This window comes from Sturnus vulgaris, chromosome 6 (assembly GCF_052056855.1).
Source record: "Sturnus vulgaris isolate bStuVul1 chromosome 6, bStuVul1.hap1, whole genome shotgun sequence".
Taxonomy (NCBI): domain Eukaryota; kingdom Metazoa; phylum Chordata; class Aves; order Passeriformes; family Sturnidae; genus Sturnus; species Sturnus vulgaris.
The window spans coordinates 8,669,778-8,797,013 of NC_142248.1; the positions used below are offsets into that span (position 1 = coordinate 8,669,778).

Consider the following 127,236-nt stretch of genomic DNA (forward strand, 5'->3'; position numbering starts at 1 on the left):
AACAAAACTGGAAGGCTTCCAAAACCTGAAAGGATTTGTTTGCCAAAGAGACATTTGAACTAAGTAACATTCAATCAACCACTCAGGAGAAATTTGGTTTGGAAGTAAGAAGAATTTTTTAAATCTTGCAGAAACAACAGCTATTCAGACAGTGCTCACTCTTTTAGCTTCACAAAGCACACACAATTTGACACATAGATGGACCTCCTCGAGGTTTGTCATGCAATGTCTTGCTTTCCAGTGTTCAAATTCATTATCACCTACAGGTTTGTCCCCACCCACATCTCCAGTTGTGTGCAGCATGTCTGTCTCATCTCCATCATGTTAGCTTTTCTCCTCAATACAGGGAATACTTACCTCATCTCATCTTTCTTGAGAACCACAGCCAAGTGTTCTTTCATGTACAACTTGACAAGGTGCCCTGAAAACTCCATAGAGAAAGAGTTCTGAAAAATTTACACATTCCTCTGCTCGAAAAAATTCATGTACAAATCCTGCAATTAGTTGATTTGACATAAAATGTAACTTTAGGTGTATATGTAACTAATTAATGTTCTCCTGCTCTCACACAGGGAGCACTAAAAGCCCCAGAGAATACCTCGTTTCAGCATGACTCTGGTAAGAGTAGCCAGAAGATGTACTTGATCTCTGTCTGGTCAACTGATGGCCCATTGGACAGGTATTTATTATGCATCCCTGTGAACTACAGAGAGATCTCAAAATTACAGCTGGGTGGGGTTGATACAGGCATTGTTTGCAAACAAGGTGCTCTGCTGGACCGTGTTTATAAATAAGGTGAAGGTTGAGGCACACAGGTGTGTGAAGGGTGAGGGCTGCCTCGCCTGCACAGACCACGAGATGCTGGAGTTCAGCATCCTGAGAGGAGAGACTGGAAAGAAGCAAGATCACAGCCCTGGACTAAAAGGAAATACACAGAAGGTGAACACAAGGATAGGTAACCTGGCAGGAATAGAGAAACACTGGCCCAAACATGCAGAGGCAGACAGAAAAGCCAAAGTCCACAGGATGCTGAGCCCAGTGAAGTCTTTTACAGGTGTCTAAGTGGCAATAAATGGAGCAAATAAGTTTGGGGTGCAAGACTGTTCTACTGGGCTAGAGTGCACTCTCAGCAAATTTGCTGATGCCACAAAGTGGGAGAAGTGTCTGATAAGCCAGAGGATTGTGCTGCTATTCAGAGGGACCTCAACAGGGAAATGGCTGACAGGAATCTGATGGAAACAGAGACAACAGAGGAAAGTGTCCAGTCCTGCACTGGAGGTGGAATAACCCCACGCACCAGCACAGGTTATGCAGCTGAAAACAGCTTTGCAGAAAAGGATCTGAGTTTCCTGGTGGACAGACACTTAACAGGAGACAGAAATGCCCCCTTGAAACCAAGAATGACAGATCTACATCTGCATTAGATCTGGTTTTTCTTACATTTTCAGATGTATCTGTTATCTGCTTAACAAGATCACAGCCCTGGTAGAACAACATATTACTTACATTTTTAAGAGAGGTAATAGGAAAAAAAAGCAGTCAGTCAGAAGAAAAGAAAGGTAACCTGACATTGCCTAATCCTTCCTTTGTTTCATATCAAGGTTCTTTTTATTTTATTACATTGTGGCAATTTCTAACTTTTTTAACTGCATGACTCAGAAAACATTTAAATTATGAACACTGCAAGGGAAAAGCTTTACTAATAAAAACAGAATACCAGTGACTTTCAAAACAATTAACTCGAAAAGGTCAGAAATATTTTGGCACTACCCCACTATTGTAGTTACTTAACAGAGCCTTTGTCTACAATCCAGGCTGCTGGAATCAACATTGCTACTTTCTGACTTCTCTTCAATTCACTCACTAAAATTTTCTAGGCTACTTCAGAAAAAAACAATTTTGTAACAAGAACAGAGGAAATGCATCAGGTATATGTAGGTAATGACATTTATAGTACTGCTGGTCTTTCTACACTTCATTAAATTTTCACCTTTATGTTGTCTCAGATGGAAGAGGATCAATTCAGACATGGACAAAATAAACTGGCCTCTGTTTTGCAGTTACTACAGATGCTTTACATCCTCCAAAATCTGAAAACAAAGCTGTTGCAGTCTAAATAACATAGATGAAAGTGACATTTGCTCAGAGAACAGCTATTTATTATGTTATGAATGCAAAAACCAGGGAGATTAAAAGACAAAAGGTTAATATGAAAATGCCCAATCTCAAAAATGGCACATTAAAAGGAATCCAAGAAAAACTAAAACCAGAAGATTACTGAACCTTGCTTATCACATCACTCTGATACATGAAGAACTTCCATTCTTAAGCTTAGGGTCGAAAAAGGGTCTGTCCAACTGAGAAAACATGCTGGGACTGTCCTATCTACAGAGACTGAAAGAAAAAATTGCATTTAATTATCATTTAACTCCCATCCAGGCATAATCTTATGTATTATCTTTGATTACAATATTCCTAGCATAGAAGAAGCAAAATATATTTATTTTTACTTATTTATCTGGAAAGCTTTATCTTCATTTCACAACAGAAGCAACCTTGCAAGCATCTTTGACACTTTAAGTGGAATATATAGCAAAAAAAATCCCTATTAGTATCCCAAACAAAGCAGTCGAAAAGACATCCAGAAAAAGAACTTCAATAAAAACCTGGCTTCACCCAGGATATTCCTGTTGAATTAATGAAGCCAGGTTTTCACCCATTCATACATCAGAAAATACAGTATCTGCATATGACCATGGCCAGGAATATCTTGTTTGCTATATGAGATAACAGGAAATGTTGTGTGCAGAATGTGGGATTTTCAGGTATAAATTACAAGAAGAATCTAATTAGGCTGCTTTCCTCTGATATTTATGAGTATCTCTGATATCCTCAAGTGGAAGAAGATACCAAGAAACACAGAGCAGAATTCTGCTAACACAGTGTATATGTATGTATTTGCTGATTATGTATATATTGTGCACAATATTGTTACAATATATGCTAATAAAAAAAATTGATTCTATTTTAAACCAGTGACGATGACCGACAAGTAGAATAGAATAAATTGATTCTATTAAAAAATTCTTTCTTCAATTCCTATTTAAAATTTATTTCTTCCAGAGAAAGTAAATCTGGTCATTGTAACCCTATCACTAGTGCAATTTACAATTACACTGACTCGATGCACTTGGGCTGTGAAAAAAGAAATTGTCTTAAACTGGGTTTAATTTGAAATATACACATCACTGCTGTATCAGAAGCAGTTTATAAAACTGACATCAGGGATGCTGCCTAACAGTTGCTTCTTTTTAAACAATCTCACATACTCAATTATTATATTCCTAAGGCTGGAGCTCATGCCAAGTATTTTTACATGGAAATATAATCCATACCTTTGATTTAATTTAGAAAGTAAATATAATCTGTTTAAAATTAGCAGGATTGCTTCTCAGGTGTTTTTTTGTTTGGTTTTTTTTTTGGTTGGTTGGTTCATTGGTTTTGTTTGGGTTTGTTTTTTGACATGAACAATGCAAATAGATTACTCTTTTGAAAAGAACAGACTTAGAAAATTTAATCATGTGACAGTGCTAGCTAGAATCAAGCACAAGCAGAACCTATGGAACCTTTATAGGACATAAATCCATTCTGAGCTACAAAGCTACTATAGTCCATGTGTTTATTCCTCTTGAACTTCAAAGCACAGATCTGTGCAGCCCTAGTAATGCATATAGTTGTGTTCTGACTCAAATTTATAGATAATTTTCCCAGAGACTCTGAAAATGGACCTAGAGAATGACAAACATATCCTACTTTCTTCATCTGAAAGCTACACACACAGCTTTACTCCATGACACACTAAAATCCAAGTAGCAGGGTTATTACAGAGCCTGGGAGTTGTAACAAATGAGTTGATGATTCTCAGAGACAGGGAAGTTAATCATCAACTGCTCTGCATTAACATCAGTGCATTAACAAACAAGAACAAATAAAACTCTGAAACAACTGGCCCTTGCTATCGCTAAGGATAAAAAAAAAAAATTCTGATATAAATATAGATCCACTTAAGGATGGTGTATTCTGCATTCTTTGCATCTGCAGCCCCCCTGCTGCCCAGCTCCTGTCCTGTACTGCCCAGGGCTGGGTGTTATGCCTGGCCAAGCTGTGGAGAGCAGAACAAGCCCAGCCAAGGGAAGTGCAGCTGGGCCTAATTGCACATCTCCCTGACTAAACAGACAACTTTCCAGCTTAAAATTACTAACTGCATCAGGAAGAGGGTTTATTCCATTTACCTACTTGCAAATGTAATCATTTCATACCTCCTATACATTTCAGAATAAACGCACAAAACATACAGTCCCCAGAAATGGAGAGAAATCTGCACCACTGGCATTTCTGCAGCTCGTGATTTTGCTTCTCACCAAAGTGCATTCCAAATGATTACCCAATCAGTGTCAGCACAGTATGCATTTTTTTCATAACTTGCTGTTATTTACATCATGCATTATTAACAAAACTTAAAATACCCCCGTGTTTTTCCTCTCAGACATTGTCTATTTTTAGGGCCATATTTCCTCCAAAGTTCACAATAGAGACTGAAGGCTGAATAAGACAACGTAGTAATAAAGTTTCAGGTCATTGCCATAAATTGTTTATCATTCACATTCTGAGCTGCATAACAGAAAGAATTTATGCATCAATTATTCAGCCTTCACAGCATCTGTGTCAAAATTAGAGGTAAATGTAAATTTGCCTTAATTAGTGCAGAGTATTACAGCAAGCCTCTCCATATGTATGTTTTCTCTGCTTAGACTTCATCGGGCATTTCAGCAGTATCTTTCATTACTAGGGTGCCAAATATCATCCAGTAACTAAATATGGGAATCCTAAGTGGTTTTGCCCACTGCTTTGCTTGCATTTTCTACTTCATAGATGCTAATATCAACAACAGAATTGAAGATTAGACTGGCAGACATCATCAGTGACAACCACCAACCTTCTGAGAATTCTCCACCTTTAGCAGTCAGGGTATCAGTCTTCTATTTTTTGTAGCTGTGGGCTAACAGGAAAAAAAATTGTCTTTTTTCATGCAAGTATCTCATTGAACACACTTTAAAATAAGAAGCATAAAATTATTACCCTACATATAGCTGTATCTACTTCTTTAAATTTTCCAAAAACTGCACTTATTATTTACACTGACTAAATTTAAGATCCTGATTTTTTACATCGAATTACTTTACTTGCAGAAGTCTGTAACAATAGTTTATTATCACATCACAGCAGCATGGACTTGTAGCCTTTATATTCAGTAACCTACAAAAATCTCTTTCTGAAATGCAAATTAAGTCAAGGAAGTAGTAATTTGTCACATTTTATAATTCAATGAGAATTTTGAAGTATTTACAAAAAACCTGTCTACTGCTGCAGGTCTTTGAGCCTGGAAAACTTTAAAGATTGGTGAAAACAATAAGGTATTAAGTTTTGAGGGAAAAAACCTAACATACTACAAAAAAATCTAACATAATGGAAAATGATAGGCAATTTAAAGAGATGATTCATTATCAGTGCTCCTAATAATTATTCCACGTTTCTCAGTTTGTTTCTTTCTTAACTAAATTAGTAGTTCACTGTTCATTTTTACTTACTGCCTAATGAGGTCTATTCTTCCCTTGCAGCCAAAAAAATTGAAAGTCCTTTAGAGATCTTATCAAAATATGTACCTTTTCAACTTTTAGCATACATACAAGCTTACAGTAGAGGTAAAAAGAAGTCAGTTATAACTTTCCAACAAAATTATCTCTATTCTGAAACTGTGATTTTATACTTACCGATGAAGTTTATTTGAGATTTCTTTGAATGAGCTAAAATCCTTTAAAGCATTGATATATTTTCGTTGCATGTGGAAACAGTTCCCAAAACCCTAAGCCAAGCTTCTTGTAGGTGTTCCCACAAGGGCAAAATGAACTTTTAAGAACCTAGAACCTTTTAAGAACTCGAGGAGCTCTTTGAAAAAACATGGATAGTGTCACACAAAACCTTCCCTTTTCCCTTCAGTAATCTCACAAAATGCCATTATCACCATTTATTTGTTAATGTGTTGTTTCATTAGTTATCTATCAAAACCAGATGCAATTGCAACTGCATCCATCTATTGAAATTGCATCTGATCTGTAGATCAGAGCAATTGCTCTGACTCCCATTACAGGAAAAAACAAGTACACTGGAAAGTTTTAAAATTAAATTCCAAATGGTAGTTTAAAGAAAATTCCTTAAATTCTGAAATGCATGCTAAAGAGTCCTGTGTTTCTTTTTACATGATCAGTTTAAGTTTTAGCTGAGAGCAGACAGGAAGAAGATAGTTAGTGCTGGAACATTGACTCCAACTCAAATAGTGAGACGAGTGCGTATGCTAATACTGTAGAAGACGAAAAATTTGTGAAGTGGAAGGAAAGAAGCAGCTCCATGAGTCTATGCAGACAGTAGCTTTAGATAATGATCCAGGAATTTAGCATTTCTGGCTCAGGGAAGCAAAAAAATATGCAACAAGGAATGTCAGAACTGTTTAAATCTCTTCTCTCTGATGCATTATGTTCAGTACACGAGGAAATTTAGGGCAATACCCCTGTGGCCAGGAGTATCAGTAAGCATAAAAAACACAGCACACCCCCAAGCATGCTCATCAGCTGCATCATTCAGCTAAACTCTAAAGCAACCTAATGTGGAAATATCTACAGTTAATGTGTGATCAAGCTACACAAATTGTAAAACCAATCTGGCTCTATACAATGTCTTTGGCTGGCTGATGCCTGTCCATGGATACAGACCATAATTTTTACTACCTGACTACTTTTCAGGACTGTATTGGGGACTGTGTTAAGCAAGTCTTCATCAGTAACAATTCCTTCTAGTCTGGCTGGAATCAAAAAGAGCTTTAAAAGCAAGGTAGATCTCCTAAATGACCTTTTTTCTGAAACACGAGCTTACAATGAGCTGCTGTGGTTACAGAGCAGAAGCCACCACTAACATTGTTCTCAACAAATGTGCTATGATGATTAAGCAACTTTTCAGGCCTATTTTTGAAAGACCTTTCAGACTGTAAAGGTCTTGCTTAGACCTGCACAGGCAGGCCTCAGTGTGTGTCCTTGGTTAAGGAGGATACTCTTTTTGCTTTAAAATATCTGATAGGTTTCTTCCCCTCCAAGTCTTCCCCAGGATGAACAATCCCAGCTGATTCAGCATGGCCGATTTTTCAATCCCTTCATCTTCTTCATGGCCTTTCCCTGGATTCATTCCAAGTCCACATTTTTCTTGTACTGTTGAGCCCAGAACCGAATACAACATTTCAGATGTGCCCTCAACCAGTGCTGAGTAGAGGGGAATAATCACTTTTTCTGACCTGCTGGCAATAATTTCCTGACACAGCCTAAAACAAATGCTAACATTTGTTGCTGATTCTTTCAGCTTATCATCCAGCACGACCCCCAGGTCTCTTTTTGCCAAGCTCTTTTTCAGCCACTTGGTTTCCAGTGCTGCTCTAGTGCGTGGGGTTGTTCCTCCCCAGGTGCAGACCTTGGCACTTCCCTCTGTTGAACTCCACCAGATTCCTGGCAGGCCATTCTCTGGGCTGTCAGGGTCCCTTAGAATATCAGGGTGTAAAACTGAGGTGCACTCTGTCCCCATCATCCAAGTCTTCCATGAAGATGCTGAACAGAATTGGTCCTGCTGGTTCTGGGGTACACCACCAGTGACTGGACTTTGTGCTGCTGCTGGAAAACCTTTGAATCAGCAGCTCAGCTAATTTTCACTCCACCCCGCTGTCCACTTGCTTTGTAAGTTTGACTTGAGGATGCATTTCAGACTGTGCCAAAAGCTCAAATCAAGATAAACAGCATTCACAGCTCTCCTCTCAGCTCCTGAGCCAGTCAACCTTGCAGGCTGTCAGGTCGATTGACAAGAAAGTCCTTTCGTAATTGAATGCCAACCCCAAATCACCTTCTGTCTTTACTATGTTTAGAAATTGTTTCCCTGATTATCAGCCCCATGGATTCCCTTTCCCTGAAGTAAGGCTGGCCAGTTTGTAGCTCCCAAGATCCTCTTCCTCTAGGATAAGAATGGCATTTGCCTTTTTCCAGCTCTTAGGAATCTCCCCCAAACACAATGACTGCTCAAAACCGATTAAGAGTGACCTTGCCATGACATCAACCAATTCCATCAGCACTTGCTGTCAGGTCTGCTCGTGAACTTGTGTATGTCCAGTTTGTTTAAATCTTCCTTAAACCTACTCTCCTTTACCAAAGGTAAGTCTTCCTTGCCCCAAACTTTCCCACTGGTCTGAGGCCAGTGAGAGATACCAGTCTCACTCAACACATTTCCATTTTAAATGCAAGAAGGTGTGGCTGTGCTGATCCTGTCAAAGATGACTGAAGATACCAATACTCACAGTAGGTGCCTGAATTAATCTTGGATGGGGACTTTGCTAATCCTGCTTTATGCCAGATCAATCTGAATGATGAATACAATGATCAGAAACTGCAACACAGCCTCAGAGAATCTTCTGGAATACCCTCACTGCAATACCACTTGAGTGCCTGAGACTAAGGGAGGGAAATTGATTAGCAGTTTCATTTCTTCTGGACTGAGGTTATGTTCAGGAATTAAACCCTCAGTGTTTAATAGTGCAGAAAGAATTATCATGCTCAAATTATGCTACCTCCGTGGGCTCCCCACTTATGCTACAGAAAGGAGTATCACTAAAAGAAGAATCTTGACTTTGTCAGGAATGCAACATAGCATGCTTTGCAGAAGAGTTATACGATTTAAATAAAAATTAAGTAAGTAATTAAAAACTTGGGGAAAATAAAGAGCGTGTCAGATCTCAGGACCCTTCTGTGGCTAAGTGGAAAACAGCTTTTGCCTAAGGGAAAAAAACCCACACAAAATTATTCCTTCTATAGGTTTTTCTGGTTTGCAGCAGATTTTTTGCATGCTCTCAGAATAATCATGACATTATTAGTGAGCATCCAAACTATTAGAAACAGGAATAATGGAGCATGCTGGAAAGTTTTGTCTTACAAGGATCCACCATCAAGGCATAACAGGTCATAAATGACAGGTAGAAAACAAAAAGAAAACTTTTTATCTATACTACCTTATCCTTGGAAGAGTAACAGAAAAATGAAGTACAAACATAGAGAAAGATTCTATTAGATTAAAAGTATAACATTCATTAAATATCCTTCCTTAGAATTTTTTTCCTAGAGACAGTTGTTACAAGTAAACAGACTTGAGAAACTCAATTTTTCAAAGAGCTCTTTGACTTCAGATCTCTTCACAGGACACAACACTACTTGTTAAGCTCATCTGCCAAGATGTCATTTTTCTTTCAAGGACAAACAAAGCAAACAGTACCTCCCCCATGGCTATGATATGTTAATTAACCTATCATTTATAGAATATAATAGCTTGTCAGCAGAAATTGTGAACTGACTTCAATAAGGTTCCCCATTCCAGAATGATAAGTATCTTTAATTAGTATTTAAGCACTACTAGGTAGCCATATTTGGATGGTTCAAACTGCTTTTATTAGGCTTGATAGCCATTAGGAGTTTAAAAAGAGCATCTTACATTAAACTTTGTCTTCAAGACATATTCTCAAAAGAGCAACTAGCAAGTTCCTGCTGGCCATCTTAACAGCAATTTTTTTCAAGTGAATCTACAATTAGGACTTCAGTGTTGTGTAGGTGTGTTTAATCTAGAGTTACACTGAATGGAGATGTAATCAGGCTAGGATGACTTCCACTTTACTGTGGTTAGATGCTGTTTCCCTCCCTGGTGTATTGAAACCATCTGAAGTATGCCTGACTACAATCCACTGTAGTACTGGAAATAGATCACCAAGAAATGCATGTATATGATGAACAGGACTTTTCCTACAGCTTTACCATCTTCCAGCAGTTATGGACTAAGGCACTATTAAAGCAAAATTCAATTAATTTATAATTACCCAGCAATAATGATTATGTTTTCTTTTTCTCTGAACATCTGTCATGAAATGTTTTCATCCTCACTGAACATTAGTCAAACACCTGCTTCACTGAGCTGTGATGCTGTGGGGAATCATTCTCCAACAGGGGTTTAATATGTGCTGAAATGGGAATGAGTATCTGTGCCTTTAATTAACAAGGAAAAATGTAGTAACACGAAAATCCTCTAATACCTCTTGGAAGCTGAAACATAAACTTAAATTCTCTTTCAAACTGAGCTGAACCAATTGAAGCCATTTCAAAATAGGGATCAAGACCAATTATGAGGGGTTTCTATCTGAAAAAGAGTGCACTATCATTAATCTTCAGGGCTCAGAATTCCTCCTCCTTTGTCTTTGACACATTTCATTTCCTATAAAATCAGGGTCCAAGCATATTAGAGTAGTTAAAGTGCTTGTGCTTTTACTTGGCACATGCACTTCAATCTACATTCCCCATTCTCGTTCCTCCTATATAAAATCTGCCTTGTTTTTACAAGAAATTGTCAATTACTTGGATTGAAAATAGATAAAATGTACATGGTCACACTTAGAAAACTCTAATATTTTGCTTAACAAAAAACTTACTAAACGATTACTGCTCATAAATGGTGACACAGTATGAACTCAAACATGAGGTTCTTATGTTTCACATATTTTAAGGCTTGTATTACAAACTGGTAGCTGAAAGCTGAGTTAGTCCTGGCCCAATCTAAATGATGTCAAGGCAGCTGCACGTAGAGATCACCACCAGGTGACATTTTCATGAGTAATGTTTAGGATCATTAGCATTGTTCAGAATATATGTGCTCAAATCAGGCACATTTCCCAGCCATTACAGCCTTATCAGTGTCAGCTTCTGGAGACCAACATGGCTCCTGAAAAACGGAGAAATTAAGAGAAAACCATAGTATGCATAAATAACAATGCAGTTGAATAGATGATAATGGAAAAGTAGTGTATCAACCTGAATATGAGAGATTGTTATAACTTCAATCAGGAAATTAGCAAGCTGCTGTAGATGGTTACAACCATACCTACAGGGACAGCTCAGCTCCTGTTCCTTTATTCCCTTTCTGGAGTGAGACTACTGAACACCAGATTTTTACTGTAAACCTGCCCTTACATGCAAAAATCCAAGCCCTCATTAAACACACTGCTAGATTTCAACTACCATTTCAGATACCATGGTGTCTAAGTGCAGTCTCCATCAAGAGACTACAAATTTAGCATTATGCATGCACAGCCTATTGATACAACATTTGGAAAACAAATTTCTGGGATTTCTTCTCTAACCACAAGAGTACATGGAACAGTACTGGATGTGAGGGTTTTATTGTACAACAAAGCAAACTGCTACCTCAGTTGTATTTAGTACCTGTCCCCTAAACTTGGGTGAGGATTAAACTAATTTTGACCCCTAAGCAATTAAATTCTCCAAGGGGTAACTTTCTGGGTTTCACTAATTGGCAGCTTTTAATTCTGCTGAGCCAGAGAAGGACTTTTGTTAACTTTTGTCAGCTACATTACCACACTGCAATAATAGCACCAGATAGCGTGTGGCTGGTGCTAATGGAGACAGGGCTTTGCAGGAATGCTAGAATCCCTGCAATTATCCTAAGCTAAACTTTGTATCTAGTTCAAAATTTTGAGACCTGCAGTTCAGGTCTCCCTAGGGCCTCATGCTAGCATTGTACCTAATTTAATGAAGAATTAAAACTTACACTAGTTTCAAAATAATTGAGTGGGCTCCAGTTCTGGTAAGATCAATATATAAAACTATAGGGATCTTGGAACCAAAAGAAATTTAGGTAAATGGTTAAAAAACATTAATTATTCACGTTGGTATCTGCCCATTTAGAGTGGTCACCATTGTTTCTAAATACCTGGACAATAAGGGAAAAAATTCCTAAAATGAGTGACTTAAATTTTCTCATAAAAGGGCTTAGTCTGCCCTAACAATATTCTCTCAAAGTCTAAAAATAACATAGAAAGAATGATATATATACACATTCTAGAACATGGACATAATATAAATATATCATAAACAATCTTAAGTCAGTGATGGGTAAACCAGAAAATTGTCACTATGAATTTGGGAATTATGTGTTTGGGGAACAGCATTGCTAATCATTTTATCTCTTAATAAGGCTAAAAGGGAAAGAAATTACAGAGAACTGATTTGGTTTCTTGCCCTAAACCCTCAGAAAGAGCTATAAGTCCAAGAGTGTAGGGGCTGGTAACTAAAACCTAAAACATATCATCCTGAAGAGCAGAATAAATACATAAGACAACACAACTCTCGAGAGGAGAGCAGATGCACAACTACCTCAATATTAAAACCCTAATAATTAAAAAATACATACCCATAAAGTACCTTATTTTTTCCTGATGTCTGGCTATAATTGCACTCCACTGGGGCTGGGCAGGCATTCCTACACCTAGATCAAGAAAACTGAGGCTCTTCAATTCCTAAGTGCACTTCAGCACAGTATAAAGGAAACACTCTATGCTTTTATTTTGTTGTTGTTATGGAGTTCATGAGGTATAAAGAAATACAAAGCAAGCGGAAAGTTGAGAAAACTGGAATGCATTAGGGAACAGCACATTACAAACACAAATCTGTTAGAGGCAATTAACTTTTCTATTTCTTGACCTGTTTATTCCTATTCAGTTGACATTTTATTCCAAGCAATCAATGAATGAGGTAAGAAATCAGTCCTTTCACAGAACTGATGGAAGGAATGACTAAATAAAAAGCATAGCCAGAAGAAAAATTGTTTAAAATATTTTGGAAAAGGTCTCTAGAGAAGTCTATGTTATTTTCTTGTACTGGCCAATGAGTAAAGATGGTGAAAATTTTTGGACATGTTTGGATGACACTGAGCAGTCCTGTCCTTGACCATTCACAGCACTGCCCTACACTCATATCTAGTTTGAAATTTTCTGGTGCAAACCATAAGACTTATAGGACTCTCAAAAGAGACAAAATCTGAACAACTTAATTCAAAACCAATTCAAGATTACAGTCATTATGATACCTGAGCTATGTAAATTAGTCAGTATTTATAGGAGCTTTGCTTAGGATTCAATGAAAACTTTGCAGTGATGAAACACAGAGAATTTGCACGTGTCTAGGGCCTTCTGATACCAAAAGTATCAAAAGTCTGATACTCAAAATTCTCTGATATTCAAAAGTCTATTCTAGCTACTAGTTTTAAAAAATACATACATATCACAAAGAGACAAGGAAAGGCAAAGAAAACTGCAAAAAAGAAATTAGAAATTTTACTAGAGTATCAGACAAAGGATACTGCCTTCTAAGGGACAGAAGACTCTAATTGCTGACAGAAATTAAATCCTTGGAGTGGTCCAAAACTTGCAAAGAAAACCATGAAGAAAACTACACTCATTATCATCAGAAGCTGAGGTTAAACAAACAACTTTATTTCCATACCTAAAAATTTTTTGTAGATATTTTTCCTGGTATTCAGATTAACCTTTTCTTGTGTGTACCCTGTATAGATCAGAAATGCATACAAGAGTAATCTTCCCAGATGCTGTTGAAAAATGTTACAGCATGAAACAAATACTTTTTCATCAGTCAGAAAATCACCATTTTTCCCACAAAGCTCTCAGATAATTTGAATTACCCTGTGGACTAAGTTTTTCTGGTCTATGAAAAAAATTGCCAGAATAAAATGCTTCAGCTAAATTTTTGAGACGTCTCAGTAGCAAGAGAATTGTAAGGAATGTTTCCATCAGCACACTCCCCTGGAATCGAAAGCACATCCTCAGGAAAACACGGATTCCAACAGGCTCTGATAAAAGGCTTGTTGTCTTCCACTGCAAACAGACACATCACTAAATGGTACTACTGCTGAAAATAAGGAACACTCATCTAAGCATTTTCCACTGTAATTCCTGGAAAAACACTTTCTCTAATTGCAAGCATGCTAGAGATACTTAACTTCGGTATTGACATGATAATCTGATGATTTTCTCAGGCATCCATTTCAGAGCACTAACAATAATGTATACAGAAGGAAAAAGGATTCATGGAATTTGGAACATCCTTGTCTGCTTGTGTATATAATACTATACTGTCATACACAAATAGAAGCTTGACCTATGTGAGGAATTCTGAGAAAGCATTACATCAGCAAGATAAAATTCCTCAGAAAAGTAATAATAATACGAAAACATGGGCACAGTGCACTGCTCTGATACATACTTAGAACACTGAATCCTCCCCAGACAGAATCTGCAAACTCCAGATCAGAGTTTTCACTGAAATCAATATGAGCATTTTTGTTCAATAATATGTTCTTAAGTGATTTGTGAGGCTCAACTACTCCTTGAATCTGTTTCCAATAGTAAAATGTAGTGCACATTCTTGATTACTCAATCACTGAGTGTGTGCCATGATAAACAAGTGGCACACTTCAAACTAAAACTGTTGGTCATAGATATTGTCCTTTAATAAAATCATCCCAGTTAGAATGGACAGTGATTTCACAAATCATTTGCTAGCCATACTGCTGTGCAGTAAACACTGATACACTCTCTACTTCCTATGACTTGAAAATGATTAATTAACAAGACACATCAATGTATCACCTTATGCATAAACAGCTGTTCCTACACTTTCCAGATGGATATACTTAAAGTTCTATCATTCATGTTATATACCACTCACAAGTGGTTATCTGAAAACCTCAAGATGCAAAAATATTAGATACTCTAAGAGAACATCAAGGTAATTTTTCAGTAAGATTTAAAAAGTCTTGAGACTAAATTTCAAATAGTTGTTCTGACAGGCAGCCTGCACACTAAAGAGTCTGTCCAGTTCCACAGATGCAAATTAATGCTGATTCCTCACAGATAAGCAGCAACTTAGATGAGCTGTGAAACCAACAGGGGAAAACCAAGTTATAATTCTGTGTATTTCCACTCTGGCACTCTCAGTACTCTTTCATGCAGTTCTACTTTTGGGAATTCAATAAGCTTTCTATTTTTCATTGTTTGTGCTAGGGCTAAATGATCTACTGTTTCTGGAAAAGCTTTACTCTTCCTAGAAACCTTTTTGTCTATTGTTTCGGGATTAAGAAGTCTGAACAAAAAGGATTTTTTTTTCTTTTATTTTTCTTCTAAGAACCTAACATTTAAAAATGTGATATATAGAAAATTCGATGAAAAAAATCAGATGTGCTGATAATATCTTTGCATTTAGTTTTCTGTTGTCAGGTTTCGTACATATGCAGGGATTTTTTGAGATATAAAGGCACAGAGTAGAAGACCACTCTATGTATAAGCAGAGACAGGAAGGCAATCAGCTGGAAACAAAAGAAGTTGGCAACAGCAGTAGAGAACTTGCTGGAGATGTTATTGCATAAATGAAGAGAGTAATATACACTGTTGTGCCTTGTACTAGCAGCATGCTTAGAAAACTTATTTACAACTTCCTTTCAATCAGACAACACTATTGCCTTGTTTCTAAATTCTAAAATGAATTCAAAGCTGGATAAAAGAGACTTAGGCAAAAGAGTTGCAATGTTGAGAGAAAAAATTGCATCACATGGAATTAGCCCTAACTAGTTCTTGTGGACTCCATACATCTGCTGTCAGGAGGGGTCACCACTCTTTCTCAGACAGTGATAAGAGACAGAAGTGCCCTCAGAGACTTAAAGCTTACTTTCAGCACCAAATTGTTGGCAAGTAGTAAGCTACTTGCTACAGGAGAGAAGTTAAAATCTACCTTGTGGATTTGTATGAGAGCAAGATCAATTACAGCTACTTCAGAAATAAAATATCAGACTCTTATCAGTAAAGAATGATATTATTTTCTTTTTTTCAAGCACTGTGTGTGGCTTTACCAAAAGAAAACTCTCCAAGAGAAACCATGAAGAAGGAGAAACATCAACACTGCACTGAGAAAACCCAGACTGTCTTACTACAGAGGCAGGACAGCAAAGCACCTGTATGAACATGATGCTTATATCAGAAAGGAACTGGACGTTCTGCAACCAGTGTCCATCCACCTTGAAGTCACAACAAAATAATGTCTGTCTGTTAAATGAATCCTGAAGGGGCAGCCCAGGAAGAGAAGAACTGGCACACCTTTTTTATCAAGCCAAACGTTACCTTGGTTGCATCTTCTTGGGACTTCTTCAGATGCTTCAGCAGATTTTATCCCTTTGTACAAAATACACAACTGTGTGTGTGCACCTTAAGAATGAAAAAGGGCATGAGTAAGCTCTAGACATTTCACCAAAGGTGAGAAAAGCCTCTTATTCCAATGGCTCCTTCACTTATTCTCCTGCTCAATTTTAAAAGCACAGGATAGACATTCATGCTTACTGCTAAAATTATCATTAACTAATATATGCCAGACCAATCAGCACAGAAATGAACCTGTTTCAATCCACAGTTAAATAGATTTAGCATACACATGGTCAGCTATTAACTTATTTAAGTTATCAAGGAATGAGAGCACAAAAAGTATGCAAGATAATTTCTTAAATCCCTGAGCTGCTTCAGAACCAAAGATGTAAATATACTATCAATGACAAAGGTCATCGACATGTAGGAGATATCTGAGATAAATTACTGAATCTGACTTCTGATACGTGGATTCCTTGAGGGTTTGTTTTCTTTTTTCATACATACATAATAGCAAATAAGCAATACATATAACTAAACAAAATATTAATGATACATACATAAAAGCAAGCACTAAAAATCCTATTGAATTTAGCATTACAGATTAAATGTTTAAGTCATTTTATGGCTACAATTATTATTCATCTTACTGTACTGGATAGGGATCCTACTGAATGAAAAATCCCACTGGGACAAAGAAGTGGAAACACAAAAAAAGGCAGCTCCTGGATCATAAACCTTATAGTCTAACATTGGACAAAAGGAATGAGCAATACACTCAGAAGCATACAAGCAAGCTCATATGAATCAGTGTCATGAAAAGCAGTCATAGCACATCACCAGCCCTAGAGAAATACATTTTGAGCAGGGAGATACATTGTGATTATAACTTTTTAATATTAACAAATTTTCTGTTGTTTATAAATAAAAGGAACACTTAAGGGAACAAATCTATCAATCCTAAATCTATTATGTAAAGATTCTCTAGCCCCTGTATACTCTCTACTGATGTACAGGTTAAAAAATGGTCAAGCCAGCCTAAAAGGATTTTTCTATCTTTGCTGAATAACTGAATCTTATTCATAAGCAACCATCATTTTAAGAAAAGCTAACACACCATCTGAAGCAAGAATGAAATTTTCTAATTCCACAAGCCTGAACTTATTGTGTATAACAATTTTATTCTCAAGTGAAAACAAAATGTTATAAATGTTACAATCCGACCAGAGATTTAGAATTATAACCTCATCATCACAGGTCATTCCCCAGCAATAAGCTGAAGTACTGAAGCAAACTGCTCCCACCAACATAACAGAGGCCCAATTCCTTCTCATTCACAAAGAAGTGAGTAGGATGTCCTGGGTTTTGGTCTCTTTCCATTCTTCCAGTTTGCTACTGCTTGGAAAGGTGTCAGCAAATATACTTGGCTTCTTTAAGAGATGGATCTTCTGTAGACAGCCAAATGGGACAGCAATCTCTACATCCAGTGGCTTCTCACAGCTGATCACAGCAATATCCTCATTGCTCTGTTTGCAGTGGACTAATTAACTGAGAATGGTGCAGCTGTATTATACAAAAACCTCCCCAACTTGCCAGAAAGGAACATTGAAACTAAGTTGAAAAAAAAAAATTATTCCAAGGCTGAAGAGTAGGAAATTATCTGCATGGTCCTGTAAAAAGACTGCATCCACGTTGTGTCTCTTGCAAATTAAGCTGCAGGCATTAGTGTACAATAAGCACTAGCCAAGAATGAATAGGGAATGCTATGAAAACACATCCTTCATCTGGTCAAGATACTTGTCATGATACGAGCTGTAAACCTTATTATTAAAAGCACTTCTATGCCTTGTCAGCCTCCTAAACACTTACCAGGCACAACAGATTATAGTGTTTCCTCTTTGAATCCTTGACTATACTAATGAGGGACAACACAAAAACATATTTCTAAAAAATAAAAACAAAAATGCAAACACGTCAGAAATATCATTTCACGTGTTATTATGAAACACCAGATACAGACTTGTCCCTTGGAATCCTGGCCAAGTAATGACCAATGGGTAAGGAAATTAAAATATGTGAAGCAGAAAGCTGTGAAGAAGGTTCATACAACCACAGTCAATCAGGATCAGATACAAGAACGTGGTAGGGCTAATACAAGAGAAAAAAATGTCAGTGTCTTCAGGAAACATCAGTCTAACAGCTTCTACTAAAATGGTGCAGCTGAGGTATGTCTTTAAAACAGTTAAGAGGAAATGGGATGAAGTCTGTTTCTATATTTCTTGAAAAAAATGTAGGATATTTGGGATTCCATCTCACCATCCTCCAGAAAACCTTTTACAAATATACTGAGGAAAAACAAAAACTTGAGTCTGGATAAAGGATAAAAATCATGCAAAACTGAAAATAAAAGCAGTACATGTACTGCCAGCAGTTATAAAACATGTACAGCTTAGTGCAGTGGAGATGGAGAGTGGACTCCTTCCCTGAACAGCACCTCCCAAGGAGCCAGCCTGAGTGTGACATTAATTCTGAGCAATGTCAAAGACGTTTTTGTGCAAACAACTGACAAGCCTTTGCATTAATCCAAACTTGTTTGAACTGCAGTGGCAATAGGATTCTGCTGACAAGCCGAGTCAAAGGAAACGAACATAAAAAATAAAGGGATTCCAATGAATATCAGCAAATATCACCAGCATTGTCTGTGCACCAAAAGGGCTAAAGACCAGCAAACATCAGTGGAAGGGATTCAGTAGTAATTCTGAAAGACCTCTGCCTTGTGTACTTTGATTCCTAAATAATCTCGGACACAGTGAATGCAACCAGCCATGAAGGCAAAGAGACAAGCAAGTCTCTTCTCCAGACTTGGGAATTTTATACTCCCCTCTTAATTTGTATCATGCAGTGCCACGTTTCATGCTTTTTAGAAACGAACAGGATACTACAAAGTCAAACACAACCTGTATGCAGTTCATATTTATAAATAACTTTCTTTGCTTCAGTCTTGATCCAGGTAAGCTTGCAGGCAGATAGAGAGAACCTTGACAAAAGTCTGGAGACTACAATTACAATTCTAGGGGCACCTTAGGGAAGTAGAATTTAAGTGAGCTTTAAATGCAATTTTAATTCCATACAATAAGAAAACCAAACAACCTTTTGAGCCCCTTGACAACCTGCTCCCATGCCACCAAAATAGGAATGAAATTGTGGCATAATAACAACCAAGAATCAGAATATGACCATGATATTTATACACAACTCGAAGTGGTATTAGGCAAAATCAGAAGGAGGGTTGCAAATTCTATGTATGATTTCACTAGCAGAGGTCCTTAACCCAGTACAGAAATTTTTATTTGTGGATTTATAAGATGTTATTGCAACTCATATTAAAAGCACAATCTCATATCTTACTACACTCTCTCTCCTTCCCATTTCCCAAACTAAGCATTTTTTATCTGGGTTCCTCAGAAACATCAGAGATTACATTGTGAAGAAACTAATGACCTGGAAAAACCAAGTTCAATTCATTGTTATGAAAAGGTTCCAAATGGTAGGTGATGCTCCATCCTCCCTCCCCCTATCAAGAATTTGTCATGAAAATTTTCCACTTATTTTCTATTATGTTCCTAGCTCAGAAGACCCTTATTTTATAATTTATAAATTATAGACTCTTATTTTATAATTGCAAACCAAAGAAATATAAAACCCATTATGAAGGAAACATTTACATTGTGAGTATCTCTGTGTAAAAAAAGGTATCATCAGATCTCCTTTCTGAAAATTAGTAAAGGAGAAAAATCTGTTTTCCCTAAAGTTTTCCTAAAATTCAGTGATAAAAAGGTTAAACAAAAGATTTATCTGAAGGGAAACATTTAAAAATATGTAAAAGCTTTGAAATAAAACATCATCCTTCATGAAGAAATCCATAATTGTCAGCAGTTCACACGGGCAGGATGTTGGTAGACAAAGCCTGTAAATCCTGGGGCTGGCCTGAAAATCAAGAACTCAGGTCAGTGGTACATCAATGTCACAGAAGACCAGTTAACTGAATGACTCAGAATAAATTTCTTAGCTTCCTAGCAGCATGTAGAACACGATGTTTCCAAAGATTACATTGACCTGGCAAGTAAATTTTTACAGAGAGTTATGGTAGTGATAACATAAAATAGCAAAGACCACAAGAGTGTTCTTCTTATTGGGTTTTATGTCTGCAACATGCATACGCACACACACCCACCAAAGTTTCTTAGAGAAGGGAAATTTAATTAAACAGCAGTTGTTTAATGGGGGTATGAAGGCTTATGGATATCAGAGAAGGTGGTTTGGTATGAGGGAAAAATTACAAGACTAGATTGCTGCAGAGCTCCAAGGTAAACAGAAGAAACACGATGAATGCTTGCTTCCGCCCAAGCATTCTGGGTACTAACTTAATGAGTTCACAGCCTTCAAAAGATTCAGCCTTCTCCCAGGTATTCAAGACAAAAATTTTATTTCCTATTGTTTCACTTTTCTGTGAGCTACAATAAAAATCTGGGGGTCTCTTTTCCATGTACCCATGGATCCCTCTATATTACCTGGACCCCACTGTACACCGAGAATAAAGTCTCGAATATTCATTTTGTTTAATATAAAACAAAATCAGTTTTAATGTACCAATGTCCCAGGATTCCAAAATGTAACTAATTGGTAGTCTTAAAGGAAACAAATCTCTAGAAACATGCATCTAGCAAGCAGGGTATTGCTAGATTTCTTCCTCTGAGAAGACGTGAATTTTAAGCACTAGAGGATCATATGACCCTGGGGAATAAGATCATAGCATCTACATTAGTACATTTCTGAATTATGAACAGTAATTCTATCATTTTGTACCATTTCACGAGCATTTTCTCAAAGATGATGACCTAATTATTCATTAGGTACTCAGAATATGTAAGGAGGCATGTGTACCTTGCCAATGTTTTGTCAGATACAGTCTGCTGAGGAATTGCCACATTTTATAGGCACAGCTTCTACAACATCAGTGTTTTCTGTTCTCTCATTACCACTCCAGAAGATCTGCTTTTACATTTGGGCTCACCTCAGCTACTCTGCTATTTTTCTTTCTTTATATTTTTACCTGACTACAGAAAAATTTTAGTGTTAATTTATTTATGAATACTATTTCTGAATCACACTCTAAGAAATGAGCTAGAAATGATGGGCTCTGAAGCTATAAGTAAATAGCTTAAAAAAATAAAACATTTTCAAAATATATAAATCTATATAAATTAGCGAATGTAGTATTTGTGGAGAAAAACAATTTAACTAATTTTTCCCAAAAATAAAATGCATTAACTTAATTGCTGAGAAAGAAATGTTCATAGGTATGGATTTTTTTCAAGTTGAAAAGGAAAGTAGTAGTAGCTTTATATGTACAATTCAAAATAAAGTAAAAATAAATTATTATTTAGCCTACATTTGTACCTCTGAAATACCATATTTGCCAGAATTAGTGGAAAATGTACCAGCATCATTTAGACAGGAAACTAACATAAAGCTGCTTCCTTAGCAGTTCCAAAATACAGAAACACCAGTTCATTCTAGGTATCTTTTGTCGCAAAAAAAAAATCATCTTTAGCACTTCCTGGATATTCTTCCTAATTTTCCATTATCCTTAAGTCTTTACATCTTATTTATTTTCACTGATATGTCTATTCAACACTATGGTTAAATGTATCTCTTCTTTTCCCCCAGAGTTTTTCAACTTTTATTTTGTTATTCTTTTTCAAGACACAGAATAGTTTTTCAGTAGAGGGACAAGTTACTGGAGGGGATCTACAGGATCAGTTCTGCAAGTAACGTCAGGAAACACTGCTTTGTAATTCCTTCACATACCAATCCAGTTCCATCTCACCACTATTTCAATTGGAAGCTTGCTGCTGAACTGCACATTGCCAGAGATTTCCTTTTATTTTCAGCCTAGAATTTATTCATGGTCAAGTGCATCCATTCATTATGTTAACACTGTACTTGGTCTATTCATAAACATAATTAAATATATTTCTGCTTCACTAAGGTCAGCTTGCCATGCTGTTTTAACCTTTTCTCACGTGGCATTTCCTCAGTCTCTGAACAGTAAACATTTTCTGCTCTTCCAGTAATCCAAATTGGACTGCACTAGAAGCTATAAAATGCTATTAAATATTATTTTTATTTAGAAACAATCTCTTGTCATCTTACATATTATATGTATCTATATATACAACCATCAAATCTATTAATTCATTTGTAAAATTATTTTGTAAATTATCTCTTTTCTTAATGAGAGCTGACTGGCAAGAGATTTCAAAACACTAAGAATTACTAACAATCTTATGACATGCATAAAAATTCATCCTTATACATTTTCTTGTAACCTACTATTTTTGGGTAAGCTGTTAGATTTTTTTTTAAAGTAGTCCAGACTGACAGGTTCTATAAATGGGATAACCTGAAGTATTTTACTTAAAAGCAATTACATTGAATGCCAAAATGCTAAGTGGCCATCCATAACACCCTAAACCCTGAATTATTTGCAGAAGAGAAACAGAAAAGGTAAGAAAATAGTGCCAGAGGGTAAATGTAAGCAATTTAGCCACTGAAGTAATCCTGCTGTTACCTACTGTCCACAAAGCTGAGCAGCACTGTGCCCTATGCAACTGTTGAACTACACAAGTGTTTTAAACTTCAGTGAAACTCCTGCTGCCTTCTCCTTCTTTTGTGGATTTTCGTTGTTGGTTTTTTTCAATCAAAGGCAATGTCCAGAAATCACCAGTACTAAAGGATCTGTTCATGGCATTGTTTACAAAAGCTCCTAAGAGACAGTGACTACTTTATTGTTGAATGTAACCTTTATTTTATTAATGATGAGAAGTAATCAATGGAATGCTAAAAAAACCCCAAACTTGTAAAGAAATCTAGTCTGAAATCTGAATCTGTTGTTTGAAGCAAGTTCAGTGGTCACGGTAACACCAGATGAAAGTGGACTCTTGCCCATTGTGAAACAGGCATGGCTCTTCTAAAAAGGTCACAAACTTTTCAAATATAGGCACCATGTTTCAAATTTTGCACATACAAAATATGTTCATGTCACTCAAATTACACAATGTGGCAGTGTTATAAGTCTGAACATTATTGTCAATTAATGGCGGAGAAAAGAGCCCAAAGCTCACGTAAAGACTAATGATGGGGACAACTCCTGAAAAGAGACAAGAAGTATAAAACAACAGTTTTCCTGTTGTATGTGGGTTTGTGTGTGCATGTGTGAGAGTGCATATAACAAAAATGTTTAAGAGTAAGTTCAGACAATAGCCCATCCACTTGTTCTCAGCTTCTTCTCCAGTTTCATTGCAAAGGCTTTGATTTTAACCGCATGATAAAATGCAAATTCGAATCCCATAGAAACCAATAGTTAGGGCGTTGTTGACTGGTTTGAACCAATCAAAAACTGAGTTTTTTTATAATAACTGCTGAATGTCTTCCTTTCAACCTATTTGTCAGCCTCTGGGTATGTAGGATACTTGACTGTCTCAATTTTCTCCTTAACTTTATAGGACGGGTACAGGCCTGTTCTTCCTAATTTCCTATTGATGCCTTTTGAATAACCATCCCAGTGGTTTCCAGCTACTCCAATTATATCTCCAGGTTCCATAGGAATTTCATCAGCAGTTCGTGGATGATGAGCATAAATAGCAATCTGGTTGTGAGCATTCTGTCCCCCAAAGTAGTAGATATCATCCAAAGAATGGAAATACGCCGAAGCATCTGGATGCAGCGTCTGCATAATTTCATAGGCAACTCGACAAACCTTAGAAATAAAAACAGAAATCATTAATATTGTGTGTGACTGAAATATACCACAGAAATCAACCACCAATGTATAGTAATATATCCCAAGAATATCAGGGTCTGGAATGTCTGGGTTAAAAAAGACCACTGACCAACCAACAAAAATAGCCTCCAAAAATATCAAAAACCAAGCAAAACCAAACCAAAAAACCCACCAAAAACCCCCACAGATCCCTGTATATTTACTACTAAAAAGCATGAAATTTTGCAGAATCTTAATTAGGCCTCTAGTGATCAGATTTGGTAAACAAATAAGTAAATAAATAGATAAATAATAACTACAGTCTACAGTATAAAATGAAAACATCTATGTGAACACTAGCAACTCTGCTTTTTAAAATTAATGACCTGTAGCCAATCAAATGCAAAAGCAAGTAAGTTTTCTTTTTCTACTACTACTACTAAAAATTGTATTTTACTTCCATTTGAACCTTTAGAATTTACATTTTCAAATTTATCCTGCAATAATGAGGCCTTGTATTTACTTTTCTAAAGGAAGTTCAAATTTTCACAACCAAACAGTTCCAGAAGACAAAGGCTTTAAAATGCTGTTTATATTAAAACAGTGATAGAATTGTGACTGCTGGCAACTTAGAAGACAAATAAATGAATTCCATCATGAAAATAATTACGATGGTGAGAAGGAAGGAATTTTTACTGTCATTGTATCCCATTTTATGAAGGGAATTTTCTTCAGACTGAACGCATATTCCCACATCAGAATTACATTTCACAGAATTGCCAGAAACACAAAAAGCCTGCCACTATATTAAAAAAAAAAGGTTTTTTCAACACCTATCTAGAAAGCTCTTCTGTGTCAGGTTTCTGACTTAGCTACTGCAGGTTTTCTGACTTCTGACTTCCATTACTGTACCTTTCCCTAATTTCGTGTAAGTTTGATAAAGGCTGATTAACAATACAACAGATTTCTTCAATATAAAGAAGCATTTGAGCTTTTTCATAATTTTCAGTCTATGTTAATATAGTAAAGCTTGATTTTACTTTTATTTTCTTCCTTTGAAGACACAGTGAATAGAACTTTGATCAGTCACACAAGACGTATTTGTACTTTCTTGGCTCCTTTGAGAGAGGCATTTGCTTTAAAAATGTAATAGATTTCCTTTTATCCCTCTGCATCTGAACTTGAAAATAACTTTTCAGAAGTACCTTTCAGAAGATCAGGCTGAAGTTAATTATTTCGAAGTACCTGTTACACACCATTATATAGAAACAAATTTGATTACCCATATACTTGCAAAAGGCTATTTATTTTATAGCTTCTGTGACTGTTCTCTGCATGTGTGTGTACACCAGGAAGGAGACACATGGAATACAAACTATAAAGCTTTTAAAACATTTCCATAGAAATGCTTTTAGCAAGTGTGTCCTCCATATCTGACACAAAACATTCAACATTTCCTCTCTGCAATTGTTTTCTTTGTACCACCAAACCTGGGTGACTAAACTGTAAAGTGTTGAGGACAGCAGGCAAAACATCCACGTGCAGAAATAAACCTAAAGCCAGCCTCCCATTTTTTATTCCCAGATCCCTTGTTCTGCAGCCTGTATACTTACCTGTACAAAGTAAAATACAAAGACTAATAAGTTCTGTAAGGAAATTAAGTTATGTCAGTCAGAGGGAGCTATGACTTCATCTAAATGAAGACTGAAGAGACAAAAGAAATATTTGTTCTCAAGTGTAATCTTAATTCTCCTACTGTGTTATGATTTTTGTAACTCCCATGAAGCTTTTCTACAAAAATAGAATAATTCAACCTATCAGTAATTTATTCTATCCAATAAATTAACCTATTCAGTTAATGTGACAATGCTGAAACATAGTGCCAAGCTAGGTTGCTTCCCTTGACTCTCCATTACATGATAGGATAATTCCTTAACAATTCCTTAGTATTTTTTAAAAATACCTATTCTTCAACTTCCACCAGTGTTCTTTTAGTTTCAGCACCATAAAATCTAATCAATACAGGGGAATTCCTGATTCTATTCACATACCGTCATTCTCTCTTAATACCTCTGTAATGAAGTTTAGTCTTTTTGGAAAAATGGAAAAATAAAAAGTCAGCATAGAATTGATTAATGAAAAAGTCCAAAACCACAATAGAAAGAAGAATACATTTTTAACCTTACATTCTCTCCATACCTATTGGACAAAAGGTGGTTATTAACTGCCTTATTTTGCTTACCTTCAATGCCAAAGTAACTATCAAATAGTTTATTTAATTGATGAAAGGACAGGGATAGCAATTCCAATGTTAGAGATAAGAGAATCAAATTTTAAACCCCTTAAAAGGAAACTTTATGAATAGTGGGAAAACTTGCAACAGACCTTAGAAAAGCCCAGTATATGAAGATTCTGTACAGATCCACATTGTTGCATGCCCAGAAAAACTGGTATTAAATTATTTTTGAGGATTTTGAATTATTAAAGCACAATAAATTGCCCAGAATAAATTAAGTCAATTACTGGACCAAATTCATAGTCCAGCTATTGACAGTAGCACTCTAATATTGGATGCCCTATACTTCATTAGAATTTTCTGCAACTCTGGAAAACCAAATATGTTCTCCAATAAACAAGTCTATTGTCAAATGCATGGTGAAAGAGAATGAGAGTTGAGCCCAAGGGTACCCTCAAAGGGGGTTGTATCAGATGCCCTCCAGAGGTCCTGATTAAACTGTATCACCTTAACTGACATATTTTAAACACATATTCTTCTTGCAAAATTATTCCAATACTTAAAATTCAATTACAATATATTCTGGCCAAGCCATTTGCAACAATATTTAAACTATGTTTATATCCAGGGATTTATTTAAAGCAAACATTTATCACTTATAAGATGGCTATCTGAATAAAGTAATAGCAGAAAATGTTACAGATTTTTTCATTAAGTTTTTATCCAAGACTACATAGTTTTCTTCAGACTGTGAACTGTCTCTACACCAATGCATGTGTGGCATTTCAGACATACAGCTGTAGGTTTCATTTCTTTCACTGTTCCTTTCACATCCACATTCAGTGGATGTTCTCCAGCTAAATCAAACATTATTATTAAAGTGGATGGCTCCTCACAGCTGCTCTTAGTGAGGATTTTTACTTTGGATTTTACTCAGGTCTTTGGTCTGAAACAGCCTGGATTAATAACCTTCTAAATATGCTATAAAATGTCATTCTCTCTACAGGATGTGGTGAATGGTAAATAAAGTGTATGCACAAGCATGATTGAGGGATAAGAGGCTTTTCTATACTTTTTGTAGTTTTGCTGTCTTCTTGCTACTGCAATTTTATTAAGAATTCTGCCAGTCAAGGTCAATATATCACTGTATTGACCATCTATTAATATTAATATTGTGCTTGTTACCTATTTGTCATTACAGTGCAGCAGAAAATTTACATTTGAGGCTGTGGAAAGCATTTAGTTTTTAAGTGAATTCTAAATTTTGAGTTTTTGTGTCCACTTCTATCTAACACTACAATCATGTGTGATGGTGTCACCTAAGAGAATAACAACAACAGCAAGTAAAAAACATTCAACCTGATAGAAATCATATCTTGCCATATGTGAATTAGGTGGATCAGCATATTAGCCACAAAATACTGCTTGGTGACTTTTTGCTGTGCTTTTAATCTTAAAACAGATTTTTATAAACAGAAGCATGAAGAAAACTAAGATTTAAAACTGGTACATATAATCAAAATAGTCTCTGCATTGCACTTTACCTGGGATGAAAATGTACAGACCAGGAAGTCTGCCTGAGACAGAAAGTGAATATCCAGAATGACACCTCTTAGGGAATTTTCAGTGTATCGGTTATGGAGTCCTGCTGACCAGGATATGGAGTTATCACTGATAAATTCATAATTTGGATACCTGTGAAAATACAATGAATACACAGTTAATAGCATTGTTCTGTTTCTTCTTGAAAGAAGCATTACCTTTGCTGCAAGATAAGGTTGTTAATTCATTTTAAGGCAGTTTCTGCTTTACAGGAAATTAATTACGATTTTGCTGAACCTTCTAGAAGGTCACTGCTGCCTCCAAGCATGCCCTCTCTTCATCTAGAAAAAATAATTAAATAAAAATATCCTGTAAATCTGTCTGGTAGATAACAAAGTAGATGTGAATGAAAGACCAAGAAGTATATACCACATTCTACAAATGATGCTGATTTTAGATGAAGTATACTCAGACCACTAAGTTTTCTAAGTTTACTGCTAAATAGGATATGGGATTCTGACTTTAGTAGGCCACATTTATTACCATACTATTAGATACTGTGCAAAAAAACCCAGTCACCTGTAAAAGGGACATATTAAATAAATGCATGTAAACTAATGAAAAGAAGGAAAAAAAGTCTTTCACAGTTCTTAAGGTCATATGGAGAACCAAGTTTGCAATTCACTGGTCAAAAGGAAATAAATCTAAAATTCCATGCCAAACACTTTTCTTTACTTTATTACCAAAATAAAATTAGTACTACTGCAAATCAGAATATTTTTTAAAATATGAAACCTTCGTTTATATTATATTAAAATACAATACTTTACCATGTAACAATAACTTAAACTTTTTTTATACTTTTTTAAAATATTGAAAAAATAATGGTGTTTCTCAAAAAATTTACACTTCTGTGCTGGGGAACTGAAATCTGAAAGAAACTGTGGAAAGGAGCACAAATTAATTAAATTTTCCATCAGCCTCCTATCAAAGACAATTATTACAGATGTAACAAAGGTGGTAACTACTTTGCTGTTGCACAGCAATTATATTTCAATCATGAAATACAACTCACGTGACTAATCGGCCAACTACAAAACTTCAACTACACAGCTTATGATAAAACAAAACTATATACATAGAAGTTTGTTTTCAAATTTGTAACTTCATTGCAAATATTAATCAATACATTATATAAGAGAGCTAATGTAATATTCATAAGAACATGCCTAACTTATCCCATTTTAATGTTAAAAGTATGGAGAAACTGTATTCGAAAGTGAAATATAGAGCTGTCATTTGTGACTACCAAATCAGTAAATTTGTCTCAAGAGCAAATCAAAAAACTCTGTGCAAAATGTCCACTTTTGATGTGGAATGCATGGGACAGCTTTAAAGGGTGTATCTGATCATCAAAGTCAGGGAAATTCATTCCTACTACATTACAAACAATAAAAAATAAAGCTGAAGAAAACCAACAGAAAAAAAGGAAGAGAAGGTGGAAATAGTATTAAAACAACTGATAATACCCCTTCTGAGGAAGTACAGAGGCTTATATGAAGCTAAAAATAGCTTTTTCAGTAATAACTCTCTCACAATTTTATTTCTGATCTTTTCCTGCTTAACATTTTTGTCAATATTTAACCAGCTCCCAAAACACAATGGATGACACCACAATATTTGTAACATATTCTAATTTCCATTGTGTTAATCGTATCCGTGGTTTTTTTAAAGGAAGAAAAAAGTACAGACCAAGTGGAAATACATTATACTCTACTGTGAGAACTAGCTGAGAAGCAGAGATAAGCATCAGTCTTATCTCAGTAAACAACTGTGAGTGGAGCAACACAAAGAACATTTAACAGAAGATGGTATTTCTAGGGACAAAAACACAGTAAAGATATTTAAACACTCCTTTGCAAGTTCTTGGTATCAGGAATATCACTAAAATTAATCACTTCCTTCAGACTTAAAAAATCAGAATTCATATGCTGAGCAGACACAAAAGGACTTTTCCTAAAGAATCTGATTTCTCACTAGCAAAAGATCACTCTAATAACTTTAAGGAATGAAGCATGAGGAAAAAAGTGTCATATTTGATCTGGTAAAAAACAAAAGGTCAGAATTGTTTACACATCTTTTTTATGCATCCATTTTAAATGTTCTCCTTCTTTCCTTTATTCTGGAAACAGTGATTGGGATGCTTTTAGATCTGGTCTTCAATTCCATTTATAATGCTGATCCAAATTCATCTAACCAACGGTTTCAGAGCCCACTCTTCAAAACAATCATCAAAGCTTGTAATTTTTCCACTCACACGTTTAAGTTTTCAAACTTTTAAGCACTTTTATGTTGTCTCCCACACACAGTGCTTGGGAGAAGAGGTTTCTTTTAAAATGTGAGTGAAGTAGCAGCCATGCTCAGTGTGACCAAAGAATCTTCTGGTCCACTATCCTGTCTCAAACACAGGCTGAAAGCAGAGAAAAAAGAAAAACACAGGAAAAGGCCAGGTGCACACTCCTCTCAAGCTGAATGTGGCCCACTGAATTCCTGCATCAGGTGAGGTTTAATTCTCCTTCCCACTCATTACAGTGCTTGAGATTCCATTTGAAGCTATACTTGCCACAATGACTGCAAAGAATAAAGGAAATTAAAATACCACAGCTTCATTTCACTATACCTACAATAGCTATGGTTAGCTGTTGCTTCCTTCCATTCCCTTTTCCATCTGTATTTATATTATGATTAGTGTAAGGCTTACATTTTAGGTTTTGGGGGAATTTTTTTTTCTTTTTTAACAAGAACTTAGGCACAATCCTATTACTAGGATTCCTGAATGTGTAGAAAATGATTCACACATAATAAATTGTCATATTTTTATTGACAGAAAAACCAAAACACAATGATGTGCAGCATGCCTTCTAGCCTTACTCATATAGTCTCCTCTCTGAAACAGGAAAGGCCCAGATTGTGAATCATGGAATCACTTAAGTTGGAAAAGACCTTTAAGACCAACCATAAACCCAGCACTGCCAAGTCCACCACTAAACCATGTCCTGAAAGTGCCACATCTACATGGCTTTTAAAGACCTCCAGGGACAGTGATATCACACTTCCTTGGGCAGCCTGCTCAAAGATAAAACCAAATAATGGAAACTGGCACAATTCTTTGTATTGGATTACATATATGTAGTGTCTCTCTTCCACATATCTAAAAATAATACCCAAAACTGCCTAATAGATTCTTGAAACCTAGGTACAGGCCAGGAAGGATTTTATTTTTATTCCCTCTTATGAGAAATCAAGAAGAAGGTGGGGAGAAGAGAGTTAAAAATCTTTCCTTCCTGCACCTAACAGCCTCAGATAAGGATACAAATCAAGCACAATTATGGGAGTGTTTCAAGTTTCTATTGTTTTCAGCAGCTGATCAACTCCATGTGTAACTACAGCTTATCACTGCAGGTGCAAAGCAAGGTGAGGTCCAGGCTCCTGCTCTCCATTGCTAGGCCTGTGGAAGTGTCCAGAACAGGCACTGAAAATTTTCTTTCCTCTGAAAGAAGATTGTGAGTATACCTGTAAACAGATTGAGTAAGAAATAATGTGTTTTCTCAGGTCTTGCTCTAAAAAAAATTGGAAAATACATGAGCTGTTCATCAGATTCTAGCACTGTGAAGCACTGATGAATTCTATATATCAAGCATACTATGACTTGGGGGATGGGGAGGGTTGGCCAAACTACAAATTGTAGAAAGGGAAAAAAGACATTAACCTGCTATTGTGGAAGTAAATAAACAATAAAAAAGGAGATAAAAGAAAATACAGATGACTTTACAGGTAAACATTCTAGAAGGAAGAATGTGATTTGTTCAATTTTTGTGCTCATGTACAAAAGAAAGGCACCTAAATAGGTTCATATACAAACCAGAAATACATTTAATATGGTCTCTTAAGAATTTATGTTTATATCATCTGTATTACTTTGAATACCTTAAGGAGTGAAGATACTGTAAGTAGTATTATAGACTGGAAACACATGTACTAGACATTCAAAAATTTGCATATCAAAACTATTAAATCAGCCAAAGAAAAAGCAATTTACACCATCCCTATCACTTATCCAAGATAAATACCACAACCTCTGCTTACCAGAAGTTGTCAAATGATTTAATCCCCTGATCATTACAGTTGTTGAACTCTCAACCCTGCTACTCTACTTAAAGTTGTTCCACATGATCCTACTTCTGAAAATAAATCACTTCTTTCCTTCTTTTGGAAAGAGAACACGAACACTCCACAGACTGGTGGTAGTGACTGCACTATCTTTACTACTGCACTTGCTGTTGGTAGACGTCTGACTGCAAGGGAAGTTTCTGAAACTTAAGTCAAAACATTTCTGTTTTCATGACTATGAATAGTTTAAAACACTTCCCTTGCTAGAAACAACATGCCTATTCATGTGAATGTTGGCTAAATTTTCTTTACTTAAATGCCAACACTGTTTGACAGCCATTCACTCTCTTGCAGAGAGATACAGTACCTAGTACTTACTAATATTATTGCACCAAATAATGAATGCAACATAAGCTACTGCAATGTGACAGCTGTTTCTATCAAAGCTTGGTAGTTCAATGTGACTAAAACATTTTTGTCAGAAGCGTAAACCAATTTATAGTTGATTTCACAAGAAGAGAAAGAAAAGCTTCTTTCCTGCCAAAACATGACCTTAACCTGCCTTCAGATGCTATTAAATGCCCAAACATCAAATTGCAATTCTGCCTTCTGTGAAATCACAGGAAGTTTCAAAGGCCTTCTACTCAAGTTTCTGAAGCTGCAAGCAACAGTAGGGTGCAAGCAACGTAGGAAATTATGTTTCAGTGTAAGCTGTGACCTAAAAATGCAGCAGTAGCACACAAAAAATTCTTCAATACATAGAGATTCTATGCCTTTTATGAAGAAAAAATAAAATTAATGCTGTATGGCTGAGCTGTATCTTACCATATTAAAGTAAAATTGTGATTTGGAATGGACTTGAGCTGTAATTCTTCATAAAATTCTGAATTCTTTTACTGAATAAGTTAAAATTGTATAATTCGTTTTTGTTGCCATTAAAAACTTGGGGTGATATGTTTACACAGGTAGAGCATCTCATTATTATTCACAAAGAATACTAAGGTTTGAAAGTTAAACAAAAATAAAGAAAAATTAATAACTAAGATTGTTACATCAATATTTAATTCTGTTATGTTACAAACAGTTTTTAAAGTTATTTAGGACAATATAATGAATTAAATATTATAACCTCAGCTTTGTATTACCTGTCTTTTCATGGTTTAGATTTGCATTTTAAATGCTATAATTGTTTCTGCCTTTGTCCTTGCCTCTACACACACAAAAAAGGAAGGATTATGTTGCCATCATCTGGAGTTGAGTTTGTTCCTTTAGTTTTTACAAAACACCATAATTTTAAACAGCAGCCTTTCATAGATATGAAAGAAAAACAGAAACAACACAGTTGAAATAGACACGTTTTCAATGCTGTAGAAAATTATTCTACCACAAAATAACATTTTCTGCTTACCTTGCATATGGCAAAGAAAATCTCTTAAGTATTATGTTATCTTATGTATTTTTCCAAGAACATCACCAAGAATAGTACAGTTCAACAATTTGCCACTACTGAGTTGCTCTGATTTTAGAAAGTATTGATTAATTAATTAGAAGCATTAATTTACAAGGAAATACAGGCCACATAAGAGTAAATGAATGTGTACTCTGCATCCACGTTCCACAGAGCTAGAAGAGGATACAGAGAAAAAAAAAAGGGACAAAGACATTGCAAGAAGTTGAGACTCCCACTTACATTTAAGGACAAAATTACTCAACGTGTAGGATGAAAGTCTTCTATGTTATCATTATAGAAGTCCTTCTGAAAGAGGGAAGAGCTTCATCCTAAGCTTTTCAACCCACTTATAAAAATTCCTTTGGCAACTGTTCACAGAGAGGTAATTTTTGGACAGGTTTTATACACTTATTAATATATTAACCAGGTTTTACAATATTTCTAAGTAGTTTCTCCTTAATATGTATGTTCAGTAAGAATTTCTGTGTGTTTATTTATATGTATATTATTTTTATTTACCTCCCTTCTTCAGCATTAATTTGTTTTTACATAGTCACAAGCATCTTGCTCAACTCTTCCAGATTTGAAAAGCATGCTTGGGAGAAAAAAATAAAAAAAATCCCCAAAAAGCATATCTGAGAGAGAAATCAACAAAAATGAAATGCAGTCTTAACTGAGTAAAGGATTAAAAAAAATAAAATCACGCTAAAACTTGCGGCGCGCAACGGCCGGAAACTGTAAAGCTGAGCGGAAGGAAGGAACCGCAATACAAACACAATCCATCTTACTTGGATTTTGCCTCTTGCAGCAGGGAGGGGTCATCTGTGGCCAAGTACACCCTTTTTTTATCCACGTGCATCCTGCGGGCAAGCAGCTCGAAGCGCTCCTCCACGTGCACCATGTACTCCTCGATGGGGTGAAAGGCGGCCTCCGTGCCCACCTTGTCCGTCCTGCGGACGTGAACGCTGCGGGAAAGGGAGACACCAGGAACTGCACTCAGAAACACTGCACGGGCTTCAGCAAATGGAAATTTAATTCAACCCCCACCTAAAATAAGGAGGGATTAAGAAACTCGTCCGTGCCCATCGAGGCACATTGAGAGTATGAAGTTAGTCTGCTCAAAAAAGCAATATAGTAGTCTGACAAGGGAGGCAAAGGAATGAAGGACATGGAATTATATCATATAAGGTGGCATTCCTTTGGTGCACAAGGTTATCTACTGTAGATAGATAATGCTTGATCAATACAGGTCAAAAGGAAAATAGGAATAATTGCATCATATAATGCATAGTTTGAATTAAGGTAGTTACAAACGTATTTTTTTGACCTCCTTGAAATGTAACAAGTCTTCAGATACAGCAGCAGTGAAGGGCAAAAGCCAACTAACATTTGGACAACCTACTGTGTACTCCTAGAAAAAGAAAGTTTAAGGACTGAAGGAAATTCTGGCAAAGGAAGAAGACTCTAGCACAGCAGCAGCAACATTTTTCATACCACATGGTGGAAAAACCTTTCTCTCACAAGTTCCTTTTTATTGCTTTTCTTCCTTCTCCCCTTATCTCCCCACACAGACCTTTCCAATTCATCATTATTTGTTGAGAAACAACACTGGCAAAAACACCAGCAGGGAAGGGAAAGGCACATACCACGTTCATATGTAGCCAGTGATAAAATTAGTTGTGAATTGTGGCATGTAAATGTAGGCTTAGCCTTTTTTCCTCAAATTTAAAAGCTATAGGCACTGGAAAGAAGACATAGACAGTAAAGTGCCTGGAATACAAGCTCTAAGGCAATTACATTAATGAAATTCTGTATTACCAGATGTGGAAGGACATGTTAAAAAACCTTCAGTTGAGCTGTCTGTTATATATCTGTCCAACTACAGGTAGATAAGTGTGCTGAAGTACTTGTAACCAACTTCTATTATGCACAGTTAAAAAATAAGAGCTTCATCTAGAAATCACCCTCACTCCCCACAAAATACTTTGAGACTCTGATTATCATCATTAAACAATTTTTCCTGACCAGGAATCACTACATACACATATTAAAGCACAGACATTTAAAAAGAAAACACAATACCCACCCGATCACTGGATGTTTGAAACCAAGTTTCCTTGTGGCTTCCTCGATTTCTTTTTCTAGCCAAGGCTGTGGACGAATCAAGTATTTCACAAACTGTGAGACCCACCACACTGCAGGATCCCCATGTACACGAATTAGTCTATCAGCCAAGTCTTCAGGGACAGCCAAGGGCAAATAGGGTGGCCGTGGGTGTAAGCTGTCAACAATGGGAAGTTCCACCACCTGAACATCCTTATCATTAGCCTCACCTGTTTTAAAATACATACTAAGATGAGTCAAGTGGTTTACTTTATTAATAAGCTTTACCATTGACAAATAATATCCCAAACATATCAACTCATATGTATCTTCAATTTCAAAGACTGCCTAACCCTTGCTCTACTTTTTCAGAAATAGCATTAATAAATCTAAAAAAAATAATTTTTTATTATAAAAATCAAAGATTTATATATGAGTTGTATTCAACAATGCACTCGATTAAAACAAAATTGAAGCTTTTTGAATTCTTAGCAGCTGGCAGTTAATAAAATATAAAATGTGTTCCTGTTTATATATTGATACCTTCTTACAAACAACTATATGTGCAAAGGTTTATCTGGACAGAACGGCTATCTAAAATATCTAAAATTCAGTTACTTGTTTAAAAATTAAACAAAGAAATATTTTAAAGCATAAGAAATTGCTTAAAAAATAATACAGCTCTGCTGCTCTTTTGACCACATTCTATTGCAGTAAATTTCAGCATTTCACACATTATTATAACTACTGAATTAGCTACTCTGTTGTTAGAAGAGGAGGAAAACAATTCCTGTCTTCAAGAACTTAAACTATGAAGTGGCAAATTAAATAACCATAGAAACACAAGCACTATATAAGCATGTGATATATATACAAGTAAGAATTTGTTATGTTTTAAATATTAACTACAGTAAAATATGCAGATGGTTTAGATGGGATTTTAATTCAAGGCTTAATAGCCACTAAACATCTTTAAAGAGTTTTTACAAATTACACAAACACAACTGTCTGCATAAGTGATAATTCAAAGCTACGTTCATATACTGAAATAAATTATAATACATGACAACATAAAACAAAGCATTACATTTTTAAAGCACTGAACATTTCAGCTAATATTTCTAGTGTGCTCATTTCCTCCAAAATAATGTTTCCATTGTCTGCAGTGTTTACTGGCAAAGATGGTTAGTTCTCCCTTTAGTGCTCACCAGCCAGGAAAAAAAACTGCTTTAAATATAAGCAAATCAAACTAATATAACTGTTGATGACTAAGTAAATCTTAATGCTGAAAAAAATCAATTCAGGGAAGGAATAATGAGTTTAAGAGTTTAAGAACAGCTAAAGATCCCAAAGGTAAGAACACTTTTGCAAGACTAGTCAAAATTCTGCAGTAACTCCCTGAGATATGGTTATTTAAATAAGGAATGTTTGTTATGCTCAGGTATATTTTCAATTCATTTTTACCAGATTTGGAAATCTATCTTCCAAGATGTATCTATATGTCAGTATTCCATCACTGCACTGTGTATCATCACTGTAAGGGATTCTTTAGAAGAATTTCCCATACTACAGGTATGGATGATTCTTTTTAATTCAAGAAGCCAGTTCATATTTTTACCATCTATTATATCACACTCACAGGAAAAGATTTAATAAAAGTTCATAAATTCAGCAAAAATATTGAGCATTTAAATCTTCTTATAATATGACGGATAATACTTTATTAGTATGACTTCAGAGAGCTGCAATAAAGAAGAGCAGCAGGAAGCAAGGGAAGTGCTAAATCTGGTGCAGATGTGAAGTATCAGGCAAAAGTTTAGGTAAGAAATGTTTAGCTTGGGAAGGGTATGACAGAATGCCTGAGATTCCATCCTTTTTACCTTTTTCCCCTCAACTGAGAATGGGAGAAGAAACAGGATGGCAAATAAAACAATAGCAGTCTTTGCCAAGAGAAGAAAGAAAAGACTTCAATCTTAAATTAGAGAAGAAAATCTGCTGCAAACCTTTTGAGGGGAAAAAGCAGGTGGTGCAAAGCTGCATATAAAAGGTGAATTTTTATTAAGTACAGCATCACTGACAAGCTTTTAAACTTTGTTCTGTGACAGAATAATTATGTTGGTCTGTAAAGGCAGTCATTTGTATAATCTTGCTATTGATAAAGCTGATTGAGCCATCTGACTTCTATTTGACATTCCTACCCTGAAAAGCACTCAATACATTGTTCCATCTTATTTAAAGGATGCTTCTAGAAATTTCCATAGGCTGTCTTAAGGTTTTGAAGAAAATTAGATTGGCCAGAAATAACTAAGAAAACTCTCAGCATATATAGCAAACTATATTAAAGAATACAAAAATCACAGCATATCAAAGGCGATTGTGAAAAAAAAATCAGATTTCAGCTTTCAAGTCTATGTGACGTGTTGTTTGAATACTGATGAAGTTGCAAGACTTAGTACAAGTCAAAACCAGAAACAAGCAAAATGTACTTCATTAAGGAAAAACAATTAGATTGTTCAAAATTAACTGCTAGGTCAAGTGTTATCTTTTTTTAAAATTACTAATCAAATCATAAATATGGTCGTGGCTATTTCAGTGATGTAGCGTGTTAATTGCTTACATACAAATATCATCTGCATAATCAAACACATAGATATGTGTACAATTCCAGGAAATCTTATGGCACCTCTCTAGATTGCATTACCTATATTATCACATCTGAATGAAGGAAAAGCTCCCTATTAGTCTTCAACCACTTTTAAGAGAATGAGATAGAAGATGCACTGAAAGGAAAACTTACAGCAACTGTTTGCCTTTGCACTGGGAAAAAACAGTGTAAAGTAACTCTTTAGTAACCCTGAAGGAGCAAACAACTCTCTGCAACAGCCATGCAGGCAAGAGACAGCATTCTAACCCTACTGATCACTTTTTCTTTTCCAGTATTTGTGAAAAGATTCTCGATAGGCAATGAGCTTGTCCTATTTTCAACGGGCATGGTTTAAAAAAACTGTCATCCTTTTTTGGACAGCAGGATATTGTTTTATTTTACTCAGAAATAAGCTGCAATTAAAATCAATGATACAGGAGATAACCAAAGCTCAGTCAGATCAATAGACAAGCAGATACATTAGAGAATGATAAGTCACATTGCTGATTCATATAAATATTCAACTGAAGTTGAACAGTTAAAACACAGAATGAATTTTTAATCCACATTTCAGTTGTTAGCTGCATTTTCTCTAAATTGTAAAATAATTGAGCCTCTCCTACTTCACAGATGTGTTTTGTTAAGTAATAGATAAGTCATAAAAGGTAATAATCGATACTAATGTTTACATATTTTTCCCCTGTTGGTAGTTTAAATCACAGCATTATCACGTCAATCAGGTCCAATGCTCAGCTCAGTGGTGATACAATTTTGACATTTGACCACGGAATTGTAGAATTATTTAGGTTAGAAGATACCTCTTAGAGTAGTTATACATAACTTACATGTCAGCAGTACTTCAAGTTACTACATCTAGTGTAATTTATTTTACAGTTGTCAAATTTGTCACTATAATTCTATTTATAGCTTAACTTTCATACGATTCCAGGTGCTATTTTTCAGTTTGGAATAACCTAAATAATTGTCTTCCAGAGTTCTGCCACTTAATCCTGTTTTGGATTTTACTTCACTGAGTAACCAAAGATTGAGTGGTTTTGCAAGAGTCATAAAGTGCTGCAATATTGAAAACACTCTTACCATAATAACGTGCTCTGGAGGAAGGTCCTGGACTGAAATTGATTTTAATTCAGATGACCCATGCCAGGTGTACCATCTAGTTCTTATTTATTACCAGTTTTTGGATATATTCAATACTAATACATCAGTAACACAGTTTTAATTTCCAGAAGACCCACTGAATATTTTTTAGGTACTGAAATGAGCTCTGTGTGTTACAAAAAGTATAACTTTGCTTTGCTGCAGTGTCCCAATGTGCCTTAATCACTTTATAGCTCTCAGGACATATATAATTTTTGTGATTTGGCATAACCTTACTGTCTATCTGCCTTTCAAATTTACTCTCATTTAAAGCCCATTTAAAGACATTTGCTATTTTTATCTTCCTTATCAACTTCCTTTTCTTGGAAGCCTGAGAAATTTTGGTCCGATTCAAAAAGACCTTTGGAATTTTGTCATTTTAGGTAAGCTTACTTCCTGCCATCTCAACATTGACTCATGCCTGCACTTGGATGGGCATTTTCATTGGGTGTTGATTAATTTCTTACCTGAAAGGAGACTGACATTTTACCATGCAATCACTACTATTAGTCAATGTTAACTGAAAACCTGTTTGATCATTCATTCTCCTATTATTTCAAAAATCACCAGCTAATTTCAATTTTTTTCAAGAAGTCCTTAAAAGTATGCCAAAGAACACCATGCTAAGGGCATGTAACTGAGAATTTCAATTTAATTTCTATATGTCTTGCTAGAAACACAACTGAATAAGCTGATGTAAAAACAGAATAGCTTCCCTGCTTTTCTGTTTCTATGACATACTTAATTAAGCTGATATCAACTTGCAGAGACTTATCACAGATCTACTTAACCAGGCTCTACAGCACCAAACACTGACTGCCAATGTGGAACCTTACCCAAGTGAACAAGTCTAAATTCAATGTCAGGAGATATGTCAGAGTGGTGGGAAAGCTGTTTGATTAGCACAGGACATGGTGAGGGGACTGTGCTGAATTCTCTCAAGAGAATCCTGTTACATGGTGCAAAGGACAGCAGGTTCAGGGTTCATCAGTGAGAGTTCACTGCTGTTATTTTCAGACACAGTAAAAAATGAAAACTATGCAAAGTTATGGTGTGCCTTTATGAACTGTCAACCAGTTCAGAAGAAAGTAAAAATATGCTTTTATCTGTTTTGTGATGCAGACTACACCTCCTACAACTATCTTCTGGGCATTTGCAAGCTAAAATAAAGTTACCTCATAAGAGCTTTATGTATAGTTGAATTATAAAATGAAATTGACATAGGTAAAAATAATATTTTTCCTTTAAAGTAGTCAATGTAAAATACAATTCATATATTGAAATGCTTTTTTTCTCTAAGCTTTTGCTTTGTACAATTTTAATACAGAATTTTTCAACTTGGTTTCTGAATTATTTCTCACTAATGTTCCACTTACTAATTTTTTAATCACCCTTTATGTAACCAAGCCTTTTAAGGCAGACAGGTGTTGAATAAATTTGGTGCAATTCTGTTTTAAAGAAACTGAAAATGCAGTGTTTTTTTTCCCAGGTTTCATATGCCATATGGATAGTGTTGTCCCATTTGTCACCTCAACGGGCTGAGTCCACAATACCTTCAGGAGTGAATGAACCAAAATGTTTTCAAACATGCCAACACGCCTTCTATTACTTTTCTCAACCCAGCACTTCCAAGGCTTTTTTCCTGCATTCTTTCCCATCCTCTCCTGCACAACTCTTGCACCTACCCTCACTTGCTGTCACATCCCTTACCTCTCTGGGTTGTGTTTGTGTGTTGAAAAGTGGCATCTGTGATCAGTCACTGCCTCTCACTTCCTCACAGGCCTCAGTGTTGGCTTCAGCACATCTTTACACACACCCATCTTATCTGTTTTGAGGACTTTTGAGAGAACTTAACAAGACCTATTTATTTTAGTCAAATTTGGCCAAAATTCATCCCATATTCAGGGCCTAAACTGATTTAGACTTAAGAAGAAAAAGAGCAGATAGAAAGGTAAAGCACAATGACAAAACTTTTGCTCTTACAAGAAACTTGTCTAAAATAAATCTGTAAACAGATTACTTTATCATCTCCCTCCCAAAAAGTAAAACTTTAATGATAGTCTTTTCTGCTCCTGCAAAAACTGTAACTTTCAGAGCTACTGAGCTACCAACATGTCTTTGTAACACAAGTGACAGTCCTGCAGTAATATTTATTTTCCCATGTTATTCCAGTTCTTTGATAATCCTACCCATAATCAAAACCATGGCATAAAGATGAGCAGTGCTCTCACTGTCCTAACAAGTGATGAGATTGCTGTGAATGTTTTCCCTTTTGACCTGACAGAGGTCTCAACTGAGTGTAACAATTTCTGCATTTGCAATAGCCCTGTCTCTCACAAAACAAAAGCCTTTAGAGCCTCCATTCCCTTTTTAGCAGCTCAGGTGAGCTGCATTATAAAGACCTATATTCCTGTTTCACTTTACTGAAAACTTCTCCTCGTTTAATAGAAGCTTTCTGTGGCAACTGTCACATCACTTTGAGAGAACATTAAAAAGTAAAGCTTTTTCCATCCTCAATTGTTTAGATACCCAGCGTGTCAGCTGGAAAGTTTACAGATGAAGAGATTGCACAAATGGACTTCATAGAACAGTCAGAAGACTATCAAACCAGGTAGAAATCAAGAAGCTTACTAGCAATTTATTTTTCTTTTATCTTTATATATTCAAACTGCTTTTGAACAATGCCCCATTTCATCTAAACAGTGGATATGAAAGGGGCACCTGTTAAAGAGGAGCTCCAATTCCCTGGCTGCCAGAAACTATCATGAAATGTATTTGCAAAGGCAAATACACTTTTATAAATGCAAAGGGGTTTTGCTATGTTACCCAGGTCTAGTCATTCAAGTAAACAGAACTGATGTTTTGTAAGTAAGATGCATAAAGATAGTTGAAATAACTCAGGAACACATAAAGATCATTAGAGCTATATTGATGAAAAACCAATTTCGAATTTGATTTCAAACAATTCCACTGAAGCTGATTTCATATTTCAGTCTAATGTTAATCATTATATATTTAAAAATAGTTCCAAATACTTGCTTTGGATATTAGGTTATCTTTTCTGGAATAGAAAATAGCTTATTTTTATAATAATCCTTCAACAGCTTCAGGGATTTATCTCTTGCATGCATATGCTGACTGGATATAAACTTGAGCCTGTAACAGGTATGTATAAGCATGTAAAAAGCAAGACAATATTTCATATCTCATGACTTGGAAGTTTCCAACAGGTCATGACAATGGAGCTTAATATTTGCAGCTGGCTGTCCAGGCATCTGGTGGAGAAGCACTCCCAGTTTAGACAAGACATTTACTGTCTTTTTGAGACAGTGGTTTATAACTCCCAATCTTGTATTGTTTTAATCTGAGCATGTGGAGGACTCCTCTTCCAATGAATTTGTAAAAGTACCTCCATATGCAAGTCCAGATTAGAGGTATTTGTAGACAAAAGGACATTTTAGTTACCCATAAATAAAGCAGGAAAGAATAAACCTTCTATTTGAGATTGTTTGAGATTCATAGCAGTGAGGCACACGTCACCTTAACAATGCATCTGAAAGAAACAAGGATGCATTCTATTTCTTGTGGTCTACCAACATGAAAGGAGAAAACCAAGAGTGTAAGCCTGCAATAATGGAAAAGGAAATCTTTCTGATCTTCAGTCAAAGGGGAAAATGTAATGGAAGTATGAAGAAAAAACAAGAGAAATCACAGAAATAGAGATGCTTTCTCCATAACTATTACAGTAATAAACTATTATTAATTTACACATTATTAGAAACTTAAAACCACTACCTTAGTTAAGGATACTTGCAAAAAAACCCAAACCTGTTCAGGTTCGTCACAGGATTTATGTAATACCAGATAAAGGAAAACATCTTCCAAAGATTTCTCTACAAAACTTTAGCACAATCGCATTCATGGACATGCAATGCCAAAAACATGGGACTATATTAAATATTTTTTAATATAAAATACTTAGTTTCATTTGAAATGCTAAATTAAATTAAATGTTAAAATTAATGTGTGTCTTCAAATATGGGTAGGAGATCAGTGCAATAAAAGGCAGCCTTTCAAATTTCTTATCTGTTCACAACACTAGAAATAAATCAGTGGGCTGAATGCCTAAAGATTGAGAAGCAAAAATATAAAATGCAAGAAATTATTTCTGCCTTAAAAGTCTTAATACAACTTTCAGTTATTTCATATGGTGGAAAAACTTTATTCAGAACCATTTGTCTGTAAGCAGCTTCTCAATATAACATTCTAAATCTAGACAAGAGATATATCTCGAGAATTAGCTGACATTTTAAGGTTCTCTTTTAATTCATAACTCAAATGCAAAAAGACAAAAAAACCTTTATAGGACTTGGTGAAGTTACACTGAAACAAATGAAACGCCCAGCCCTGTGCTATTGTAAAGAACTAAGAGAAAGAATGGCCACCATAATAATTGATATATTCCCAAGCATCAGTGCCATAACCCATAGTGCTGGCAGGGCTCTGGATGTCTCCCACCTGGAAATAGCAGTAGTCATTTTCAAGATTTTCAAGGTTTGGATGACTTGATTTCAACCCCACAGCTGCCAGTTCAGGTAACCCTTCTTCAAAGATGACTTAAAAATAGGTAATATTACTTAACTAGAACGTTGTAATGACCAGTGTAATACATTAGAAAGTTATTCAGAACTTGAATGCAGGTTACAATTCCCCAAAAACCTAGCAATGCTTCAGTTTGGATTGACATTTATGCAGCCAAACAACTCAGATTATCATTTCAAACTTTGCAGTTTGTTTGAGACCTAACATACTGAGTTTACCTCATGCCATCTCTTCATATTAAAAAATATATCCTGATTTTTTTTCAGTTGACTACAAAACACTATTTTTCCCTACTATGCATCCTGCAGTACAACTTTTCAAGTGAAAAGTTTTTTGAAAAAAACTTTTCAAAATAAAAATCAAATAAACTCTAATGTTAAGCACATTTGTAGCTTTTTTGCTTATTAAGCAATTCCTACAAGGGTGACAGTTAAGCAAAAACCTTTTTTACAGTTTGTAATGGACACTTTGTTTACCAATCTGCAGTTTCTCTTCCATGATGTAATGCTTGTGAGGAAAGTCTGCAATTAACCACTAACCTACAGGTAACTAGTTTTGCTACTACATTGTGGAGGGCAACATCAATATGTTAGGAAAAAGGGAAAGTCATGCTTCAAAGTGTAATATTTCACATGGACAGCCTGAAATGAATGTGATGAAATTTGCAATCGATTATTCCTACCACTGAACAGAACAAAGCCAAGAATCCTTTTCCCTGCCCCTATGCACTCTTTGGATTTTTAAGGCTTCAGCTTCTGCTTCCCTTATGAAGGAAATGTAGGGAAAGAAGCCCCTGCTATTTGGAAAGGAATTATTTCAGTGTGCACATTTAGGTTACCTTCCTGCATTTCAACATGGTTGAAGAATTCTCATGGAACATGTTTGCTAATCTGCTTATGGTCCTGCCCATGCAAGGAACTATTATCAACCACTCAACTGCATTCTACACAGACATCAAATCTTAACCTAAACTGGCAATGACATAAGGAGAATTCACTGCATACAATCCCAACGATTTTGCTTATTGAACATTTTTTGATAGCACAGTTATATACATCAACCTTTAAAGATATATAGACATTTTTACTTATGCTATTAGAAAATTTACTAGACAATGGCTGTATTTAAATGAAAGTATTTCCCATTTATCTCCTATCCTGTTAAAAGATGCTACTGACATGCAAAATATCTTCCAACACCATTGTTTTACCGAGAATAGATTTGATGTAATTCCTTATATAATTAGATGAGAGCCAGTGGTACATTTAGGCCACATAAATGGCTTAATTAGGATCAACTTGGCTTGATTGATTATAGCATGAAACAACACGCAGATGTATTTTATTACAACCTCCTTAAAATACGAATTAATTTAGTTTAATGTGGCAGATTTGGGAGTGCACAAGTGAACTTTGTGACACAAGTTGTAAGACAATATTAAAAGTATCACTGCAAAACAAACAAATTTTAAAAAACCCATACTCACTCAAAAACCAAAGGCAAACATTCTTCTGTGTTAAGAATCCCCAAAAGAAATAAAACTAGTTACAAGAAAAGACAGCATCTCCTGCAATTCCAATTTCAGATCGTGCAATTTTTTTGCTTTTCTACTTCTGGACCAGTTGCCATAATAGGGGTCAACAGCAGCAGTGAGTTGTTGTTAAAAAGCAGACCTCATCTCTAACCAAAATTGTCCAGCCACATCTTTGTCTAAAATTAGAAATACTTCCCATATAGAAATACCTATAAAATGTGTCAGGACCAGCTTTTAAAACTTGCTTTATTTTAGAACTATGTTTTTTAATTTCCTACCGTAAAGCAGATTTTTATGTCCTTGAATCAGTGTAGGTTTTTCTCAAAATCCTTTATTTATCAATACTCATTCTGAAGGCCACATAACAGAAGTGGAATGTCCTGCAGCCTGTCTTTGCTCTGCATGATGAAAATAACTTTTTGCTATTATTCAATAACCCTCCACATAGTCATGAATAAGGATCACACTTAGCTCTTTAAGGCTACTGCATTGCTCTGAAAACTCAGACATACCTCATTAGAATTCCAAAGTCCTTTTAAGATTTACCACTTCCTAAATATATTTATGTGTTTACACAGACAAATGTCTTTACATAGAGCATCTTACAAGGCATCTTGAGGAAAAAAAAATCTACACAATATCAGTAACTTGATTTCAAGATTAACACAATTGAAAAAAAGTGAAAATTCAGAGAGGTTGCTGTTACACTGTTCTCTCAAATCACTGTTCTCCAGTTTGCTTCACAGAAATGTTTGAATTAAAATGTAAATAATGAAAGTCCCTGTATAAAAACAATGTTAAGAATTAGAACTAGAAATGAATCCATTTTATCTGCAACTTTTTATAAATAAGAGTGAGACATGGGAGCAAAACATAATTCATACAATTGTATGCAAGTTAAAGGGTTTTTTAGGCCAATATAAAATATTCAGCTGATTTCCATAAAAAAATTACTGTCAAGGAATATCTAGTTCATGGAGTGAAAGTTTTTAATTTATTGCAATTAATTCTGTACAAGTTTTTATGGTTTGATTTTGCAATTTTTATTTAGTCTTTTTGATTACTGTTACCAGATAGGCTTCAATAAATGAAATATTCATTTTGTGTACCCACAGTATCCTCGTTCTTGAATTATACATATAAACATATTAGTTAATTCATATTTTAAGATTGTAGTTCAATTAATACTTAAAAGCTGGCACTACCAACAAATGAAGAGCTCTGCCATTTTCTCCCCCCTGGGTATCCCTTCCTCAAAAGCATTAATTCATCAAATCATAGTTAGAGGCAGTGAAATCAATATTCAAGGATAACTGCAGGAAACTTTGTTTCAGGTTTCCCTTTTCAAGTTATCCTTCATCTTTCTGGTTTTTAGGCTTTATGGGAAGGAGCACATATTGTTATTTAAACCATGTAGATGGCTTCTTTACCTCCACATCTCCAGCTTGAAATACAGATATGACTTCTATAACCTGTCCTTCCTATGAATCTGTTTTCTTTTTCATTTATTTTATGATTTTTTAAATCTAGTTATTTTATAGACCTTTTTCAGTTTATTATTGGGAAATGTCACCATAACATCATAAATCAGCAAGTAAAAAATTATAAGAGGCTCCGTTTTAGCATGCAGCAATGATAACAGAACATTATGACCCGGCTAACTAATTAATTTAAAGAAAATTAATCAAAAATTTCACGATAAATATGTCTTCTCAAGTTCTCTACGTTCTGGCTCTCATTACTAGCAAATCATTCATGCTTCTTATAAAAATTCCTACCTAAATTATTCATAAAAAGTTTGACCAGAGATATCAAAGGAAAAACAAACTACATGAAAGATGCAATTACAGGCAAGATATAATTTAAGAACTAAACAGAGTGTATATACAACCATCTCTTCGGATTTTTTTTTCTCTAGAATGACAAAGGACAAGGAAAACGTATGCCACAGTGTAAAATAACTATTGCATTTACAGAAATCTGCAATAGAATTCTCAGTCATGTAATATGTTTAAGCCAGAAAAGCTGAACTTGATTCCAGAACTACCACGTCAAACACAAAGAACAACTCCTGCAAGACAATTAAGCTGACCCTTAATTCTTCACAGATGAGAACAGGTCTTACTAATCTTCTGCTATCAGGCAAATATCAGCTTGCTCATTAAAATTCACTCGACTTCCCAAATTCCAAAAACAAGCTTAGCTTTTATACCTACTTAGGAGAGGACTGGACAAAGAAAATTCCAGAATTATATCTATTCTCAGCTTATATAAGCCTCTTAATTCTTTGGAGAAGGTATTACAATCTAAATTGTTTCACTGAAGATAAAGTTCAGAAACTAAAAATTGTCAAGCAGCAGCAATTAAATTAAAAAGTAAAAAGACAGATGCATAAATTTAAACAATTTTGTCATGAAGCATATTTTACTAAGTTATTATCTATTCAGGTCTGCAAATTACATGAAAGCATTTCTCTTAGAGGATATATTTTCCTGAATTGTTGGCCTATTTTCCTAATTTACATTGAACACTTGCTAAAATTATTCACTTGTATGAATATTTTTGAAACATAACTTCTACAAAATTTTAAAACCCTACGCTACATAGGAGAAATTATTTCTTTATTAAAAATGAAAATTGATAAATGCCAATGCGTTTTAATACATTTATTTTGAAAATCTAGAAAATCCCATGCTGATTTCAGAATTCGTAGGGAGAAAAACTATAAAAACACTACTATGTGCTCTGCCTTCAAACTCTTCATCCTGATCTAGAAACTAATTGAAAAGGAAAAAAAAAAAGAACACAAACTGTAGGGACCTAAAATGAAGCACTATTTGCATTTTCATCAGCAAGAGCCTATATTGCAGGAAATCATCATCTATTTAAACAGATTTTCATGAAAGTATAAAATCTTTTGAAGCCACGTGTGCATGAGTGCACTGTTTTCCAGCTCTAAAGTTGCTCACAAAACCGCCTGCATCTAAATTCTGGAGTCACAGAGAGGAGTCTGCTGTGAGCCATGTCCAGACTGTCATTTCAATTACTAACTTCACATACACAATAAAACTTCATCTGGAGTTCTCAATAACTCTCGTCCATTTATAGTTGCTTCTATAAAACATCCAACCATTTCTAAGAAACATTTTTTGCAAAAAAATCTCATTTAGAAAACCCACCAGAATTGTCAAAGCTAAGTTTTGTAGCATCTTGAAGCTCTGAAGAACAGATGCTGTTTCAACGTGTAAACACACAAGTTTACATGCAATCTGTAAACTGGATTTTATAAATCTGATCAAGTTAATTTCAGACCTGTAAAACTTTAATAGTTACTTTAAGATTCCATATGCACTGGGTATGCAGTGCCTTAGTGAAAAGATGTTTGACTATCTATCACATGGAGAAAGAAGCCATTTAAAACAAACACTGTTTATTTTGACACAAACAAATCCACCTGGTCCTCCAAACATCAGTGCCCATTTACTTATTCTAGGCAAATTGTTCAGCGTGATATTAAAATGGATCAACTTGCTGATATACAAATAAAATTGATATTTAACATTGCCATTGTTTTTACAACATGAATTTTAGATCTGTTCAGCTCACATCAGGAATTAGTTCAACTGTTTATTTTGTTGAGGTGTGAATGACTATTGGATACCATTTCTTTTATAGTTCTATTGCTCAATACTGGCAACATCCCTTATTTTTTAACAATTTTATTAACAATAGCCTCTATTTAATACTCTCTTCCCATGAAAATTAGATTAATATCTAGCAGAGAACACAGCAGCAGCCTGGTTAAAAATTATGATTTAAATGTCAAATACAAAAATTTGCATTAAAAATCTATGCCAATGCAGATCTGTCTTGTCAAGGAATTATTTTTTTTCGACACAACAGGGCAAGTAAGGGCAAGTAAGATGCAAGAGATGCACAACTGCCATCACGGTTCTCGTGCTCAGCACAGCATGGATGAGGCAGCAGGTGAATTCCATGGGGGTGTGGGGGACACATATTGAGAAAGTAAAATATTACAGCCTGAGAAATATTCCAGGCTGGAGCTTTTCAGCTCTGTTCCCAGCCGATAAGCTGGCCCAGCTCAAGGCTAGGGAGAATTTCTCCCAGGCTGATAATTTGGTCAAAATAAAAAGGAATTAATAACAAAGATAGAACACCTGTTGTGGTGTGTGACCAGGCCCTGGGAATGGGGTGTCTTCTCTCTGAGCCAATCACCTTTTCTCTACTCTTGGAGTTGCAGTCATGCTATAAAACCAAGTGTATTTCTAAATAAACTTGTCTCTTTCTTCCTGTCATCAAAGACGACCACGTAGCTGCGCATCTTATTTCCGCCGCATTTAAGGGTTAAAACCCCTTTCCACGGCTACAGGGATGGAGCTGCAGGAGGGATGGTGAGGGTGCTGAAGGCTTACCTGACCAGTGGCCGGTGGTGGAGCCCGCCCTGTCGGTGCAGGTGTCGCTGACGGGGCGGAACACGGTCTCCCAGCCGCCGGTGGCGTAGCGCCAGTTCTGCGACTCCAGGATGAGCGTGCGCTGCGTGCCGTAGGCGATCATGAAGCAGTACACCACGTGGTGAAGCTGGCAGCCGTAGCCACAGCCCTTGTTGATGTTGCACACGAGTTTCTTGGCTTTGCTGCAATCCTTCGGGTTCTGTAAGGATGGGTGGAAAAGAGGAGCTGAAGGAACGATACACCAAAGGTTTGTGTTTTTCCTGAAAAACTGGCGAATGTCATAAATCACAGGAGCCGTCCTGCTATAATACATCTCCTATTAAAATGGATGAGCAAGCATCAGCTCCATGAAACTTTTATGTGAATTCTTCACTGTGAACGTGAACAGTTATTGAACATGCTTCACTATCCTAATGTAAAATAGAATACATTCAAGATTTTAAATTACTTCCTCATTTGTAAATCTGTCAGAATAAGCCAACATTTGGACTCCGAGTTCACATTTCATCAACCTGATTCTCAGTGTTGGAATGCTTTTTCCTTTGGCATTTTTTCAAGTTTGTTAGTTCTCTTTCAATAAGCATGCATGTCATCCAATAAAAGAAAATTTCCACCTGTCTACAACATACAGAATAAAACAAATGCTTATTAAAGAACTGCTTCCCAGGCTTACTGACCACATAGTAAATACAGAATGTAAAACACCATACCTGAGCAGACTGATAAAGGACAGAATTTTAATCTGCATACACTTTCCATAAAATAACATACTTCATATGTCCACAACTCAGGAAACCACAAGATAGGAGGCAAATCCATACATTGCATGAATGCTATGTTTAAAAGCAAAAACTAATAAATAATTGTAGGTACGAGGAATTTTTAGGTATGTGGACAACACAACATCATAACCAACAGAAGTTTCTCTTTATATAAAAGAGAGTACTTTTCTGTACGTATTCATTGGCTCTAGACAGACTTCTAAATTCCAGAAAGGTCTTCCACAAAATCTCTAGGATGAAAGTTTCAGATAAGGTGCAAGAATACTGATATTTGAGCATCAATATAAATTCTGCTTCTTTCACATCTAAACAACTTTAAATAAAATTGTCTGTAAATTTACAACAATCAAATCAATCAAATCTTCAAAAAACAATGACCCCTGTCTAGAGAACTCAGATCCCTCCTTCAAGTGATCTTAAAGATAATCTGAATATTCTGAGTCCTAAAATACTTTAAAATAAAATTAATTTGTATATTCAATTGAGTAAAGGAGGGGACAACAATTCAGCCTGGGAGAGGGGTAAGGGGAGGAGGGAAAAATAAAACATCCAAAACAAACCCAAAACTCTACAACATGTGCTATACCTTCAGCATTGCTTTTTCATTTTAAATACACCTGACTCAAAGCATAACTAAGTATGAAAACAATAAATGAAATAAGATTTCCATTCCCAATTTTTGTTCCTCAGACCAGTACTTCTGTCATCACACATTTAATGGATAACTTGAGACTAAACCTAACAGGTATCTTTTGAAATTATATTAAATGTATTTCCCACAGTCTTTCAGAAGAGAAAGAAGGCCTTTCTAGTATTCTGCACAAGTCCTCATAGCAATATCTCCATTAAAAAATACCTCCTCATATCATTATTATCAGCAGTATTATATTTTTATTATTAATATTGTCATTAATATTAACATATTTTGCTTGGTTTCAGTTATTAAACTGTTCTTATCTCAACCCATAATGGGGTTTCCTTTTGGGTTTTTTTTTTAATTTGTTTGGGGTTTTTTGCCTCCATGTCCTACCAGGGAGAAGGAGGAGTGATGTCTGCAGGTACTTTGCTGCCAGCTTGGGTAAAGCCACAATGCTATCCTTTTTGAAAGGGATCATCTCTGTGAATTTTTAGAAAATGCCCATAGATTATGTTTTCTACACTTGCCATTGCATTCAAATGTTTGTGTCCTCTAAAATGAAAGCATTTAATCGATGGCATACTTGAAGTATTGTCAAGGTGTGCCCTTCTTACTTTCTTTCATGCATATGTAAGCTTCGTATAATAGCTTATGAACAGTATTATGGAAATTAAGTAATAATCACACAATGAAACATAATTTGATAGTGTGACTTACCAGTGTTAATATAATGCACTTACTTGGGTTTTATCATTATTTGTAGACTTAACTGAAAACTATATATTAGCATTAGTTTGTGACTTTAAAAGGATGCTATTTAACTAATATTTTTATGATTGTGGGTTTTTTCAAATTGTTATACTCAAGTAGCAAAAAGCCAAAGCAGTATTTGAGCTTCAATTGTCTATTGAGAATTTTAAAAGAAAAGGTGAAGTAGAGATACTTGGATATATTGCAGTTTCAACTGGTGTTTCCAGGAAAAGGTGGAATTATTACCATTGAAAAGGAAGAAAAGTTACATTTCAGGCATCAGAATAGCTTGGGTGTTCATAACCAAAACTACCAACCAAAGCAAGTACAGTACAAGTATTGAGCTGATAAAGGGTAACAGTCAATTTCAAAACCAATTAAGACTGACAAAAGAGTTTTCCTCCTGGCACAAAGTCACAGAAAAGGATTATAAATCTCTGATTTGAATGGGTAGTACATTCTGTTCTCAACCCTAATGACACTGCTCATCACACTCCCATCTCCAGTTTAATGATCTACATAATCAAGAGAGGGATGAAAGGAACCTCCACGAATGTCAAGGCCCATAATGTAACAGCCACACAACTGCAGTAAAAACAAATACCAAAAAATCCAAAAAAATTACACAAACCCACACAAAACCCCAAACAAACAAAAAACCTATAGCTGACCAATCACACAAAACATACTTCAATATATAGATTAGATCATCAAGCCATTACAGAGTTTACACCTTTTACCCTCCTCTGAATGACTTCTATTAACGGTGCAGCTGAAAAAAATAACAAATTTTCAGAATAGCAAAATGGTTAGAATTACATATTTCTGTGGAAGAGAATACCATCTAAAATAAAAGTAGATTTTTTGCAACTGGCAAGATGGATGTAATGGTCTTTCATCACGAAGAACATGGGCATACACTGTTGCTCTCCCAAAATTCCAGATTTCCACTGCATTCTTCTTCCAGGGCTCTTGGTTGGCCTATTCACAGAAAGCAGGCTCAGATGGGAATCGTGTCCTAAGTGCTGCCTCAATGCCTCACCACCTTCCAGTGCCCAGTCATCAAAACTCATGACAAACTGGCAAAAGTAAACCATGTTCCTGAACATATTTTACTCTGTGAGAAATGACTGTGTTGTTAATGACTTTAGAACAGTTCAGAGAAATGTTCTTACTCCAATGAATCACAACAGATTTGAGTGGAGTGGGAAAGAACTCTGCTACTAAGTAACCTCACAAACACAGTATAATGCTCATTTTAAAAGTTATTCTTTTTTCATATGTTCAATAAATATTTTATCCTTTGATGCTACACAGTCTGCTGGAGAAGAGAGTCCCACCCAAAGTCTTTGAAATATCTCATTTTTTTAGGGAAATATGTCAAAAATGGGTGTTTCTCATCCTAGTTATCACAAACGCAATTCTCACCATCTTCTACTCCCCTTCTTCTGTGATGTCATTTGTAATCCTTCCTTTCCAGACCAGCTCCCCTCAAGACTTTAGGGGTAGAAAAAATCCAAACAAAGAAACAAAAAAAACCCAAACAAACCACCAGAAGTTTCTTCTAGAGATCTCAAACCTTCCTCTAATGTTAACTCCTCCAGTTTGCACCTACCCTCCTACGACACACAAGTTTCAGCTTGAGCAAAACATGCCAGCATGCAGATGGACTTTAACACACTGTGTTCCTCAATCCTAGAGAAAACCTCCTGCAGATATATCAGCAGTGATCACACTTTCTTAGGTGGCTATTATACTAAAACCATACAATAAAATTTTGATTTTATTGATTACAGTTGTATGGGAGGCATCCCTTTGCATGTATGCAAAGAGCCTTGGTTTTTTGTCCTTGTAATTTCAGCATAAGTACTTTTATTAAAAATACGAATCAGTAATTTTAATGTGAGGGAGAGGATTTAACACACCTTTAAAAAATGCACTTAGAAAAAATCTAAGTAACACATTAAATCACCAAAAATACTGCAAAGTCCAGAAAGCTCAGAAAAAAGTTTTATGACCAACTTTCTTTTCTTTGCATACATACAAAGCCCCAGCTAAACAGTATGGCAGAATATGTCTAGAATATGGCAAACCATGACTAATATAATTGAAGTGTTGCTGAGTACTTAGTAACCTTTCTCACCTGATTTTATTTTTAACCTTCAAAGCTGAACAAAAAGTTTTGGTTTTGTTTTAAATTAGAGGCAAAAATATTCTGCTATTGCAAGACCGCATGCTGAATCACAAACTTCCTAAAATAAACAGAACAAAAATAAGCACAAAAGAGAAGGGACAGAAAACTGCTGCCTTCATAATCATTTATTCACTTGATTACAGTACCACAGGTGCTCTTATCTGACTTCTCTTGCACATTCTCTTCGACTGTTCAATAAAAAAACATCTCTGAAAATAAGGCCTTTTCCTTAAATATAAAGTCCTAGCTTTTTAAATGGTGCTCCAACTATAGGGAACTAGTTATGTGTAGCCTCATTAAATCAAATTTATGGTAATGTCATCCAAATGAAGTAGCAGTCATCACTATTCACAATCATTCAGCTAAATGACTTCCCAGGGAGATGTCCCAAAATAATGCAGCTGTCACTGTTCAACATGTACCAGAAAAAAGCTATGCAGAACTTTCATACTTAACTAAAAAAACAATTATAAGTATGTCCCATATAATTCTTTTTGGTGTTGACTTGAGGGGCAAGGACTGTTGAATTTTTAACTTTCTTTTTAATACAATTTTATTATTAATAAAGGTATATAAATGTGTATCATTTAGAACTATTTGACTGCTTGGTGCATATTTGTTAAAGTAAATAACTTTGTGCTCTTTTTGATGACTTGCACAGTTATATTACTAAATAGGGCAACAAATGGATAGTGAAAGACAAGGAAAAGGTAAAGAAAGGCTATATTTATCAGCATGAAAAGCAGTTACAGTATATTACTGCCAAACAGCAGTACCAAAATGAAAAAGTAAGGAACAGTTCTCAGAAAGGAGCTGAAGCAGTACAATAAAGTGATGACTCCTGCACAATTTAGGGAGATGTTTTTTCTCAGAAGGGTGTCTTTTTTTATGTAACATGCATCAAATACACATAGCTTGGTCACAGAAGAGAAGGTTCCAACAGCTGAACTGTGAAATAATGAAAATCTGAGAAAAAAATTCAGCTATTTACACAGGAGAAAAGACCAGGCATTAGGAGTGACCGTACAAAACAGCTGCACATGCCATAAAAAATAAACCAAGTACAAATTAAACAGACTACATTAAGTATCTTTTTGATCACTACACAAATAGCTGCATGCAGTCATGAAAAAATGTCCCAGCACCTTCAGATCAAGTTTTATTTAAATTTTATACACGCACACAAGCACATATATTAAAAAGGCCTTATACACACAAAAAAATGAGCATCTAGAGAAGTCTCAAAGATCTGTTGAAACAATCTAGGACTAGACAATACACTATACAAGCACTTCAATTTTGCTTCCTTATGTTTTTAAAAATGGGCTGCTAGTTCAGAAGTTTGATACAAGGACTTTTGTATTTTGAAGTCTATGCAAACATATTTATGCATTTCAATACTCTAAAGGATGAAATTTTAAAAATCAACCAGAGAATTATCTTTTACAATAAAGTGAAGAATTCAAACCAGTAAGTACAACCCAGTAAAAACCATGGATCCAAAAAAAAAAAAACTCCACAAAGAAACAAACAAACCAAAATAACCAAAACCAAAAATACAAACCCCAATTGCCTTGGAATACTACCTTCCATATTCATATAAAATAATGTTTGAAACAAATGTAATAATTTCTTTTCTACATAATTCATTCATATACCAACATTAATTTTAAACTGCAATGTAATTATTTTATTGCAATGTTTTAGCTTGCATAGGAAGAAAAAAAAGTTTACCTTGATTCAAAAGCTCTATCTTCTTACCTGTAAATAAGTTATTCTTCTCTGTACCAAATCTGTTAAATCTTTGGCCTCTTTTTCTCGCCAATCTCCAGCCCCATCTGTTTGACTGAGGTAGTACAAGTCGGTCATTATTGACCTATAAACAGCAATGGAAAATAAATTTAACATTACTAAATTGGACGATTAAATTAAATCAAAGACAAATTAAAGAGATATTTCAATTGTAGCTTCAAAATCAGTTTCTTCGTGCCACCTCCTACTGCACAATTCAAACAGCAGCTAAGATAGACTGAGTCCTTCATCTGACAAATGTTCCATACCCATTAGCAATTCCGAATTAACAATTCCAAACAGACTCATGGCCATGCAAGTCCATACTACAAAACATGAATTTTGAGAAACTATCAAATACTAAAGTGAGATTATCTAATACATTAAAGACTCTCTCCTTAGGGTTGTAACATTTCATTGACCAAATAAGAGAATAAAGAATTCATCATCATGGAAATAAAAATGTTATATGACATTTATTTGTTAAGATTTGCACATTAGTCCAAATTACTGATTTTGTCCAAACAGTATCACCCTGGAAAAGATTTTTTTTTTCATCTCTGTGGCTTTTGGGAAGAAATAGAAAACTGGAGACAAACTATTCAAAGTGTTTCTAGAAACGTTAATGGTTATTCTAAAAGTAAAAGGTGGTCCAATTCAGAACCAGTTATTTCAGAGTTGGTTTCATAGATTGAGAATATTTAATATTCCTAAACATTGCTCCATAAAACAGTGCTAAAGTTGTAAGTTTGAACCACTTTTCTTATTACTTTCATCTGAACTTCAGATGCTGCTATTTATTGCCTGAAATTGTTGATAAACCACAAGTTTGATCACCAGAAAGAGAAGCAACACAACAAAGGCAGAGAAATTTGGGAGGCGACCAAAAAACCAGTGTGAGGGTAAGACAAATACATTTCCTAACAGCATTTGAAGTGGTCTTGTCAAGCTGTTGGCAGCACTTGTTAGCACTGGAAGCACAAACCCAATTAGCCAAGGCTACATAAGAGAGCCCTTGTACATAAGTGAGAGGAGCAGGCTGCATATCCCTACCAGGAAACTATTTCCAATGACACAATATTTAAGCAGTAAACATTGAGATAAATCAAATTAGGGCAGCCCTATCTTTATCAGCAGAGTTATCAGACAAACCTTTCTTGCTAATTTAATAACTGGATTTAGGGATCTGTAGTTTTATTCTCGTACACTCATTCTGGTCTTTATCCTCATGCTTTTACATAGGGTAACAGATACACTGACTATAGCATCTACTATTGTTATATTAAATATTTTACCCAAATTGTTCAGAGCAGTAATCCTCACTTTCTGTCAATCAACTGGAAGAACCATATCTACATTCTAAACTGAAACTATATAAACTGGATTTTCCTCTAGAAGGTAACTGAGCTTGAAGCACCCTATTGTGGCTTTGCATAAAAATTCATTTAAAGCATCACCAGGTAACCAGTTAAATCAGTAACTATTAAAGACACATAATACTCACAGTAACATGCACACCCAGTTTAAAGAGAATTAGAACAGAACTCATGATGGACTAGTTCTAATACAATGGTTTATATACAGATAACTGAACAGATATAGTTCAGTTAAACAGATAAAGTATGCTCCCCTTAAGACAGTTTCCCTGTTTATAGAAAACACATAAGCTAGTAGGCATACTGGAAAATTAAACCAATGCATTTTCTTGTGAGTTTAAATATTTTTTTTCCTCCCAATCAGGATGCAACCATGTTGGGTGTTTAAAGCAAAAATACAAAGTTATGGTTTAAATATTAAAAAATGAAAAAAAAAATTCCTCTATCACTAAAAGCAGCTGTGCAACCACATAGTATAGCCACATTTTAAACCATTTTCAAATGCTCTTTCATTAGCCTTAAAAAAGTCTTTTCTGTACCTGTGATGTAAGTAACCAGTATACTCTCCCTATAGGTATATAGAAATATATTTTCCATTAAATATTATTTTCAGCTCTTAAGTAATTTTTCCTATTTCTATGGAAAAAAAGCGTTGCCCAAATTTTATTTTTTATATTATTGGCCATGGTGACCACGACAAAGAAAAGGCAGTAGCTTAGTTTTAATAATCAGCCTTATGGATGAAACAGAATTACTTTGATAATTTTTGAGGTAAGAGAAATGGTGAGAGTGTCCTTACACAGCCTCAATGACTCACCACATTAGGTAAAGGCAGCTTTGCTCAATAGAAACCATAAAAAGTATCAAATTATTTTCAGGAAATGTTATGAATTCATGAAAGAGTGTTCAGACTGTATCCATAATCTTCTTTTAAAAAAATTTTCAAAACCCTGAAGTAAACCAGGAAGTGAAAAATTCATAGGTGTTATCAGGCAGAAATTATTATAAGCCAGGACTATTTTAAGACACAGTCACAGAGACCTTCTTCCTTTGATTGTTACTGCTCAGAAATGTTCATTTTCTAGCTACACCTGCTAGGGTTTTTTTGAGTGTGACAGATCACTGTGATAACTTATTAATACAGATTTAGAAGAGACACAAATGCCAAAGCCCATGGCATTTTTATCCCCCTGCATGGCCACGCTCCATGCAGAGAGGTAAAAGCACAGGGAGTGGTGATCCCTGAGCCCAGGATAGCTCAGTGCAGAGGAAGGCTGAGCCTGCACAGGGTGACCAGAGGCTACTGCAGCTGGTAAAATGGCAACAAACTTCACACAGTGGCACTGCAGATTGCACTGCATCAAACTTGGACTTGCACTTGTTGGCTCACTGACCAACAACATCTGACTTGTTGCTGTCGTTGCTTCATATCATAAAATAAACCTTGGAGCTGCACTTCAAAGCAGAATGGAGGAAAAAAATCTGGCTGTGTTTTATCTGCATTTGATTGCCAAAATAAAGAGGGAAGGGTGGGTGTTTTTAACAATCAGTCTAGACATTTATTCCAGTCATATGAAAAAATCTCAACCACCTAAAAATTTTGTATCAACAAATTAAAACTCAAAGGAAAATATGTAATTCAAAGGAAATAATGTGAAAATTTGTCCAAACACTATGCATCAAATGTTGGCCAGTTACCACAAAATCCCTAATGACAGCTACTCCCTGGGAAAAGGAATGAAATTAACTCAGTAACAGCCACCTTGCAAACAACTTTTGTCAACACAGGAAACAGCCATGACAACTAGAGGACTAACTTGCTCTTTTTTAATAACTCGATATCAAATAGTCTTTCCAATGTTAAGATGAATTTAGTCATAACAGCCCTCTTCCCTCTAGCAACTTCGAGAATACAATTATGTAATTTTCAAGGAAATTCTTCTGTTTCTCAAACAGAACCAGTACTGAAATACTTGACAAAAACATATGCAAGACCAGCACTCTCCAGGAGAAAATCCAACAGCTCCTAGGGCAGAGCCAACAAACAGTGATTAAGGCATCCAACAAGAAGCACTATCATAGGAGCAGTAAACAATTTGCTTAACATCACCCAGATTAATAAACAACTCTAATACTTCTTGTCCAAATCCACGAAAACTGAAGTTTATCATCTCTTAGAAAGCAAGTCTTAATCTATGACACAGCAGGCTTTCCTCACAAACAAAACAAAATAAATATTAGCCTTTTTCCTTACATAACTACTTCATCATTTTATACCCACCTCTTTGCTTTCCCACATAAGGACAGCATGAAAACTCCTTTAAGTACTTATAATTAACACTAATCTTTCTAATCCAAACATTATAACACATATTAAAACTTCTGAGATATCTTTATGTATACTTACATGCATGTATATATTTATGAAAGTAAGTAATACCAGCTGCACTTGCAGTATTCCATTTATCTAAAATATAACTTTTTAAGACAGAACTGTAAACAAAAGAGCATTTGGCAACAGTTTAATCTCTTTTAAAAAATTCAAAAAGTGCACATGTACTTAAAAAAAAACCAAACAAACAAAACAGGCAATAAGTAAAAAAACAAAACAACCAAAAATCCCAAACAAATGGAAAAAAAAAAAAAACAGAGTGAAGGAGAACATCTGATTTGCTCATTCCAAACTTATGCTATGTTTCTTTCAGAGAAGAGAGCAGATGGACAGTGTGGAGGGAAGATGAGTGGCTCCTTCCCTAGGGAGCCACTGTGCATTGTGAGGGAAAAGAACACCCCAGAGACAGCAGTGCATCACATGCCAGAGGATGTGCACACAAAGAACTGGGAATTTCCCTGCAATTCACACAACACCACCGAAAGAGTAAAGCAAAAGGTTGCAGCTTGACCTCAAAGATGCAAGAAAAAACTTCCTCAGGACTAGAGGGAATCAAGAAGGGCATTCTGCAACACAAGAGAATTCTACTGCTTGAGGGCAACATTGCAAATGCACCAGAAACAAAGGCTGAATATCGTAGAACTATTTTTGTATCTGTTTTTTTCTAATGAAATTCCCTTGAATTTCTATATTGTAAAGATTGCCTAGATTCAGTTTAATAAAAACTAGTTTATGGCTGTTTGCTTTTAGTTTAAATGACTTTAGTCTTCTTTGAGGACCTCACCAGACAGGAAGGTTTACACAGATCTATTACTAAGACTAAACAGACTTCAGATTATTTTGTATTTAATAACCACCATGACAACTGAAAGAATACTTGTACTCAATGCAAAAATCCTCAGAGGAAAAAAATAAGCAGTTGTTGTTGCTTGCATCATATATAAACTTCTTTCAGTATCACAGAGAGATTCATCTCATAAATTCCAGAGGTCTACAGAGCAGTTTTATAATTCAATGCAAAGCAGTTTATGCACCTCAGAATGGGTTTCATCTCATCCTGAAGTATAGAGAGATGTGAACATAACAGTGCCAGATATGCAGAAACTTGCAAATTAAAATTAATGAATTAATCATTGGTGTAGAATGGAAAGGACTAAGGAAAAGGACTCATCATGGGAGGTGGCAACATAAAAACCTTCTGGCATCAAACACACACAACATTATTTAAGGTTTCACTGTGGTGACTGCCTCATCCTGGCTTTATAAACAGAGCAATAATGTGCAAACAAGTGATTTTGTTACCATGACAGATGTCAGAAAGTCTGGTATTCAATTACTTGCTCCAGTTTTTAGCAGAGATAGTTTAAAAGGTACATAAGAATCCATGACCTAAAGTTCAAGAAGCCCAGGCAGAAATAACTTCTATGGAGAAGGAATATTTCTGACAGGAGATAGTTATTGAAACAAACTGTCCAGGGAAGTGGCAGCTTCTCTGCCAGTTCACTGTTCAAGTGAAGATCTCAAGCCTTTTGGAAAATTCTGCTTCAGCCAAGCACTATTTTTAGTTCAGTCAAATATATAAAACTGCACTTGGCAAAGAACTAATTGGATGAAATTTAATCATGCCCTTCATATAAATAATAACTCTCAATAATTGAATAGTCCCTTCTCACTTTCAACTCAATCAATCTGTGACAAAATGGATTTTGGAATTGTGGAATATTAAATTACAAAATTTAATGGCCTATACTATTTGCTCATATTAATAATCAAATTCATATTGTCTTTATGTTTTAAATAGTGTTTGCATTATTTCTCAGGAATTGAAAATTCTTATGATTTTTTTACCTTTACTATATTAGTATTATTTTCAAAGGCTCTTGCTTTATTACATTACTGCCTTTTTATTACTGTCTTTTTTCAGGGCATTGATTTAAGATAGTATATTTAGTAATTCAACTATTTTTATGTAACTGTTTACTGATGAGACACAAAGTGTTGTTGCAGCCCTGTTGAGAACAGAGTTATAATATGCTTAAAGACAGATGTCACTGAATTTTTAACAATTCCTGGATTAATTTTGCTCAGCATGAACAAAACTCACACAGAATATTTTAATATAATACAAAAGGCACTCCAACAATAAGGAGGCCTGATGATTGACAACAATGAAAAATATAATTGCCATGCATCTTGAAGAAGATAATGACAGTTAAATTAAAGGTCAGAACCAACTATTGCAAGTACCTTTCCTGATGACCCAAATCAGACAGAAATTCATCAATGCGTGTCTGCAGTTCACTTCCTTCTAGACTTTTCAACTTCTTCAGTTCACTCTGGAGGAAAAACCAAAGTTCCTTAGCCCCATTTTCAATCCTCCTCCTCAGTATTTCATGGTCTTTTCCAAGGCCTTCTACTAAAAAAAAAAAAAAGCATAAAAGTATCAGTACTTGTAGCTGAATTACCTGTTAAGAAGCCAATAGAACTGTGATATGAAATACCAAAACACCAAAACTTGGTTTAGAAATAAAAGAAAACTTATCTACCAACCATCTCCTGTCCGCTTCTTATAGTTTTCTATCTGTTCTTTGGCCTTGAGAAGTTGCTCCTCTAAAGCATGTACCTTTCCTGCAGCTGGTCCCTGATCAATGGGACCATCTGGTATCCTAGGATACAGAAAATAAAGAAATTGCATGATTTATAATTATTTGAGAAATTATTTGCATTAACGATTCAGCTCTCCTCTCATTTTTATTTCATACTGTTTTACTGATGAACTGTCAGATTTACTTATAACCAGAAGAAATTAAACATTTTTGAAAAACAGGAATTCTTACCAAAAAAAAATTCTTACCAAAGTCCTGACACCTATTTTACTCCTTAAAATATAAGAAGTGAGTTTAAAGTAAGTTCAACTAAATTAAGATAATTCTAAGCAACAATAAAAAGCCACATCAGTAAGCATCTAGCACAGAGCATCCTTCACTTTTTACTATGGTAAAACTGTAAATTATGTTATGAACACAAAATAAACACCATTACAATCCACTTAAATGGTCAGCCAAGCTAATAAATCAAGGTTTATTTCAATTCTCATAAATTACAAGGTGTGATGTTTGCATTCTGCTTCCTACCATCTGATAGCAAATATAAATTATCTTTTCCATAATCAACTCAGATAATTATATTACTGCATAACTTTAAACATCAAAAAGCTTATGCTATAGAGACAACCTGTTTCTGCTTTGTCCCTTGTCAGTAATTCAGATTTTTAAAAAATAATTATATATATACATAATCCATATGACTGAGGCCACCTTCTCATCACCTTCAGTAACAGAGGCAATGACAAAGCAATGATCTCTAGTCTGGATCTCTGAAGGCAAGAAGAATCCCTTAAAAATTAATCTTAGAGACATTCAATTTAGCTAGAAGAACTGCCATACTGTGTAAAACAATTGTAAAAATAGTTTTTAAAAACCCATAAATTACAGAAAGCATTCTAAGCTTTTCCTATTTCCAAGATATCTAAAAGGTTACACTAATTTATCAGCAAAAGGAAAAATGTAAGATTTCACAAGTTCACACTCAAATACTTTCTCATTCTTTCATTTATATCCAAGTTCTTTGTATGGAGCTAGAAGGTTTATAGTTAACTAAAGTCACATTATGATTGCCTTTTCTTCTTTCACTTTTTTCTCTTCCCCAGGAAGAAAATTATGTTCAATTATTAATGGCCACTAGCACACACAAACAAAAAGAATACAGGCTGTCACTTCATGCTTCTTAGATGAAACCCCTCAGTAAATAAAACTGAAAGAAAAGAGTCAATGTTATCTGCAAATAAAGAGCAGAATAAGCATTCCTTATCAATTGAGATCAGCCCAGCCCTGATCAGCACTGATTTGTATCCACTGCACATCTTCCTTCCCTTAACTCAGAATTGCACAAAAACCAGTAAAAAGAGCAGAGGTGCCACCATTTGGTTCAATTATCTTCATTCTTCCCACACTGGCCTATGCAATGCCCTCCACTTCAAACTTGAGATATTATAAATACATGAAGTAGAAAACTGTACTATAGTATTTAATTTTTTATCAACCCAAAGCTATTCTTCTATCCAAGCTTCTTTAATGCTTCCTACAGGATTAACAGACCCAAAAACTGCCCAGAGTAATTGACAGAAGAACTTTAATAGAGTTGCTTTTAATTAATTGAACTTGAGTTCGGATTCTCCACCAGCCTCAGCACCAGCTACATTAAAGCAATTCTAGTGATCCTTCAAAATTAAAATCTGATCTCTTCTTTCTGAAGCTACACTCAGAACTATAAGAATAATGTGCAGAGACACTGGTGTTTGGTTTTATGTGTTTGATGCCCTTTTCCACCTCTGTTCTGCTTTATAACACACGCTCCTAATTCAGAGTCAGAAACAGCTTATCATATTTATTAAAAGAATTGCAGGTTCTACAAAATGCAATATTTAAAAGACTCTAGGAAGCAAATACAGTCCAAATGTGATGTATTCATAGCATGAACACAGTATGAATCCATTTAACAAGATTCTCTATTTCCTTGAGGAGAACTCTGAAATTACTGGTTCCTAAACTGCCAGGTTTATCTTCCATCAAAATACCCTAAAATATAAAAATTTGACTACCACCCAGTAACACACAAAGAAGCACATAAATACTATGAAGCATTAATGTATTGCAAAAATAAAGCAAGCCTAGGACAGGGATGAAGGCATACACAGCTTCGCAGTTTCCATCCAAGAAAATGGGACATTACAAAGGTTGTAATTTTAAGCTCTCCTATTCCTGAAAGCTTTGTATCATCTTTATGCAACAGGGAACAGTCTTTAGCAGTCATAGCATAATCCTAATAGAAAGTAAAACTTTTAGGCAACTACTGGTTTTAGGAAACATCATCATGTAATACTTTGATTTGTTTTGACTCCCTCTCAAGTTTCCCTTAAAAAAGTACAAAAATTGTAGTGAAGATTTCCAGTTTTGCTGTGACACCTTCTACATCTGTAATAAGAGTCCTTGAAAGGGCTCTTCCACATCCATGGGGTATAGAACAGTAAAACATCAGCCTATAAAAAACTCAGATTTATTACTATTTTGCACTAATGAAATCTAAACTGCTTCTAAAATCAATCTAGATCTGCTCACACAATATTGTTTATAATCACATACAGACTATGGTAACTCTCCAAACTCACTATACTGCAATATTCATGCACATAATTTCTAAAGCTCAGACAATATAAAACACCTTTAATTCCATTTATCTTCTTCATCATTAATATACATCTGTGCCTCTTTCTAGCCCACAAGCAAGGTTTTTACAAAGCATCATATTTGGCAAAAGAAAGACTACACTAACTTCTCACCTAAGGCTTTTTAAATACACCATAAAAACTATCTGGTACCTGATATAATTTCAAGTAATCAGAAGTGCACCACAAGAGTGTGCTCAGTTCTTAAAGGAATATCTTTTTTTATTTCAGGCCATTTATAAAAAGATGTGACTGTTCCAACTTGCACTCTTGCAAAAGTACATCTTAGAAAATAAGTACCCAAAAATGTGCTCACCAAAAATCCTTGCAAAAATAAGGACTACTCTTAACCAATATGGGTAATAAATTAAAAATATTTTTAAAAATCATAAATTTATAAGAAGATTGTGCATTTTTTTTAAAATCAAACATACAAATGGTTGCAGTGAGTGTGAAATAAACCAGAATAGTCAAAAAAAGTACCTATCCCTGCCCTAAAACCCTAATTCTACTCCTCACACATCTTGTGTGAAAAGAAGCAAGCAGGAGAAAATTACAAAATCAGACATTATTTAAGTATCACAGAGCAAAAAGGGTTTAAGTAAGGTTTTATAAAGCCTTTCCACAGATATGATCTTTGTCAAGTTTTGAATGGCTGGTTTTGCATGCACATAAGGTACGTTTCACAAGGCACATTTTCTTTTTTGTCATTGGTCTTTGGGGATGAGGAGCTGCTAAATGAATTGGCAGCAAAGGAGGATTGTAATGTGAGGGTGCAAAGATCACTTCTTGTCATTTTATGTTGGCATTCTTAGAGAGATGGATGGAAACAAGCACAGTCTGGCTCCTGCTCTCAACCATCCCAGAAGACTGACACTTTTATCAGGTGATGAGGAAGTCACAGGAGTCACAGGAACCCTTTATAATGGGAAAGTCCAGGCAATTGAAATGTACTGAAATACATTTTACCATTTTAACTAACAATTAAACATGAAATATCAATTTTCTCTAGCTTCAAAATGGAAATTAAAACACAACTTACACTTTTATTAAATTACTAATTCTTGTAACCATACCTGCCTTCTGCCCCTTCCTGCCTGCCCTAACTAGCTATTCATAACAGCACAACTAATCATTATGATAATTTTCTAACATTCACAGAACTTCTTTCCTCACTAAGGTAAATTCTGTTAACTGGAGCTTTTTACTGTGCAAAAGTTTTATCTAATAGTGCAAAAATATTTTAACTATGCTATTTAACTAGCATAGTTAATCAGATGTTTGTTTATTGTTTCAATTTTACAAGTAGGCATTCTCTTCTTGTATAAACTCCTCCACAAGTAACTTTAAGCTCTTATTTGGAATATTCCTAATTTCAGGCATTATTTAGCCCTGCTGCATACCATAATATATTCTATGTTTTAGCCACAAAACATGTGCTGTTTTGTTCTCTATATATAAAATCTTAGTGGAAAAGGGCAGCAAAAATCAGTTTTTATTTCATGCCCTTTATGAGCTGTACTGATGCAGCAAGTATTGTCTTATCCACTCTGATTTAACTGCCACTATCAGTAATTAGAGTTTTCAATACAAAACAAAAAATTCTAGCAATTAAATCATATTCAAATAATAGTTCCAATCTCAGTCACTGATCAGTAAAGGCTGAAATAAATTTCATCTTTACTTTAAGATGTAAACTGGAGCAAAAGTAATCTTTTCCATCTAATTGGATTTCTGAAGTTAAGAGGTATTTTGTTTCTATAATGTATGCTCACAGCAGCAGTGATCTCCTCCAGGACACAGACACACTCAATCCATGGACTGCTGGTTAATGCCTCATTTTAAACGGGCACACTCCTACAAATCTATAAATGGGACAGTTTTAAAAGCTAACAGCTATTTTCAACACAGCTTATTCTATCTGGCAAACAAAGAAATGAGATACTGAAATTCTGTACCACATTATGATTTAATACTTTAATAACACAGGTTGACCAGGATATTTCCAAAACCCATTTGTGATGTTTCTGTGTAAACAGTACCATGAATTTGGCACAGTAAAAATAATGAAAAGGCCCTATATTGTCAGGCATAATTTCCCTCAAAGTCTAGTACTTCACCAATGTCAGATTTTTTCCAGCAAAAAACTATGCATGATGATCTTCCAGTCTCAAGCTGGCTCACTCCTGGAGAGCACTGACTACTGAACCTGGGCATGTGTGGCTGTTCAACTGGTATTTAAAGATGTTTAGGCTTCCTCGTGCTAGAATTTCAGGTTCTCCTGTGGTTATGATATGCAAACACTCTGAGGAAAGGTCTCAGAAATATTGTTAAACAACAGATTTACAAAAAAGCTGAACAGAGTCCACTCAACACGGTTTTGCATCTTATTCCAGCTTCCTGACATCATTAGTGGAATCATAGAGAAGGAAAGTTGAAATATTGTAGCATGTTTAGAGTTGATATAACTGATGTTTTTATTTTTATAAATCATGGGAAATTACCAGTATAAGCTATTATTTAAAACTTGCCCAGCAAAAATGTAATATTTATCTGAACATAGATAAGGTTAGTGAAATATAGAAGGGTATTTAGAAAAATCATCACTGCCTAAAAAATAGTTTAGGCTCTATTTAGCCTCCTTCTTGAGAGGCAAACAGTGCCCTGCCACCAGTAAAATCATTTACTTTCTTCTAGTCACTGTGTAATTTGAATGGGTTATATTTCAATGACTGTGTAACCGTAAAAAAGGAGATGATCCTACTGTTTTACAAGTATTTCTACAAGTTTAGTGGCAAGGAAGAAAACTTAGATAAAAGAATTTGTATAATGCAGCAATCTATTGCAGATCATCTTCAGCGAGTCAGCATTTATCTTCAACGAGCTGTACAAATGTTTTCAGCAATTTTAAAATGAGCTCTTCCAATTACTGCACGCAGAAGTATAAAGAACTAGATGTTCTAATTTGTATGAATGTCATAATAATTGCACTTGTTTGAAGTCGGCATTGAGGGGTGAATCACCTACAGAACTCAGTTATTGTGACAGAAACACTTCCTCACCATTAAACGACTCTTAAGTAATGATTACATTAGACCACAACTAAATGTACATTATTTATTTAAAGGTGTTGCAATATATTTTCAGCTACTTGTAGCACAGATTAAAACACCTGTATATACTTCTAAACGTGAAACAGAATTTTGCAAAACCTCCCCAAACAACCCTTACAATTTAAATTCTGATATTTCGTATTTCAAACATTTTCTGAAGAGTTTTAACTACTTTTGAGATCCCACCTGAGAGATTCTGCCATTCGCCTCAAGTCTTCATTTTGCTGTTTTAACCGTTCAAGCTTAGCAAGGATCTTGGATAATTCCCGACTGGAGTGCTCTGGGTGCTCGCTGTCTCGTACCAGGTGCCCACCGATATAAAAGAGCAAAGTTCCCCAAGCAAAGAGGATGAGCATGATCCAACGCCAGGATCCAGTCCATGGCCGCATTTTCAGAAGTTCAGTTCACTCCAGAGCTGCCTCCACTCACAAAATAGCAAACATTTTTCTTAGCTTATACAAAGGTGGACAATTCCAGTTCCTCTGCTTCAACACATTGTACCAGAGAAAAATTCTTTTCGGTATTTGTCTTACTGCAACTCCTTAAAGATTCTTATAAGGCTGTACATAGAAAGCATTAATATTGCATCATTCTTCATTTGTATTCTGTGGAAAAAAAAAAAAATCTGAAATTATAATTCTGATATGTAAAAATACAGTGGACTGCAATTGAGCTAAATTTATTTCCATTAACATTCAAGAACAACAATAGACAATGTTATTACTTTCTGTCACAGAGACAAAGAAAAAAGCTTTTAACTTTCCACAGAACATTATGCTGAATTCACAAATGAGTGACAAAGAATATGCAATTAATCCTGGCTTTGAAATGGCCAGAAGAAATGCTGCTTTTTATAAGAGAAACATTTACCATTTCATGTGTCATTTCAGACATTAAAATAGTTTAAAAGTCACTCTGTGATAAGCTTAACATTTTTCTTTACTATCAACAAATAGCTTTTTTAATTACAAATATATTTTCATTTTTTTCACTTTTATTAACTTTCTTCTCCATTTTTTATCAGGACTGCCACTCTAAAAAATGAGTTATAACTATTTTAACATTATATTCTGCTATTTGCAAGTATTTAAAAATCAGGCATGACTTCAGAAACACTTCTCTGCTGTTTCAAAACTATCAAACCCATTTTGACAAGTTGTTATTAAAACTATTAAAAAAAAAAGCAAAAAATGCTCCAAAGGTAATACCTTCTCTCACAAAAAAACCACTGTGCCATTTTTAAAAAATGCAAAATCACCTCAACTCATTTTCTACTTGGCAAAATATAATTTGATTTTGGGTAAAATTTTTGGGTAAAATATCTAGATCAGATTTTAACTGACAGCATATCCAGAGTCTTCTTTAAGTTCTTCTCTCCTCTCTTCCTCTTTCTCAGCAATGTAATATTTCCACCTTTTTTAAAGGGCACATATATGCTGTTCTGATTCCATTTTCAAAGTTACCTATTTTTTGAATTCTCAAATCTCTAAATCCACTGTATTTCCTCTGAGATACCATCCACATCTATCTTCTCCCAAATTATTCTTTTCTCTTTGATCCTTCTTTTCACCTGAACTTCTTTTTCATTTCATTTAGTTATTTTATTATATTACAACTTATTTAAAGTCTAATTTAAAGCAAAATCTTCCCACATTGCAATAACTTCCAAACTCACCCAGTTATGGAAATATGCCTGGAGCACACACTTCCAGATACAATAACTCTAACCTTGAAAATGCTTAGTGTTTTCAATAGCACTGAAAATGCTGAATTTTTTCTCTAGTTATTTTGAGAAGAGGGGTCGTTTGTATATGTTCAAAAGAGGCAAAAAAAATTCACTTATGACTAGTAAGACGGGACACAATTGTTTATAGAATACTTTGCAAGCAAAATATTGACTTTTTTTTTCAAATCTGTTTTTCACAAAACATGAGCCTAAGCAGACTTACAAATCAGGTATCTTCTTTATCAGAAGCAGCGTTGCTCTGTCTCAAACAACGTTAGTAGATCAGACAATCAAAAATCCACAAAATTGATATAACAAGTCATCAGGAGCACATGGTATTCTTCCAACAGGTCTAAAGAAGTTAAAGAGTGCAAAAGCTTAATTTTTAACAGAGGTGTGCAAACTCTTACTTATAAAGACTTTGTAGCAAAGGAATGGAAAATTAAGAAAGTAAACTGAATTATTTCTAAGGGCTATAGCAGAGAACCCTGCAATTACACGCCAGGAAAAAAATACATTTGCGTCAGCCAAACTGGCAGAAATAATAAAATGAAATAAACCTGCAGACATAAGGATGAAAGTAATAGAAGTTAAAAAGTACTAACATTACTTTTAGAAAGACAAACTGTGCCCCATGAATTTTATTTATTTTATTATTAAAGTTCTTCTGAAGATGTAAACAAACACACAGGCAAGACAGAACCCGTTCTAATTGTTACACAATTGATTTAATCAATGTGGATTTTCAAGTGGCGTTCAACAAGGTCCCCAAAATGTCCCAAAAACCCTAAGCTGAATGGAGGAAGAAAGATCATCATGTGAGTCCCCACCCCACTGGGAGAGAAGAAACGTACAGTAAGACCAGGCAGTCAGATTAAGGGGAAAGAGTGAGCAGGGACATCTCTGCACCCATAGCAATGGGGAAAAAAAAATCAGTTTATCAGTGTAGAGATGACCTTTGAGGCCCATTAGGAATGGGCTTTAGCTGTGATTGGTAATTTTATGAAATATCAGTTCATTGGGCTAAACGCAACAAAGTCCTCACAGGTTTTATCAGATTTCTATCAATCTCTGAAGATTGAACACAGAATGTTCTTTTCATATTTCAGGTCACAGTAGAGTTAAATATAAAATACAGATGCCAAACTAGCTGAATGACTAGGAAGATCGTTCTGAAAAAAAATATTAAAAAGCCTGGATCTCCAATGTGGCATATCTAATTACACAGGAGTTCCAACAGCACTTAACTTTGTACAGTAACGTGGCTTTCACATGAATTCTTTTGTTTGGTACTGTTCTGGGATTGCAAAATGTCAATGTATTTGACATTTGTCAAAGCATTTGACATTCCAGGGATGGGACATGTAGGATCCCTGGATGCCCCATCCCTGCAAAGCTGGAGCCTGGCTGGATGGGACTTTGAGCAACCTGATGCAGTGAGTGGCATCTCTGCTCATGGCAAGGGAGTTGGAACTGCATGATCTTTAGGGTTCCCTCCAACCAAACCATTCTATACTTCTGTGATTCATTGATTCAAAGTTCACACAAGATGTTTAGATAAATCAAATTAGAGGAAAAATCATCATATTTTAAAAACTGTTTAATTTTTTGTCTCGGGTTTCAGAAAGATCTCCAAATGCAGACGTATGCCACAGCTATCTGCCTGACAGAAAGTCAAGATTTAATGTCAATATTTATACTTTCTTAATTTTCTACAGCTGTTTATAAGGTTTCATACTGTAAACTAAGTTCAAGACTGCCAAGACTGAAAGTATGAGCCTTGAGTTAGAAAACAAATACCACAGCAGCAGCCCACAAATGCAGCAATTCAAACCTGCCATGGATCATAGCATGGTTATTAACATCATCTGACACTGAATGTTTAAGTAAGAGTCCACCAAATCTAGAAGGTGGGGCAGAGCAGTACAAATAAATATATTTTATTAAGCAGGAGACAGAAAAATACCTAAATAGCAGTCGTTAGTGTTATTATAAATTTATGTTATAATTATATAGTGAAGGTCCTTTATCTTAGAATGTTACTTTCATTTTACCAGAGAAAGCCATGAATTTTAATCCAGTAGTTAGTTATCCCCTGAGATTTACCATGATTTCTTGTCTTACATTTCATTAGATTTACCCATACCCTTGCATTTTCCAGGGCATAAGCACATCAAAACATAGTATATTGGCAATTAGCTAATTTTTTTCCTTCAATTTTAGATTAGTTCTTGTTTCCATTCTAGGGGATCCTGAGAACGGATGATTACATTCTTACAATGTTAGTCTCTAAAATAATGTTAAAAAAACTCTTTCAAAAAGGCTTACCCTGAATATATGGAACAAAAAAGAATGTACTCCTCTATTCTCCCCAGCACCTAGCAATTTTTCAAGCTAATTTTCTTAACAAATTTCATCACTACACACAGTTAAGAGGGTTTTTCAACCTGATCCCTCAGGTAAATCATCTCCCATTTCTAAGAGCCCATCTACCAACCACAGAAATCCCAGTCACAGGCACAAGGCACGGATGGAAAGGCAAAGCTCAGTCCAAGAGGCAGCTCACATCAGTAAATCAAAGGCAGCTCTAATGCCAGTATCAGTGTGGGACTGCAGACACCACAGTGAAATGGGTAACCCCAGTCATTCCTGAATGCATGCTTGGAAAGACACAGCTTGTAGCTGCCATGAAATAAAGCAATTTGGTATGGCATTCCCAGTGCAAAATCTTCCATACACAAAAATGAAAAGGTCTCCTGGTTCCCTAAGAGAGAAGATGAAGAGACTGCAGATCTCAAGAAAAATTTTCTCAATGTAATGAAAAATAAACAGCACATTGATGTTGATTAAAATGAATGGTTTTTGTTTTTAAGAGTAGACGTTCTCTACCACTCCTTACAAATTGATTTGCTACTTCAGCTACTAAAGATATCAAACCAATATCAGGAAAAAGTTTTGTAGAATAAGAATGAAGGAACATTAAAAGCAAATGCTAAGTTGAATGTATCACATACAGTAAGCTATTTTTCAGGCTTAATTTAATCTTGTAGGTTGATTATAAAAAATCACTACAAAATGTGCAGCATTATCTAATGAAATATAATAGGTTGGTATGTAGTGGCTACCATAAATCATCGAGAATACATAATGTTCAACACATCAGTTGAATGAAAAATAACACTGTGAGAAAGAAACTCAAGTTAAAATTTATTTATTGTAAGTGCATAGCACAGAAAATGTGGTTAGTGTCACAAACTTTATTTAGAGTCCATGAAGAGGAGACAAAATATTTACCTAAAAATATGGGTCTGCTTCAAGTCTTAATTGGGAAATCAAATTTTATATACTACACATGTAAGCCACAGTTGATAGTAAGAATGTGAGAAAGTTTTGTTGCCAAATTTAGAAGGAAAATTCAGTTAAAAAATAACATTGCTTCAATGCAATGAAATGCACTGAATGACTAAGTGAAGATGACTAAATGAAACACTAAAGACTTGATTAAAATGATAAGTAAAAAAAGAGACTGAAGCATAGCACCAATATCTTAATGAGAAATCACGTGAATCCATATCAAAGTTCTTTTGCAATAGCAAAAATTATTAATCAAAATTTTTTAAAAGTACTACCTTTCTTCATCTTGCTCCCACAGAGCCTTTAAGTTATTTTTAAGCTTTAAAAGGTACTTAAGAATTAGAAAATTGAATAGCCCAATACTACATAATTTTAAATTGAAGGACATCGTCTATGACTTAAATAAGGTTCTTTTTAATGTACTATTTCAAACATGCTTTCAACAGTAAATTCAATGATGCAGTGTGTATTTTCTCCCTGTGTATTTTTTCTTCCTACAGAATGATGGCCCCAGAATAGCATTATGATTTTTCTTGGCAATGTATAGTTTCAAGTTATTTTAGATTAAATTCAAAGCAAACTAAGCAAGTCTACTTTTGGCTCAACCACCTACTGGCCTAGATTCAGCCAAAAAAAGTGTACCTTATGTAAGCTGAAAAGGAAAATTACTCAGGAAATAAAGCACACACATCACTATAGCTAACACATACAGCACTATATTTAAGGCATGCACATCACCTAAAATTGTACAATGTAGGAAACATAAAATTCATTCCACTCTAAGAGCTATCACAATGACTTACCAGCAAATGTGAAACACTCAAAAAGCATGTTACACCAGACATACAACTCTAGATTGAACTCTCACAACATTATTAGTTTCCCTTAAAAGTAAACTTAAATTAGTATTTTTAAGATTTTGTATTTTTAAGATCTCACTAACAAAAATTACCTTCTTAGGAAAGCATTCTACTCTAAGTCATGTTAGCCTGTTGTGCTCTCATAAAAATGAAAATTAAAACCAACTTTCTGATTCCAGTTCCTTTTTAAGAATAATGTGATGGCACAGCCTCTGACAAAGGATTAGAGCCTAAGGAAATAATCCTTTTAGGATATTAAAATAAAACTAAGGATCAAAGGACAAAAGTAACAAGTAAATCCTTCTGTAGTGTTTGATAAAAATAAGCAAACTTTACAAATATTATTCACGGTGTATGCAATGCATTCTTTATGAAGACTTACACAGTAATGGAATCAGAATTCTGCATTTAACACAAGGCATTGCTGGTGTCTCCTATGAACCAACTACTGCTTTTCTCTCTTGGACCTGCCTACAGTGATGTATCCCCAAACAAAAAGATTTCTCTTTTCATGGCTGCACTGCTCTGGCAGTCAGCAACAATTTTACAGGGATATAATACATTCAAGCCTTTTTGTATCTCTCTCTCTTCACATTTATAAGCTCCTATCTTCTATACAGACATGCTTATTTTTCATCCTTTTAACTTTATGTTATTACACTTTATCCCATTCTACCACTCCAGTATCCCAAGTGAAAAATTCTTGTACAATTTTCTGACCCCATCAGAACCTTCCTCTATTTTGTGACCTATATTTCATTACAAACTGTTATATTTTTGTGACATTGTCACTACTGAAAACAGCCAAGATGAGTAGCACATGTAATCCACTGCACTAATAGGGTCTCTCCTCCAGGCTGATACTCTTCCCTGCAGCACAAGTCCCTGTCACTTCACCCCTTCAGCTACTTCCTTTTCCAGCAAATGATTCTATTTTTCATCCACAATTTCTCTCACTCAATAGAGAACTTTCTATGTGCCAAGAAATGCTGAAGGGGATACAGACACATTATCTCCCCAACTATGTTTCATTAGGAAATTGACCTCATTGAAACAGTTAGTGAGTAAACCCAGAATAATACAGATCAAAAAATCTTTGATAACAAATCTATGTTGCATTTATCTAATTTCCCATTTTTACCTACCTCTATTTTGTTAACCATCATTTCTTTGAAATTTGTCCCCAAGCTTTGCACACTGCTCTGATCAAGCCAGGCCTGGTAATTATTTCTAATTTTAGCATTCAAATATATCAATCCCAAGAGACCGTTTCCCATTTAGTTGCCAACATTTTGGAATCGTGACTGGAAACAATTTGGAAAGCATTTCATTCATCTATAACTTTTTAATTACCTTTATTAACATACAAATTATATCTATTGTCTTCTTCAACCAGAGAACTCTGAGCAATTTGGGTGATATTCTCTTCATACAGTCCCTTATAACTGCACATGAGTAAATACAAGCTGCAGATTATTCTCAAATTAAACATTTGGGAAGGAAGAGATGGTACTGAGGGACTTCCTTAACTGTGTGAAAGCTACAGGCCCACACATTTGGTTAGAAAACAAAACCTTAACCAACCAGAACAAGTTTTGGAGAAAGACACAGTATGATTTATCCCTCCTGAAATTACACTGAAGGGGTTGTGTCACTGAGTGTAGAAGGTTGATGATTTTTCAGACTTACAGAGATTATGAAGCAGGTAAATTGCTAGGACATGAGGAATTAAAGCCTTGAATCTAAAAACAAGATCAACTTGAGAAGAGTCATCTGAACATTCATTTGGAAGCTCTAGCAGAATAAATATTTTAATACAAACAAAACATTCAAAGCAGGGGAATGTAGGGGAATATTCTGGTATTATTTTGGAGCTTACAGCATCTATTTGATGTAAAATGCTCAGCTGAGCAGCATAGAAACTATTTTCAATTTAATTGCATTTTATACCTGAAAACAACTTTGCAAAAATTTGAAATTAAAAGACCTTCAGAATGGAAGGCAGAGGAATAAATAGACAAATATTGAAAATGACCAATTAGTAATCTTGTGCCAAATTTATTTTTGTTTTAGGAAGTCAATATTTACTGATGCAACCAAAATAAATCAACAGGATGAGCACAGGTAGAATACAAACTGAGAGATGATCAACAGCTCAAGAGTTGCAGAATTTGCAGCCAAAGTAGCATCAATAAATTCCCCAAAATGACTGATGATCAGTGAAAACATGACAGAAATCACCAAACCATGGTGGCTACTGCTTTTTTCAAGTCCTTATGGTTGTGTGTAGCAGAAATCTGAAGCTGAGAGAATAATAAGTGCAATTTCCCTCACAAGTCTAAGTTCAATCATGTAGGAAAGTACTTAAAGAATATATGCAATTATTTCCTATAAGCCTCCTCCTCCTCCATCAGTGATCCCTAACTACCACAAACACCTGAGCTGTTATCAAGAATAATAAGCTCTGAAGCACTGAACAAGGTCTCAGTTCTTTCAACCCAAAATAATTTCTAATATTACTTTCCATTTTACTATATTCCTTTATATCATCTTCTTGCTGTTCAAAATGGTACAAATTACCCAGATAATTTCTGGAATTTTATCCTCTGCAAGTCTAAATATCCACCATTAAAAAAAAAAACAAAAACGAAACAAAAATGAAGCCAAAACCAATTAAAAAAAAAAAAAAACACAAAACCAAAACTCACATACGTAGGAAGTTTCACATCAATCAATCAATCAGATATTAATGAAAACAATTCTTCAAAAAAAAAAAAAAAAGCAAACATTTGAGGCAAAATTTTTGAAGAAGTAGAAAGTAGAAAATATTGATTCAAAATATCCAGAAAAATGAAACTGCAAGACAATTGCTAGTTATTTACTTTTCATGATCAAAAAACCACTTCATTATTAAAAGTTCCCATGATAGCTTATCTTATACAGCATGCTACACTGGATTAAATTCCTTGTATTTAGAACATCACACTGGTGAAAGTGCAGCAAAAAGCATCAGTGGATCTCCATCCCTGGAGGCTGGGCAAACACCCAAGCAATGCACTCCAATCAAACCTACTTTGATCATTGGTTTTGGACTAGAAGATCCCCAGAGAAACTTTCCAAAGTCAGCTATGATGTGATTCCATGAAATAAAAGAACTTTTACAGCTTTTGCTATGTAAAATATATTCTAAAAGGTATAACATGCAAACATACAGTGTATTTTGTTGGTCACATAAACAGCAGTACATTTGAAAAAATCCTAATTTAGTGACACATGTGATGAATGGCTTACCCTCTCCGTGACAGCAGGAAGCAAACACAACTGCATCATGGAGGTTGGAGGTTAACATGTAATCCCACTATTCCAGCACTCAGTGAAATTAGTACCTGAAAGAAAAAAATAAAGTCCCTTTAATTTCACATTCTGTAAGAACAACTTCCTTTTGATTTACTCTTTATCATAACTGTGAGAAAGAATCTAATGTTTTCTTTTAAAATAGCACATTTTCTACTTGTTATTTAGCTAATCATGGATTATCCATGAAGATCAATCTCTCAATCAGAATATTCTGACTACCATCTTTCATTATATCTAGATCAGATACAATGTGATCTAGCAACCAAAGAATTAAATCAAAGAATGTTTTAGGCTCTGTATTGATTTAATGAGTAAATTTTACAAGTCAGTCTCACCAGGCTCCATTTTCCCTTGTTAATATTTGCCAACTTCAAAATTATGTTTGAAGTTGATTCATTAATATTTACAGATACCATCAAATTTGCAGTTGAAAGATGTTATACATGTTGAATGAAAGATATAAATTGCATAATCAATTAAAGCAGTTCAGCCATTTAGCAGTTTTGTCAAATAATTGTTTCCCCATCTCTAAGCGTTACTCCCTGTTCAAAATACCAGGCAAAGCTTTGAAATGGAAAAAAAAATAAAAATAAAATCCAAGATAGAATATTTCACCTTAAATTTAATAAAATTGATAGAAGAGTATTCGTATATTCTTTCACATCTTTTATCATGTATGTATTTTTATCGTTTATAAAAATTATGAATATGTTAAGGAAACCTTGGAAAGAATTTTCTTTCAATCAAAATTGTAAAAGTCACTAGAATAATACTGGAGAAATCACAGATTTGGAGATTTGAAGAAAACAAAATACAAATAAGTTGAACAGCTCTTTAAAAGTATTCCATAGGAAAAGAATACAACTTCCAAAATTTCAAGGAAATTCCTGGTATCTTCCAAAGGAACATAAGCTTTCTTCATGTAGTTCAAGGCTTAAAGGCACTGAATTCACTGTGAGCAAGTAGAAACAACAGTACACTCACAATGACGATGTGGGCAGAGAAATCCTTGGAAAAATGTTTTTCCCTTTCCTTCTTTTGTCCCTATTCACTGAGTTTGCAATACTTAAAGTGTTAATTATCCTAACCATTTTTATAATAAAACTTGGCACTTTTTCAATTAAGAAAAATTTGGTTTCCTTTGAGGAGCTAATTACACGGAGAATGGCTAAGGTGAACCACATAAAAATGATGGCCAACTCAGGATCCTATGCCCCTCTAGTTACTAAATTTATTTCTACTGGAATGAAAAAACCCCAAAGCACCCACACACACAATAACAAAAACCACAATGGAGTTAAATACTGGTCCTACTTCAACTACATAGCTTCTGGTCAGAGATAAAAAACAATCAAAACACCAATTTAGGTACTTGTAGTATCAAATTTATGCTGCATGAAAACCTAAAGGTTCAGTTATCACAACAGCAGTGGCTCAGAGAAGTCCATATCCACAACACTTGGGGGCTTTTAAGCTAAAGCTATACATAGAACATTGACCTTGAAAGTGTTCATCAGGAGTTAAAAATCTAATCAGAAGTAATTACTTTTCTAAACTAGACAAAAGAATCAACAGTACATCAACAGTAACAAAGTTTGAAAATAAAAAGCACTCCATATTAGATACAGTAAAAACTCTTAAGTGCTCATAATTCTTGCAACATATTACATTTGAAAGCTTCAAAAAAGATACAGTAATTTCTCCTTTTCTTTTTAATTGGTGTTATTTTCAACAAAAGAGGGAATTGTAGCTTGAAAGAAAAAGAGCAGCATACTTGTCAAATATATACAAGATTTTCTGTCAAACAGACAAAAACTTATTGGTGATACTTCTTTTAGAAAGATAAAAGAGTCAATTGCAGAAACAATGCACTCCTCCAAGGAAATTATATATATGGACTCATTTTAATAAGCAATGGATAAAGCAGCCTTCACTTCTACATTCTTTTTTAACTACTAAGATAATACATTAACCAGAAACACAGTTACCTTCATTTAATCTGAACTAATGAAATGCCTTTGTAAAATAAAAATTACCTCAGAAAATGATCAGAACAATCACATGATAGTAAAGGTTTATTTTTTTCTTGTTTACTTACTGTATTGACTCCATACAACCCTGGTCTAATATAAACACAGTCAATGAATAATAAAAATTCAAACCTCTAACATCAAGCATGATCTTCCTCCACAGTAGCAAATTAATAATCTACTGATAATCCTTGCAGAAGCCTCATTCCAAAAAAAAACAGGAAGAGAATCTTTGGAAGCAATGAAATAAAAGAACAGACTATGGAAGTTAGAAGGACATAACTTATGTGTTATAAAAAGAAAGAACTTGTGACACTGAATTGTTTCTTACACTCGTAAATAAATACATAACAAAATCTGGGGATTAGGAGTTCCACCTGGATAAATTTGGCTCTGAGGTAGGAGAAAGTAGTTCCTAAACATGTAAGTGCAAAACAGATACAGGAAACAGCCACTGAAACAGATGATTTCATTAAGTAACAGATTCCCAATTGCTCATTCCCTTTTAATTGAAGCACCAAAAATGCTCCCAAAAATATACAGTAGTTGAATCAAGAAGCTGAGCAGAATAGGCTTTCTGCCCTATTAGTCATTTGAGAGTTAACAAACAGAAATGGTGCATCCCTTTCTTAACAGAACGTTTGCCTCCTGTTTCAGTACTCATCTGGAACCAAAGTGCATCTGCCTCTTTTTGGGGAAAGTGCAGCTCCCTATCAGTAGAATAATCTGGATACCTTGGGAAAGGAACAGAGAGGGAGGGGAAAAAAAAAACAATGGACAACCTTAAGGTAATATTTGAATTTTCCATTCTTGTTCCTGCTGAAGCACCCCACTAAACTTTCTTTTCTTTTCCACTTGCTTCCCCGTGCCATTCCTTAATGGCTGCAAACATCAGAAGCAAGATCAGAGGTAAGATCTTTTCTCTTTTGGCTGGCATCAAAGCAACATGCAAAAATCTAATAACCAGGAAACTTAACATCAGTCTGTTCACAACTCAGCTGGATGTTTATAAATCAAGATGAAAAACAGGCAGATGAGAGAGCTGCTGAGTTTGTAATAGTTATGCAAAAATGCATGACACTTGGCAGCCATAAGAAAACTGAAGTGATATTTGCAACCAGGAGGTTTTGCAAAATCAAAGCATAGTGAAGGCTATACGGTATTGAGATGCTGGAGGGAGAAAAAAAAAAAAGTAACAGAACTGAGCTAAAATTACTTTCTTCTTATATATGGCAGGCTTGGAGACTGGGTGATTTGACTGAAATGCCAGAATACAGTTTTGAGTGGGCCATATAAGGGAAAGAATGTCAAAAAGGATCATTAATTAAATAATCAGACTTGCTTTGTATCACAATTTCCTAGTTAAAATTGAACCATGTTTTATGCAGTACTTTTATTAGACAAATTTTACTGGGGATTGCAAATAGTAATATTGCCATATGATGAAGAAGTATCTTCCTTAACTTTAATTCAACTGTGCCAAAATACGTGAATCTTAGCCTGTAAAAATTTCCCATGGCACTCCGGTTTTGTTTTACTTGGGATACAGAATTTTACACCCTAAAAAGCACCAAAAAAGGCACCTAATAAGCTCACTCAAGCATGGGAAACAATTTACTTGCATTAGCATATAGGTTCATGCTGTCTAATTTACACTGCTTTACAGCTTTTGTAGAGCTCCATGCCACCAGAAGCTGATTGCTTTCTGCATGTGATCCTCACCATCACCATGGCTCAAGTGCACCACGAAGATCTAAGATGCCTTCATTTAAAAGTGAAGGAACTGGAAAACTCAAAGCACTTTGTACAATAGTAAAGCTATGAATAAAACAGCTGTGAAGTTGCAAGTCAAAACCTCACATAATGCTGCCAATGCCTTTTCCTCTCAAAATCCGTGTGACACTTTGTTAAGGAAAAATGACAGGTGAGTTTAAAACTCGCTGAGTTTAAAACACCTTTGAAAGTATTAGCTTCTTGTTTAGCTCCTTTTATGTCCTTTTAAACTTAATACTTTAAGTTTACACTGTTAATCAGAATTCCCATTTTTATTTATAATAACTATCACTAATAAATTTGATGTCAAACCACGGTGACTTTAGAAACTATCAGCTTTAATGAGTGAGCTATTTTATTTTATATGTAAGATGGGATTTTTGTGTCTGTGTGACAGATATATCTAACTTTTTCTACAGCAATTAAAGCAAGTTTGATGGTTTTTATCAAGGAATACTTTATTTTATAAGCTAATCATTCTAAAAATAAGATTTTAAATTCATTTTCCATATAAAGTCTGTAATTTTTAAAGCAATATTAATACTTTACAGTAACAAATGACTTAAAAGCTAAATTTCCATATGTTCTCAAAGGTAATTCTAGTGAAATCCCATTCAAGTATTTCAGACTGATAATAAGTAACAAAATGCAGGATTTTAAATCACCATTTGAATCCATTTGGAAGTCACTCCAGGACAAGCACTTGTAGGAAAAACCTAAAACCGTGTTATTCTTACTGTTTCCTAAGCGAACCTACACAACCACACAGCTATTTACTTCATAGAATAATTGCATATAAACTCATTATTTGTGAGAAAAGCAGTATTTTCCTTTGTGGTGAACACATTATAAGAAAGATGTGATTATCATAGCCAGCAGCTCCTATGTTTCACTGTTCTCCAGTAGTATCTCACAATTCCTTAACTTGCAAGTTAGGCTTTTGCCACCTACTCTTTTATAACAGATATTATGTTCTTGTTCCTACTTTCAGTGTAGGTTTTTTGTAGCCCTTCAGCTTCCTTCACTCCTGAATAGCTCAGGCTAATTTTAGCAACAATGACAAGAAAAAAGGAAAGGATGCCCATTATTCCCCATACTGGAATTTAAAAGAGCTCTCCATGGTTCTGAGCTACCTGCCAGAGTAACACACACTCCACAAACTCTTTTTTACTCAAGGGTCTGGTTAAGGCCCAAACACAGATACTAGGCTTTTGGTTTATACATCTTTGCATTCTTTTTAAAGCAAGCAACTCTGCTTTAGCAAATTGAGTCTCAGGACAGAATCTCCTAGAAATTTAAAGGAGAGTCTGGATGCTGTTTAGAGTTCAGTTCCACAAGGAAGGGGAGGCATAAAGGATCTGCATCTCTAGCCCTTAAGTTACTCACAAAATCAAAAAGCAACAATGAAACAAGAAAATCAGTCTGCTACCCAACTTGAAAATTGCAAATGAAGATTATAATAAATGGCAGCAGAAGATTAGAGGGCAGGGGCTACCCCATCATGCTGCACTATACACATGATTTTCTGCATTGAGGTAAGTAAGTGAGGAACTTAAGAAGTGAAACACCGGTTTTTGAAGTTGGTTTTACTAAAATCAAAATATTCTAGACAGACAAGTAGACTCATACAATCATAAAAGTTTCTAGGTTGGAAAAGATCTCTGAGATCATGTAGTCCAACCATTACCCCAGCATTGCCAAGTCCACCACCAAACCATGTCCCAAAGTGCTGCATCTACACAGAAGTACACATTTTTTAATACTTTCAGCACTCTGGGCTCCCAAGTCAAGGGAGCCTCAAGAAAATTTTGAAAAAAGAAATGGTCCCATAAGTAAATGACACCAACATCCTTCTTATGTGGAGATTAACAGGGATTCTAAAGGATAGAAGGCAGGTTACACTGTAAGGTATAAAACATCACCTATCTAAGATAACAAGCTGTTTAACACTAGTGAATGCTCTGTGGTGAAATGACTGCTGAGTATAAAGACAGAATTTTATAAGAAAACTAGATGGTCTTTTAGAAAATGCTGGGAAGGAGTTGGTGACTTCAAGCCCAAAAACACTTCCAGTAACAACACCAGAAGCAGCAGAAAATAAGTTTTGGAATACAATTTAAGCTGTTTTATAAAATATTAATGACTAAGTTTTTGCTCCCTATGACACACATAAACCAAACAGAGAGGTGGTGATGAAGCTTAATTGGAAGATACTAATTTGACAGCCTACAGAAGTTTTGAGAAGCCAATTCTTACATGCATAAAAGCTATATCAAATACGTTTAAAGCACAATGGAACTGAGACTTGACATAGATTCCATAAGTGCAAATGATGTTTGAACTGATTATTACAGCTCATTAAATACAGGACCACAGCAGGAAAGTTAAATGAAATAAATGCATTGGCAGTTACTAGAAGGAACTTAAATTGATGCCTGCATTGAAATCTTTATTCACACAGAAGATGACAGAATTCTTGCAACTAGGAAACTACAATACTGATCAAAAACAATAGGAACATCAATCAACACCAGATACTGGGAAATAATGAACATTGTTTTTGTGAGGGATGTCATGCCTCAGAAGGTGACTAAGTTTTATAAACTAAATTCACATGGAATTAGGGAGACCCGGTTGATGCAGAATATTAGGATTTTCAGAAGGCACTACAAGATTGTGAAATTCACTGTAATTAAAATGTTTGAGTTTAAATCCATCCATGGATACTATACTGCATCTGCCTTAGAACAACCCAAGTCCTGGAAACTCAGAAAGTAAGCCAGAAGGGTCATGGCTGCTTGCTTCTACAGATAACTGCTACTGACATTTGGGTAGGACAGGGAGTCTTTTCAGACAAAAGTTTTCAGATCACATTAATTTTAAAACTGACTTTTTCTGACTGGATCTTATGTAGGCATGGTCATTGCTGAAAATCTATTTAGTAAGTGAAGGAAAATGATGAAGAAAATTGCAACAAAATACAGTAAATAAACAGTGCCACGGAATTCAGCCCATTCTGATAAAGTTTTGATACTGTTAAGAGTCTTCAAGATACCTAATACAATAAACTTGAATTTCTGAAGTGCCAGAGTTAAGAATATTTTTACTGCAAGAATTTCAATTTGGGAGTTGAACAGTATAGTTGGAATAGTATAGTGCATGTGTCTGCATTTGGAAGTAGGCAGCAAGAGTTGAATTCTGCAAATATGCAACAAACCCATGCTGCTAGAGAATTTAGAGAAAACATTTTCAAAACTAAGCCTTACTACGTCAATGTTAATACAGATGAAATATATAATAGAGAAAATAAATTTCACTTCTAAGACCGCTTTCTCTCATGCTCTTGTTTTTATGAAAAGCAGCAGTAAACCATAGAAAGAAAGAAGTCACAATGTGCAACCAGTTATGTGAAAACAGAGAAAGATGAGATAACACAAGCATTTCTACAAAAGAAATGTTATGAAAGATGCTTGGATGGTAAACTAAAACGTGAAACAAAACTTTTTACCTGTAGTTTATAAAACAATCAGTATTGGAGCTTAGAGGAAACAAACCTATTACGTTCTGTCTGTAACTCTGTTCTAATCACAACATCCCTCATAACAAATTAATTTTAAAACCCAATAATAAGTTTTACAGATGCAGTAATGACTATGTTCTTCTACAAACTAGCAGAGCATTATTAGGACAAACACAGTTAAAGGCTCCAAAAAGAAGTCTACTAGGAAAACAACATCAAAGAAATTTTGTAATTGCATGTGATTTTTATATCCTAATGAAATCCGTGCATGTGAACACTTTGTGTTTATGTTTTAATTTAGGATCCTCACTATTTCATCTGTACACGAACTACTTAAAACACAGGCAGACTGCACTTTTCAGAACAGTGTAATAAATAAAAGTGCTCACAGGGTGTCACGTGCTGCTGCTGGTATAATTAAGTCCCTCTGCATTCAAAGGACTTACTGTTCCTGCTTTGCACCCCTAACTCAGATCACAGGAGCATCCATACACATCCAAAGTGTCAGCTGCAATCAATATAGGAGAATTCTCAGAAACAAAACAGAACCCCATGCTACTTACGTGATTTCACACATTTTCATTTTCTGAAAACTGGTCTGCATTATTTCTAATCTTTTCAGAATAATACCCAATCATCAATTTGGAGGAAAACTATTCATTTTTCCTTTTTTAATTTACATGCATTTCTGCAACTGATGTCAAATAAATTAACTATTTACTAAACAAACTTATTGGAGGGGAAAAGCCCATGGAATACCAACACTGTATTCTCAGCACAATAGTGCCTGACCCATTTTCTAACCACGTTATATAGAAGAATTAGATTGCCAAAACATCAAAACCCACAGGCTTCATTTAAAATATACATAATCATAAAGCATAACATTTCAAGTCAGTCAGAGGGGAAAAAAAAAAGTACACTTAGATAATAGTAAAACTTGTTTTCAAAGTTCAGGGAATACTGTATGTTTTAAATTCTAAGAACCTTTATGTTTGCTATTCAGATATCCCAGAAGTGTAGTATATGGGGAAACATGAACTGAAAATTGGACAAATAACACTGATAAAGTGGTAACTGATTTTCTCCCTGCACTCCATCCATCACTACACAATACTACCAACACAAGCACTGGAATTCTTTCCTCAGAACAGATTCCTTATGCTCGATGGAACTTTCTAGATATACCAGCTCTCCAGCAGCTTTTGCCTGCTGCACATACATATGCTTTCACAGAGACTGAATCAAAGAGCCACCAAAATTCTGACTGCATTTTACAATCCGTAAATAATTGTAAATTTTAAATCTGTAAAAATCAATCTGTATTTTACAGATTTGAAATCTGCATGCAATACAACCTGTATTTTACAATCTTCTTTTTCTCAACCTCTATAAATTACAAACACTGTTTTTTTTGCAAAGACACGAAAATCAAAATATCGTTACAGTATCTCAGATGCAATTCTAATTTCTGTCTCCTCTGCTCACAGTTAATTCAAATTTGATATAAACCTAAATAATCTTGGACCAAATACATTTGCTCTTTTCAGATTTTTCACAAAGGCACCAACTTGAAATGCAATACTAATACGAACACATTGGTGTCCAGTTTTTGAGATGCTGAGCAATAATAACAACACCTGAGGCTGAAAATGTTATGATAACTGGTTCCTCAGAAAAACAGTTTTATGGTCTATTCAGACACCTTTTCAGGTGTTGAATAACTCCCCATAAACAACTTCAAGACTGTTAGAAGCTGCCACTACATTTATTTGGAGTAAAATCTTAGCCTTTTTCCTTATGAAGTTAAACAGCTCGTATGGCAGAAGGAACATTCACATGCTCTTTCAGAAGTCGTGCAAAACTTTTGCAATAACATTTCTCCTTTTTAACTGCAGAACAAAGTGATAAATTCCTTCAATAAACTATAACACCAAGGTTAAACAACAAAACTATTTTTATTTTCACCTAGAGCAGCACCACTAATTACTTCTGTCATTGCTACCTTGCCTCTCACTACCAAAGTGTTTGTTCAACACAAGTGAATGATAAGTCTTTTGCTATGATCAGTGTAATTCTTCAGCAATTTAAAATATTTACAGGTCTGGTGGCAAGATATTCTATTTCATAATATAACCATCACTTTTCCAAAGCATAGTGGTGATGGACATCAGTTTCCTTATATCAAGAGTTTAAAACTGATGTAAGCTTTCTTAAACAAATGAAACAAACAAACAAGAAAAAAAGCTACCAGAATATGACAGCAAGATGAATTTTGCTATCTACTTACTAAATACATTTCATATCAACACTAAAGACAGCAATACTGAGGGAAAGACAGTCAAGAGTAAGCAGACACTTATTAAAAATATCACGACATCCTACTACTGTACCAGCCCAGGATGTGTTTATTAGCTAAATTAGCTAATTTCCAGAAACTGACTTTCAAATACCTGACAGGTAGCAAAATATTTTTCTTTTCTTTTGAAAAACAATGGAGTGATGGACATATAATTTATGGTTGTAAACATTTACTCATTATTTCACAGAAATATATAACATTACAAAAATGTTCTCTAATGGCATATAAAAAGAACCACCATTTCCTACTTTTATGCATCACTTATAAATAGTCTAAATATTTATTAATTGATTTTGTAAGACTTCCCTAGGATAAAGTCTCTATGCAACAATTGATGGAAGAGAAATTTCATACACTGTGTTTATCTCAATGTGATTTACACAGCTGGTTCCAGAGATAAATAAATAATTTAGATAAAAAGTTGAGCTTAGAGATCTTTATTCATTTCAGTCATACACAAGACTGAAATACACGTTTGTAAAAATATGCATGCAATGGAATGTAATATACTAGTAGTATACTCTGTTTTTTACAGCAATGATGGTAGATGAAAGTCTAAGATAGCATTAGGTGATAAAAAATTTAATAGTGGTATTTAAAAAAAACCACACGACCTTGATTTACTTTAAATGGACCCATTGCTACACGTACTGTACTGAGTAACACATACACAGTTATATCTACATGCACAGGTTCATTTAGTACCATCCTGAATTTTTCATTCATTACCTGACCACAGGAAGATCTCTTCCCAAAGAGAATATGTACTCACTTCTAACTTCCTTCTCTCCCTATCTATATTAGACAAGCACACACACACACACGCAAAAAAATTAAAATGAAAACATTATGCCAAGATTATTTGGTTGTAAATATAATGCTGAAGTTTCCTATATAGGTTCTATCCAGAAAAGCTCAAGAGGTTTAATTTTCTAGACAATTTATTCTTATGATGAAGTACACATGACCCAGCACAGGCCCTTGAGCAGGATAAGATGAAACCTTGCATTACACTGTCAGCATTATGAAAAATAATCATATATTTTTCTTTTTTTTTTTCTATTCTATTATGGGGTTACAAATGCACAAAAAAACTGTTTCTCTTTTCTCCCCAAAATTTCATTTTTCTAAAAGCAATTATTGAAAAGCCTTGTCAAAAACAGGCAATTTAATTATAGTTTATTGATCAGGTCATCTCTGCATTGGCTCTTCTTCAACACACCATACTTGAACACATATCAAATAACTTTTTTCATGGTTGTGTTTAACAGGAGTGAAACTTAAAGAGATCTAACTCAAAGATCATCATTGGAATTCTTGTAAAATAAAGTTCTATTAAATACAGCACCTTTACTGGTATTGAGACCAACATAAGCAACAGTCACACAAGGAAGTCAGTTCTATATACATAATTAAAGGATCTGCTCCTAGTACAGAAGTACAGACAAGTAGATGAAGGTATAACCTATGAAAGAGTCACATTTACAGGGAGCAATGTGGGCCATCATTTTGCAGTGCTGTTGAGAAAGGTTTCTCACATGCAATACAGACTTTTGGAACAGTTTGGCTAAGGTTTTCATGTTTGGTTTTTGGTTGTTTTGGTTTTTTTTAATTCGATTGTTTGTTGGTTTGGGACATTTTAAATGTTGAGCTGACTCTTCTCTCCTGCCTCATTCTCTCAGATTTTCTCTGCTTAACAAAAAAAAAAAAAAATATAGATCAAACACACTGAATGTTGGGATACCAATAAAAAGGCATTAAACTGGACATATCATTACAATCACACAAAGCCAAAGCATTCTTAATATGCAGTTCTGAGCTTTCCAGAAATGAGGATCATTATTTTAAAATGTTTGAGGACACTTATCAACAAGAAAAATGAGGGAATGCAAATCAATTCTGACAATAAATAAAGAAAAATATTGTTACCACAAACACCTTTTAACCAGTTCATCCAAATCATCTCAAAAACAATATATTTTGTATTAAAAAAGACCCACAACATTTTATTAATTATCTGATAAGTTAGCTTGTTATGAAATAATTTGTCTTCCCTGTTTGCTTAGGAAAAATGCATTTTTATATTTCATTCCTTAATCTTGTCAAATTAAATGACAGGTGGAAAAAGATAAAAACATGCTTACATGGTACAAAAATCTAGAACCCTCTCCACAATTTGCCTGCATGCACTGAGCCAGAGGAACAGAGGAAAAAAAAGGTAAAATTCTTCTCGCCTTGAAGAACACTGAACACTCGGAAAAACAGAATTGAGAAATTTAGCAGCTGAAGAAAGTTAATCAATTCATAAACACAACAATCTTACCAGATGAAAGAAACACTTGATTACTCATCATAACAGGCCAGGAATTAGACCAAAAAAAGTTACATCTTTAAGCAGAGTATGAGAAAAAATACATTTTAGAAAAAGTACTGTAGATGTGAACAAAATAGAAAACAGAAAAAAGCATTTCTTCATACTATGACTGCTAAAAAGAGCAGAGATAAAAAAAATTTTAAAATTATTTTCTGTGGATACATGCTCCTAACATCTCTAAAGAAATGGCACAGATTAAAATACTGTTGAAATATAAAATAGCAGCAGAAGTAGTTGGCCATGACTTAGTGAGTAAATACATGGAAAGAGCACACACATGCACAGGAGTATTGAATTGCATCAAAGTTCTGATTATCTTCTGCAGCAAGCTATCAGTTCATTTTTCTGATGCTTCTTTACAAAAGAGATCTGAGTCTCACTGCACAGAAATCTGGAGAATATCCATAGATTTTTAGGAAAGCACATAAAACCTACTCATTATATTTGGCATGCACTAGGAAAAGATCCCATTCTCTTTGCCATCAACTCCATCTCTAGAGGACACGTTTACAACAGTTACAGTTAGAAAATTATGAAAAAAGTTGATGAAAAGGAATAAATGAAAAGCAGGTGATAAACAATCCTGTGATAGAAGACAAATGGAAAAACCCTCAAGTTGTCCCAAATTTAAGGGATTTGCACAGCTCAAGACTGGAAGATCAGTGCTCCAAAAAGGCACGTGGAAATAAAAAAGCTGAACGAGAGGTGGAAAGCTTATGTTATTAAGATATTCCCTGAAGCCTTTAGAATGCATAAACTACATTCCATTAATTTTCTGAACAGAGCTCAAGTTTTCCTTTTTCTTGACCTTGCTTCAAGCTATGCTCCCTGCTCTAGAGAGACACCAAAACATTAGCCCACTGTAATATATATTGCCATAAAATTCTCACAAAATCAGAGATTATTTTTCACTGGTCACATCCTAACAACACTCTCTGGAATACTTCTATTGGACTAAAGAGCCAAAACTAAATATAAGATGCTAGCTGAAAAATCTGATTTGCTGCCAGCTGAATACTTCTGATTTAATGACTTTTGACTTCAAGTGTTTGTTCTAGAACAGTAATAGTTTTCAGAAATATACCATTATCAAATGAACTATGTAGCACTGATGTAGAATGAATGTTCCATTTTCAGGTCTTGCAAAATAACTTCCAAAAATATCCGCATTAATTTTTCCCATCAAATGGAGCTCAGTAATTTTGATTCATCATACAGATGATTTTACATCAGAACACATTTTAAGAAATATATATTAGTTAACAGCAACAATTATTAATTGAAAAACAGAGATTCTGGATATATGTAAATTAGTTTTCTGGAATATATGGAACGTTAGGATAAAATGTTATAAAATAATAAGAAAACATGTATATCACCAAAGTCAAAACAACTAGATTAATTGTCTGAATTGAACTAGTGGGACAAAATTAGTGCAAGCATTTTTAATATGAATGTTAATTTAAAATATAAATGGTTTAGCAGCAGAATAATACAAAGATCATAAAATATTTTTAGCAAAATAAGTTAAGAACTATTCTAATAGTATTGCTACACTAGAAGAAGTTTTATTCAATTTATTCTTTATTCCAGAAAGTATTGTCATACTGCTGCTAAGAGTGGCCCACCACAGCACACATACACTTGTTTTCATAAATATTCCGGCCCCTGTTCACAAGATCCTGTAAGCACAGAAAGGTGCACAATACAGCTGACATTCCAGAGCCTTCCTTACCACTGACTATGATTAATGAACTGTTTTACAATGCTCTGTGGGATGCTAATCACAGCATTCAGGAAATTATGAGGACTCAAGAGTCCACTTCCCACAACTTCATTAGTGGCTTTTTAGTGTCCCCTTTATGAAATAGATGTGGCTCATCACACCAGTCTTCATTCAGCCACTCTCCAGAAGACACATGAATTCTTCTCAGAGGAGCGTTATGACCATGGAACAATAGCATACATAATTTTTCCATATTTGTTTGACTCCAGCAACTACCGAAACACATTGAAATGAAGACAAGATAATCAAGGAGAAAGGATGCATGACACAGATTGTGCACAAAAACCATCAACTGCTCCAAGTATTCACTGACCACCTGCACATTGCTGAGCAGTGCTGTTGGGTCTGTGAGCAAAGCACTGAGTTGTAGGTTCACTCACTCTTACAGCACAATCAGCAATCTCCTTGCACCCTCCAGATCATGCCCATGCCAAACACAACTGCACATAACACTGACAACACAATCAAAATGAAAAGATTGCCCTCCAGAACTTTCTAGTTCCAGACTACCATCTGCTTGTAGAGAAATATAAAGTAAATAGCTGTTCTCACACATTTAGAGACACTAAAAACATGAGCTTTGCCCAGCACTGCAACTGTAGTATGCAGGAAAAGGCACATTTCAAGACAAGAGAACTTCTACACTGTGTTGAATCGAGGAGATATACAGTTGTTCTGCCTTCCTAAGCCAATCTTAAGCATAGAAGGGAAAGGAGTATTTTTCCTTGGTTTAAAAAAAAATAATAACATCGCAAATATTAATATGGCTAGGAAGGAAGGTACAAAAAGCAGTATTTCAAAAACAGAACTTTGTGAAAACATTAGCATATTTCCTGGAAAGGAACATGTTCAGTGGCAGAATTGCAAAGCCAACATTCATTCGGAAGGATTCTACCATTAACTCAACAGGTAAAAAATCTATACACCATCTAGAAAGGAAAAAGGAGTAATACAACTACTGCATAAGAAGATGCAACACAATGCCTGAAAATGCATCTGGTTGGCAGAAAAAGATCTGGTAATGCCTTGAGACAAGGATGGATTTCACAGATTTATATTCTGGTTACTGTGACACATTGTATTTTACATAGTATTTGTGACAAAAGTGTTACCAGTAACACCCTGACTTGGGTAAGGGGATATTAAAACCCTGCTCCCAGAGGGGAATATGGCACCAGGAATTGGACTGGGATTCCCCTGCTGTAGTCTGTAATATCTTTATTTCCTGAGCCATAACACGGGGGCTCAGCTCCATCTGCAAGGCCAATAGCAATCCTTGCTTTCTTTCCATCTAATGTGTATATTCTGCTATACTGCCTTCTTGCTCCCTAATACATCATGACTACCATCTTTGCTTTGTGATCCAATGACCACACACTTTCTCCTATTTCTTGCATCAGCACCACACATGTTCTCCAAGAAAAGGCACATGTTTTACTAAAACCATCCATGAGATTCAAAGACACTAACAGAGAGAATGAGAGAGAACAAATGATTCCCAGATAAATTGCTCAACTACTTAGCTACCAAATGCGTTTTCAGCTCTCACCAATGTCTTTTCATAAAGGATTAAGGTTCAAATCTTCAAAACATCTCAAGTAATACTTCAACAGAATAAGCTTCTTAAATTTTCTGAAATGAGATCCACTTTCCCAGAACCTGCATTTTTACAGCCCTCTTCCAAACCTCTTATGACTATTTCTGACTAATCTTAGGAACCCCAAACTAGCCATTATACACTCACCACAGCCCATTAATATTGTAGACAGCATTTAATATCACCTCCCCTACATCCCCTCTACTGGCTGTGTTATTCAAAACCATTGTCTCTAATCCATAAGTGCAATCTACAATATTGGTCTCTAGACCTGGGATCAGACATTTGGCTCTACCCAAATACTTTCCAGCTCAACTTGCCAAGCAATTTAACAGTTAGTGATGTCTTTCTATCAAATTTAGACATTTATTAGGAGCAGTGTATTTTTCCCAAGAACTAAAGCCAATGACCAAGAACCTCCTGCCATGTAACAATGAGGGAGCCTTCCTTAGAGTTTGAAAGTTCCCTCCTTACTGACAGGTTTTTGGATTCATTAACTAATTTTAATACAGTTAACATGAATTACAACAAATATGCTTAGGCAAAATCAATCTGATTAAAAGACAGTATCATTAGGATCAGTTTCAAGTTAATCACCCTATAATTAACCTCTGTCTTGATTAGGTTTTTTCCACATACTGGCAAGCATCTAATTTTTCTCGTTTCCGTTAGACTTGGCTTATTTCAACATTTGTTTAAGAACAAAAGAAGTAACAAAAAAACCCCACCAAGACTGAAGTGCAAAAACAATTAAATTAAGATTTTCCTACGCTAACAGGATCTGACAATTTCAGAAGTGTTTAATTAGCCACTATTTAATATAATCCAAACAATAAAGAAGTACTGAATTATCAATGTAGTATAATGACATCATTAAAAAGAGCAAAGCCAAATTAATTGCAGAATATTTCTATACTGTAGATGTCATCTTGACATTTATCAACATCTCGTTCTTCTCCCTGTGACAACTACAATTTCTTTCACTCAACAGCAAAAAGTGTGCAAGACTACCACCCCCTCTACCATTTAGTTTAAAAATGATAACATCAATAAAAATTCATAACTCACATTTATCACACCTACACCATCTCTCTGTATTTCATACTAAAAATAAAATTTTTTAAATCCTGTGATGAACATCCTCACCTATTTACCTGAAAGAACTTGTGAAACAGGAAACTTCTTGCCTGGCTGTTTCCTCTGATCTTGTCCCCTTAAAAAATCTGTCAATACCAAAGTTTAGTTTCACATAACTGACTAATCCCAGTCATTTTAAAAGGTACAGATTACCAGTGATATTTGAAATTTGACTTTTCAGGCACTGTAAAAATAACAGTAATTTAGAGCCAAATAATATCCACCAGGTTATGTCTAGTTTGTTGGCTTTTTTGGGGTTTTTTTGGTTTTTTTTCAAAATTTCCATTGATGTTTTAGATTTGGACTATTTAATTTTAAACTTAGATGTATTTGAGATAAAACATTACTTGGTCCATTGGAAGAAGTATTTAAGCTAAAAAATATTTGAAGTAAAAAATTTTGCAATATGCAGAAAGAGATCCTATGCTCCTTCTCAGCATCTTTTGCAAAAAGCCTCTTTCCCTATGTTTCATTCACAAAAGAGATAGACAATTTTTGGGGGAAAAGATTTTTCTCCTTAATCAGCCTGTTACTATTTTAACCTCTCCTCACAGGTCTTGGATCAAGCATTATATTTTCAATATAAAACTATTTGCTTCTGGATTCTCCAATGTGGCAAGATAATGCATGCAAAGAAATCAAAATTAAGTGCATGGTTCCTAACTGGACACAATGACCTAGCTGACTCCATTTCTACCCTAGGTTGTGCAGAGAGATTTACATCAGTTTTACAGTGCTGAAGGACAGCACTTTCATTTACTCATCTTGGCCTGATGTTACATTCTCAGAACTACTTTTTGTGCATGATAATCTTGATTTAAGGTCAGCTCTTAACCCCCAATCTCTTTCTTCAGAACTCTCAGCCATTCCTTATCCTGGACTCTCTTGTTTTCTTTTCCTTTAATTTAAAAGCAGTATTTTAAGTTTGCCCTTAATAGCTTGAATCCCATTTCCCCCTGCTCATTCTAAATTTCTTGCTTCATGTTAAATTCTCCTCCAATCTTCCAACTGCTCTGCAGTGTCTCAGACTGGTATAATTTTTCACTGCACTAAACATGTGTGTCAATGGATCCATTAGCATCCTCTTTTCTTGAAAAGAATAACATAAAAGACTGTTGTTTGTGCTGCTGCATCAGAAATGACTTATCTAGAGCACACTTTTAATAAAGAATACAGTTCAGAGAGACAGAGGAGCAGGAAGCAATCTTTCAAAGAAGAATCCAAGCTAAATGTCTTCCAGGACAGAAAAGCACACTGAAGCCAAATGTTTGAACAAGAAACAGACTTTGCTGGTCCTCAGGCAAGAGGAAAAGTAGCAAGCAAGATCACAGATACTCCAGAATGACAGAGGCACAGTCCTGATAAAATGGCAGGGCTAAATCTGCAACATACCCTCCTGAAAAAGTATTTTTCATCAGCAATCATACACTGATCTATTTAGATATGAAGAAACAGAGAATATCCATCCGAGATTTTAGGTGCCCTTAAAATAAATAAAACTCAAGATATACAGGCCTTTTCCAGAGATTAGTTTATCTTGAAAGCCTATCACAGATTAATCTAACTTACAGAATATCTGAGAAAGAATAAGAAAGTGTTTTAGAATGCAATAAGAAATGTTGATTTGATCTTTATTTCTCAACAAACTACAGAACAGCAGTTCATAGATGGAACAGATTAGACTAAGTGTGAAATATGATTTGGGGGAAAAAAAAGGAAAGGCTATCATGGAAATATTTTTATATCTGAAAAGAATCAGGAAAAAATATTAAATAAGTATATGGTTGATAATACAGTTTTCCCAAGCCAGACTGTGATAGCAGAAAATAATTCCAAATGCAGCTTGTTACAACATCTGACCAGAAGCAGGAATCCTACAACACAATCCATGGATTGCATAATCAAGTAATACAGGTAAAATATCACCTTCTCTGTAGTGCTCAGTTACTTGTCTCAACCCAGCAGCAGCACCTCTATCTTACCTGGACACCAAGCCCAAATCAGCTTTCTGCCACCGCTCAGCCTCCCTCAGCAGCTGAGCAATGCATACACCAAAGCACTGGCTTAACTAGAGCTCCAGGCACTGCCGTTTATAGACATGCACAAATCCTTTTAATTACCCTCCCACACAAACTAAACAGAAAAGGCAAGAAGATGTTTCATGCAGTTCTCAACCAGTGTGCCTCTTTCTTGCTAAAAGAAGGAACACATCTCTGCTAAATACAGTCAAACCATCACCACAGCTTCCAGACAAATCAACTTAGTGTGAACACAGAATAGGAAGTACAAAACTAAGTAACCACATATGCATGCATGCCTGCAAGCAGGCTCTCTCAAAGAAACAAATTTTAATTTACAAAACTTCTAATCAAGATACAAATTGTTGTATTACATAACAAGGGATCAGCCAATTCTACAAGTGAGGCTTTGAAAAGTCATGGAAGTTTTTCTACCTTTCATTCATTTTCAGAGCCTGGAGCACACAGATACTACATATGGGGCTGGAGAGTTGGAGGGTGGGGTAGGAGAACGACTGTCACAGATTTCCTGGCTACCAGCTAAGTTTTTTTCCCTCTGAATCATTGTTTCTACTCCATATCACAAACCATTCCGACTAACTGCAATGGCAAAGTTAGCCACTCCTAGTCTGAAGCCTCCACAGAAAAGTCCAAAGTCACATCACATATTCCCAGCCTAACAATTTCAAGAGTGTTACCATGAACTGCTGGGCTAATCCACAGACTGGCAGCTGCCTAAAGTGACAGGTGACACTCCCACACTATTTGCTCCTGCCTGCAGAGGCTGCTTCTTCTGTACCATTTGGACACTTCTTTGAACAGCTGTCTGAGCTGATCCATCCCAAAAGCCAAGAAACAAAACTAGCCACCTTTCCTCTGGATTTGTGAGATAAACCAGTTAACTCTTCAGCAGGAGTCAGACAGAGAAGAAAGCAGGGTTCAGGAAATGGAAACAAGTCCTTTCACCAACAGGAAGCAGTCACAACATCTAACCCAGTTTCAAGACACCTACCTGGACACTGGGCACTTGGAGAGCTATTCTTTGTTCTGGCCTGAAGGTCCCTAGAACATTATCTGAAATCTCGCTTCTTTTTGCCTTTTTTTATTTAATAAACCATTCATTAAACTCTTACAATACCACAGTACTTCTAGAATAATAAGTGCGCAAAATAAATCAAAATAATTGAGAGCACTTTAGATGTCGCCAGCTTTACATCCATTAGTGAAGTTGGGTAAACTGTAAAAGCATCAAATCTGCAACAAATTTGCTAGAACTCTTAGTCTAATTTGTTCAATTGTGGAAGTTTAAGAAATTTTCACAACTTTCTTATCATAGTTAAGTATACTGATCATAAGAGTCTTCTCTGTAGTTGCATCAGAAAAAGAATAATGTTATAATATGCTTGGTTTCCAAGTTCACACCCATATTCATGTTTCAGTGAAGTTCATTCTTTAAGCATTTTTCTCAAAACAAAGAGAGTTACCTTTCTGCTAAGCTTTATTTAAATAAAAAAGTATCCTCAAACATGATTATTATGGTATTTGCTCAGACCTTCAAAACCATAAGAATCTGAAGCATTAACTAGCACTGGATCTGGGATATCCCAGAGCACACAATACTTTCCACCCACAACAGCTTAGTTGCTCAGAACTCTTGAAAAACTTCATGGAGTAGAGCCTGTGCCCAGCCTCTGCAGAAGCACAGCTTATCTCTGAGAAATACATGGAATATCTGCAATATAGAAGGAAAAAGCCCAGAAATAGTGCCAAAGAAATACAGGGTTTTGTATGTAAGACAGAGGGTACGTAATGAGCCTACCAAAGAATTTCTCTTTTTAGAGATGAGAGGCAAAGAGGAGAAGGGAGAGGAATAGGTAAGGAGAAACAAAAGGTGAAATAGGTATCTGACTGGCCCATTTTGACAGGCATCACTTAAAAATGAAGAAGGACCTGGCCTCTTTTCTGCAATGTTTCCTTCCCTCAGTTGACAAAGACTTATCTCAACAGAAGAGCAGTTTTCAGTTGTGAAGGCAACATCACAAAGAATGAGAAGTACTTACTTACAAGCAATAATTATTGCTCAAATTAATACTTTTGGGGATTCTTCTTCCTTACTTTCATTTTGAAGCATAGGCAATTCTCTGAAAGTAGAAGAGAAAAAGATCATTAGTTTTTATCACACAATTATTTAGGTTAGAAAAGAACTTTAAAATCATCAAGTCCAGCCACAAACCTACCACTGTCAAGTCCCTCACTAAACCATGTCCTTAAGAGCCACACTTACTTATCTTTTAAATTCACCCAGGGATGGAGGCTCAGCAACTTCCCTTGGCAGCCTTTTAGAGTGCTTGACTACTCTTTCAGTGAAGAAACTGTTTTAAACGAAATCTTACTTTGGGGTTATCAAGGCATGGAGTTAGTACATAATTTCCTAACACTTGTCTCACTAATTCAGAATGGCAGCACACTACTGAACTAAAAGTTGATTCCTGGCCATTTAACAGAAAAGCAATCAAAAGCTGTACTATCAGACTCTGAAACAGCAATTAATTGGTTGTTGAGAAAGCTTATTTGTGATGCTGACTTCAAGGAAAGGAATGAAAGCAAGAAAAAAAAAATAAACAGGAAACCAATTAAAGCAACAATAGTACTAGGAACAGGAACAAAGGGGAAAAAATGATAAATGCTTCAGATAACTGACTTTTACTGCAATGAGAATTCTGCCAAATTAGTCCCATTTTTGAATGAAAATTAAGTGATTTTCAATTTCAAAGAGAAGCTTCAGCAGCTGTACTGTTAAATGAACAAGGTGAACTGGCAACTCTAAAGCTCTCAAAAGCAGCAACAGTGATAAAAACCAAATCTGAATTCTGTGTTTTCCTATTCATGTAATAAATTATTTAAAGTAATCAGCACCTACAAAGGCAGAGCCCATGAACTTCCAAAAATGGAAAGCCTGAGGGAAATAGGGAGATAGCTATTTTCACTTTTATTTGAGATTGATAGTTTGGGTATACTTTGGCTAAGGCACTCAATGAAAAGGTTATAGCTTCTGCTGTGATTATGTATCTCAGAAATTCAAACAAAAAATACAACCCAGTTACTCCATCTATAAAAAATAAAATCAGAAAAAAATAAATTCATTCTTTTATTGTAGCTCCCATCAAATCAGCTACACTGCCTGTTTCACAAAAATGAAGAGGTTAAACTTTCAGCTGAAGGTCTCAAGACCTTCAAGAAGCCAAGCAGAAGAAAAATACATGTTCCAAGAGGAACACATTAGAGCATGGTCTAGAATGATGCTTACTCATACTTTTGTGTGAAGCATTATGATGTACTTTCTCACAAGTTTATAATCCCAACCTCATTAACAAGAAGAAGGTAGTACATTATGTGAGCCATGCCTATGGAAAATTAGATTTAGACAGAGTAGCTTATGGTAAACATGAAGTGGAAACATTTACATTTCATGCAACAAAAAGAACTATTACTAAATTTACAAGTTGATTTATTTGTAAGCAATAGAATTGCAAGCAGTACCAAAAGGCCTTCCAGTCCTACCAGGCTGGGCTAATCACTGTGCCCTACATTACTAAGGGGACAGAAATAAAGCTCTTTGGGTTTTTTTCCCACAGTTCCATAAAAAGAATAATCAGTCACTTTATAGAAATTGTGATTATCTTAAAAAAGCCAGCCTACTCTGAAACATTCAAAACTACCAAAAAGTTTACAATTTTACAGCCAATTTATTATTATTACTAATAAATCCCTGAGATTTGAATTCTATTCATAATATAAAAACTGAAAGTATTGTTTAAAATCTTCACATTTGTGTTTCAATCGCCTCAAGAGTATTTACAAATATCACTAATTAGACTGTGGTTCCTTCCAGATAAATTTGCCCACTCACACAGATCTTTTTGGAAATAAAGGTTATGAAGTGACCTTATGGATAGGAAATTTTAGTTGTATGCCCAATTCTGACTTTGAATTGCTGAGTGTATACAGACTAGTCATTGCCTTTTTTCTTTTTTTTTTTTTTAATTTATATATTTTTTTTAAAAAATCTATCCTTATAAAGGATTCAATAACATCTGCAGTGTTCAACCCAGTCTACTGCATTACAACCAAAACTGAGTCCAAAACATTTCATCAACACTTTTCCTGTAATTTCAGTTGCATTTTAAAAAGACACAAAATTTGAAAGCACGAGAGCAAGGTAATAGAATACAAGGATGCCACGCTTTAGTGACTGTAACTGCAGAAGTGTTAGATTAAAATACCTGCATCACCTTAGGAATACAGAGGATTACAGCAAGGAGGAAATAAAAAATGAAACACTTCTCCCATCCCTTCTCCATCTGACTGGGGCAAACTGATTTAATTCTGAACACAGACATTAGACTCATATGCCAGACCAGGACTATTTTCCCAATACCACAGGATAAATCAGACACATCACTCAAAATCCCACCTTTAGAGAATGGCAAATTGCACTAAGAAGAGAAAAATAAAACCAATAAATATTCCCTCTGGATATGTACAGGATATCAGTAGTAGCAGTGAGGAACAGAATTTGTAAAACTGAAAACTTTATGACAAATAACAATCAAATATTTCCATATCTGCTCTATCCTCTTTCTCAGAGATTTTTGTTATTCTAATACCAAGAAATCTCAAATGTTCATTTTTAATTTCTGAGTCCAGGATCAACCTTATCATCTCACATGGTATTCTTACATAAATATGTAAAATACCATCTTGAGCAACCAAGCTTCTTTCCCCCCATTACTGAGACCAGACCTCATCCTTTGACTTTCAAACAAGATTCATTCTTAAATTTACGCCTCAAATATATTTATTTTCAGATGTTTCTCTCCCATATATGCCCTCACACCCAATAAAGACTATTGCTATTTCTTCCCAGGTCTAACTTGCCAAATGCTTTCTTTTTCCTTTAATAAGTCAGGTTCAGTTTAATCACACTAACAGTTCTTTCTAAGAGCAATGACTTACTCTTTTCTGAGTATGACTGTGATCAGAGCTAATGCCAATCTAAAAGTAAATCCATGAATGCTTTATTGGCTGGTCCTAACCATCTGTTTTTAAAAGCTAGAAACCAGTTGGTGTGGTTTAGATTCATGTTACTCTCACCAAGCCACATCATCTGAGAAGGCAGCAGCTCAGGAGCTGGGTCATAGAAGAGCAATCTGCCTCTGATCACCAGCCTGGTTCCATCAGGGGTTCCCATCAGTGCTCCAGCACGTGAACTTGCAATCTTTTTTTTTTTTATTTAATAAACATTTTCTATTACTCCAAACACATAAATCTACTCCTAAGTGTGATAATCCTACCTTCTCTAGTACAAGCAATTTCTGAAGCACACAGACCAGCTTTTTAATAAAGTCACCTACATATTCCACTGCTGGCTTGTAGTTTCAAGAGAAGTGACTGAACCTATGTTAAGAAGAACACTGCATGAAAAGAATCTATTTTAAACAACTTCAAACACTTAAACACAACAAAACCACTTCAAACAAACAAACAAACAACAAAACCAATAAATTGGTAAAGATAAAGAAATGGAAAACTATTCCTTCTGTAAGCCCAAGTGAAGCTCAGAACATGTTTTTTCCAGTTTTAAGACAATGTATGTTTCTAATGGAGAAGTAGGAATATAACTGAAAAGCTGAATTTCATTTCTCCTATACCCATCAATCCATCTGTCTGGTAGCACTGCTGGTTGCTGGTACTAAGCAAATTTCCTTAAACAAATATGGAAAGAAAAACATCCCACAGAGACAGAAGGAAAGCTATTTTTTTAAATGTATATATTTTAAAAAACCATATAGGGTTTTTTATACAAATTACATAATAGTTTGGGGTTTGGTTTTGTTGCATTTTTTTTCTTCAGATTCCTTACTGCTAGGAGCTAAAAAAGCTGGCATATGCAAGGTGCAAAGTCAAATCATCAAACTTCTACTGCACAGAGAAGCAGCTCTCAGGAATCATCTGTTCTGCAGAGAACTGCACAGGATTCTTTCTGCAATTCAGTTTGGTACTGGAGGTTCCACTTCAAACAAGCTTTGATTACGAAGCTTTTGGTTTGAGAAGGACATATAAGTAGGTCAATGTAATTCTACTTTCAATCAAGCCAGATCTGGGAGCATTACTCCTCAATATTTTTCAAAATAAGCATAAAAGACAAAGATCTCCCCACACTTGTTTTTCTTTGTCACACAGTACTTTGCCACTTTGACCTCGTTCCAAGAGTACATCATTTTTAACAGCACAAATAACAATTGGGAACAAAATTTAGTATCATTGAGTGCTTATCCATAACAGAATAAAATATAAAATAGTTGCTTTAAGGTACAAAGTCCCTTCATGATATTGAAATTTTGACACATAATGGTTTCTCAAGGCACAGACTCAGAACACCCCAAAAAACTGATGCAGTACACAGACAGTGCACAATTCCCTGACTTCTTTCATGGACATATTAAAGGGTCAATGAATAATTAAGTTACAAAATAACATCCCAAATATAAACACATTTTTAACCTATCCACTTGCCAGGAGGTAGGTGAATCAGAGGTAATAAACCTGTATAACACTGCACAGTTCTCAAGTTCTTTGCTGCTCCTCTCCTTCAAGACACACTGGCCCCACCACTTGACTCATTTCTCCCTTTGATTTACATGGCCCCAGCTGACACATCCCATTATTCCTGGAAGACACATCACTGTTGTTCAGGGTTTGCAGACCTACATTTTTCACTTTACAAAGTTTCGTGGATGCTAGAGTGACATTGCTAATACATTACACTATTGCATGTGTAGTGCAAATTTGGGGAAAATTTGGAAAAACACTTCAAGCACTGGACCTCTTTTAGTTCTCTCAAATCCAGGAAAACATATGCTTCTTTTCCCCAGAGTTCCACTTTTTCTCAGCCATGTGAAGTGCCATCTGTGCTTCCCAGCCTGGCAGGCTAAAACTCTGCTGTCATTCAAATCACCAGTGAGCAAATTAAAGGCAAAGACTGTCCTCTTTAATAAAATAACAAGACTTACAAATGGCAACCTAGATCACAGCTCCAAAGGAATGAGTGGCAAGTGTGGGTAGCTAAAGGGTCACAGGGAGGAGAAGGTGGCAAACAGTAGAATATCTCCAGAGCTTCCTGGTAAACTTCTGCTTCTCAGCAAACTGACACAAGAACTATGGGAATAAAAACAAGGGTAGCTGGAAATCTCGGAAAGTCAACAAAAATATACCTCAGCTTTTCAATTTCGTGAGATACTCCATCCCTTTAGAAGGCATTACTTGGCTTAGGGAGGACAGATATACAGGGTGGGGCAGGAAATTTTGTCTTGAATATCTTAAGATCAGTATATCCGTTCTGAAATACAGAATGCAACAGAAGCCAAGCACTCTGCATAACATTCAAATGGGGAAGTTACAGTGAGCAGGAAAATGCAGACCTCCTGTAAATTACCAAACCAGGAAATTTAAGGGGATGGGGGAGTTGGATGGACTATTGAGATTGTTTTGTTTGTTTGCTTGCTTTTGGGGTGTGGGGTTTTTGGTGGTTTTTTTTTTTTTCAGTTGTTGGGTATGATTTGGGTTTGGGTTTTTTTCTAGACAGCTAGCAGAATCATTCAAAGCATAAGATTTAACATTAATGATTCAGAGAGTAGGCTTTTTAGGAAGCAGATCACAGATAAAACTGACTTAATCTCTAGTTGGTAACTGGCTTAACTATTGCCTTTACAAAAGTTACCCATAAAGGTTACATCAATATATTAATGACTAAAACTTTCCCAGGCAGAATAAGTCCTGAAATAGTTTTGATAAAGGCCAACTGCACTCTCCCAACCTCTGGGAACAATCTGAGGGTTATCACATGGCTGGGCAAAGTTCCAGCAGTACTGGGCACACAGCTACCTGTTTTAAGGCTGAAAGATTAACAGAAAGGACAAATCCCAATCTGTGCCAGCTGTCCTCAGTAACAGACAATGGTCCACTCTATTAGTGATGATGCAGTCAAAAGAGATTTGAAATCAAACCAGCTTAAGGAAACTAAAATTAAGGACAGATAAAGCCTGGAAAAGTACATAAAAAAAAAGGAGAAAGTAGTAACTATCTTTAGAAATTCAACCAAAAGAATGAGAAAATTTAAAAGGAAAGAAAATCACACAGAAAGAACACTCTCTGCAGACATAGGCTAATGAATGAAAAGACTGGGAAAAAAAGCTGTCAGGAAAACCCAATTAAGAATTTTGTTAAGTGAGAACACAGTCAAAATACAGAAGAAATAACAATCTACAGGCTGAAATGCTGGCAAAATCTGTTCATTTAAAATCAGGTCAAGAAATAAAATTAAAAAAAAAAAAAATCAAACCTGGGTTTGAATTTGAGGGAGAAAATTGTTCATGCAGTACAGCCTCATGTTTATTTGTTACCAATTGCAGTAATTAGTTCAAAAGAGAAAGTCCATGCTAACAAAAGATAATGTTTGACAGTCACAGGAAAAAAAAAAATCATCCGGCTTCATAGAAGAAGGAAGACAATACCATACATGTCACTGAAAAACAACTGTGATGTTGAAAACACAACAAAGGAACATGGCTGTAAGCCAATTAAAAAAAAAATAAAAGTCTTATTTGTTTCTAGTTCATATTTATATTAAAAAAGCTAGAAAATCTTGCTATTGATTTTGCAGGATCATTTAAAACTGTGGAATTTAATTCATACTATCAAAGTTCTGACATAAAGTAGATAAAGGGTTTTTTTTAATTAAAAATATACACATTACTACCCCAGCAAATACCATTACTCAAGTCTTTTACACTCAGAGAAAATTTATATTGAAAGAGATGTGAACACACAAGAGAAATACCAACATCAACAGAATTATTAAAAATCCTCTATGTATGAATTGAAACCATTTAGTAAAGTAAAAGAAAGGCATATTTTCTATTTGCCTTAGATGCCTCACTCTTTTCCTTCTTCATTTTTTTTCTACCTTCTGAAAAAGGTAAGTTCTTCACAGCGAGCACATGGTTTGATTTTGCTATGGAATTTATAACAGGAATTCATACATAATTTCATCTTTCCTTTAAAGCTTTTTCAAACAAGAACCAAATAAAAAACTCATAGCACCTTATTGCAAAGTCTCTCATCGATCAGCTTGAGTGAGTCTGCTTTTATTAACTGGCTGGTCAAGCAGCAGTGCATTAACAAGATTGTGGTGAACCTCCTTGCTGTGACTCAGAGCCACACCAGCAGCTGTGCAGATTTCGAAGACAATATCAATTCTGCACTGCTGCCACTGCTCCTCGGTGGGAAGGCAAAGAACAGATGCAAGCAGCGTTCAGCAAGCAGGGAGCTGAGAAAAGGAGGAACACACAACACTGATTCCCTGGAGAGAGCAGGGCACGTCTGTCACACGTGCTAAATGTCCCTGTTTATCAGACAGGTTCATCAAAGGGACATCTTCAATCAAATCTTCAAAGTCAAGACTATCAAATTTGACATCCTGGCAATTAAGATCAAAGAAGTGGTCAGGGATTTTCGATAACAAAATCTGAAAGATTCTGCAATGTCTCTTAGGTGACTGATAATGAAGGAAACTGAAAATCTGTATTAAATATAATTCCATCAATATAAATATTATCCAGAAAACCCATGAAATTTATATCATTCAGCACAACAGAAAATGCCTTTGAATATATTCCTTGATACTACACACCAAGTTTTATAGAACCTAAATGTTAGGGAAATAAACATGTACTAATACTAGAGTACATGTCATTTCAGAAAGATTTCAGATCCTTTAAGTTGCTCAAATTCGAAAAATTTTTGATATCTTTTCCTTGAGCAGGCTTCACCACAAACAGACTAAAACAGTGTGATATTAAGAGAATATTCCTTCAAATGTACACTTCAGTGTTGCTCCTGAAGTGGTTGTTATTTTCCTATCTCCCACTTTTACTATCCATAAGCCAATCTTGTATAACTTTCTTATTTTTCTCATGCTTAATTTATGAAGGAAATGTTTAGCAAATTATACATATGTCCTTCCTACTTAGGGATAAAAAGCAAAAAAGTTACATGTTGATCTTTAACAAAGTTGAATTTCATCTTTTTTTCTCTTTCAGTTTATAATGTGTGAAGGAGAGCAGGCATACACTGCAATGAATTTACTATGGATTAAAGGCTCCACAAAAAAATGCTTCATTCATCCCCAAAGCAGGGATACATTGGTAGTAAGTCAGGCTTCCCTACAGTGCCCAATGATTGTGGTACAAACCACCCTATGTGACCAGTATAATTATATAGTTTTGTATATATATCTGTCTATATGCATATAATATGGATATGTTTATTCTATACTATACATATAACCCAGTTTTCAAACAGCAAAGTACTTCATGAATTGTTCTGAGCATCACCACTGTTTTCTTTTTTAGCAGCTGCTTCATTTAACCATAGATCACCCTTTGCCATCAGTCAAGAGATGCTGACAGACACCAAGCAAAGAAAACAAGGCAGTGCTCAAACACCAAGAGATGCAGAACCATGAAATTGGGCTTTCTGCTAAATCCTGATCCCAGTAACAGGACAGTAGGAAAAGACAAGATAGTATATGGATGAACTCTGTGAAAGATGAAAGAAAAGACATGGAGACAATGTTAAAAAAAATCATATGTAATCTTAAACCTGATATACAAGCAGAATTTGTAGCAGCTTTCACTGTACACTGTTTTACAGAGATACAGTTTGACATCAGTGCTGTCCATCACTGAACTCATTAGAGAGCCTACTGTGTAAAGAAGGACAAACTTGTCACTACACTTCATACTTTTCCATCAGGAAACAGAAAGTCTAAAGCTGAAAAAGTGCAAGATAAAAGACAGATGAGAGACAAAATGTTTTGTTGAAGTTCAACTTGCACCCTCAACAACTAAAGAGTCTGCCTTCCAAATATCTTTTCTCTACACACTACATGTGCTGTCACCAATTATACATATGTAATTAGTGCAATTAAGGGGAGACAGACACCTGTAATAGTACAAGAGCCATTAGAATTCATTCAAATGACAATATTCCATTTTGGTTTACTATTGTTTATTCTTATATACTGTCACACTGTATATTTTTTTTTATGTTAGCACATACTAACTGCACACCTGGGACTATCCACCTTCAAAATAACAGTAAGTCTTCACACAGCATATCCAAACACAGCTGAAGAATTCTCAGATGGGAATCCACGGTTCACAGCATTTTTTTATCTACAAGCACATTTGAACTAACATAAAAATAAAAACAAGCCATAATCCAAGGGCCCTGAGCTCTAGATACAATTCAACACCAGGTGATGACAGTTAATAAACACCATATTAATAAATTATTTTCAAGCAGCAACTAAGGAAAAATTGTTCTAAGGAGCATTCCAAATGTTTTCATTTCACAGTACTAATGATTTCAAAAAGAACAGTTAAAACTATGACTTTTTTTTTTATAAGATACGCTTAAACCAGATAAATAATCTATTTCACTGTGGTTGCTTCTGCCAGGGATGGTAAGAAGTGAAATATTACACAACTGCAGAAGACTTCAAGAGAAAAGCCACTAGGAAAAGGTTATCAATCTAAGGATTCTCTATTTGCTTATGACTTCAAGGAGCTCTTGCATTACAGAATGGCACAGAGAACATTAAATACACAAGCAGCTCTTTATTGTCCTAGAAGTCAGATCACAGTAAACCCCTTTAAGAAACAAAAAACTGGCTAAATATGTTTGGCTTGAAGTTGCCAGTGAGTTTTACCCATTATTTGCAAACTTCTCAGCAGGAAACAACTTTCAGGAACATCCAAGTTGCACCTTTGCTATCTAACACAGTATGACCATATTGTAGCATTTCACATCAGTCTCACGAGGAAATATACTTAAATGAAAATCTAAGGACTGTGAAAAAGTGTTTCTGTATTTATATGAGCTATATAAACATGAACAAAGTCAAAAGGCCTGACTCAGCATGAAAGCTCTTCAGAATCTGCATGCACCTTCAAAATGGCACTCTGAAATAAAAAAGATACAATTCTGATTGCTATTTTTCCCACTTATTTTCAAATATAAACATGTAATTGATACTCTGGTTAACATTTCTAATGAGACACTAAACTATTACCTCCATTTACTAGCTCAGATTTTTGAAAGCATAACAAATTAGTCATATAAATCTATAAAATCAAAAGGCCAAGATTAATCATTTCATTTTCTAAACAATCTATAGCAAAACCCCTCTCCTACGAGAAAAGACTGACAGAATTGGGTTTGTTCAGCCTGAAAAAGAAAAGGCTTCAGGGTAACCTAATTGCTGCCTTCCAGTACCTGAAGGGAGCCTGCAAGAAAGACAGAGAGGGACTTTTGACAAGAGCATGTAGTGGCAGGACAAGGGGGGATGGCTTCAAACTGAGAGTAGATCTAGATGAGAATAGGAAGAAATTGTTTCCTGTGAGGCTGGTGAGGCACTCAAACAGGTTGCCTGGAGAAGTTATGGATGCCCCATCCCTCAAAACATTCAAGGCCAGGTTGGAGCTCTGAGAAACCTGGTCTAGTGAAAGGTATCCCTGCCCCTGGCAGAGGGGCTGGAACTGAATCATCTTTAAGGTCTCTTCCTACACAAATCATTCCAGGACTCCATCACATTCAGGATACCACACCAATGCCTTAATCAACATGGCATGACTTGAAAATACCTGAAAGTCTGTACTGTATTGTACCAGAGTCAATTTTATGCTTGTTTTCCAAATCTCTCCTCTAAGAAAAGGGTTCTCCCCCAGAGAAAGCAGGATGTTACACATGCAAGAGTAAACGTGGAATCAGACAGGCCAAAGTAATACAAAAGGGATCCCCAAAGTTAACAAATATAATGGGACCAATCAAAGATCAGATGGGCAAGGCACATCACAGCAACAAACCTGCAGATAAAAAGGACTTAATCTTTTCCTAACGACAACTGATGTTCACTTGACATAAAAAGTTGTATAAAAGGGTATTTTAACCACAGGTGAACCTGTAACTGTGAACAAACCAACACTGGGGACATGCATGCAGTTAACCAACCCACTTAGCAGGCACACAAATGTGACAGTTCCCCTTCTGTTCTTGTGAAGAATGAGCAAGCCCACCCCAGAGCCACAGCACTCAAACAGCAAACCTGGGAATAATACAGTTGGAATAGAAAATGTACTCACAATCTACATAAGAACACGTGCCATAAAAAGCACAGTCTTGGAAATCTTAACTGAAAATACAGTTGGTCACAAAACTGTGACTGTCTGTTCAAAGCCAGGACAGTGGGACCTTATCTGCTGCAGGACTTCAGGAAACAGTGGATATGGAAGTAAGCAAAAATCAATGCTCTGTAAAACAGTATTTCAAACTCATTCTATGGAAAGTCTAGCAGCAAAACATCTCTGGTGAAGAGATGCCAGCATATCCTGTTACATCTCAACACATGGCTTCATGGCCCTATGTCAGATTTCGGTACTTGGGATATTTCCTATTCTTGTGTTCACTGTGCCTAAGGATAAACTGCTAGTGACTTTGTGCACACATACAGAAGGGTCTTAAGAGCAAGCAACTGAATACAGACCATGTTCTCTCAGCTCTTCTGTAGACACAGAATTTGCAGAATTATTAACATTACCTATGCATGATGCTGCAGTACATTGTACAGAAAAATCAAACAAGCATTTTGAATTATGCTGATCTCTCTGTATCTCATATGGATGCCAGGCTCCTTGAGAGACCAACATTTCTTTGCTCTACTTATACAGAATTCCTCATCTGTAAGAGCACTATCCGTTGTACTTAAGTGAAGAAGGATAAAAGGGTTTTCTCATGCACATTACAAGGATCTGCTGCCACAGAAAAAATACATCAGAAAAAAAAAAAAAAAATCAACAACCTGCTAGGGAACATCCCCTGCTCCCGAGGAAGTACACAAAGTATGTATCTGCAGAATTTGAAAATATTGTCATAGGGTGTAATGTATACTGCCATATTACCAAAACTGCCATCCATCTTTACAGCCTGGCAGAGCAAACTTCAGAGTATTGACGCCTAATCCAGCACCACGTCATTGACATTAAAAGACAAAAACCATTGCAAAGAGAATGTCTAGCAGTTCAATCCAAAACCCAGACTGCTGAGTAGGCATCTGCAACGAGGAATAACTCAAGGAGAACATCTTTCAATGCCACTGAATGCCTCCAGTGGGCTACATGAGGAGAAAGGTGTAATTCATGCTGTCCTAGCTGCTATAACTTAAAAACACCCCAAGCAATAGACAGATCAAGAAGTCAGATGCTGTACTGTTAAAAAACAAATCCCAAGATAACTGTGAAACAGATTTAGTTATTGAACAGAAATGTGAAGACATGCATCAAGAAGATTGTAAACTGTGAACAAGTCATTCTAAACCCCAGACTACAGAAAAAGGAGGAGCAGAGACAATCTAAGCATACTGAGACATGGCACAACACCACAAAGGTGTCCCAGTGAAACGTTCAAAGGTAAGGAAAACATTTATGTTTCGCATTAAGTTTTTCACCTGCATATTCAAATCTTGCCCTAAATAAGAAACCAATGCTTGCCTAGGCAGCTGAGAGAAACTAAAGACAGGTGCCCTGCCATGAATGGTTTCATACAACTCAGGGTGGAAGAAAATCAAAAAGGGGGTGGGGGGAGAGAGTATCCATCAACACATTACATCCACATCAGATGGTTGTACCCTTGAGAGGGAACAGTTTTTCTGTTGCCATGTGAGCGCTGGTTGTCAAACAAAGGAAGTTGTTTAGCAAACACCCAAAAGGAGAAAAAATGTCAGCTAAGTATAGCATATCCGGAATACTACATATTTTATCATCATAAATAGAGACACAGAGCTAGAGACAAAGGTTCCAGGCAATCTGAAAGCTCACATTCTGAGCTTGGGCAACAAGATTCTCCTTAGAGGCAAAGAGTTTTAAGAAGAAATTTTTGTAACTGAATACATTAATAATTTAAATAAATATTTTTACAAATATGTTTTATGAACATATTTCTTCAATAAACAGCTTATTGATAAGTATTTACTTTAGTATTTATTATATACATGCACAAAAACACCCTCAAAAAAATAAACTCCAAAAAGCTTAACAAATATATCAGTACCCATACAAATCAGATTTACCTTGAAAAGTTACTGTATGCAAACATGTTATGGTGAAGAGCAACATAACTAATATAATAAACTAAAGACAAACATTGGGAGGTTATTGAAAGAGAATTCCTACTGCTCTTTTACAAAACTTTTTGTAAGAGCAATGCTTTGAAGAGTTTAATTCTCAGCAAGTCAAAATTGATGTCCCTAAGATATTCACAGCAATGTTCCACAAGCTTCTTAAGAGTCTGCAGCATGCAGAATTAATAATGTCATGGGGATATTTATTGCCATTAACTGCCTCACAAAAGAAATTCTCTAACATTACAGAAAATTATTCATCATACTATAAGATTAGGAAGCAAACATATAAAGAAAGCACATTCCTACAAAGCATTTACGTTCAGAATATTGCTACCACAAAGCAATTGTAGCAGCTCAAACTTCATCAAGTTCGAGAACAATCAACAGATGAAGTATTTATTTTTACTGTGTTCTATATTCTGAAAATAAATTATGCACACTATTCTTTATAAATATCTAATATTTGAAGGAACGAAATATAATTGTTGATTCATGGAAACTGTGTTTTGCTACAGAAATCACCATTTGTTTTAGGGAGGATAGCTAAAGAGTACAGGTTAGCAAATATAAATGAAGAGGCAAAAAACTCAGAAAAAGATCATTCCTCATATAACATCTCATACTTCAATAACAAAAATGAAAAATAAATTTTAAATATATGTATACACCCAGCCTGTTATTTCACAGTAATTTTCTGCAACAGGCAGCTCTTCTGATTTGAAGACTTATAGCCATAGCCAAAAGTCTTCCAAAACAGTTACTGGGCTCCTTGCATCTTAGAACTACTTCTCTTCCTTTATTTATTCCCCATCCTGAAAATGTGGCAGGGGAGGGAGAAAAGAGCAGGAAGAAACAATAATCATGTGAGGGATTTAGTATATAATATTTGGGGGTGGGGGGGAAAAATCAGAATTGATTGCAACTGATTTAACACACTGTCAGAAAATCACCAGCTTAAAATGATACATTATGAGCTACATAATATGAATTTACATACTTATCATGACAAATGACCAAAAGAGATCACCAATTTTTAAGGCTGACAGATACTTCCTTGTAGAAGAATCATTTTTCAGTTTAAGTTGCCAAAGGCTTTTCAAGATGACCCATTCTGTGCCAGATGTCCATGTCAAAGCTGCTGCAATGTTTACATGGTATGCCAAACATATTATTCCTCTTTCCAAGGAAAGCTACATGAAAATACACTTTCGCCTCATTACAGAAGATTATTTTTCTTCAAAAAGTTCAATCACTTGTATGCTTTAAGCTCTACATGCATCTTTCTATTAGACAGCAAAATGCTTAGCCTGACATACAAGTGATGCTTTTTTCAAGCTCACTGTAATGTTACTGATTTTGTTTTGATATGTTGCAATGAGCCAGCCACCTACATATTCTGTCTGTACTTACTCCATTCCTGTAAGGCTTCAGGGAACTAAAGATACACAGCTGTAGACTCACAGGATAACAGAGTTTGGGAGGGACCCCCACATGTCCCTCAGTCCAATCTCCTGCCCAAAGTCAGATATGAAATAAGAATGGGTTGCTCAGCTTTCCTATTCGGGTCCTGAACACCTCTAAGACAGAAGCTACACAGCTTCTCAGGGCAAGCTCTTGCACGGCTTCAATGCACTCATGGAAAGTTTTTCCTTATATCCAGCCTGAACCTTCTTGGTTTCAATTTATGAACACTGCCTCGTGTCCTCTCCACACACATTTCAGTAGAAGTGCCTGACTCCATCTCATCAGTCAAAAAAACCAGTATATTGTTGTTTGATCCCACTGAGATCACCAATTCCTCCAGCTGAACAAACCTTTCTCTCTCACCCTCTCTTCACAGGACGAGTGTTCCAGCTCCCTAATCATCTCAGTAGTCCTCCACCAACTTCACTTCTATTTATCAATGTTTTTCCTGTATTGAGAATCCCAAAACTGGGCACAGCACTCTAGATGCAGTCTAATGAGCACCAAGTAGAGAGGGAGAACCACTTCCTTCCATCTGCTGGCTATGTTCCTTCCCATAGAGTGCAGGATGTTGTTTTCCTTTTCGCTTTAGGCTGAGAGTCAGGGTTGTGGAGAGCAAGAGGGAAAGGGAAAGGAAAAGGAGAGAAGGCTCCTGTAAAACCTTAGAGCACTTTGCAGTACCTAAAAGGGGTTTACATGACAGCTGGAAAGGGACTTCTGACAAGGGCATGCAGTGACAGGGCAAGGGGGAATTGCCTTCAGTTGAAAGAGGGAAAGTTTAGATAAGATACTAGGAAGAAATTTTTTACTGTGAAAGTGGTGGAACTCTGGACCACGATTCCCAGCAAAGTTATAGATGTCCCATCCCTGAAAGTGTTGAAGGCCAGGCTGGATGGGGCTCTGAGCAACCTGGTCTGGTGGAAGGTGTCTCTGCCCATTGCAGGGCAGTGGAACTGGACAATCTTTTATGTCCCTTTGTATAGGGTCTGACTGAGATAGAGTTCATTATTTTTTCTTTTCCTTAGCAGCCCTCAGTGCTGTGCTTTTTTGGTAGCTGGGAAGCATTCTGTGATTCTGCAGGGGCATGCTGCTGCTGATCCATGGTCAGAGTGCTGTCTGCCAGCAGAGCTGCTTTCCAGCCTGTCAGTCCCCACCCTGTATCACTGCAAGGTGCTCCTCTTTCACCAGCGTAGGACTTTACAGTTGTTCTTGACTAAAGCTCCAGATGTGAGCCTTGTGCTCACAGTGACAAAGCCCCATCATCAAGCACAGCAACTATTTCCCCCTAGTTTGGTGTCATCTGCAAGCAGAAGAGCACACTTGGTCACTATTCAGGACAAATCCCTGCAGTACCCCTCTTGTTACCAGCCTCCCAGTACGAAGCAATTCTTTCTGAGGCCATCCATCCAACCAGTCTTTTTTTATATCATTTAGTTCTCCAGCAATCTGTAATGTCCAAATCTGGATACAAGAAAACTGTTGGAGACAGAGTTGAAAATCTTGCAAAACTCTTACCTCAACCAAACATTCAGTCAGCTTACCACAGAAGGCAATCTGCCTCATCATGCATGATTATACCTTTGATAAATCCATGTTGATTGCTCCCATTCACTTCCTTCTTGTGACCAGAAATGTGCTCCAAGAACAACCATGCCCTTATTTTCTCAGGGACAAAAAGGAAGCTACCCAGTTTGTAGCTCTTTTGGGTTGTATTTTGGCCTTTTTTGGAGAGTGCAACAAATGTATTTGTTCAGCCATTAGGAGGGTCTTCTGGTACCCAAGATGCTTCAAAGACGATGGGGAAGGACCTCGCTGTGACCCTGGCCAGCTCTATCAACATTCACAGGCACAGTCCATTTGGCCCCATGCACTGGCAGGATTTGAGTTCTCTCAATAATCCCCGACTGAATCCTCAGCCCCTGCTGGCAGCCACTCTCCTCAAACCCTCGTTCCTAAGCACAGAGGCCTGGGAGACCTTGCTGGCAATGACTCCCTAAAGAACAGAGGGATCAGGGTACCCCAGCCTTATCTGCATCCACTGTCACTATGACACATCACATTCCAAAAGAAGCTCGAATTTTACTTGTCCTGCTTTTCACTGCTCAAATACCAGAAGAAACTCTTCTTGCTGCTCTTGATCTCACTCCTAAGTGTCACCTCTAGGTGAGCACTGCCTCTCTTGATGCCATCCCTACATACCAGGAAAATTTTTCTAAATTTCTCCTTTGTAGCCTGTCCCAGCTGCCCCGGCTTGTATATCCGGTTTTTGCACCACAGCTCAAACATGAGTTCCTCACAAAGTCAAGCTCATCTTTTGATAGGCCTGCTTGTTTTTCTGACTATCAGGATGGAGCACTGGCCTCTAAATTTATTCTCAGTAGTACACCTGCTGGATCCAACAAGTATGAAAACATAAGCTATCCACATAAACAAAAGCGTGGAAAAGAGAGGAACCAATAAAAGTTGACAAAAGAAAGAACTGCAACTGGGGAAAAAGCTGATACAGATGACACAGTGAACACAATCTTGAGTTTGGGATTCAGACCGAGATGGGTAGGAAGACAAGCAGGATAGGAAAAAATTCAGATGAGGGAAGTCAGGAAAAATGAAGCACAAAATTGAAAGTGGAAAACTACAGAAGATGGAACTACAGGAGCCAGTGGACATGCACAGCACAGAGAGGAGAGGTCCCTTCTATGACAGAGAACTGGATGTGAAACTGAGGGTAGTGGTCTGCTGAGACCAGCACACAGGACTGTGAAAAGCTAGAAAGGATTCAAATTGTGAAAGAAAGTGGGATAAACAATTTATTAGTTAGAATCTCTAAACACAGCAGTACTGGATGTCAGATAAGAAGCCCTTTAGCAAGAAACAAACTGTTTACTTGGGGAAAATAGGACTGTGATAAAAATTTCAGAATAGGGCAAAGAAGATTGGGACAGGGAGATATCACACAAGGAATAAGTAGAAAAATCAGCATTCAACAGAACATGCTCATTCCCAGAACCTGGAATAGAACCCAAGATTCCAGAGTTCCACCTCTAATTTCAAACATTTAAAAATCTCAGAAAACCATACACAGACAACATCATTTGGAGCACAGCTGAATTACAAATTAGTAGTATCACATTCCCAGCCAGCTCAAGTGGCACAAGTCTCATGGCAAAATAGACAAATTTCAGCATTTTTAAAGATCTATATGCTATATGTGTATTAGTCATACGTGCTATCCCACAGGACAGAGGGTTTGCTCCTGTCCATCAGGCCTGCTGACTTTTTTTTTAATCTAGAATGTTGAACATTTTGGTTATGTGCAAAGAATTTCATGGAGTTTTAAACAGTTGACTATTGAAAATCTAACCGTTGGAGCAAAAAAATATATAGTCACATCACAAAAATTAAAGGTTATTTGATCTTGTTCTCCGTGCCCTTGTGCCCAAGGTACTCTTGCCGAGTTAGAAGTGTCAGAAAAAAAAAATAACAACATTATATTATATAAGGACCTTGCCATACACACTTGCAAATGTTGGCAAGTGTGTTGTTAGTAATATAGGTATTGTAGGAAAAGTGAGGGAATTAATACTGTTCTGAGAATTTTTATTTTCTTCTTCTTTCTTGCACACAAATCATCCTTAAAAGAAAAAAAAAATAACAAAAACCCCCACAAACCTTTAATGAGCAATCTACTCTTCATCAAGATTATGGTCTTAGTACCTTGGGGTTAACACTGCAACAGATTTAAGTATTTATATTTGCAGTCTAAATCAACACACACCATACTACAAATCAAGCAATGAGGTCTTTTCTAGATATGTATTCATGGATCCCTGTTGAGGGGTTTATTAAAAACAACCCAAAAAAAAGCCAGATTATTGTTAGCAAATTAGACCTTTATGGGAAAACATTTTAGAACACATAAATCATTAAAACACTGATAGATTATTTTGAAAAATCATATCATAAAGGTCTTAAATTGGATATTCAACACAAAGGAATACATAATATATCTCAGGAGACTTATGTGAAAATATTACCAATGAAACATGAAGGCACTAGAGACTGAAGGTAATGAAACAGCAAAAGAGGAAATTAAGAAAGTACAGTATGAACAGCACATAAACAAATAGTGAGGCCACAAATTATTTGATACCAAGAAAAAGGATTCAATATCACACACTGAACACCATCTATGCCATCCTATGCTATATACTGAAAGCAACATTGTAGGGAAAAAGTAACATTTAACCCTACATTTATAAACCACATTACCTGTCTTACAAGAATCTCTAATTCTGCCATTTCATGATTTATAAGAGCTTGATCTTGCAACTTCAAAGTTCTTTGGACACAGTTTTTGTAGCACAATAGCAAAGGACATACTCTATTTCCCTAAAAAAATCACGCATCACTTCACTTGCAGATTATTTTCATCATACAAGAGATGCATATTAATGCAATCATACATAGCATGCATCATTTATATTTGTTTTTCTTATTGTATTAGAAGCATATTCTACGACCAAACAACAAGCTTTTGAAGGAGTCCAGAAAATTAAGTCACTTTTGCTTTGACACTAGCTCCCCCTCCAGACCAGCCTAAGATTATAGTAATGATTTTTTACTTTAATTCTGACTCTGCATCAAGATATAAATACTCAAACCCAAACATTCTTCATCTTTATCCACTGAAATGTCAATGAACAGACTGATCTGATGAACTATAAATAAAATTATAATTTATTATCTTTAACTGCATACCTTCCGAGCCTAAGAAAATCATTTGGTTTAGAAAAGATCTGACAGATAAAGTGCCAATTCCATACAGCCACACAAAGATAGAAATGGACCAAAACTAAAATTTTTGCACTATGAATGGTGTGCAATATTTGTAATATATAAGAATTAAATTATACAATCAAGTCTCTATTTGCAGTCTCAATAAAGTGATCATAAACCACAGATGTCAAACCAAAAGGAAGCCCCTATGTGGTTTAGTACAACCTTTACTCATTCACTTAAGGTGAAGTAGCTCCATCTCTACTCCAGCAAGTATAGCAAACTTATTTTTTTCTCATATTACCTAGAACTAGTATATTTTCAGTTGTTCAACTCATGAAACCACCAACATTTTAAACAAACAAAGACAATGGACTAAAAGGGAAAGAAAGCCACAATTTTCAACTGACCTGTATTTCCCAGTTGACAAATGTCCTGGCAGCTACATCACTAAAAGAGTGGATTTTCCTGATTGAACACTCCAAGTTGATTCCTGCCTTTCCCTCACTGTTGAACTTCTTGCTCAGAAAATATGAATAATTGAGTATACTTTCAACTTTGAAAAAGGCTTTCTTGTTACATGCAGTTGGGAAAACATGAAAACTTCACAATATGTTAGTGTGCCTGCTTAAGGTACATATACATATGAAACCCTAACAAGCCTGAATAAAAATCTGGCAGTAAGCATACCTGCAATAACCAGAGAAACAGACGCTACTGGAAATACATCAAAGCAGAGTCACCAACTAGTTTTCTTTAATAATGAAAGGAATTGTAACAGTCATCTGTAAAAGCACCCCAAGCACCAGCAGCACAGGCAAGTAGGCCACTTATTTGCTTTTGCAGTCCAGACTTTCCTGAAGTTTTTGATGACTTGCAGTGGAAAATTACTTGGAAAAACAAATAAGATTAATACTATAAAATCAAGAAACCTTTTCATGCTCACTCTTTCTGAAGTATTTACTCCATTAACTTTCAGGCCTAGACATTAAGATCCTGTACTTCGGGATAGAAACAGTATGTGCGTATGTATGTGCACATGTATACCGAAACATACAATTCTCAGCTGATGTGTATGTTTCAGTATACAAACACACACAGAGGTGCCAAGTGCCAATACAAGATCGCAGATAAAGTGCAAGAATGTTCTGCACACAGGGCTGTTTGCCACATCCATGTAACACACAGCGTGAGCATCACAGCGTACCATGAGTGCGTTCAGGGCGCAAGGACAGCAGGTACTGCCCCGAGGAAGTCACAGTCCTTCAACAAGCAATTTTACAGCTGATGTCTCTGCCCGCAGGCTTCTCGGTACAACCACGGCACGACAGCCTCTGCCTCCCGTACCCCCAGCCAGGAGCTTCTGAAAGCAGAGGGTCACAACCTGGTCTTTGCAGCGCATCAAGAACGCAGTGAGCGCACTACCTGCACACACGTGTGAGACACCTGAGCGTTCAAGCACTAACTCACCTAGCGGTAAATCGCCAGAGCCTTACCAGTAATAGGATCCACGACCAAAGTCAATTGTACCGAAATACAGGAAAGGTCGCCGTGGGAAAAGCCCCAGGCAACAACCGATGGCTCCGTACCCGTGTCAGACAAGCACTTCCTCGAGCGGCCCTAGAGCGAGAGGTCCCTCCTCAAAGCCCACGTTTCCCGTGTATTCCTCCCTGCCAAAAGCAGGCGTCCCCTCGGGCGGCCGCAGTTCCCGGGACAAGGAAAGTTGGAGGCCGCCCCTCGCGCCCTGCGGCCGCGGCGCACGGGACGGCGGCAGCCGCGCTGCGGGAACCGCGCCGCGCCCGGGGCAACGCCGCCGCCCGGGGCTCGCACGCATCTCCCTCCCGGGCCCGGCCCGGCCCCGCCGCCGACGGTGATGCCCCGGCCGCCCGCCGAACCCCGGCCTCCCCCTCCTCCGCCGCGCTCTCCGGCGGCCTCAGGCCCCACCGGCGACCCTCAGGTGAGGGAGCCCACGGGGACCCCGGCACACGGCGGGGACCGGTCCCCTCCCCGCCATCACCACCCCGGCGGCGGCGGCAGCGGTTGCTGAGCAGCGCCCGAGTCGCAAAAGCGGCGGCGCCAGGCCCGGGGGAGGGATGGGGAGCGCTGGCCGGAGCAGCGCAGTCTCGCCTCGGTACCCCCTTCCCCGCCGCCGCGGCTGCCGCTGAGCCCCCGCATCCCCTTACCGGAGCGCCGGCGCCGCCGGCGGAGCCCGCGCTGCCGCTGCCGCGGGTGCCGGGCGGGGAGGGGAGGGGGGGGCGGCGGGGCCGGCGGGCGGCGGAGCGGCGGGAGGAGACGGAAGCAGGAACCCGCGGGCGGCGGAGCGGAGCTGGCGGAGCGGAGCCGGCGGGGCGCGGGCAGGGCGCGCGCCGAGGGCGGGGAGCGGCGCGCGGGCAGCTGTGACAGCGGCGCACGGCCCGGGCAGCGCGCGCCCCCGCGAGCGCGGTAGGAAGAGCCGCGCCGCGGGCGCGCGCCTGCCGGGGGAAGCAGCCTATGGGAGCGCGAGCCGGGCCCCGGTGCCGCGGGAGCGCCCCCGTCACGGAGCGCCGGAGCGCGCATGCGCGCCCCGGACCTGCCAGCGCCGCCGCCGCCGCCGCTCCCCCCGCCCCGCCGCCTCCTGCCGCGCGCCCCCGCCCCGGGAGCGGCCGGGACGGGCGGGACGGGCTCGGCGGCGTCCCCGCATCGCTCCGAGGGGCTGTCCCCGCCGGGCGCGGCACCGGGGGGCGCCGGCGAGAGCCCGCGGGAGGCGCGGGAGCGGCCGCGTTTAGCCCGGCGATGGGCGTGAGCGCGGAGCAGCAGCGCCCGGCTGAGTCCGGCGGTCCTGCCTCCCGCGGGGCAGCGCGGCGGGGATGGGCGCGGGGGCGGCGGTACGGGGCATCCCCGCACCGCCGTTCGGTCCCTCGGGAAGGCTTTGTCCCTCCCGCGGGTGGCTTTGTCCCCGGCGGCGGTGCCGTGCCGCGGGCAGGGCCGCCCGCAGCGCTGCTGCCCGCAACAGGCTGGTCCCGTCCGCAGCGGCGGCGCATCCTGCCCGGGAACAAACAGGCTCCGTGGCTCTAATGCGAAGATCCCTACCAAAGACAGCAATCTCAGGAAATTTTCTGCTGTGAGAGAAAAAGGAGCGCTCTGTGTCTGCGGAGTGACAGCAGGACTGGGGAGAGGCCCGCTCTCATCCAAGCGCTCTTGGCTGTTCCGCCTTTGTGTCTTAACAAAACGCTTCCCAAAAGTGCACGTAAATGGGTGAACTCGGATGGATGCGGAATTTCAGGGCGTTTAACGTAGCTGTAGTTTCCTAAACATTCATGTGGGAAAGATACATACATTCTTAAAGTTTGTAATATGCACTGGTAACGTTTCAGTGTGCTTGGGAGATGAAATGGCAGAGATGGGGAGGTAGCGTGTGAAGTAGAAATTGTAGTAAGAGTATGTTCGAGGATACTGTGATTTCGGTAAAAGCCAGAGCTGGTAAGGATGGATATTTTGTAACTATCACATCCTTCTTGCACCCCCTCCCAGACTCAGAAGAGCTGTCCTGCATATTGGTGTTCTGTCCTGTATTCCTTCACACTTGTCTTCTCTGGTTTATTTCACAAGCCCTCTTGTTGGTTTTTGTTTTGTTTTGTTTTCCCCAGAACAAGTAAACATTCACAAATGTGTTTGTAAGGTGTGAGACGTCATGCCAGTGTCTGTTGGTTTTTCTTTTTTGACTTCATACATTCTGGATCAGCTGCGTGCTGACATGGAGCTTGGGGCACAAACACCACGAGCATTGTCTGGGGAATGGAAAGAAGAGTTACAGTATTCTGTGCCCATAGCAACCTTCCAGAGTGATCTGGAAATGCAGAAACAATTAATATATCTTTTTTTTTTCCCTAAGGTTTTGATTCCTAACTGACAATAATAGAGATTAGTTGAGAAATTGAGATCATAAGCAGATTGCTGATGGTTGTCAAGCGCTGAGCGCAGTTGCTAGCTCCTGTGACTGTGGCAGTTGTTATACCTACTAACAATTATATTGCCTACAAATTTAGTCAAGGATTTGTATTCCAAAACTCAGTTCCATGAATCAAAAACGTTTTAAAGTCTAGGTACATCAAAAGGGCCAAAAGTGTGTGCGGTGCAGGGAATGGAAGGAAGCCCCCATGCCTGAAAATATTCAACGTCAGGTTGAACGGGTCTTTGAGCAACCTGATCTGGTTGAGGATGTCCCTGCTTATTGCAGGGGGTTTGGACTAGATGACCCTTAAAGGGCCCTTTCCAACACAAATCATTCTATGACTTAAAGCTTATGATCCAGAAACCAAGGCATGGCTTTCCAAAGGATACATTTAACTGTGTATTGCCTTTGCTTGGAGGATGTCACCCAAAGAAGGATTCTAAAAGAAAGGAAAATTGTCCAGGAGAATTCTGAAAAGTTGAGATCTTCTGATGGGTCTTTCCTGTCTGGTCAGAAAATACTATTTTATAGACATAAATCTGATTACTAAGCCACAAAATATTAGGGTACTTTCAATGCAAACAGTTCTCAGATACAATGTTTGCAAACTGGACAAAAATCAGGCCAAAATAGATGGGCTCTTCCATTGATACACTTGTGGTGATTTCAGTTGTATTTACTGTGGTGTGAAATTAAGTTCATTTCAAGAGATTGTTTAATGCAACAAGGAAACTACTGCTGGTTTACTTGCTTTCAAGCCCATGATATTCTGTGCTATGACTATATGATCTAAAAATCAAATAAAATGACACAGTACTATACCCAGTATCTACTGGAGATGCCAGTGGGTAAAATGTGATCTGCACATGACTTGTAGAGTTAGGAGTTATTTTTATTTATATTGCAGTTCTAACCATGTTATAATACCTACTGCTATCAACCTCATTTTTATTTTGAGGAATTTGTGACCTGAGCTGTGCTAAGCCATGACATAATGGGAGAAAGAAAATTAAATTACTAGGGAGAGAGATGAAAAGCTAGTGAGGGGAGTGCTGTTACAGAGCGCTAACTTTTTACAAATGCTAAATGCAGCAGGTACCTACAATTTGAAGTCCATTTCCCAAATTATACTGAAAGGCCAGCAGCTCATTTTATTTTCACCACAAAAAGCTCATTTTTAGGTGTAAAATGCCTCTTGTGACTCCAACAACTTCTTCACCCTATGACCAAGGGGCAGAGCCTTATTGGTGCTCTGAAATGCTTGGGAAGGAAAATTCACACTAGAATATGGGACACTTTCTCACTGCCATGGTTAGGAAATTAATTTTCTTAAACAATTTTAAGGTGGAGGATTCTCGTTCTAGTTGTGGGGTGTACAGTTTCTAGTGCTCAATCTCACAGCCTAATGAATCCCTTTTTCCTGATACAGACCCAAAATCTGCTGGAGTCAGCTAATTCTTTCCACTTGGCAAGAAGGTGGTAACACTTTTACATAGCAGGTGGAATCTCAGCAGGGCAACTCTAGTTTCACTTTGATGAGACATTCTGCCACCTGTCTCAGAAGTTCCTCTGAGTAGCAACTTGAGTTAAAATGGAATGTAAAGGTATTTTGACTTTTTTCCCCAAATACATGAACACTTACTGAAGTCCACATTTAAACCTCCCTAGAAACAAAATTCTGCTTTTGTGAACTTCTTCTTTCTCTGTACAATATTAGCAAGTTTTCTCTTACTCTTCACTATCTCTGAACCCCAGAGCCATAAAGCAGTCTTAACAGATAACTACTCCTCAAAAAAAATACCTTAAACCCTTATCCCTTTATATTAAATTATTAGAAGCAAATTCAGTTTTTAGCTATGCTACTAGTAAAAGTAAACTTGAAAGGAAGAATCACCAGAGCTGGAAGGGATGTTAAAAATTGCTTCTTAAATTAATTTCATTTTTTTTAATTAAGCATCAGTTTGGGGCTTTGGTTACCTTAGGTTTTGTGGACTCTTTTTATTTATTGGAGTATCACTGTACCTTGGAAATACTTCACTTATAAAGACATCCAGTTCTCCAGGTGACATCAGAGTTAAACCACACACTTATCTGAATCCTCCCATATGCAGCTTGGTGCTGCAAATTGGCTTTATTTCATACCAACAATTCTATATTACCTGTTGCAGATCACTGTAAAGTGGTAATACTCAAGGATCACTAAAACTAAAACAGGAGAGTGTTACAGGTATTTTTCTCTTTGCTTATTATAAAGAATTATACAGTTTCTAGCATAATTTATCCAAGCTTTGTTTTGTCATATGAAGGAGGAAGAAGACATGGGTAGGAACAGCTCAAGAACCAGAATATTCAAGAAACACATGTAGAAATTACTTTTGAAAAAAAATGCAACTGGAGTGGAAGGGTGTTATGCCTTTGTCCCTCTTAAATGAAGACTGTACATACTGAGGAGGATGAGTCGGGGAATAAAACCCCAAAAATCTAAATCAGTTAATTTTTCCTCCATGTAGAAGTCAACATGCAATGAGTACCCAGACACTGCACCAGTCAGGAAACTGCAGAAATGCAACTGTAACATAGAAATTACAGAAAATATGTCACAAGGGTTAAAGAAAATTCAAGATTCAATAGGAATGAGATTACAGAAACCACCAATGTTACATAAAACTTTAAAAAGAAAAATTTAAGACTGTTACCAATCATTTAATATAAAACCAAATTTCTGAAATTCTAAAGTACATTTTAAAGGATCCATCAAATGTTTCTTTTGTAGCCCTCAGATTTTTTTCCCTGCTTTTCCACTGGTTTGAAATCAGGTCATGGACTTCTTAGGTCTCGGCTTCACGTAGAAAAATTTCAAGTACTTGAATACTTCCCCCTCTCCACAAGTTAGGAGTGTTGTAAGAAATGTTTTAAAACATTTTTACTAAGACTTATATCTGTGTCCATTAAAGGATATCAAGAAAATCTGTATTTAATTCTGCTTTTCCAGGAAATGCCAGCAGGTACAGCCAGTCACTTTAAGTGCATTACAGAGCAATGGTTCCTCCTCTGTGGGGGGGGGAAAAAAAAGCAAAACAAACAAAACAAAAAAAAAAAAATCGGAATTACTGAGATGCATTGCAGTTAAAAGATGTGAGATAATGCTTCAGCATAACATACAGAAGTACTTGCAGCTACAAAGCAACTCAAGGAACTTTTCTGTCCCATTAACCAAAACACTTTCAGTTTCCAGCTTGAAGCAGGTGAAGCCATAATAAACATTGCACAAGGACTGTTTATCTGTACCCAAAGCATTTGAATAAAGTGTTTATATGAATCAGGGCAAACTTATTCTTTCTTGACACTTCCACATTTACAATTCTTCTCCTTGAATTCTAGCAGGACTTGATGTGGCACAGCAGTTTGTTTCTGTCTGTTTACTGGTTTTATTGCAAGCAAAGGCTTAAAGGTCACAAGGAACAAAGGGCAAACACAATTAAAATGTGCTGGGTGGGTTGTAAAATCAAAAAATCATATTGTGGATATTCATTAAACATCAGAGATGCCTATGATTGTGTGGAAAATACAGCTGCACGGTGGTATCTCTTCTGGGGGAATGAAGGAGCAGCAGTCTGTATGTCTCAGCAGAACAGGGGCGATACATGCGTTATGTTGGAAAGACAGGAATGTAAATGCAAAGGCAAAAGGATCTTCTCCATGTCTACATTCTTTCTTTAAATTGAACCTCGAGTAGTACAGCTGTGTAAACACAATCATTCCTCCCTGCAGATGAGTAAGTAAATGACAGATTATCCAAAACTTGTGATTTGGCTTATCCAAAACTATGCACAGTAAAAGCTACTTCAGGATTAAAATCCAGCAGTGTAACTTGCATTACGAGCTGGATGAGCTGCAATGCAGACACTAACACCTGAAGCTGGCCCAGCACTTCCCACTTTAAGATCTCATTTCAGTTGCTAACAGCAGAAATACTTGATTTCATAAAATGTCAGCCTCTTGGACCAGTATTTTTGAAGCTCTGTCCCTTTTTTCTCAAGTGCCTTCAGTTTTGGAGTGACAATTTCAAATTAGTCAGGATTATGCTGGTAAAAAAAATGTGCCTTTAGTTTTTCCTCTAAAATTCAATTTGTATTTAGCCAGACTTCTCCTATAAGGAGCAAGGGGGAGGATATGACTTTAAAAATCAGTTTTTTCACACTCTCAGAACTGCCATATAAACAAATTGAGTTTTGCAACTTGATTTTCTTTTCAAGTTTTCAGAATTTGGTAATGGATATGGCCTGCTCTTTTAGTGGGACCTAATTTGAAGCTGAGTTTCTGGTCTAGATGTATATAGAGACAAAAAGAAGGAAGTCCTCTCTCTCATGTTTCCCATCATCTCCATGCATTTCTTATGCCTGGAGGAGCTAGGATATCCTTACAGACAGAAAAAATCATCACTTTTTCTACTGTAAAATATTAGAAGCAGCAGCATTTCCAGAACTGAGTAGTAATTACAAACTTCTAAATATGTCAATGTGGTATAGTTAAGATGCTAATTGCCACAATATTTCAAGGTTTCCCTGCTCAGATTTATTTTATAAGAAATGAATGCAAGGCATTCACAAGAGTGCTGGTGTCTACACTATTTTCATAGTACTTTACAGCTGTATTAATTCTCTCTTCTGGATTTGTTTCCATCTATGGAGAAAATGCAGTTGTTCATCACCAACACATTTTTAGATGAAAATTCCCTATCTTTACTCAGCTCCTATTTCTGCCACAAGAGGGAAAGGGAAAGTGCTAATTTTTTTTGAATGCTTGACTGTGCAAAAATGTTTCTTCAGAGTAGTTTTTGGTTTGTATACATCCATAGGGGAATAAATAAAGCTACTAGGTTGCCAGTGTTTTTTGCACAACAGGTTAAGCTCTCTTGCTTTAAGATCCCAGCCCTCAAATTTGGGCTCTTGCTAATTTGCAGTAATTTGTTCCGGATTGATGATTTATCTTTGCATTGGACTGGACATTAAAATTCCTACTTGCTAATTTGTTTACTCTCTCAGATCAAATTCTCAACCCCAATAGATTTGTGTAAATAAATGTATCATTTCTTGTAAGGTTTTCGATATTGCGATTTAACAGTAGCATTATCAGATAATTTCTAGGTATTCATGGAGAACAAGAACTTATCTGAGAGCCTCATCTGTGTGCTCACAGGGTGTGGTGATTCCATTAGCTTTCCAAACAATGGATTTCCTGGGAAGGTAAACTTACACTCAAGAACAGCCCGGTCTGGTTTAGAGCCTGAAATAGAAATGTGAAACATTTTATCTGTGGCTTATATAGAGAAAATACTATCGGCTTTTCAAATAATAACCCCAGCTGTCCTCTTTCTCAGCACGGCCTTTGCAAGAGGTTTATGCACACACTCTCAAAGAATGAGCAGCCAGTGAAAGATCTGCTGGAGAAGGACAGTGCAGCACTGGCCTGGCATGTCACGAGGAATTCTGCTGCATTCTGGACATAAATACTTCTGTAAACTAAAACCAGGCAAGACCAACACATTTTATTCAATTAAGCTTTCATTACACTCAATTATTTTGTTTTCTTTTTGACTAATTTATGTGAATTTATTATTACATCAGTA

At 36.2% G+C, this 127,236-nt stretch overlaps 1 protein-coding gene across 5 annotated transcripts; it reads right to left on the reverse strand.

Annotated features, from left to right (window-relative positions):
- Window positions 1-23,030: 23,030 nt before the first annotated feature.
- FUT8 (fucosyltransferase 8) lies at window positions 23,031-119,876 on the reverse strand. 5 transcript variants are annotated; one of them, XM_014881897.2, is made up of 13 exons: window positions 119,860-119,876; window positions 98,200-98,276; window positions 77,473-77,567; window positions 70,191-70,319; window positions 68,428-68,846; window positions 62,395-62,510; window positions 62,092-62,260; window positions 56,047-56,161; window positions 49,884-50,121; window positions 35,496-35,742; window positions 34,198-34,374; window positions 27,792-27,942; window positions 23,031-24,008 (listed from the first exon to the last, which is right to left on the reverse strand). In XM_014881897.2, the coding sequence occupies exons 5-13, from the start codon at window positions 68,628-68,630 to the stop codon at window positions 23,691-23,693; spliced, it is 1,734 nt and encodes a 577-aa protein (XP_014737383.1). In that variant the 5' UTR covers window positions 68,631-68,846; window positions 70,191-70,319; window positions 77,473-77,567; window positions 98,200-98,276; window positions 119,860-119,876; the 3' UTR covers window positions 23,031-23,690. The 5 variants fall into 5 exon arrangements, with proteins under 5 accessions (XP_014737383.1, XP_088022962.1, XP_014737386.1 ...); XM_088166836.1 differs by lacking the exon at window positions 119,860-119,876 and adding an exon at window positions 119,147-119,291; XM_014881900.2 differs by lacking the exon at window positions 119,860-119,876 and having other exon boundaries at window positions 62,092-62,257; window positions 98,200-99,609.
- Window positions 119,877-127,236: the final 7,360 nt, after the last annotated feature.

Excerpts from the sequence above, each read along its gene's own strand:
- FUT8 (XM_014881897.2), bottom strand. The coding sequence starts at position 68,630 with ATGCGGCCATGGACTGGATCCTGGCGTTGGATCATGCTCATCCTCTTT. Across the intron at positions 62,511-68,427 it reads CGAATGGCAGAATCTCTCAG|GATACCAGATGGTCCCATTG; the intron begins GTGGGATCTCAA and ends TCTGTATCCTAG. Across the intron at positions 34,375-35,495 it reads TTCAAACATCCAGTGATCGG|CGTTCACGTCCGCAGGACGG; the intron begins GTGGGTATTGTG and ends CCTTTCCCGCAG.